Below are 143,337 nucleotides of genomic sequence, written 5' to 3' on the forward strand. Positions count from 1 at the left end.
TGCAATAGCATCCTGGCTGTAAAATGTGAGGAGATGAGCCCACAGGTTGCATGGCCTGAAGCCATCACTGCACTGAACACTGTTCTATTGATTGGACGCACCAGTGCCAGAGTTTGACGTAGAAGCCAGCTGTGGATCTCTGTGAGTCCAGTCTAGTCTACAAAGCAAATTCCATGACAGGCTCCAAAGCTACCCAGAGAAACTGCATTTTGAAAAACCAAACCCAGAGAGAGAGAGAGAGAGAGAGAGAGAGAAGGAATAAGCAGGAACACCTGTACTTAGAAGCCTCTCAAGCAGGTGCTAGAGCAGCTTCCAATACTGCAGCTAGAATGGTGGTTTAGAGACAACAACTTCTCAACTGGGCCAGCTGTCAATGACTCTGGAAGTTACTCCTGGAAACGTATCCTCGGGTCCAGTCTTTTAGGTGCTATGGGAATCCTAAGAACCATCTAATGTCTCCTGACATTAGAGCAAAACTCGCACTGATACAGTACTATTTGTCTTCTCCATATCATTGCTCAAGAGATTCAAACCGGTAGAAGACCACGATACCACAGAACTAGCCAAGAACAGGGCAAGATTCAGACTTGAAACCTTAGTCACCTGACCACTAATTCTCTACACAGCACCAGAGAACTCACGACACCAGCCTTGTCACTGTACCATGGACACACCATATTCACTGTTATCCTTACTGCATGGTTTCCACTGGGGAATGCCCCTGGTTACCCACTGAGTGCGAGTCGTGGGGCCAGGTAACCGGAGAAGCCCTTTTCCCTACACAGAGTGATGATCTAGTGGGGGACGCTTGCCCCTGGTGAGGTCATTCAGATCCAATTTGCAGGACTAACATGGGGAAGCGTCGTGTCTATGCAGATGGAGGTAAGAAGCCAGCACGGAAGGAAAACGGTGCTGGAACCCATCTGATTGAGTTCCCTCTCAGCCTATGTGTTCCCTATTAGCCATCCCCCAAGCCTAAATGAACCAATAAATTCTTCTTTTTTGCCTATGCTAGTTTGAATTGATTTTATGTTTCTAAACTACAAAGACACTTTATATAGCAGAGGGCTTCCAGAACCTTCTGCTTCTATACCTGCATGCGGAGACCTTCTGATGTGAACCAGGCAGCTCACCAGGGACCATCTCTCTCTCTTACCCACCCCACCCACAATTCAGACCCTTTCCTTTGCATGCACTGACTCTGCAAAAAGAGCACTTTTCAGTTTGAAGCTGTCTATACAATATCTGGCAGGATCAGAAACAGTGTGAAAGATTGCACATAGTGTGATTTGGTTTGGGAAATAAGGCTCGGTTAATATCAGTGTCTGGATTTTCTTGGGAAACACAAAGTAACACACACTAATAGGTACTATGGACATTCATTCCTTTCTTCAATGTCAGCCAAGTATGGGTGGCTCTCACTGCCTTGAAAGAAAGGATTTCACCGGGACATGGGCACGGTATTAAACGGCACTGAATCATAAGTGTGTCATCCTTTCCTGATCCTAATCAGAATAAAGCATCAGACACACAGGAATTTGGGGTCAGCCCTGTAAAAGTAACCAGCCTGCATTCTTCAAATCCTGTCAGCACCGAAGACAAAGAAAGCTGAGGGCCTGTCCTTAGTTAAGAAGATTGTCAAGACCATTAAATACAAAACAGGATCGGAAGTGGTTCTGTACCAGGAAGATACGCTGAACTACAGACTGCAGCCAGACCAGAGTATCACATACTACTAAGCTGGTGCGCAACTGTACTGCAGTCATAAAAGCAGTCATCTTTGTCCTTAGAGGATGCATACTGGGTGATAGGGGCATGGTATTGCAATGTGCTCGGTGGTTCCAAACCATGCTCAATATCTGTAAAACGAGAAAGCAAATGAAGGCCATGTGTAAAACTGGTAAATCTACTGATAGGTGTATGTGTTCACACAACCACTGTGGAAAGCAGTATGGGAACACCTCAAAGACTTAAACATAGATCTTCCAGCATCACCATTGGATACATAAGCACAGGAAGTTGAATCCATGTGATGGAGAGACATTTGTACTCCATCATTCACTGCTGAACTCACTGTTCACAATAGCCAAGTCACGGAATCCTTCCAGATGTCTGTCAACAGATCAATGGATACAGTAAATATGACACATACATAATCGGATACTACCCAGTCTTTAAAAGAAGCACCGAGATGGGATGTAGCTCAATATCAGAGCCTTTTCCTGTCTTGCATCTTCAATACTCCCAAAAAGGAAAAAAAAAAAAAAAAAAAAAAAAAGAGCGAAACATTGCCATCTGAAAAATCATGAATGAACCTGGATATTATGTTAGGTGAAATAATCTAGGCACATAATGAAAAATATTATATAATCTTGCTCATATGTAGAATGCAAAATTAAAAAAAATGTTTAATTCAAAGGAGTAGAGAATAATTTTGCTTACCAGGGACATGGAGGACTCAGGAACAAGTTGACCAAAGGATTTGAAATTTCAATTAAATAGAAGGATAAGTTCAAGAGATCTATTGTAAAATAATGATGTCTATACCAATGACAATGGTTATAGTTATAAAAACTGCTGTCAAGGTGTTCTCATCAGCCTCAGTAAATTGTAACTATGTGAGGTGATTACGTGTTGAATAATTCAATTTAGCCTCTATAACTGCATCATAGACATATTTCATTCTTTATGTGTGTGTAGGGGTGTGTATGTACACGATGGCCAACCTCAAGTGTTGTTCCTCAGTAGCTGCCCACCTTGTTTGTTAAGACAGGGACCACCAATTAGACTAGGCTGATTAGGCTGACTAGCCAGTGATCCTCAGGGGTCCTCCTCTTTCTACCTCCCAAGAGCCAGGTTCATAGCATCACACCAGCTTTTCACGTGGGTTCTGGGGTTCATGCTCAGATCCTCATGCTTATGTAGCAAGAGATTTATCAGCTGAGCATCTCAACTCCACAGTGTGTGTGTGTGTGTGTGTGTGTGTGTGTGTGTGTGTTAAAATAAAACCTTTCCTGATCTTTATTAATAAGGATTTCGAAAAGATATCCTGGACATTCTAACTAAATCTAAGCTGTATTTAAGGTTTAAAGTATTTGACATGGACAGTGGCTAATGGGTGAGCCCTCTTGGTCTAACACCAGGCATCCATGCCCTTGGCTCAGGACCACAAGCCATGGAGCTCTTGCTTCATGACTGTCTTTCTATCTCCATCCAGAAACTTGAGGCCAGCTGCTTCAAAATCTAGCACAGTGGCTTAATGTTTGGAGACAGAACCAAACCAAATCTATTAAGCCCAGGTTTAATATATATATCAATCAACTGGTGTTCTCTTATGCTATTTACATGACTTTTCTGTAAATTTGAGATAATTTCAAGGGCAAAGAAGTATTAAAAAAAAATAGAAGAAAAGGGAAAAATTAGCCAGGAAAAGAAGTCTTAGAGATTTCTTTTCAACTCTCAAAATTATGTTTGTGAAATTGTCTGTTTAGGGCTAATATATCTTTGACACTCTTCTAACATTGCTAGTGTCTCTTTTTATAAGTCTCACGCTCAGACTCTTTGTCAAGCAGCACTCATTAGCTAAAACTTAGTAACAGTTTCACTGTATTCGATTTTGCATCTAGTTTCTATGTATAGAAAGCACACACTTTAAAACAAATGTGTATAATGAAAGCACAATTAATGTAAAGAGAAATTTTACTATGCAAGTACAGGCAACATTTGGTGGGTGAGGCTAGAAGGTTTAACCACAACTGCCTGATACTTAGAGCTACCCTGATGGCATCATCTTAGAAGGTAAACCAGAACTCCCTGAGGAGTTTAAGAATGCATGGTGAGTAGTCATCCCCTTTTCCCGTGAGTCATATGACCATGAGTTTAGCCGATAGAAGACTGAAAATATTGAGAAAATAATTGCATCAGTTTCAGACATGGGCAGATGTTTTCTTGTCATCATGCTTTAAATGAGACAACATAAGAACAATTTACATATCATTTGCATTTTATTCACAGTTGTAAGCAATCTGGGGAGCAGTATAGAAGAGGATTCCAACAGTTATACACACATTTACATTATTTTACATAAAGGACCCTAATATCCATGGCTTTGGCTATCTGTGAAGATTCCAGATCCACTCTCTCATGGATAATAGATGCAAAGGCCAAGGAGGTTTCCTGACCCGTTGGGTGTTGTATAGAAGTGCATTGCTGATGACCCCCGACATGAAGACAACCTTACAACAGGAAGCACAGCTCAAAGTGAAAGAAATGGTTATTTTCATGCATCAAACACGCTTAAAAACTCATTATCTATTTAATCAGGCATCTGAACAAAAATCAAACCTTACAATTGGTCATTTCCCGTTTCTGTTTTCAAGTCCAGAGTGACTGACGGAACAGAGTGATTCATTTTTATATCATTTATGGGTACATTCCAAACATCCCTTTTTTGGAAAGCACCACTCTATCCCAGAGTCCTGAAAACATGAGGGAAGAGTGTTCTGATTTAAGAAAAGCAGCAGGAGAGAGAAGGGCACCATGTGGCAGGGTTCCAGCAGAGGTTGTCTTTTTCTTTCTTTCTTTTTAAATTAGGGAAATGGACCATAAAAAGGGAAAGGGGGAGGGAGGAGATTGATCTCTGAGGTCGGAAGATTACAACAAACAGCTCATTCCATCTTGTAAAGGGTTTCAGGTATGAGGGGATGAAGAGTCACAGTTGTACGTTCCTGCCCCTATAGAGTTGCCTGTTTACATGTCTTTTCTTCCATGATGGACTGTGCCTCTTCAAACTATGAGCCAGAGTAAACCCTCCCTCTCCTGAGCTGCTTCATATCAGGTGTTTGGTCCCAGCAACTAGAAAGTAGCTGATACAGAGGTGGTAGGAGACCTCAGAGATGCGCTCAGTGGCTCCTTGGGCAGAAAGTCAGAATCACTAAGTAGTTAAAAGAGTTTGACCAGGTCTTAGAGTGCCTAGAAAGAACCCAACTATTATTTACATGAGGCTTGTCAAACTCTTACTAAAACACTCCAATATTCATCTCTTGTGGGGCATGATTTTAGAGGAGCTGAGAAATCACAGGGAGGTGCTGCTCTTCCAAGAGTGCCTCAGAACAAATTCTGCAGTGTGGTCTAAGTTTTCAATTTATGTAACTCACTTGGGCCGCATGTAGCAATTCTAAGAATCTTGGCTATTCATCTTATCGTAGTGGGAGAATGAGAGAACACAGGGAGGAACTCTGGACAGGGACGACGTAGAAATGTGGAAAGGAGTCCTAAGAGTGAGGAGCTTTACAGTTTGCTTTCTAAGGAAGGCTCAGAAATGATTCGTACCCGACTGTTACCAAGGCTAGAGAACAATTCACAACAACTGGAAAATTCATCTGAGAATGTTCAAGGGGTAGTGCCCAGATTTCCAGATTCTGCCTGGAATTGGATGAGTGACTATCAGATGGTTATATATTGCAAAATATGTACAGATAGTGGGGAAAATATTCTCCCTGATAATGAGATTCTTATGCTCATTGGTGGGTGCCAAGTTATTATAGGTTTCTCAGACAAAAGTGACTAATCCAGCAAGATCCAGCAAGAACAACAGAACCAGTACCAAGACTGACCCTCTCCTTGGCCATTTTGCCCCCGTAAACCAGTAAGTCCTAAGGGAGTCACTCCCCGATTTCTATGTAGACGGGGTTGATAGATGGTGCCTGTCAGCTGCTGTTTTCTGTTTCAGCTCAGAGGTGAGTGAGGGTAGGGAAGTGGGAGGCTGAACAGTGTGTGTGTACATTTCACTTCTTTCCTCGCATTTTTGGTTACATTTAACAATGTGTTACCTCTTCATAGAGCGTTTATATCATTTGCAGGATGCCAAAAATGACATCAACATCTATTAAAGCCTAAGGTTTCACGTTCTCCACTGTAAACATTCACATTGCTTAGTTTCCAGATATAAACTCGAAGTCATCCTCAAGCTGGATAGTTTCTTTCCAAGAATGCTAGTGTTACTCTAATGAAATTTGCCTAATTAATCACCTTACAAAGAGAAAGAACTCAATGACCACTGTTATAAAGACCTCGGAGTCTTTGTAATCAGAGTATGGCAATCTTCAGATTCATCTTAGAAAGGAGCATGCATAACTTTCCAAATAAATCTTAGTAAAGCCACGCAGACCGGACACTTGAGCTGCTTCCTCACTTGGCTGGCTGGTTTTGCAGCCTTAGGTACCCCGTGTAAACTCCATTAGAGTTTCTGGGTATGTTTTTATTTTCCTGTGGCTTTGGACCCCAATGTCCAGGGTCACTGTTCTTGGCTCCAAGAACTTGCATGGAAACACACATGCCAGCAGACCATTGATTAAAACTCTTGGTCTGTCATCGTTCACAGATATGATCATTGTTCCCTTCCACGGCCATCATCAATGTGTACCTGGTCCTCAACACGTTCGCAATAGTTGTTTCTTTTAGAGGAACACAGATGTAACACCAGGGAGATAAGCAGAATATCTGCTCCCCCAAGTCAAGCATTACTAAAAGGAGCTAGAGAAGTCGTACCCAAGAGAATGTCCTTCTGAGAAGTACTCTTCAGTGAAGATGTGCAAGAATCCCTGGACTTCATCAGCCCTAGAAACAGGAGTACAGAGGGCACAAGGGGAGTCACTGGGGAAGGGTGGTGGCACTTTGGGAGGTTGTAGAGAAAGCCCAGGAATACAGCTGAAATCCTGTTTTCAAAACAGGAGCACCCAGTTGTCATGGAGACAATAGTACTCCGATCCTCAGCTCCATGCACAGAGCTGGGTCCTTTTAAACCCTTACCCACTCAGAACTTGACAGAACTAGGAAGGAGATTGGCTAGGCTTGCAGATGGAAAGTGGGGGAAGAGATCTCAAGTCAGATGACCATTCAGAGGTGGCCTTGAGTATGGGAAGTATGGGAAGGCCAGGAACCCGAGTAAAATCTCCAAGAACAGAATTCTCCCGTCACATCCCACCCTATCCACAGAAGAATGTTGTTGAAGATTTTGCTGTGATAACATTCTGGACTCATTTATCAGTGGAGTTCATGGCATGTGCTCTGCCGCCCCATGACTACTATGAGGTCTCTGAAATGCTGGCTCAAGTTCAGCTCAGTTACAGTTTCTGTTCTGATCGTTTGCATCCCTCACTGGGCTGTGGACTCTTTGAAAGAAGAGTAGATCAATTTCTGGAGCAATGCTGCCCCAGCATTGGCAAATAATTGATGAATGGATAGGATGACTAATGTACTTTCTCCTTTCCTTATAACACATCTTTACCTCCAGTGACTTTGGGCTTGTCCATGTGACCTCCTGGGTCAACAGGATACAAGTAGACAACTACTGAAATGCCACTGCTTGGCTTGACCCAGCCTCACCTTGTTCTTGCCACAAGGCTACATGCTTTGGATCACATGTGCTCCAGAACTAGGTTTGAGAGTACGTGAGGAGCAGAACCCATGAAGCTAAAGCCAACTCACTGTTCTCATATGTAAGACAGAAACAAAAGCATTGATTAGAAGCTAGTGAGATTCTAGGGTTGCCCATTGCCATAGCCCCTGGTGTAAAAGGAGATAGGGATCTTGTGCACAGCACCCCATATGCTAGCCTGACTTCCTCTCCTTCCTTCATTTTGCCAAAGTCCAGAGCAGATGGCTACCAGTGTAGCAAGCAGCTTTCTTTGCTGACTCCTTTCACAGAACACCCAGGAAGCATCCTCTGCCCCTAGACAAACTTAACGGGGAACTGTCAAGGCTCCTTGAAGTGAAAAGTGGCCTGACAGCAAGTTTACACATCATATTTTAAATATTTATGCCATTTTAAAATAAATACAAGCCTGAGCTGGCTTCAGTCAATCCCATCCCCTTACCTACCAGAGCACATTCTCTCTGGTTCTTCCAAAAGCCAGAGGTACAGGGTGAGGAAGAGAGTTGGCTATAATCTGCTGACCATCTGTTGGGATCTCAAGGTGTTCCAGTCCACGCCAGCTTTCCATTAATCTAGGGGAAACCCTCAAATACAAAATATGCAGTGGATTTTAGACTTGAGAAAAAGTTGATTAAAAAAAAATCAAATCCTGAAGTTGAGCATGGTGGCATATGCCTGTACTCCTAACATTCTGGAGCCTGGAACAGGAGGGTAGAGAGTTCCAGGCAAGCTTGGGCTATGGAATGGAATCCTATTTCAAAACCAAAAGACCTGGAAACACTATGTTCTTTGTCCATTTCTCAATGAGGCTGTCTAAATGATGTCAGAATTTTCCATGAAAAGTGAAAAATATGCAGGCTGCCATCAATTGTTTAAGATACTAAATAGCTAAACATTTGGACACGACTTACTTAAGGATGGGCACCCATGAGCCCCTTCCGTCTCCATGATTTATATGTCTCAATCGAAACCTGTAAAGACATCCACCCCCACAATTAGCCTTTACCACCCTCTGATGATTTCTAATTCTACATGTCCAACCTTGACTTTTTCCACAATGTGCAAAAGCTCATAGCCGTGAGGTTGCCCACGATCTGTCAGACTTGCTGCTGGAAATCAAGTGGAGAAGTTTTTGAGGACTGGACCATTTCCTTTACCAGTTAAGGACATTCATCCCTCTGTTGTCCAAGCCAGAAAGAAGTGTGGCTGGGTCCTTTCTTCTCCCTCTGTCTCTGTACTTACCTAGCTATCAAACCTAGCATTGCTACCCCCAAATTTTTTGTAGGATAAAACCAGGTATATATAATTTTCATATATGTCATTTTTATATATGCATAGATTCAGGCCATATTCATAGGATTTCCCTAGAAATCCCTCCATTCCACTCAGCATCCACTAGCCTAATTGTCCTGTGTCAGTTGACCACTGCACAAATCTTCCAGCTACTAGCTGCCTCTACTGGAGTTTAAAATGCCCCAGCAGGCTCACATGTTGGAACAGCTAATGGGGTTGTTCCAGTGGGTCCTGGAACATTAGGAGGGTGGAGCCTCCTGTGCTAGTGGGAATAGGTCCCTGGAGGTAAGCTTTGAGATATGATAGCTCCCCACCCACTTCCTGTCTGTCCTGGACACTCCAGGCTAGAGCATCATCTTTTCCCTCCATGATTGGCACAGCTAGACCACAGTGGCATTTCTGTTTATCTCCCCTGTCAGACTGGTGATACGAAAGGGACCTTCCTGAGCTAGCGTCATCCTCAGGACCAGGAAATGATGCACATATCCTAAATACATCCCAGGATAAATAGAACATGGAATGGTGAATGTCTATATAAACTCCGTAGACATAGTTTATGCATCCTTAAGTTGCTAAATGACTTAATGTGTTTATTTTCCTAATCAATAAAGTAGATTTTTGTTTGTTTAAGGCAGGTCTCATATATCCCAGCATAGCCCTAAACTCATTATGAAGCTGAAGATTAAGGTGAACTTCTGACCCTTCTCTCTGCACCACCCAAGTGCTGGGGTTAGAGGTATGAGCCACCACATCTGCTTCGCTCAGTACTTAGCTGAGCCAAGGACTCTGTGCATGCTAGACGAGCTCTCCGCGGACCGAGTTGCATCACCAGCCCCTAAGAAATGCTCTTCTAGACAGATAAAAGACCACACTGCCCCAGCCTGTCCCTGTGGGGGTGACGCCGTACACACTGGAAGTAGAATGTGAGGAAGCTGATGGAGAGCGCCAGAGGACCAGGGCCATCCCAGTCTGCAGAGGCCAATGTGGGAGGGGCCGATGTGGGAGGGGCCGATGTGAGAGGTCAATGTGGGAGGAGCCAACGTGTGAGGTCAATGCGGGTTGAAGGCACCTGGAATTATAATTTCATTGGTTGTGGTGAGAAAGCTTTCTTTGCAAACACTCCTGGACTTTTACGATGTATTTTCACACAGGCACAAAGAACATGGACTTCAGCGAGAACCGAGCTCTCCAGGCTTGAGTCTCAGCACTCACTAGCTCTGTGTCTTCAGTCAGACAACTTAGCTTCTCTGTTCCTCAAGGTTTGCGCCCTGAAATATCTGCATAATCAACCAAATGTTAGATTAAAGATCTTATTGAGTGGAATGAAAATGGGCGCTGAATCTGTAGAGAGGTGTTCTTGTCATTAGTGCCTAAACAATGAAGGATTAAAAATGCACGTGGCATTTGCTTCCTCATGGTGGGTATAATAAAGAACTACCATGTGAGTTCATGAAAATAAGAGATAATTTTCTACAAGGGCCTGTGTATCTACTTGGATGTGTTATTCGTGATGGTTCAAGAAACAGTCCTTTATGGCTACAGAAGGACAACTGTGCATTGAGTAGCCCTTACCTCCTATGTCATTGCAAGGATAAATACATGACCCAATGCCAGGGAAGAACATATCCGGAAGAGCATAAATGCTGCGTGGCATATGTTCTGCCTAAATACTAGGATGTGATTTCTAAATATCAGAGATGCTGACACCACTTTAAATGGTCTTCTTGCCTACCAGAGGAGTACCTTTGCATTTCTATGTCTACTCATTGTTAGCCCAACTTTACAAAAAAAAAAAAAAAAAAAAAAAAAAAATCGTGTGATTAGTGATTACCATAATAGTACATGGAAATTTAAGAGACATATTCATCTGACACCGTGCATCGCTTTCATTAGCAACCATCACCCCAATTTTGTTTAGGGAAGATAAGACTGAGTTCTCTTATGAAAGTCCAGAAGATACAAGGCATGCGCCTATGTCAATGCGCCATCTAGTGGACACTGTACGCAGCCTCCTGGAAGCCACAGGGCCTTAAAGGTCCTGTTTTTCAAAACAAGCCAGCTCTCTGGTGATCACAGATCACAGTGTCCTTGATTTGCACCTTCCACACTAACCAGCAATCCTGATGTGAGCCAAGAGTGGTGAGTCCAGACTGCCCATCCCTCAAGACAGCCACCTGGCCAAACCCGGCAGTGAAGAATGAAATGAAAACAGAGAAAGAGCATCTGACACTCACCAACGTTTGAAGAACTACATACCATAGTAGCTGCCTACCACGCCAGCCCGGTTCTCGGTAAGTAACTTTTTGACCCTGGTCTCTGGCTTCCATGCTTCTTGGCACAAAGAAGCCTGGGGCTGACAAGGGCCAAATTCTACTTTATTGAAGTGTTTTTAGAGGAAGCCAACCGTTCTTTTAGGTGATTAAAAGCTTATCCCCTGGAGGCAAGTAATCACACCACTGCCAATAACTCAGCTCTGGCGAGTGGGTAAGGGGGATCGAAGACTATAACAGGGAGAGGGTATCCACATAAAAACCCAATCAAAGGCGAGGCTTGCTTTGAGCTGTGCTTGGAGGACCATTACACACCTCGCCTTAGTTTTTCTACTCCGTGCTCCCAGCCACAGTGGCCAAGATTACACTTGAAACACACTGGTTTGGAACTGGCTCCCAAAATAACTCGCATGGGCCCTGGTCCAGCACATTCTGGCAGCTGAAATGGGTGAATTGAGCTGTCCCTCGCCCCAAAGGTGAGCTCATAGGATTACCTGCTGTCCTTAAATATTTATATGATTATTGTAGAATGAATAAAAAACCTCTCCAGCCACTTAACTCTTTCTGAAAACTAACTTTCAAATCTAGAAGATTCGAATGGGAAGGGTCAAAAGTTTCAAAAGAAAAGGGTCCCAAGTGAGAGTGTGTCCAGACATGCAGGCACAGCCTTCTTCTCCCTTCTTGTTACTTTCAGGATCAAAAATCTAGTGCAAGTTATTTTCAAAGGCTGACTGGAGGATACAAGCATTGTCCTTGTGACATTTACAAAAACCCTACAAAGGGACCAGTGGCTTGTAAACTGCACAGGTGTGCCTGAGGGGAAAGTGTCCTGCCACTTCTGATCGGTTACTAGCTGTGCTGTGGGTTATCAGTTGATGATCACTCAGATTGCAGCATTCTGAGGATACAAAGCCAAGAGACCAGAACTCCCCAGAGCATTCCCAACAATCTATGGGGACCTCGGGAGGTTAAAGTCACTCTGATCATATGACGTAACTGGGAGATCCGTTGGTAGGGTGCTTGCCCAGTGTGCACAGGACACTGGTCTCGTTCTCCAGCACTTCACAGATCCAGTGAGTTGCACATGTCTATTATCCCAGCAGTAGCTCATCCGTACACATTTTGAGCCCATGCTGTGGAATAATCCTTCTGTACACTGTGAAGAGGTGTTGTGCTCATTGTTAATAATAAAGAAAGCTCATTGGCTGATAGTTAGGCAGGATTTGGGGGCAGAGGGAAGAAAGGGGGCAGAGTCTGACGAGTCGAGAGCCAGATGCCAAAGGACCAACATGGAAGTTCATAGATTAGGTAAAAGGGCCTCGGGCAGCACGTAGGTTAATGGAAATGGGTTAATTTAAGTTGTAAGAGCTGGCTGGAGACAAGCTTGAGCTACCGCCTGAACACTTATAGTTAATGGTAAGTCTCTGTGTGGTTATTTGGGGAGCAGCCAGAGGAACAGAGCTGATCTCCAGTCTAGACAGAAACCTCTGCCTACACAAGGCCAGGCTAGGCTATCTAAGACACTGTGCCGAAAAAAAAAAATAATAAAATAAACAAGCTAAGTCTCATATTCTAAGTTCATGCTCATGGCTCTCCAACAGGGACATATTTGGGGAGAAATACGCTCAGCTCATTTATTCATTCAAGAAAATTTTTTTTTGTTTGTTTGTTTGTTTGTTTGTTTCAAGACAGGGTTTCTCTTTATGTGTCCCTTACTGTGCTGGAACTCTCTCTGTAGAGCAGGCTAACCCCAAACTCACAGAGTTCAACCTGCATTTTAGCGACAACAAAACATAATGGTACCACGGTAGACAAAATATAAATGCCCCAGTTGTTAGAGGATAGAATAGTGAGTTCCTGGGTGGGTTCCTGTGCTGTAAGCACATAACAGAAGTTTCCAAGTCAGCTTTGCAATCAGGGAAAAAAATTTCATAAAACCCCTGATGCAGAATCCCAAGTGCAGGGTTGAAGTTAATCAGAAAGAGGCAGGGAATGTTCTAAAAAAGCCTCTAAGCATGGCAGAAGACCATAACCAAGTGCCTATAGAATTCGGACCCAGCTGGAGCAGAGGCCATCGATTTATAATCGGTTTATGTGTGTGCATGCAGCATGGCAGGTGTGTACTGTGTTAGCAGAGAGGAGGGAATATTAACCGCAGAGACAAGGTACAGCGGGATCCTGAGTCTTAAGACCCATGCTACACATTGAAAGTAGTCTGGAGGCTATGGGCCTTCTACATCAAGGTGAGGCAGCATTTCTGTTCCTTGAACTGAAAAATAACACAGAGAGAGAGAGAGAGAGAGGTGTTGGTATCCAGGAAGCCAGCCCACTGTTGGGATGTGTAAATATAAACCCAGACTTGACGGTGTTTAATCTCTTGTATTCAGTTTCCAAGCCCTATCTCGTGTAAATGAGCTAAGGGGTGCACTGGTCCCCATAGTCAAATGACAAGTCTATGAACATTACACAGATGTGTCCTGAGCGGAACTGAGGAAACTTGCTGCCTAGTGGACAATATGGTGATGGTGAAGGCTGTGGACAGCCTTGGGTGACATGTTTTAAGGCACAGATCTCAATGAGCTCAGACTGGTGCCACCAGAGATGCAGAGGAGAATGGAGGACATAGGAAAGTAAGGGACATTCTCCAGGATGTTGGGGTCTCTATGGGAATGCCAAGTACTGCCCACTGACTCAGTAAACCGTAGTAGCACACAGGGCCCCACACTGTTGTCGCACGTTTATCTTGTTGCCTGACGATGCTCCAAGGCCTTGTGGACATTATCATTATCTCGACACTTGGTCAGGCTCACACCGAACCATACTTCAGTCACACACAAGATTCAGAGGAGTTAATTCTCCCAGGACAGAGAGACAATAGGGAGCCCTGGAAGGTTCCTGGAGAGCAATAGGATGACAACAGCACTGTGGACAGCTTAACAGGGACAGGCGATTCAAGGCCGCCCTAACCTGGAAGGGGCTGTTTGTCCCATACCAAGTGGTCACCGAGTGCAGAAGAGAGCCGCGACCAGAAAGGATGCTCAGCGCAGAGAGATGAAAGATCGTGTGAAAACCGACCAAGCTGAAACCAGAGAAGGTACACACTTGCATATACACACACCCTAGCCAAAGCTCCTATCTTCTATTAGATGGGGAGGGGGCGGGCAACACCTAAAAGGAACTATTCGAAGTTCCTGGATCTCTACTACTTGGGGAGGGGAAAACAAAACAAAACAAAACAACACAAAACACTGGCTGCACACAAGGCAGACATATTGGAGTCTATAGTCTGTGCTGAAGAATCAAGCTCAGCTAGCTTCCCTTGGACATGACCCCACCTCCAAGGCATACCTCCTATCAAGACCAGGGGTGTCAGACGCCCCGGCAACCCTCAGCCAAATTTCCCTCAAAACTGGTTGGGTATTAAGCCTGTAAGGAGAAATGAGGTATTCCTTGCTCCCAGCTCTGCCCATTCCAGCTCTCATGTGTCTGGTTTAAACTGTGTATCTGTGTTTAAGCAAATTACCCTATCACATCTTCCTTCCCTTAGCTAGCTTGAGGGCAACTGGCTTAGCAACCTAATTCCCCTTGACAGGCTTTCAGGCCAGTAGACGCTGGAGTAGGAGGAGCCAAAGTTCAGCCTCGGGGAAGGTGGTGGATGCGTTTGCTTTGATCCACACAAGCCCTGGTGTTGTTATGTAAGTTTGAATGTGGGTGCGTCCTGGCAGAGGCTTCCCCTCAGCCTGCCTCTGCCCTTCTACCGTGTATCAGATTACCGCAACACCAGCACCTCTCACCCATCTGGCATCACTGCCTTCCCTCTGTAATTATTTCAGTTTGAAGTCTTTGAAGAAGACTTGGTGTGCGGGAGTGGGGGCTCTGGGTGCCGTCAATCTGTGTGACCAGTTGTGTACCTTGATGAATGAGCCAACAGTGACTCGGGTAAAAAGAAAGAATTCTATCTAGAAGCCGACTCTGCTCTCGTTGCTTTTTGTTTGTTTCTTATTTTTATTTTTGTTTTGTCTCCTAGTAGTTCGGAAGCAAATGTATTTCGGGGGGGGGGGGGGTAGGCGAGGAGAAAAGCCTTTGGAAGCAGAGAAAACATGGCTCGTAAGCAAACAGAAAATGCAGCCAAGGTTCCCTGACATCTTGCTCAGGGACCATTTCAGAATTTGGAGGATAGGTGGGACGTGCATTGCCGTTGACGGCGGTTGGCAGAAACTAGAAGCTGATTGTGTTAAAATAGGGGCATGGGGGGTGCCTAGGGAACCCACCCAAAATCAGAAGAAGAGAAAATGGAGAAGCTACGTCAGGTTCATTCCTCCTTTGAATTTGAGGCAGGGTCTCTCTGTCACACTGAGCCTGGGGATCACCAGTTCTGCCAGCCAATGCTGACATTACAGGCATGCATCTCCACACCCATCTTTTATGTGGGTTCTTGTGCTTGCATAACAAACACTACACACTGAGCCATCTCCCCTGACCCTGAACGGTAGGTGTGTTTGTATTTTTGTTTTTCCTAGAGCCAATTCTGAGGTCTAATTAAAGGCTCCTAGATTTATTTATCAAGCAAGATGCTTCCATCCCTCTGACAAAAGTTTCCATGGCTTCTGAGGATTTCCAGTAGAAAAAAACCTTTCTTCCTCCCCTTCCTTTTCAGATCCTGTCCAGCCATCACCATGTCCCTTTTGAGGCTCAATTGTTCAGAGGACTCTTGGTAGGGGAAGGAAGTGTGGCATTATATGGGAAGAAAGAAGAAGAAGAAGAAGAGAAGGTTTTGGAGTTAGGCGTGAGATGTCAAGGGCAAATGCCCAAGCAAGACTATCCCTGGGCTGGTCTGCTGGGACAAGCTGGGGAGAGACCAGAGAACTTCTATTCCCATGCATCCAGGACAGAACAGATTGGCAGAGACACACAAGTAGACAGTGCCAGACTCTGCTCATGAAGGTGGTTCCTGAATGCAGAAACACGACTGTCCTGCATGGGCAGATGAAGAAGGAAAAACTCAAAACAGCCTATGATCAGCCAGCAGAAGGGGCTGAGAGAAGGTGCAAGGGGCTTAGAATTCACTGAGGAATATCTAAGTGAAGCCATTCACCCAGAGTATTCAGAACAAAGGAAGAAGGTGGCCATGGTATAGGGGAGGAAAAATGACTTCCTCCCTCACCTCCTGAGTCAGACTAGTGAAATGAAAGGCAGATTAACAAACACAGATTATTAATGAAAATAATGAAAGCTTTATAGCCCGTATCTTTCATATATACATAAGAAATCCCACGAAATTCTAAAGACTGCCTTAGAAATCGTGGCTTACATCATGAGGGCAGTATTTGTTGTTGTTATTTGTCTGGGTTTTGTTTGTTTTTTTGTTTTTTCTAAAGATGGTCTCTTTGTATGACAGTCCTGGCTGTCCTGGAACTCAGTTTTGTAGACCAGGCTGGCCTCAAACTCACAGAGATTCACCTGCCTCTGCCTTCCAAGTGGTGGGATTAAAGGAGCGTGCCACCGCCGCTCAGCAAGGACAACATTCTTTTAGAGAAATGACATTTAAAAGGAAAGGACTGTGCTTCTCTAGAGGTGGTAACTTCCTGGAAGACTAATAAATAGAGTTTTGTCACGTAGAAGCCTGTGGTGCGTTTCTAGGCTGACACTGATCTAAAATTTTATTCTTCATGGTAGAGAGGGGAGGAATGGGACATTTTAGCCCTGGTAAATTTGTGTCTGCTTTTGGGCAAATAAGGAAGGTGTCTTAGCCACTGATATTGCTGCAAAGAGACACCATAACCAAGACAACTCATACAAGAAAGTATTTCATTGGGGCTTGCTTAAAGTTTCAGAAGTTAGTCCACTATCATCATGGCAGGGAGCATGGAAACACTCAGGCAGGCATGTGTTGGAGAAGGAGCAGAGAATTCTACATCCTGATCCACAGACAGAAAGAGCCTAAGCTTGGCATGAGCATTTTCGACCTCAAAGCCCACCTCCAGTGATACACTTCCTCCAGCAAGGCCACACCCACTCCAACAAGGCCACACCTCTTGGTCCTTCTAAACCTTTAAAAATGCTGCCACTGGTGGTGACCAAGCATTCACATATATGAGCCTGCGGGGCCTTCTTATTCAAACCATCACAGAGAGATAGAGTTATTCTTGTGCCTGCTCCTAAAGGCTTTCAGCTGAAAAAAAAAAAATCCCTATGCTAAAGTGGTCTGTTTAGGGGTGATGCATTCTCTCCAATGACTGGCCTCACAGCTGGCCCAGACTCTTGAACAGGAAGGACCATGAGAGTCAGGCTGTCTCCAGAGTGATGAGTGCAGGAGAGGAAGCAAGCCAGGCTCACAGTCATACAACTAGACTCATGTACCAGCATGTTTCCTTCTTGGCTCTGGAACAGCAGCCACCTAGAATGTGTCATCATATGTACCGTGCTGGTATTGTATGTACTACAAAGAAAAAAAGCAATTATAACAATTACATTATAACAAAAGGCAGCCTCATCACTTCAGTTTTTAGTCACTTAGACACTTTTAGAAACTTGTACACCATGAAGACGGAAAGGGATCCATACGGGCTCAGGAACTCCAAGAACAAGTTCTCAGCGCAAAGAGGGTTATTTGCCCCAGGAGGACAAAGGACAGAAAATATGAGTCAAAGACAAGAGACAAGAGATAGAGGACAAGGGACAAGGGGAAGGGACCAAGGGAGGGGGATGGGGATTTATCCAGGAGGGGACAAAGGACTGCTTCTGGATAGAAAGGAGACAGGTGTGGCACACTGGGAAAGGGCAACCCTGTGGGTGAGGTGCTAAAGGGGCTTCTGATTGCTAGACTTCAATACTTTGATAACTAGACCTCGGTAGTCAGCTTCAGGAGGGGGAAGTGGCTGAATAAGGGAATAGACATTGGTGGCTAGCTTTGGGAATGAAATCTAAAAGTTTTTGAAAGGCAGAGGCCATTCGGGAGAAGGGCAGGGCCTGCCAGTGCCATGACTCCATGCTTGGGCTGGCTAGAGTCCCTTTGAAAAGAAAAAGATGGCAATGGTATTTCTCAGCGTCTGGTCCCTGTGAATCCCTTTTAGATTCAGAGACTCTGCTTTTTAAAACAATGTTGGTAATGTGGCATCTCTTCCTTCCTCCCTCCCTTCCTTCCTTTCTTCCTTCTCTTTTATTTTGGTTTTTTGAGACAAGGTTTCTCCTAGAACTCCACTCTATAGACGAGGCTGGTCTTGAACTCAGAGATCAGCCTGCCTCTACTTCCTGAGCACTGGGATTAAAGGCGTGTGCCACTGCCACCCAGCAGCATTTCTTACAAAATAATAAAATAGGAATTTGAAATTGAGCAGTATAGTTGACTATGTTAGCATAGCAATACTGAAGTTCTTGGATATAATAATTGTATATCCTACATAAAAAAAAAAAAAGAAAGAAAAAGAAAAAGTCTTGCTCCTTCTCAGTCTCTGTCATGTTGCAATTTTCTACCAAAAAGAAACCTCTAGCTCAGAGAGAAACTCATTAAGACACTGGATGTTCTAAAGCAACCCATGGGGGGGTCAAATGACCCTTTCACAGGAGTCACCCAAGACCACCAAAAAGCACAGATATTTACATTATAATTCATCACAGAAGCAAAATTACAGTTAAGAAGTAGCAACAAAAAATGTTATGGTTGGGGGTCAGCACAACACGAAAAAATGAGTTAAAGGGGCATAGCATTAGGAAGATTGAGAACCTCGCATCTAAAGGGAGGTGAAACACTCCATCCTGTAGGGAAGCTAGTTAATCTTAGGAAGCAGACAACTAAAAGGTGGTAGGGACTCCCTGAAACTGACCAGATTCACTAACCCCTCCATCCCCAAGAATATGTAAGCAGTCAAGACTGCGGGAGACAGGCTCTCCCCAGGGGAGCTGCCTAGAAGAAGAGCTCAAATGTGCTGAGCTACCCAGAACCCTTTCAGAGAAGCTGAGCTCTTTTGAAGAGGCCTAGACCGGCCTCACTGCCTAGATACTCTCCAGTCTATCAATCCTGCCTTCAAGTGTGCGGTTTTCCATCACCTATGAGATTGTCACCCGCGCTGGGGTAAGCTTTTAGTGATACAGCTGTCTTCAAGTGATTTCTGCTCCTGTAGGTAAATAACCCCTGCCCCCCCCCAAAGAATTTATTGCTTCACCAAGCTGAACTTTTGTCATTGGTTCACCATTTGGAACGACTATGCATGTGTCCATGTCTCCAGTAACACACCCGTGTGTGTGTGCGTGTGTGTGCGTGTGTGTGCGTATGTGTGTGTGTGTGCGCGTGTGCGTGTGTGTGCGTGCGTGTGCGTGTGTGTGCACGTGTGCGTGCGTGTGCATGTGTGCTGCGTGTGTGTGTGCATGTGTGTGCGTGCGTGTGTGTGCGTGCGTGCGTGTGTGCGTGTGTGTGTGCGTGTGTGTATGTGTGTGTGTGCGTGTGTGTGTGCGTGCGTGTGTGTGCGTGGTCTGAATGAGAATGGTCCCCATAGGCTCATATGTTTGAATGCTTGATCCCCAGTTAGAAGAACTATATATGAAAGATGTAATGTCACTGGGACAAATGTAGAGGAGGTTTCAAAAGACTCACACCATTCCCAGTGTGCCTCACTCTGCCCCTTTCTTGGACATCGGGATGTGAGCCTTTGCTACACCACCACGGACTCTAACCCTCTGAAACTGTAAGCCTAACTAAGTGCTTTCTTCGGTGTGTTCCAGTGATAAAATGTGGCTAAGACAATTGGTGATGGAGACCAAACAGTGTCATGTTCTGTGTGAACACTCTGTTCTTAAGACTCATGCTGGACTGAGTGTGAGCACAACCCTCCCGTGTGATCCAACCAACACACAGATAAACAAACACATTTTTAAAAGTAAAGGGTGCTAGGTGGGATTGTTCCTGCCTCTAATGCCAGCACTCAGAAAGCAGAGGCACATGTATCTCTGCGAATTCAAGGCCAGCCTGGTCTACATCATGAGTTCCAGGCCAGTTGTGAATCAGAGGGAGCCCTTGTCTCGAAACAACAACAAAACACAAACAACCAGAGAAACAAGGAGCATCATGGGAGAGGGACTAAAGAGAACGTAAGAGCTAGAGGAGGGAAAGCTCCATGAAATGCTGTATTCTGGATATGACATGGCTTCTGACCCATGAACTCACAGTAGCCATGAATACCTGTGCAAGCAAGAACCCATCAACAATCCATCGTAAGTCAGAGAGAGAGGCCCATGAGATCCCCACCACTCCCTGAGGAGCCATACGCTGTGAGTGGTTGCTGAAGGGGAAAAGTCATATCCCTCAGAGATGTAAACGCTGGTAGGTTGTACCTGTGCAAGTTAATAACTCCCAGTCCTGCCCATGAAGGCAAGCCTAAATAGATGTGGCAGGGCTGCAGACAAACAAACAAAAATATGTGGCCGGGGGAGGCTTCCTAAGGAATGCAGAAGGGAGAGAGTGAAAAGCAGCATGGTATGATCAATGTAAATTATATACACATCCGTGTACAAAACTGACGAAGAATCAATACACTTTTTAAAAAGGCATGGGGTTCATAGGGAACAGGTAAAATTTGTTTCAAAATGTTGTCAACAGAAACGGGGAGACAGGGAGGCGGGCCAAGTGATTACCACCGGCTGTGAGGACCTGAGTTTAAATTGCCAGGACACGTGTAAAACACTCACTCGTGATAGCACGTGTGCATGGTTCCAGCACTGGGAGAGTGGAGGCAGTCAGGTCCCTGGAGCCAGCCAGCCAGCCTAGGCCGGTCCGGTCCGTGTGCTTCAGCCTTGGTGAGGGACAGTCTTTAATAAGACGGAGAGAAAGACACCTGACGACACACACACACACACACACCAACAGGAAAAAGTTCTACAAGTTTCTATTAAATTTTTTTCTACAAGTTCAGAACTTCTTCACACTGCAACGATGAAGAAGAACAAGAAAGTTTCCAGTCCAAAATACTGATTTTTTCTCTGAGCTGCACTGCATGAGTCCCTTGCAGGGAGGTGGTAAAATTAGGAGCGTGTTCTAATCCCCTCATCGACACCTGGAAATGATAGTTCAGGAAATGCCACACAGGACTGTTGGGAAGAAGTCATGGGGCCTGCCCTCTTACAAAAACGGGAATTGCGATCCCCGCACATCAGGGAGACCTCTGCAGCGCTTAGTTCCAGGTTCCTAAGGTCCTTACTTTTATTGCCCCATTGGATTCACACAGCCTGTTCCTAATTATCGAAAGCCTAGCAACTCAACAGCACCACTGAGATTATAGCTCCCTTCCACTCCACCCTAAGCCAGCCTCACCTGATGAAAACTAACAAGCACATTCAGCCAGGAGCCCATGGCTGTGCTAGCAGGCAGCTGTCTCGCTGACAGAGCTGGCCCGGAGAGAGGCAAAACTCGGGTTATTGACACGAGTTCTCCCAGAGAGAGAAAATGTAAGTAAATGAGGGCAAACAGAAGTGGCTCGGCTGCTTCTGCGCTGAGACTTGGGAGGCACACACACACAAGCCCTTGCCCAGGGCGCTCTGCTCCTCAGAGGGGCATCTCCAGCCGCGGATGCCATGCGCACCCATCCGGTGTTGATCGCCTGTGCTTCACGTGGTGACCCTGCACACAACACCCGACAGCGGACAGAGGAGCTCAACTGTGGTTTATTAGTGACGTGTACTCACAGCCCCAAGGAAGGCTGCACCTGGAACAGAGCGATCTGGCAGCTACTGTGGGAGGCAGGCGCTGTAGCAGCGACAGGGTGTGGTGCCCGGTTCCCAGGGGAGGGGTGGGACGGGCATGTTTGTGTACTTGCGTGGGATGGTGGGACTTAAAGACCGATCCTTGGGGAGAAGCAAGAACTGTGCCTTACTGGTGGGTCTCACGAGCCTCTCCAAGCCGGACAGATGGGAAGGGTGCCGTGCAGCCAGGCCATTGGTGGGGGCCTCTGGCTTCCAAGTCAGCACCGAGCGCAATACAGGGTCTTAATTTTAGGCCCTTGACACCACTTATCGCACTGTGTTCCTTTTCTGCTCTGTGGGGATCTGGATCTCTCTTCCACCCTTTCTCCAGCCTGTGAGTGCGTCTGCGTGCCTTTCTATATGTGGGGGGGGGGGTGCAGTAGACAATGTACAGACAGACACCTGAAGTGGACAGTAGGTATCTTCCTCCAACACTATCCACCTGTTTTCTGAGACACGGTCCCTCGCCCAATCTGGAGCTTACCAGTTGGCTAGCCTGACTGGTGAGCGACCCTCAGGACCCACATCACTGCCTCCTCTGCCCTTGGCTTAGAGATGCCTAGGCCATTCGGGGGTTTATACATGGGTGCTGGGGACCCAAGCTCGGCCTTCGGGCCTGTGTGACAGGCACTGCACTAGCTGAACCGTCTCCCTAACCCCCAGCCCAGTCTTTGTACCGGATCGTTGTTCAGTGGCCCTTCTAGTTACTTCTGCGTAGCATGATCTATTGACTCAGCGCAAGTGTCTAAAAACAGAGTGGAGATTTTTATTCTAGGGGACACCAGGAGGAAAGTATCTTTAAAGCAGAAGTCTCATCATCCAGGCTGCTGTCATGGTGTCTGTCTGGGGTAACAGCATCTGTATGCCACTGACCAGAGTTACTTACAGCTTTACTCGTGAATATTGTGGAGAGTTCACACAGACACAAAACATCTGGTAAGAAAGACCAGCTCCCACTCTGCTCCATTATTGCACCTTGTCAATTACAGCAAATTATACACATACACACACACACACACACAAACACACACACGTGAACACAGACGTGCACGCACACTGAGAACCAATGATGTATATTGCAACATCAGTGACAGTGATCTTTGTGAACTCAAGTCATGAGACTTACTCTTCCTTTATAACTTATTTTTTAAATGATTGTAGATTTGAGAAGCTGCATAAATGGTTTGGTGTTCCACACCTACTTTCTCTCAGTAATAAACTGTCCTACAAAAATCATACCAGTTTTTTTTTTTCTTCCCTTCATTCCTTCGCAGGCCCCTCCCCTTCCTTCCTTTTTCTCCCTCCTTACGTCTCTGCTATCATGTATGTGACTTGAATAACAAGTAAACAGCCTTATGATACAAGGTATAACCATAGGGCAGGTGCCCCCGCCCCTCAGTAACACTTACATGAAGCTGGGTCCAGCTCTGGGACCTAGTGTTTTAACCCCGCCGTTTGTCCTGTGGGACCCTGGTGGTCTTGCTCTACCATTGCCCTGTGATGCTTCATTTTCCATCTTAGCTTACATTTGGCCACCAGTACCTGATGGGAGAGTCATTCTGTAAATATATTTCTCGTATTGGTTAATGAATAAAGCACTGTTGGAAAGCAAGATAGGAGGAGACAAGGAGGATTTGGGGAGAGGTAGGAAGAGTTTCAAGATGTAGGACCAACAGGGAAGAAGTCTGGGCCCTCTCTCCGGTAAGATAAGACCATGTGGAAATACTTAGATTAATAGAAATGGGTTAATATTCAAGACAGAGCTAGCCAATAAGTAATGCTAGTAACAGGCAACAGCATTATATCTAATACAGCGTCTCTGTGTGTTATTTGGTGCTGGTGTGGCTGTGGGACCAGACCGGCAGGAAAACAGCTCCTAACAAGTACCACTTGGCAGTGGCAAGCTACTGCTCCTGCTGCCCTATATGCTGAGATCCTGGCCCTGTGGTGGCCAGGACAGAGAGATGTGGCTCTCAACCCACAAACCCTTCAAAACCAGCTGGTCCCTAAATGTTTTCTGTGCAGCACATTCAACAGATGCCACATCAGTTCTCCGAGGGTCCAGAAGGTGTCGTGGCTCTGTGGACATCACTCTGAGCCTCCTGGCAGTGGGCCCCAGTGGTAGTCATCAAGTAATGACTCTTCATTTCCTCCTCTCTAGAGTCATTCTGGAGATTCCTGTGCAGTGTGAAACTCAGATCTCTTCATTTTTAATAATTTGTTTTGTTGGAATTAGGTATCCATGTGTGTTTGTGGACATGTAAGCACGTGACCTCAAGTCCTCAGATCTCCTGGAACTGGAGTTATAGGAAGCTATGAGCCATCTGACCTGGGTGCTGGAGAGATGGCTAAGAGGTTAAGAGTATTGACTGCTCTTCCAAAGGTCCTGTGTTCAATTCCCAGCAACCACACAGTGGCTCACAATCATCTGTAGGATCAGATGTTCTCTTTTGGCCTGCAGGTAAACATGCAGAGCACTCATGCATAATATACATATGTATATGATGTATATGTATATGTACACACACACACACATATATATACCACACGTGTGCAGGCACCTGAGCAAGCCAGAGAGGGCATCAGAGTCCCTAGAACTGGAGTTACACATGGTTGTGAGCTGTCCATGTGGATGCTCAGAAGCAACTCAGGTCTTCTGAAAGAAAGAACAGCAAGTGTTCTTAACCGGTAAGCCATTTCTCGAGGTGTGTGTGTGAGTGTGTGTTACTGTTTATTCCAGGCTGGCCTCTGAAGTGCTAGGTCTACAGGCATGAAACACCACACCTGGCTTTATTGGTGTATATTAGCAATACAAAACAAGGAGTTTCATTATGACATTTTCATACATGGATATATTGCAATTATCCTATTAGTTTCCATCTATTTCCTCACTCCCCTCCACTGTTCCCTTTTATTTCCCTAACAGTCCCGATACTAATTTTATTATTTTCAACTTCCCAATCAAGTGAAGTTTTTCATTTGCTTGAGACAGGATCTCCCTACACATGTGTTATGAAGTTTGTTTTATATGGCAAGACTAGCCATTTGGGCAAGATACTGCTCTTGTCTGGACTGTTTGACTTCACGATGTACAAAACAACTTTATTTTCGATCTTCACTGCTCCTTCTCTCCCCCTCTTCCTCTCCCTTTTCCTCTTTCTGTCTCCTTCACCTCCTCCCATACCCACTTACTTCCAATTACACACACAAACGAAATTGGCCACCATGGCCCACACCTGTAATGCCAGCTCATGGGAGGTGGAGGCAAGAAGATCAGAAGTTCAAGGCTGTCCTCATCTACATAGCAAGTTTAAGGCCAGCCTAAGACACTGCATCCTCCTGTCCCCCACATACAACCAAAAAAAAGAACATCAAAGATGCAAACACGCCCTTAGCTCTGCTCCTGTGGAAGCTCTGACCTGAGGAGCAGCGTGTCTACAGGGTATTTCTACTCTACTCCCTCAAGACAGTCTGTAACACACATGGTCCATCCAAGTGGTTGTACGTTTATGCATGTACATGTGAACACATGTATGAACATATTTTAAACAAAGAACAGGGCTGATTTCCATGTGTGGTTTGGCATAACTTAGAATACAGATCATAATTGGCAAGCCGGGTATGGTAGCACACACTTCTAATCCCAGGAGTTGGGCAGTAGAGGCAGGTGGGTGTCTGTGAGTCTGAGGCCAGCCTTGTCTACATAGCAAGTTCCAGGACAACCAAGAACACCACAGAGAGAGACCCTGTCAAAAATAGATAGATAGATAGATAGATAGATAGATAGATAGATAGATAGATGATAGACAGACAGACAGACAGATAGATGAGCAAACAACAACAAAACTAACAGATAGATGGCAAGACAATTTACACCATGGACCAGTCTGGGAGGGAGGGATGGAGCTTGAGCTAGGTGCCACCCAAAAGCAAACCATTCCATGGTTGTCCAGGGGATTTCCGCAGCTGTGAGGCAGGAAATCTGAAACATTCAGATCATATTCACAGAGGTCTTCAGAAATGGAGATGGAGAGTGACACTCCTTACCAACATAGACATATTAAGTCTCTAAAAAAAAAAAAACATTATTTTTCTTATAAATTCACAGGCTATGAAATGTTCTGAGTTAACACACTTCGAAGTAGAACATGATACAAGCTTGCTGGTGATTCCCATCATGACTTCAACTGTTTATACCTTCTCAAGTGAAGCAAGCACATAAACTAACCAAAACAAACAGTATAACTTAAAGAGGGGCAACGAGTAAGGATTGGTAGATGTGGATACTTTTACTGGCCTAGTTTGTGAGATAGAGTTTGAACTCAGATTCCTCCCATACCAGTCTCTGGAGTGCTGAGAATACAGGTGTATACCATCCAACCGCTGGAGTTCCATTCCACAGAAAGGCAAAAATACTTCTCAGTTGGGTCCATATGCTCCATGGCCTATGTTCTGTTTCTACCAGTAGCTCCCCCTTGTGGAGGGGGGTGGAAGAACAGAAAAGGAGAAGGGTCTTTGCAGTTGTTAACAGTAGACCATTGTCTGGAGTTTGACAGAGAATCAAGAGCCTTAAGATGCTACAAGATGACAGAAAATGCCTGAACTAAGAAAAACTAGCTATCTTCATCTAAATGCTGTCCTTGGCTATAGTTGCTAGGAAACAATAGCATAAAGAGTTTGTTACTGTGGTTAAAAACAAAAACGAAACACCTTACCCCTACCTCCATATGACTTACCCCATCTCTTCCTCATTTCAAATACAATACTATCTTGTTTTGAAACAGAGTCTCATGTAGACCAGGATGGTCCTGAACTCCTCCTTCACCCTCTTCCTCCACCTCCTGAGTGACCAGATAATGGATGGGCACCACAACATCCAGTTTGTGTGGTATTGGGGATGGGACCCAGGGTTACATGCAAGGCAAGCACTCCACCAACTGAGCTACGGCCCCAGCCCTTACAACATCTTCATTCCCTGAACTTGTTTTCAAAGTCCAAACACAACAGTCTTTTTTTTTTTTTTGCTTCTAAAGTCGCTTAATGAGTGTAAGTCTGTGTACAATTCAAAGGCCAAGTAAAAGAAATGTGAGTTGTGATTTATTTTTAAAACCCCAAACAATACATTCCCAGGGTTAGGGAGAAAGATCACTACCAACAAAGGAATCTGATGACCCTTGCTACCATGTTTCTCTAGCTGCATTTCTCTTACTCAACAGAGCGAATCTCCTCTGAATAACTGGTGGATTTCAAAATAACAAAGACCACAGCAAGAGCAGGGCACCCGACCCATCAGACCAGGTCCGGGTGCCTCAGAGGAGAGGAGACAACCACTTCCAGAGAGCATTGGGTCCTTTCTGTGTCTGTCTGTCTGTCTGTCTGTCTGTCTCTGTGACTCTCTGTGTCTCGCTCTTTCACTCTGTCTCTGACACACACACACACACACACACACACACACACACACGCCCTACCCCACCTCTCAGGAATCAAACAAAACCTGTGGAGTGTCAGAGATAGCTTGAGAGCTTAAAAAAAAACAAAAAACAAAAAAAAACTTTTTTTTTTTTTTTTAAGCCACATGAATAGGAGTGTAACTCAAGAGGGGCTGATTGGGCCACTTTCACTCCATTCCTGTAGGGCTGAGTGGGATTCAATTACCACGCTTGGTTTTGTGTCCTTCTAAACAGAAAGGATGTAATTTTCCCAGGATGAAAGAAGATTGGTGCCTGCTAATAACAAAGACCCCATCAGGCCACCCCGGCATGTCTGGGGCTTCCTGGGCCATCCTGAGGAGTTCGGATTAAGGGATCTGCCACGAAGGGGTTGTGCTGGAGCCTACTTGTGACAGCTATAAGCATTCCAGCACTCGCTTTGGCTAGACTGGCAGCTCTGATTTCTTAAATTGCCTAGCAGTCTATAATTTCACTTGCTTTGAAGTTTAATTAAAATGTTAACATATTCCCTTACATTAGTCATATTTATATTTCATAGATTTATTTCATTTTGTGGTGTGGTGGGGGGGTTGGATGTGTACCTGCGTAGGGGGTACATAGGACAGCCGTCGTAGCATAAACTCCAGGCCAATAAGAGACATAGCAAACAAGGGGCTTGCCTGTGCTCTGGCCTCTGGACACACACGCACACACACACACACACCAAACACACCACACACACACACCACACACACACCACATACACACACACGCACACACACAAAACATACACACACACCACACACACCAAACACACCACACACACACACACCAAACACACCACACACACACACACACACACACACACTCACCAGAGGCTGGAAAGGTGGCTCAGTGGCCAAGAGCACTAGCTGCTCTCACAGAATGTTTGGATCCAATTCCCAGCACCCACACTGTGGCTCACAACTATCTGTAAGTCCAGTTCCAGAGGATCCGATGCCCTTTTCAGACCTCTGCAGGAAGTAGGCACGTATGTGGTGCACAGACATACATTCAGGCATCTATAAAACAATTTTAATTTAAAAAAAAGGCACACAGATTGACAGTTAAGATTATAAATGTTATGTATCATAATAAAAATGTTTAAGTTGTCAGGTATAGTGGCATGTGCTGTAATCTTAGCACTTGGAAGGTAGACTGAGGAACCAAAAGTTTAAGATCACCCTCAGCTACATAGTGAGTTCAAGGCCAGCCTGGATTATATGAAACATTGTCTCAAAAAAAATTTTTAAAAGTTACAGAAACATGATTTATATTTGGGGAAGGAAGTTTTTGGAACTATTTCAAGTACATGTGCAAATGAATTCATAAAACAAGTTGTAAAATTATTTAATCTGCTAAAAATGTATTCCTATTAAATGAAACTGGCTATTCATGAGCCAGAGAGGGTGTTGTCCTGTTCTCCTATCTCCTCGGCTGTCATCAGAACAATACCCCATAAGCTGGGCCTTATGTTTGTCAGGCACATCAGAAACTACCAGCAGGCCAGGCCCCTGAGGCATCGCCTCGCAGAGACTTTGGTCACTTCTCATGTGCACAGCACTGAAGGTTTCGCTCAGGTTTCTGGGGTTAGCGGGGAAATGTAACGGGCTGTAGTTTCAGACAAAGACATGACATGAGCAAAACCCTCTGGATGAGTCCAAACACATCCTCCCGACACATACCTAGTTGGAGCCCATGTCAGCTTCTGTTCCAGGAACTGTAAATTGTGCCTGTGGCTGGGAAGGCGTTCATGATCTCTGTTTAGCTTAGTACGCCGGTGGGACCATCAGGTACTAATGCTGTGTCTATAGTTCTCTAAACAGATCCATCCATCAGGGTACAGGCTGTAAGCATTTTTGAAAACGCCATACATTAAGAGGCAAGGACTACTGGAGGGATCACAAATATTTATCGTAAAGCATGTCTTAGCTCAGTTCTGCTCAGTGCTGTCTGCTGACATCAGGTATTCAGCACTCAGAGAGCCCGTTCCAGGCGGGACCAATTCTTTATGTGTCCAAATGCAGAGAATAAGGCCCTCGTTGTTTCCAAGTAATTTCAGAAGAATCCAGATTTAAAAAAAAAAAAAACTGGAAATGCTAAGCATTTGGACCCATATGGTTGATTATATGAAACTAAAGGAGGTTTCTAAATGCTCTCTAAGACCAAGTGCCCTGAGGTGCTGACCCTCAGAAACAGTGTGAACTCTGTCGCCCTCAATCAGCCAAATGTCACCGCTGTATGTCGTTTCGTGTTCATGGAGTCCCATGTGTGCTGTGGTTTGATGGTATTGCCAACAGGACAGAACTGAGGGGTGGGCCCAGAAGAGGCCCTGAGAGCTCTCCCTCCCTTTTATTTATTTATTTATTTTTTTTGAGACATTTTGTATTACTATGTGGATTTGACTGTCCTAAAACTCACACAGATCCACCTGCCTCCATCTCTGGAGTGCGTGCCTCTCTTTTGTTTTGGGAGCAGTGTTCCTTATAGCCCAGGCCCGCCTCAGATTCACCACATGGTTTATGGCGAAGCTGAATTAGGAATCCTACTTCAGCCTAGCAGATGTTGGGACTACATATATGTGCCACATATATGTTCCTACTCTGCGAAGGGCTTTCGTCCTTCATGCAAGGAGTTGGTCCTCTGGCTTCCACCTGTCTTCTCTTGTGAACATCCTGTTCTCCTGAAACATCCTAAAGACGCTCTCATGGGCGCAAAGACAGATTCTCACCAGGTGCCCAGCCTGAACAAGAAGGTCATGGGAAATTATGTCAGATCTAACAGTACTGCAGTGCACAGACAGACCTGGCATTCAGGCACGCCTACCTACACATTGCTTGTACCAGCGCTCTTCAGCAACTCTAACTTCGGTAAGCTACCAGACTTGAGGCTCTTCGTCTATAAAGTGAGAAGACAACACTCGAGCTGTCAGTACAAGAGTTAGAAAAGGCATACACAAAGCAGTGATTTTCATTCCCTGCAGTTGCCACAGCACACGGACACAAGTGATGAGGAGGTCCAATTAAATGCTGGGGTTTTGTCCTCATAGCAGCAAACACCACAGTCTTAAACCACGGGTGAAGGTCCCTCCACAGGTGACAGGAAACACTCACTCCTTACCACTCCCAGCCTCTGGTGGTTCCAGGCCAGCCCTGGCCTCAGCACCTACCTCCTCTCCTGCATTCCTTTCTCTGTACAGTGTACACAGTTGTCGTTGGATTTAGGGACCATCCAATGATCCCGAGTGGTCTCATCTCTAGACCGTTAAGTTACTAGCACCCGAAGACACCTCTTTCCCCAATGTCACACTCATAAGTTCTAGGAGTCAAGTCAGAGATGCGTCTTTAGGAATGGCCGCCTCTCAGTCCATTCCAGGATCTAATATGGACCTGACACAGAACAGTGGCTTGGTACACAAAGCACTGATTAGCAATTAAGAACCTGGGGGATTGATGGCTTTTGAACATCTTCCACCCTCCCTCTCCCTTTCTGGCAAAGGCAGCTTTGCTTGAGTAGGACATCCAATCACTGCCATGGGAGTGGCCATTCTCTCTCAGAGCCAGTGTGTTTGTCTTGTAGCTGCTTCTATGAACAATCCAAATCCATCCCTAAAGGAAAACTACACACAGGCTGCTCCCTTTCCCATCTTTTGAGAGAAAATGATTTTGAAGGTCTGCCCTCCCAGCAATAGAGACTCAAGATAAGCCCCCTGGAAGTGGGGGGCGAGGGATGGGGTTATCGTCCATGGAGAGAGCTTGCCTAGGATACTGAAGGTTCTGGGTTCAGTCCCCAGGACTGCAGAAAGACAAGCCAAGAGGACCGTGAGAAGGCAGCGTCCCGAACAGTTATCCCACTGAGACGGTGAGTATAGGTGCGTCCCCATCTTTTACACTCCGCGTGCGCACTATTAGACGTCCCTTTGACTTTCAAGCAGACACAGATCCCCACACGTTCCAGCACCTGCCCTTTAAGGGTTCCTTGTCTTCCTAAACTCCCTCTCCATACCACAGGTGGCTGGGCTGCAGAGAACGCCAGGCCACTTGTCACATGAAAGGCGAGCTGGTCCTCCATAAGATCTCTGCTGGCGAGAAACGAGCAAAAGCAGCAGACTCTCTGGGAGAGAAGGCAAAACATATTTCCATGAACTAAGTGGGCATTTTATTGATTTCTTATTCCGTTGATTTTCTCCCGTCCTTCTGCCATTTGGCCAATGGCCTAGCATTCAATTTTGCCTTCAAGCTTTGTGCACAGTCTTCAGAAAAACATTACACCACACCTGAAGCCATGTGTGTTGGGCTGAAATCCTAGGGTCTAATGTGTGATCTTTGCTGGGTATTTTCTGGCAGCTGGTCCCAGATCTCTCTGTACATTCAGCTCTGTGCTAAGTAGCTGATTCTTGTGGAATTTATCGCCCAGGCTTCAATGCTGCAAACTTTCAACTGGATCTGGCTGGCTGGTGGGAGGCAGTGGCAGAAGGTAGAAAGAGTTGGGGATTTATCTGCTAAGTGATACACTATCTTCAGCAACACTCTTGGCTACGGCTCTCTTAAAGTGGCTGTCCCTCTACAGCACCGGTTGCCACTGGGTTCAGCTGATACTGCCTCTTCCTTTGACTCTTTGGCCAGGGAGCAGTAACACCTTTCTGTCAATTCTTCTCTGGATATGGCCAATCCTATATGCTTCTTTAATTCTGTCTATGAAGTCTTTTCATTTTAGTTGTTTCCTAATAGGGAACTTTACCAAACATGACCATGCCATCTTCTTTTCAAAACCGTTTTATTATATTTTATTATACCCCTGCCCACCCTGTGTGTGTGTGTGTGTGTGTGTGTGTGTGTGTGTGTGTGCGCGCGCGCGCGCGCGTGCTTGCTTGCTTGCTCACCACAGGAGGTCTTGCACTGAGTTTTTATTCTGGCAGAAACAACTGAGAGGGGAAGTGTGGAACTGGAAAGATAGAGTAAGTGTTTACTGCTCTTCCAGAGGAGCAGTGTTCCACTCCCAGCATCCACGTGGTGGTTCACAACCCCCGTAACTCCAGTTCCCTGTGGCTTCCACAGGTTCCTGCACAAACATAGTGCGCGCGCGTGCGTGTGCACACACACACACACACACACACTTTTGCATTTTTTAAATGTGCTTTTTTTTCTAGAAAGACAGGGTTTATTTATTTGTATAACAGCCCTGGCTGTCCTGGACTGGCCCTGAACTCACGGAGATCCCCCTGCCTCTGCCTCCTGAGCACTGTGATTAAAGGAGCGTGCCATCAATTCCCACGAACAAATCTTAAAATGGGAAATTGTGGTGATGGGGGAATACAGCTTCTGGAGAGAAACTAGAAATGCAGATGGTGTTTCCTTGAGAATATGGATCACACACAGATGAGCACAGGACCAGGAGGTCTCTATCTTAGGAAAATCGAAGCTCTTTTTTTTTATTGATTTTGCTTTAGAGATGAAATAAGAAGGGTCCTAATATTGGAATGAAAGGTTGGGGAAGGCAATCAGCTGTAGGGTGGAATGAGAAGGAGGGACCTGACCAGGAATTATACAGTTGGGTTGTTGTGAAGAATTCAGTAAGACACAAGATGAAAAGCATTTTGCGAAGTGTCCTATGCCTGAGGAGCATGTAAAAAGGAAACAGGACTTATGAAACAAACCTGGTAATGATCAAGTTGCCTCCAAAGAAGCATCTGCAGGAAAATATGTTAGCTAACCCTCGAGGCAGAGAATTAAAATCTGATCTTAATGAGGGAAAGAGGAGCATTCTAGCAATTACCTAATGAGCAATACTTACTACAGTTAGGAATAAATTGGCTGATGCCTTTTTCTGAATAAAGTTTTATTGGCACGCCTATTAATTGACATGTCACCTACAACAGTTTTCTTTCCCCAATGTCAGAGTTCAGTGACTGTGCTGAGACTGCATGGCTTGTCAAGACTACAGTACTTACTGTGTGGGCTTCAAAACAAGTAGACTGCCAATCTGTGACACAGAATTAGATAAAGAGTGATTGTAGACCTAAAAAAAAAAAACACATAAATTGAAAACAGGAATGATATCATTACAAAATTAATAATTAGAAACAGCAAGCAAGCTGGGCTGGAGGCTGGGCTGCTGGCCTAGAGCAATGCTAAAATAATCGACGACAAATGCATCCGGGGATGGAAAAGCCCACAGATTAAAGCAATCAGAAAGAAAATCGAAAATATTCACAAATTCCTTTTCTCCCCCTCCAGATATTTAGACCAGATGAAAATGGCCCCAAATAAGGGCAGTTTGTGTTCCTGGGAGTGGGGGGGGGGAGAGAGAGAGACTTAAAACCACAGAACAGAAAGAGTTAAAGATGTCATGGGTGCAAATGAAGAAAGGATTGAATCTGGGCCTTGCAATAGTCCTCTGTGTGCCCAGGGATTTTGCTCTGAGACCAGCCACAGCAAACCATTTCTGATTCAGCCACCGATCCCCTCGGGAGTGGAGGGGCTTCCATCCACATTTCCGGGCTAACAGCTGACCGCACCGGAAGACATGGAAACAGCATCGGTGGAGTTCTGGAGGAGACGACAAGGCTTGGGGAAGAAAAGGACTTATTTCAGTCTCAAACATTTTCCATAATTTCTCAACCTAAGAAGAGTGTTGCTCATACATAGCCACACACACACACATGATGCACACACACTCATGCCTGGGAACACCCCCATTTTCCCATCCTAAACGTTTCTCATAAGGTACAGGTCCTCAAGGTTGGGAATGTTGCCACTTACTCTGGAAGGAGTTTCCAAATCACAGACAACACTTACTAGTATCCACAGTGACTGCAGTAATAGAAGTCTGCCTCTAGGGGGCTGGAGAGATGACTCAGCAGTTAAGAGCATTTGTTGCTCTTGCCCAGGACCTGGAGGTCTGTCCCCAGCAGGCACACAAGGCTCACAACCATCTGTGACTTCATTTCCAGAGGATCCAATGCCCTCTTCTGACCCCTTAGGGCGCTACCCAGAAATGGTGCCTAGATACACATGGAGGCAAAACTTCCGTAAGAGTTAAAATGGGCGTGGCCTTTAGTCCCAGCACTCCAGAGGCAGAGGCAGGCAGGCGGATCTCTGTGAATTCGAGGCCAGCCTGGTCTACAGAGTGAGTGCTGGGACAGGCTCCAAAGCTACACAGAGAAGCCCTGTCTCTAAAAAAAACAAACAAACAAACAAACAAAGAAGACACTCAGACCATCATGATGAGTCCTTTGGTATGGTAAGCTGAAGATGTTTTAAAATTATTGTTCCCAAAGTTTATGTATATGAACATCAGACCCTAGGTGGATAGAGTCTCAGCTCATCTACTTTCTAACTAGAGACCCTCTCTATACTCTGCAAGTGTGGTGCTTTGAAGAGGAATGGCATTTGGATGCTTGGTCATTACAGAAGAGGTTAGGAGGTGTGGCCTTGTTGGGGTGAGTGTGTCACTCAGGGTGGCTATGGAGTGTGTCTGCCTGGTAGTAAAGGTCCCGAGGAGATGGGTGACCAAGGGTAGTGTGTTCATTTGCTCCATTGTGAAGTTCAGTGTTGGAAGAAGGTCCACTGTTGTCTCACAAGCAAAGGCAGGATTACCCATCCAGACTCCATCAGCAGGCCAGGACTAACTTTTCTCTTCATCTAGTTGAATATTTCTCTCACAATAGTTTCCAAACATGGAAAAAAAAAAAAAAAAAACCTTCATTGAAGCTTCCCGGCTTTAAATAAAAAATATTTTTCATTTCTATTTTATACACACTGTGGAGGTGCCAGCCCTTGGAGGGGGTTAGGTCCCCTGGACCTGGAGATACATGCAGGTGGTATGCATGCCAGACTGGGCCATATGGAAGACCATCGAGTATTCTTACCAGCTGAGCCATCTCTCCAGCTCCTGGTCCCTTCTAATGCCAGCAACACTTAATTTCCATTCATCTGTCCTCTTTGTTGTTTGGTTGATTTGAGACAGACTCAAAAACCCTCTTGCCTCAGCCTCCTGAATGATGGGGGGTGGGGGGGTTCAGATGTATGACATCATCCATGGATTCTTCTCGAGCCTTCCACAACAACTAGTGAGATCCATTGGGAAGATAAGTCTCAAGAGCATTTATCAACTTAGACCAAAAGACATATAAATGTTCGTAAAACTTCTAATGTCTAGTATGTGTATATCCACATAATTCAAATGATTTGGTTTGTTTTTGGTGGGGATATAGTTCAGTGAGCAGTAAACTTACCTGGTATGCTCAAAGATGTAGGTTCAGTCTCCAGTACCATTTTTTATTTAGAATGTAAAATCAGTCCATTTTAATAACAAAATATTCATTTTAAAGAAAAAAGTAAAATAAACCTGGTGTTGGTGGCGCACTCCTTTAGACCCAGCACTCGGGAGGCAGAGGCAGACGGATCTGTGTGAGTTCGAGCCCAGCCTGGTCTCCAGAACTAGTTCCAGAACAGGCTCCAAAGCCACAGAGAAACCCTGTCTCAAAAAAGCAATAAATAAATAAATAAAATAAAGTAAAAGATGAAATGCCATAATGCCATGTTTAACAAAATATGAATTAGTCCATATATAACATAAAATATTTATTTGCTATTTACATTTCCATTTGTATGTATATCATATCACATATCAAAAAAGAATGAAAGAAAGAAAAAGAAACATGGCGAATATGAACCATAGCCTGGGGGGGGGGAAGCGTGGAACAGGGCGGGGCCCTTAGCAGTCTCGGAGATCTCGTTTCTTGCTTCGCCTTGACTTCTTGTGTGTTTCCTGGCGGATGGTGTCATATTCCAGTATGGCCATTCTGGAAAGTCTCTGTAGAAACTGTGAGGGCGCCCCTGCGAAAGGGTCACTGAAGACAGAGCCTGTGAGGGAAAAAACCGGCTCTCACAACCCAATTCAGCATGCACTGAGACAGCGGCTGATGCATGCTCCCACTAATGCCCACAAACTACCACTGCATCTTTGCATACACACCTTGAACTTTCCAGAAAGGCCAATGCCTACTTCTGATACAACTTAAAAAATGGAAAACTTTTGATTATATGGCTCAAGACACTAACTTTGAGCAAAACTGCTCCAGGAAAATGTTAAGAGCTTATTTTATCAGTGAGAAACTGGGAATGTCTGGTTTAAAGGGTCAAAGGACAGACTTTCCCTCCAGACACGCTAGACATAGTCAGTGGTGCTTAGAATGAAACGGATTTAAGGGTCAGTGTGGGGCTCTAAACAATTGCAATATAGACAGTGTCTGCAGTGAAATGTGTTCAGTATATGGAATTCATTTTAACAAAAGAATGGAAAATAGGGATGGGGCTGGGGAGGTGGCTCAGCAGTTTCCAGCATTGGCTGGCTGCTCTTCCGTGTTGATTTCCAGCACATGGAAGCTCGCTTTCTGTAACTGCAGTTCCAGCGCGTCCTCCACTGCCCTCTCATGGATGCTTAATGTACTACACACACGGTGCATTGTACTGCTACACAGACACACATGCAAAGCAAAACACCACACATGAAATAATTGTTTCGTTTTGCTTTGCTTAAGATAAGGATAGAATGGAACTTTCTGGGAAGGTGGTGGAGGCTTCTGTGCTACGTTCGCATTTCAGTCGATGGTAAATGAGCAGATGTTCCTTAAATAGGGGAGTAGTGTGATTGGGCATCAGGGCTGCAAGCTTCTGTGGCACTGCTGAATGATTTTAAAGCTCCGAGATTTAACATTAGGTAGCCAGTTTGAAGCCTACGAAGAGGCTTTGCGTGAGCTGTGTTGGACACTGGCCTTGGTCCTGAGATGACAGAAGTGTGTGGGACAAACCTCGAACCCACTAAATTTACAGACGAAAGCAGAGCTTAAAGGAATTGTCAACAACCCAGGCACTTCACTGGGGAGCCTAGGGCAGGGGTTTCTGTGAGCACGAGGCCAGCCTTGGCTACATAGTGACCTTATTCAAAGAAGGAAAGGTGTGGGAAGAAACCAGTGGAATAAGGGAGTACCTTTTGACTTCTCCTGAAGTGCTGCCATGCTGCATGACTCTTTGGTCTTCTTAACCCTAAAGAGTACGGATGGTCATAAGGTGGCATACATCACCCCACAGCCTGTTGGCTTTGAAAGACACAAGAGGCAAACAAACGGCACAGTCTCAGTCACACTCGCTGGCTTCTCGAGTTTTGTGTTGCTCTGTTTGCTTCTCTGCCCTGGGGCAAGCCCCACACTCTTGCATCTGCTGAGGGTATTATGACGTGTCCTACCGAAACTCACCTTGTCAAATGGTATCACGTGGGGACAAAAGCCAATGGTACAGGAGAGAAACAACTCCACCATGATTAACTCCAACACAAGTGGGAATGACCCAACCCAAGGGTAGATTTCCTCTACATTTGTTTCACCAGTAGCTAGGCGCTGAGTAAAATTCCATGCAGGCATTTGTGGTATCTGCAAGTAGTCACCACACAAGTGATGCTGATGACACTAATGTGTCTGGACGTGTTAGATGCACGATGCCTGTGTCCCACAATTTTGCACTTTTCCTCTATCAGTTACCATGGCCTGAATTTTTGCTACAATTCTTGTCCCTAAAGGAATAGACCAGCACAACAAATTACTAGGGGGAATGGGTAATGAACCCTAAGAATTCCATATTCCATATAACTACAGCAAGCTTTGACCTTTACCTCTATGATGCTATTGCCGGGTATATTCCTTGTGTGCTGTGAGATTCACTGAAAATTTCTGATCTCCATTAAGAAAACTTGAGGAAAGATTAGACATTTACCAGAGTTTTAGAGTCAAATATTCACATATTGTGGGGCTAACAAGAAGATAAGAACAGTGCACAAAACAAACAAAGCGGGTAGTCCCCTGCTTTGCCAAGATGGCTCATTCACAGAACGATGTGCAACAGGCAGGGGGAATGAAATACTTAGGCAACTTGGTATGTTCTCACTGGCATGGCTGAAATGAAGGCACTTCAGTCGGTACATTTACAGTTGCCTACATATACATCACTCATATACATCACTTTCCACTTTACATAAGAAGAACTCTAGGCAGGATGTGACAAAACGTTTTCTGATGTATCCTTCAGCAAGACACAAATTCACAGTTGTCAGTGTAAAATGTCAGGAAGTGACTTCCCAAACAGCCAGATCACAAACCATTATGTACAAAAACCAGCTGAAGCTGGGAAGAGGACAAAGATGCAAACTGCAGAAGTAGGAGGCGGGCTCAGGGGCGGGCTCAGGGGCGGGCTCAGGGGCGGGCTCAGGGCGGGCTCAGGTCAGACTTGAAGTAGAAATCCTCCTGCCTTGGGCTCCTGGGTGCTGGGATTACAGATTTGAAGATAAAGCCAGAGTTTTGTTTTGTTTTGCTTTGCTTTGTTTCCAATGCCGGAGACAAAACCTGGGATCTAGACTGCTAGGCAAGCACCGTGCTACTGAGCCACATGCCCAGCTCTTAAGCCTGGGAAGGCTTCTAGTGGCAGTTTGCAAAGGTGGGTGACTGGCTGAAACGCTCTCTCTGATAGGACAAGGTTTTATCAGCCCCCAGTCTTCCAAACCCTGCAGCCATTGCAGGCTTCAAGTCCTAATACACCTCCATTCCCGTGCTCTTATGCATCGAACCAGGCTCAGACAATCAATCTACTTAAAACGGGTCCTCTAATCTTCTCTAACCCTAACCCTGATTTTTCAACTTGAATGAAATGGCTAACTTAGACGCAAAACAATAAATAAAATAAAAATCCAATCCTCTATGGATCAGATTCGCTAGCCCAGGGAACCCTCTACCTTCAGCATTGCTTACAAATGAACATTCAACAGAGGCAGTCAGGTGACAGTCACCTACCTGATGGGAGGGATGTCAGCCTCAGTGTGAAACAGGTGCTTATGGATCTCTAGTGGAGCTGAACTTAAGCTGTTCGGGCAACTTGACAATTCTGGTAAATATGGCATTTTGAGACAGTCTTTGGGCTCTTCTAGACCAAATGCTATATGTGTTGTGACAGAAAAAACAAAACAAAAACAAAAACATAACCATCTTGGTTAAATGCACACATCCTCCACCACATTCTAGAATGCACAGTGTGGTAAAGCAAATGGGTGGGGGGAGGAATACGGAGCTGCTGTCATTTGACCCCATGGCTCAGATGCTGCCTGACCGACCACAGGGAGGAGTAGGTTTGAAAGGTGGATAAGAATGGGAACAAGGAGAAAGTGCTTGTTGGCTCCTGCCTGCGATCCCAGCACCCAAGATGCTGAGGGAAGAGGATCATGAGTTCAAGGCCAGCGTGGGCAATTTAGTGACACTGGATCTGAAAATAAGAAGCATGGCTGGACAAGTGTGTGCAAGGCTCTAGGTTCCAGGCCTAGAATCCCACCTACCCATCCCCCATGACAGCAATATGAGCGGCAGCAGCAAAGGACAGGGGTCAGCGCTGGCTGCCAGTCTCCAGCAGACCCGCTGCCCCTTCTGTTTTAGTTAGAGCTCATACAATCATAGCACCACGTTGAGATAAACATCACTTTCAAGACTTCTGCATTGCCTGCTACTGAATATGTCCTGCTTCTTGGTGAATAATCACAAAGTGGGGATTACACCATCTGAAATCCTACCCTTGGCATGGACTTGAATTTTTCTCTCTACAAAATTCATACCAAACCTGTAAAAACCAATATTAAGTGTCCAGATTGTCAAGTCTTTTTGTTTGGGTTTGGATGGATGGATGGATGGATGGATGGATGGATGGATGGATGGATGGATGGTTGATTAGTTGGTTTGTTGGCTGGTAGATCGCTTAGTCAGTTGGCTGGTTGGTTGGTTGATTGGTTGGGGTTTTAATGGGGACAAAGTGTCTTGTCTCTATGTAGCTAAGGCTGGTTTTGAACTTGCAACAGTTTTTCTGCCTCCCAAGAGCTGGAATCACAAGTATGCTCCACTTTACTTGGCTGTAAGTTGTTTTCTTTTTTTCATGTGGGTGGGAATGTGGGGGCGTTTGCCTGTGTGGAGGCCCAAGGTTTAATTGAGTACATTCAACAATCCTCTTCACCCTCATGTATTAAGGCAGAACCCAGAACACTGGGCTGTGTAGGTAAGCGAGCTAGCTAGCCAGATTGTTCTGGTCATCACCTCTCTCTCCCTGTGGTGTGCTGGATTACAGAGAGGCTGCCATGCCTACCGACCTGTTCATGAGTTCTGGGGACCTGAACTTGCCTTCTCAGCTTTACCGGCTGAGTCCTTTCCTCATCCCCAAGGTAAGAAATCGAAACACAGGCTGGGACCTCATGGAACCTTCTCAAAAATGGATCACATATTCTGTAACAAAGCAAACCTCAACAGATACAAACAAAACAAAACAAAACAAAAAAGGAATAAACCCCTGTACCCTATCAGATCACCACAGCTTAAAGTTAGAATTCAACATTAATTTCAGAAAGCCCACCAACACATGGAAACTGAACAATGATCAACAACTGAACCACCACTGGGTCAATAAAGAAATGAAGAAAGAAATAAAAGACTTTCTAAAATTTAATGAAAATGACCACACAACATGCCCAAACTTATGGTGAGAGGAACATTCATAGCACTAAATGTCTACATAAAGCAGCTGGAAAAATCCCACACTAGAGAATTAACAGAATAACTGAGAGCACTAGAACAAAAAGAAGCAAACTCACCCAGAAGGAGTAGATGGCAGAAATAGTCAAATGGAGGCTGAAATCAGTAAGATAGAAACAAAGAAAAAAAATGATGCAAAGAACCAATGTGACAACAAAGAGTTGTTCTTTGAGAAATTCAACAAAATAGACAAGCGTTTATCCAAACTAACCAAAAGACAGAGAGAGAATATCCAAATTAACAAAGTCAGAAATGAAAAGGGGGACATAACAACAGACACCGAGGAAATCCAGAGAATCATCAGGTCATACTTCAAAAACCTGCACTCCACAAGACTGGAAAACTTTAAGGAGATGGACAATTTTCCACATAAATACCACATACTAAAATTAAGTCAAGAACAGATAATCCAATTAAAAATGGGGTGCAGATCTAAATAAAGAATTCTTAACAGAACAATCTCAAATGACAGAAAGACACTTAAGGAAATGCTCTAGTCATCAGGGAAATGCAAATAAAAATCACTCTGAGATTCCATCTTACACCAATGAGAATGGCTAAAATAAAAAACACCAATGACAGCTTATGCCGAAGAGGGTGTGGAGAAAGGGAAACACTCCTCCACTGCTGGTGGGAGTGCAAACTCCTATAGCTGCTGTGGAAATCAGTATGGCGATTTCTGAGAAAATTAGGGATCAACCTACCTCAAGACCCTGCAATTCCACTGTTGGGAATATACACGAAAGAGACACATTCACACCACAAGGACATTTGCTCAGCTATGTTCATAGCAACATTATTTATAATAGCCAGATCTTGAAAACAGCCTAGATGCCCCTCAATTGAACAATAGATAAAGAAAATGTGGTATATTTACACAATGGAGTACTACTAAGCAGTAAGAAACAATGACATCTTAAAATTCACAGACAAATGGACAGTTCTAGAAAAAACCATCCTGAGTGAGGCAACCCAAAACCAGAAAGACAAAAACAGTATGTACTCACTCATAAGTGGATAACAGACATAAAGCAAAAGATACTCAGTCTACATCCACACCCCCAGAGAAGCTAGACCCCTCTTCCAGAAACAGATGGAAGCAGATGCAGAAATCCACAACTAACCAATGGGCCAAGCTCCTGGAGTACAATCGAAGTGAGGGAGGAGCAAACATATGAACAAAGGAGTCAAGACCATGATGGAGAAACCACAGAATCAGCTGACCCGAGCTAGTGAGAGATCACTGACTCAGGTCTGACAGATGCGGAACCTGCATAAGACTGAACTAGACTCCCTAAATATAGGTGACAATGGTGTGACTGGGACAATTTATGAGGCCACTGGCAGTGTCCAAGATCTAACACTAATGCACAAACTGACTTAGTGGAGCCCATCCTATATGGAGAGACACCTTGCTCAGCCTAGACACGGGGTGTGGGGGTGGGGAGGTGCCTTGGTCCTGCTTCAATGAGATGATGGGACAGACTTAGTAGACTTCCTAGGGGAGGCCTTACCCTCTCTGTGGTGCAGATGGGAGGAGTTGGGAAGTGGAGGGAGTGGGAACTGGGATTGGAATGTAAATAATAAATTAATAAAAATAAATAAATAAATAAATAAATGAAAACCACAGGCTGGGGAGATGGCCCAAAGGATTAGAGCACTGGCTGCTCTTCCAGAGGACCAGGGTTCAGTTCTCAGCACCACATGGCAGCTCACAACTATCTGGAACTCCAGTTCCAGTGGGTCTCACACCTTTTTCTGGTCTCCATGGGCACCAAGTACCCCCTGGTACTCATACATAAACACATAAAGCATATACATATACATATATAACATAACATAAAATAAAAATAATAAACACATGTTAAAAAGAAATAAAAACAAAGAAATTAAGTGGAAAAGGTAAATTAAGAGGCTAAAAGCAGCCTGAAATCCTGGCATTTGGGAGGTGGAGGCAGGAAGATGCGGAATTGAAAGGCCAGCCTAGACTACAAGTGCAGTATTACTCTGGGATATGGAAAATGCTGTTAGAAAGAAAAATAGGAGGGAAAAAAGGTAATTGTTCAAAATTCAAAGCTAAACATTGTAGTGCACACATGCTTATACCACAGAACTTGAGAGGCAGAAGCGAGAGGATTTCAAAGGTTCAAGATGAGCCTGGGCTACATGGCAGGTTCAAGACCAGCCAGGACAACATGAGACCTTCTCAAAACAATTAAAAAATATAAGTAACACATAAAACAGTGTAAAACATAAGTAAATAAATGTGTTTTCATCACTCACGGACTATTAATCTTAACCTGCTCCCATTTCCCATAATATACTAGCCCAATATAAATGTCATAGGAGTTACATAACGCCTCTCGACTGCTTAGAGGGAAGTATCTGTAAATTCCAGTCACCCCTTCTGTTTCTCAAAGAGAATTACAACTGAAATGAAGTTACCTTTCCTCATCTTCTGTGTTTCCAAAACTGCTTTCCTCCAACTACTCTCAAACAGAAAACAGTTGTCCAAGGAGCTCCTGGTAGCTTTGGAAGCCTCCAATTTGATCTCAGGTGATAACACTGCCATCTTCTCTTCTTTCAATGCCCCAGATGAGAAGGAGACGCTGCTCAGGGCAGGCAGAGAAGGCAAGAACACAGGCGTTTCTTGTAAAAAACTTTTCTCGTATTACCATGAACACCAAATATTCACACTCATTTACTATAATGTGCAACTATGCATTCTTGGGGTTTTAGTTTGCTTTTTCAGTGTCTCACTATCTAGCGCTTTACTAGCCTGCTATGTTGGATCAGGCTGGTCTTGAACTCACAGAGATATGGTTGGCTACTTCTGCTTGGAAGTGCTAGGGTTAAAGGTATATGCCACAATGCCCAGCATAGGCTTGAGATTTCAGAGCTAGAGGGTTTTAAGAATAAAGTTCGCTGTGTTTTATGCATTTTAATGATTGTTGCCAGTTGGGTGGTGTTTTGAGACAGGGTCTCAATTAACCTAGGCTAAACAGAACTCTTCAAGGAAGGCCTTGAACTTCCCATCTTCCTGACTCCACCTCCCCAGAGCTGGGGTAACAGGAAGATGCCACCACTCCCGGTACTTTTAATCCTTGGAACCTCTTCAGTGCTTTAAATGTTTAGGATTTGGAGGGCAAACAGGATCTCTGTGGGTAACAACAATCATGAGAATTAATTACCTCAACTGAAATATGAAGTAATCGATAGTTTCCAAACTCTTAAAAGACATTTAGCCAGGTATGTCAGCACACACCTTTAACCCCAGCACTCAGGAGGGAGAGACAAGCCAATCTCTGTGAGTTTGAGACCAGCCTGGTCTATATAAGGACTTCCTAGACAGCTGGATTCACACAGTGAGACCCTGGCTTTAAAAAAAAAAGACTCTTAGAATCACAATTCCGACTCCATTCTAAGAACTTCATGTTTATCTATAGAAGTAGAGGTGCCTGGAGAACTTTGAGCTCCAAGCCAGCCTCCCGCTCCCACAGCCAGAGACTCAATCCTGCTTGCTGCTGATGGAAGACAGGAGACAGAGACCCTCAGATGGACTTCTGAACATCTCCAACTGGAAAAGCCTCCTTAAGGCATTTTATCCTGCTGGGTCAGAAGAAAATGCTGTTTTGTTTTTTGTTGTTTTGAGACAGGGTTTGTGTGTGGCTTTGGAGCCTGTCCTGGAACTTGCCCTGTAGACCAGGCTGGCCTCGGACTCACGGAGATCTGCCCGCCTCTGCTTCCCAAGTGCTGGGACTAAAAACGTGAGGCACCAATGCCCTGTTATAAGAAAATGTTATTAAAACTAGATTTTTCTAGAACATCCACACATGAAGACTCATTATATTATAAATTTTTATCTATGTTTGGCATTTTTTATGATAAAAGTTTGTTTGAAAGTCCACATTTGAGAGCCTGACATTGTGGTGAATAGCTTTAATCCCAGCACTCAGGATACAGAGGCAGGTGGATCTCTGTGAGTTTGAGGCCAGCTTGGTCTACAGAGCAAGTTCCAGGACAGGCTCCAGAGATATAGAGAAACCTTGCCTCAACTTCCCCCACCCCCAAAAAAGCCCACATTTGCAAGTACCTACAACTTCAAGAATGTATTGATATAATAAAAAAACAAAACACTAGTCCAGCAGTGATGGACACATGTTTAATCCCAGAACTTGGGAAGCAGAGAGAGGTGGCCCTCTGTAAATTCAAGGCCAGCTAGATCTATTTAGAGAGATCCTATCTCACACAAACAAACAAACAAACAACACAAACCCCTGCACATTCCACACCATACATGTGGAGGTCAGAAGAAAATCTGTGGGAATTGATTCTCCCCTTCCACTCTGTGGATCTCTGGTGTCAAATTCAGGTCATTAGGCACCTTTATGTGCTCAGCTGCCTCACTGGACCCAAACCAAATGCTTTTTCTGATGTTGCCCATAAATGCGATCTCTGCCAAGGCAGGCAGGCAGGCAGGCAGGCAGGCAGGCAGGCAGGCAGGCAGGCAGAGGGAATAGTTTAGTGCCCTAGGGTCGGCATTTGCTGTGGAGCTAGCACACGCCGCCTCCTGTAATAACACCAATTCCAGCACTACTTCTTCACACTATGCTGGCACACACCCCTTTCCAACAATACATCTAGCGACTCCAGAAGCCCCATTCCCCACCCACCTGCATCAGACTACGGGTACTCCCTTCTCTGAAGTTCTCAGATTTGGACCATTTTGCTCAAGTGTACTCCCAATGAATCTGGTGTGAAAATAGAAGGGCCGTTCGGACCCGAACTGGTTTGGGGTCCATGCGTAGGAAGGCAAAACCTGACTTCTAGTAACTTTGTAGGAAGGAGGCACTATTTTTACCATCATGCATAACTGGGTGTGCCTATGATTACAATCAGATGCATTATGAGAGAGGGTGTGTCCGATGAGAAGTCATTTCATAACCTGCCAATCAAAATAGATAACCAACAAGAAAAGCCCTTTAGTAACCAACTCTTCCTCTCCAGCTCCTTAAAAGGAAGCACAGAATAGTCAGGGCCCTGTCACTCATGCTGGCCCACACCACTGTTGACAGGGCCGACTCCCATAACCTGTCCTCTTGCTTTGCTCTTGTGAATGAAGTCATCTCACTTTTGAGAATATGTGTGGACGCTTGTGTTCAACTCTTGGATAAGAGGCCAAGAACCTGGACTCACCTGACCCAGGTTTAATATGATGGTCTTTATGTATCCATTTCCTGAAAATGACATCATTTCATTCTTCTGCATGTCTGAATAATATATGCCCTATTTTCTTTATGCATCTGGCCACTGCTAGGCTCCTAGGCTGATTCATTCATTATGGCTGAATGGACAGTGACATAAGCAGCATAGCCTTGCAGGTATCGTATCTCTGGTGTATGATGACTCTGACTCAGGTACACACCAGGTCCGGGTGGCTCTGGGGAGCAAAGGCAACCCCTGTATGAATGAGCATTCATGGCATGAGCACAGAGCACAGCCGTGGCGAGGACCCTGAATCCTCAGACCTGTGGAAATGGCAAGGGCTCCCCCAGGCTAGGCTCAGGGAGTGACAAGGCCTTCCCCTGATCCCTGTTTGGATGCTGACCTGGTACAGCAAGCTTCATCCTCCCAGACTGAAGCCTGAGACTACCTCCCTGCAGAGACGGCTCCCCAAGACAGGCTGATCTACTCAACCTTCGTAAATACTGGTACTGCTGCTTCGTCTCACACAGCCCACCCCACCCCAGCTTTTTTTGGATGTGCGCGAGCAGTGTCTGTCATTTCTACATTCACTGTTACCCCAGTAAGGTCAATCCCTAAGCCGTGGTAATAATATCAAAAGAACAACCATGCCAGTCCTGGCAGGTAGACATTACAGTTTATCCAAGTTCTGTTTTAAGTTTATCGAAGAATTCCTGGTAAACTTGTTGGATGTCTGTCAATTGTATCGCTTTTCTATCTTTCTTAATTATTTTTTTAAGATTTATTTTTATTTTATGTGCACTGGTGTCTCATCTGAATGTATGTTTGTGTGAGGGTGTCAAGTCCCCTGGAACTGGAGTGAGGACAGACAGTTGGGAGCCACCATGTGGATGCTGGGAATGGAGCTCAGCACTTCTGGAAGAGCAGTCAGTGTTCCTAACTCCTGGGCTATCTCGCCAGACCAAAGTTGATGGGGCATGTCCTTCCATATACATGTTTCTCTTCTTGGTTGATGAATGAAAACACTGATTGGCCAAGCAGAAAGATGGGTGGGACTAGGGGATGAGGAGAATGCTGGGAGACAGGCACAGCAGACACACCATGCTGCCGAAGAAGCAACATGCCAGATTACGGGTAAACCCCAGTCTCGTGGCAAGCATAGATTAACTGATATAGGTTGAAAACTTAGAGCGAGCTAGCCAATAGGAAGGCCAAGCTATTGGCCGACAGTTTCATAATTAATATAGCATATGTGTGTTTATTTGGGGCTAAGGTATCTTCGGGACCTGGCGGGACAAAGAAAACCTCCAGCAACACAAAGTCTATATCTTTAATTAGAGAAATAAAACCATTTACACTCAGGTTATGCTATAAAAGTGTGTCGTAGTTCCTATCATTTTTTTTTTTTTTTTTTTTTTTTTTTGTCTTTCTAATGTTTGATGCTTCCTAATTTTTTAATTGCTTATCTGTTTTTTCTAGTGGGGTTTATTCTTTCCTGTTCATTCATGGCTGCAGCTGTTTTCTTCTTCTGAACTGGAATTACAGGAATTTATGAACCACCCAGCAGAGGCTCTGGGATTTGAACTTGAATACTCTGGGAGAGCAGTCTCTCCAGTCTCTGTCTTTTTTACTTTGTGACAGGGTTAAGTTGCTCAGGCTGGTCTTGAACTCACTCCGTAGGCAGATAGCCTACGATGTTACCATTCCAGCTTCTCAATCGCTCCAGATTAAAGGCTTGTGTTTTCTTTTCCTTTGCTCCTGTTTGAATAGCTTAACTCATGAACCTTATCTTCAAACCCAGAAGTGTTTCTTTCTTGATTTCCTCTCTCGGGGAAGTTTTCCACTGAATTGTTTTAATTTTGACTTACTCAGTTTTTCATTTCTAAAACTGTTTTTTTCAAAAACCTATCTTTATTGAACTTCTTGTCCATATCCTATATTATCTTCCTAAATTAATTCAGTCCCCCCTTAGAAATCATTGATGTCTTAATTTTTTACATTTATTTGTGTGTGTGTGTGTGTGTGTGTGTGTGTGTGTGTGTCTATACATATGGAACATGTATGGATATCTTGTAGGATAGCATGTAGGATGACTTGGAGGGATCAATCCTCTCCTTCTGACTCCAAGAATCAAACGCTTCATCAGCCTTCATTGGTCTTTTTTTTTTTTTTTTTTTTTCATTCATTCATTCATTCACTCACTTGTTTACATCATTGAGTATATGGTGAAAGAGGGTATATGGATCAAGAGGAAGGGTCACTTGGTGACCATTGCCATTAAACAAAGTTCCAACATTTCAACACTGCAGACCACACTTGTTGGTCACCTTTTTACTTTCATTCCTAACAGTTCTCCACATCAATGCCTTTCCCTTTGAGAAATTTAGTGTGGGCTTTGCTAGAAGATATTAAAAAAAAAAAAAAAAAAGAGGATATAAAAGGCCCTCTAAACAAAATAATTCTTTGGGGAGAAAAAACCAAAACCTCGACACCAGGGGACCAGGAATTCCAGGAATTCCTAAGGACACTAAGAATAGGAATGTTAAGAGATTTACTAGAAAGGCCTACAATTCAGGTGCAGAGGAGCCCGAGGGAGCCTGAGCCCACGAAAGGCAGGAATTCAGTTAAATCAGAATGGTACCTTATCCAAGGGGAAGACTGAGAAGTCAGAACCTCACATTTTTGGCGAATCAGGAGAGGAACAGCAGTGTCATTAAGCTGAGCAGGCCCCTGCTTGCTCCCCAGAGGTTTATTCCCAACATCAGGCATTTGCATTAGGGCCTCGTTCCATTAATTTACGACTGGCATTGCCAGGCAGTGATGGTGCATGCCTTTAATCCTAGTCCTAGCCTCACTCACTCACTCACTCATTCACTCACTCACTCACTCACTCACTCACTCACCCATTCACTCACTCTCACTGGGGGTGGGGGTAGAGCCAGGTGTATCTTAGTGAGTTCAAGGCCAGCCTGGTCAAACACATCATTAGTTTTTTTAAAAGTCATTATTTTGAGCTTTTTTTTTCATCCAGCATTTCATCCACTTCAATAACTTTGGAGCCAGTTTCTGGGGAGTTAAAATTTTCAGAGGAGTTGTCTTGTCCGTTTTTTCTGTTTCTTATTTTTTCCATGCTGGATGGATATATTTCCATTTTTAGGGAAGAGATTCCCCTTGGTGAGATAGTCTACGGTATGAGAATGTTGAATTGGTGAATATACTTCCTAATGGATTTAGTAGTATAATTTCCCTGCTTGTGTCTTTGTTAAGGATCAGTGCTTTGTTTTGGTTTTTTGTTTGTTTGTTTTTGTTATGTGATGCAGGCTTTCTCTGTGTACCAGCCCTGGCTGTTCTGTAACCCACTCTGTAGACCAGGCTGGCCTTGAACTCACAGACATTAGCTGCCTCGAAGATGCTGGGACTAAGGGTGTGTGCCACCACTGCCCTGTTTAGGATTAGTTCTTTTCAAACAGGGCATACTATTTAGAAAGCTGGCGGTCCTGCTTTCTCTAAGTCTCCTGGGAGTGGCTCCAGAAGATGTACACACTGGAATAGATGGGCTCCTCCTCCTTAGTCACTACTCCATCTTGGTGAGAATGTGTGTTCTGAAGGATGTTGGCTCAGCCTATGTTGTGCCTCTTACAGGAGCAGGGGCCAGGTCCATAGACTTTTCAGCTTTTCTCTGCTACTGCCGACTCCTGCTGAGGAGCTGCACAGCCGTGATGGCTAAAAACCCCTCCGTTTTACACTAGGCATCCACCTTGGTAGCCACTAGCTGTTTGCCTCTGACTCCAGTGCCTGGAAGACAAATTCCCAGTAACTCTGACTTCTTTGACCATCCACTGGCTATGTTGTGACTAACTGCTTCTTAGCTTCTGCAGACGGTCACGGTCAGGTTACCCAATCTCAGCAGAGCAAACAGCTCCTGGTTTGCCTGTGCAGATACACAAAACTCCACTCTTTGTGGATTTTGCCTTTAAAAATCTTCCCCATCCACTTCTCATGGCAATCTCCAATCTACCTGAGACACTGTTGTCCTGCTAGTGGTAATCAGTGAGTCCTTTAACTATAAGTGAATTGAATCTATGGTATTTTCTCAGGGGTCAGGAACTCAATAACACACACACACACACACACACACACACACACACACACACACACACACATTCCAGCTATCACTCTCTGCCAGTCTGCACTTCCTCCCACCTCTTCTGGGACTTTGAGCTCCTTGGAAAGAGGTGTGTTGGGGGACAGATGCCCTTTTCATTTTCAGCAGTGTTTGCTGGGACCTTCTCAAGATGGTTCCCATTGCACTGCCCCCCCCCCCCCCACTCTGGTGCTTTAGGAAGCCTTGTACTTCTCCAGTCCCAGCACACCAGGCAGCTCTCAGAGCAGCTGCAAGACATCATTCCCTTATGACGACCCCTTTGGGCCTCTGGTGCTACTCTTGGGTGTTGCTGGGTCCTGAGGGGCCATTTGCTTTGTCTCCTGACTGGTCAACTTCCTTCCATCACTTGTAACCCTCAAGTGTGACTTGGACAGAGTGCTGCCTCCAAGAGTCAAGGGTTGCTCAAGCAAGGGATACTTGGCCAAAACAGAGAAGCTTCCCATTGTTGTCTGCCTGGCCTGGTGTTTCAGAGTTACAGGTCTCTATTGGAGCAGTGTGGATTCAGCTCCAGGGCTCAGCTGGTGAAGCTCGGAAGCTCGACCCTTTAGCAGCACGCTCTTTCTTATCATCGCTGGGATAGACGGCAAGCCTCCTAGTAGCTTTCCCAGGTCAATGGCAGTTTGCAATTTGTCTTCTTGTGGCTCTTATGAAACACTCTTTTGTTGACGGTGGATGTGCTGGGACAAATTTAGTGTCTCGTGTGTGTGCTTTTTTTGTGCTTCCTTCCTGTGTGACCCCGTGTTCTGTGATGAGACTGGTGCACCTTTCCCTGGATTTAACTTCCTTGGGCCATTAAATATATACAAATAGACAAATAATAGATAATAATAAATAAATGATAAAGCAAAGGGAAGCCAATGTGACTTCCCAGATTAAGTCATAAAAATAGAATACAATTTCCACCTGGATCTCCGAGGAAACTCTGTTGAAACTGCTTGTCTGCTCCCTGTTTACATAAGTCTGAAATGGTAATGAAAGCAGAGCTCCGGTTCTTCTAAAAATGGGAAGAAAGCCACCTGTTGATAAATACACCTTCCTGGGGATTATTACAGTGTGTGCAAGAACAATTCATATATACAAAAGTAGCTAACATATTGCGATCTGTATGTTACTATAGCTGGCAAATTGCTAGAAATAAATGATTTTCTTTTCCTTTTAATACAAGCTCTGTCTTACTATGTAGCCCAGGATGGCCGTAAACTCACAAAGCCCCTACCCAGCCTCTTTGCGCTGGGATTACAGGTGTGTGTTGCCACACCCTGCCGAGAGGCTATTAAAATGGTGCATTGAGAATGAGATTGTAAGATTGACAGGTATATCCAGGTTCTGCCAAGGAAGAGGGCTGTGGCTATTAACGGGGCATGAGAACCTGAGCTCCAAGAGACTGAGAGTGAAGATCGGCAGGAGCTGAGAAACACTTCACAAAAATAAACAAATACAGCAGGACATCCAGTGGACATCCACAACCCCGCAACCAAGCAGCAGAAACTGGGGGGTAACTGGTTTGGAGACAAGAAGTCAAGAACTGTCTATTTACAGATGAGAAGTAAGGCCAGAATCTTTACTAAAGCTGGCAAAGGAGGTTTGAGAAAGAGAAAGAAGCCGTTATGCCTTTAAGATATGTTCGGGGTATGAAGGTGGAGAAAAGGCAAACGGGAATGGTGCCTGGAGAGACAGATAACCCAGAGCACTGCGGAGGCAAAGGACCGATCGGCATGTACAAGAGTTAGTGGAGGAAGACGTCACTACTTACTGCTCACACTACCCACGGAAATGATGCCAGCCGATGACTGAGCAAGGCTTTACAGCCTACAAAACCACAGCACTGGCGTCAAGCGAACCTGGATTTAGTCGTCATACTCAGAGGGTCATGCCTGACTCTCATAAGTGGACAGAGACTGCATTTCTAAAACACTTTTTGTTGTTGCTTTGTTTTTGGTTTTTGTTTGCTTTTGTTTTGTTTTTTTGAAACGGTTTCTCTGTGTAGCCCTGGCGGTCCTGGAACTCTCTCTGAAAACAAGACTGCCCTTGAACTCACACACCACCACTGCCCGGCTTTTTAAAAACATTTTTGAGTGTCCAGTAGTAACAGGTAATAAGCACTCTGCAAACAGAAATAAATACAATTTATTTATAAAGAATAATAAACATTTCTTCCTCACCACAGCCTGCCAATGCAAAGGTAAATCAATCCTTGCATGATGGCACACTTATAATTGGGAGGTAAGGGGAAGAGGGCCAGTTCAAGCTACATAGTGAGTTCAAGTCTCTCTCTCTCACACCCACATACCCCAAAAGAAAATGCAAATCAACACAAACTTTTGTAAAAACAAAATTCTGTCAAAATGTTTAATGTACATACATCTGATCCAGTAGTCCCGTTTTTGTTTTGTTTTCTTTTTTTTTTTTTTTTCTTTCTGTATGGGGGGCAGAGGTCGCATAGCCACACCCTGTGGAGTGGAGAGGACAGCCCTGTGGACCCGTGGAGTTGCTTCTCTTTCCTCCTCTGGGTTGTGCTGCAAAGGCCTTTTCGAATGCTGAGCCATTTTCCACCCCAGCAGCTCTGTGTCAAGGGATTTAGTCTACAGAAGTGTTTCCTTGTGTAAGAATGCTCCTTATTGGGTTGTTTGCAAAAGGGAAACGCTGGGACTGTTCTCAATGGGCACTGCATAGGTTATACCCTCTGTGGCCAAAATCAAAGGGAAAAATGGTGAAAATCAGAAAACATGCAATGTATTAAAAAATAAAGGAAGTGGTAGAAAATAAGGAATGTCCTTGGGTCCTACCCACATGTGTCTGTGCTGAGTCAGGGGAGCCCTAATATGCCATGATGTAATTTCAAAAACACAAAGAACCTTTTTAAACGGTAACGGCAAAAGTTATATGAAAAAGTATTCTAACATTTAATTAACACGGATTACATATGCACGAGTGTAGTGAGGTAGTCCGATCCTTATTTACCACAATACATGAGTGCATATAATCCAAGACCGTTTGTTTGCAAACTTGTTTGCATTTGTCCCTATGGTTTCCCTGACGTTTATAACTCCAAACAGGCTAGACAACCTGTACAGGTTGACCGGTACTCAAAACAATCTTACCTGCCCAGCACAATTATTTTCTAGCGTTTTTAGACTCCAGTGAAAATTTTAAAAATGCACCCGCAAATATGAGCACATCAGAAATTATACAAGACAGATTTGGCAATGTAGGGAGTTCTAGTTGAGCCTATGCGGGAGCCGGGGACACATAGAAGCCAAAGGAAGTAAACACATCTCTGCTCCCAACCTAAGCTCTGGGAGAGGTGGAGTGCAAAACCTGTAAGGGTGTGTCCAGTAAACATTGGGCTGCTTTGTTGTCAGAACCTAAGAGGTGTATAGAGAATATTCAGGGTTTCAAACTCGTTCCCCGCCATTTGACCCCACAAGCGGAGCAGGTTTGGTCAGGTCCCATGCCCAAGCCATCCGGACGAAGTGCCTCGAGATCAGCTTTGGATGACCACGTGGCTCTCCAGACGTTCAAGCTGCCCTTCCTGCCGCTAGGCAGGAGCCCCGACTCCCTGAACTCACCGTCCCCGCAGCTGCACCGAGGAGATGGGCTTCTTCAGGTGCCGGACCCACGGCACCAAGCAGGGCGGCTCGGCCAGCGGGGGCAGCGGACAGCGTGGGAGCCAGCGGCGACCTGGCGCCGACCCGAGCCCTCGGCCCAGGCCGGCGGAGGTGTCGCGGGGCTGTCCCCCGCGGCGGGGCGGAGCGGCCGGCAGCCTGCTCGCACTGGCAGCACTCTCAGGGCGAGCATGCTCGGCGGCCGGCAGCCCGGCGACGCTCGGAGCGCAGCCGCCGCTCAGCACGGCCCGGTCCTGCCGGGGCCAGCGAGCGCTTGCAGCTGTGGCCCCGCCTGCCCGGAGCGCCGTTGGTTGCTAGGCGCCCGTAGCCTGGGGCCGCTCCACTGAGCTCGGCCGGTACAGCAGGGCCAGGGCGGATGCTGGATGGCTTGGAGAGCAAGCAAGGGATCCACAAGCCAGGGTGGATGTCCGGATGGTTGGACAGCTTACACTCTTGATGCCTCTGGGTCTCTGCTGAGAGAGAGGCGAGCTATGCAGGAACAAGACTAGTTGACAGCAGTCAGCTCTGACACTTCCACCGGTGGGAGAGAAAGGACAGTTGGACAAGGGGTGTGTGTGTGTGTGTGTGTGTGTGTGTGTGTGTGTGTGTGTGTGTGTGTGTGTGTCGGGGGGACATGGGCTTTCTAGGCCGCTAGCAACTAAGATGACATCGGTCTCATTTTTCACTAGACCCTTTCAAGTATTTTGTAAAAGTGTGTTCCCTTTGAAGTCTAGCATCGGCACCTACTCAGTAAGATTTCAACATCAGCATGCCTCACTGCTCAACACACAGGATACCAGCCCCCAGGTCCCTCTGGTTAAGAAAGCCAACTAGAATTAGACCCGGGCTGTAATCCCAGGGTAGTAGAGGAAGCTACGCCCTTCATCTGAAGCTAGGGTCAATTTAGACCTTTGGGGATCCATTCCCAGCTCCTACCAGGTCCTGGCTTTGGTGCTTGGTGCCCTGGTGGTGTATTTCCCTGTAATCCCAAACTGTGGTGACGGCAGGAGGGTCAGTTCAGGGTCATCAGAGTTCAAGGCCAGTCTAGGACACATGAGACCCTGTGTCCAATAAATGTGTGCACATGAGTTCAAGGCCAGTCTGGATGTACACAGCCTGTCTTTCCCCTTCCCTCCCTCCCTTTTTCTTTCTCTTTCTCTCCTCTTCCTCCTTTTTTTTTTTTTTTTTTTTTTTTTTTTCTCTCTCACAAGTTAGAGATGGTGAGACAGCTCTCTAGATAGAAATACTTTCCAGGGCCTGATGACTTGGGTTCCCATACATCTGTGATCCCACACGATAGCAGAAAAGAAATCCCAGGTTTCCTCTGAGCTCCACGGACACAGTGTGGCATGAGGAAAACAAACATGTACCCAAGGTGTATAAATACAATACTTTAAGAGTAAATTAGGGGCCAGCAAGGGCGTGAGGGTGCTTCTGATGCAGATTTGATGATCTGAGCCAGAGAAGCAACTCCACAAGATTGTCCTTTCCCCAGACACATCCGTGTGTGTGTGTGTGTGTGTGTGTATACGCCTGCACGAGTGCATGCATTTGCACACACACATCCAGGGTGAATGTGCACATGCACGCATTTCAAAATAATTTAAATTTTAGAGACTTAACTGGTTCAATGGAAAACACTACCTAAGCAGTCCAGAATTATTCACCCCAAGTCTTGGAGACATTATTGAAATCTGTATCTCCAGCTTCCTTTATAAAGTTCTCTAGTTTCTATAGTATGAATTGTGTTCCTGTAACACGTTCTATTATGTTCCACTGCTCCTATATAACTCTGTCCTACCGCTACACACTCACATGTACACACAGATCCACACCTGACGGCCCATCTCTTTTTACCTTCCACCAGGAATATGCAATAGTCACCATGTGTCAGGTCTCGGGAGGCCTGGAATATCAAATGCTTTTTTCTCAAGCTGACTCGCTGGACTTTCAGCAAGCACTGGGCACTCAGCAGTGCTCGAGAAGGCTGGCCCAAAGCCGGCAACCTGTCCAGGAGGTGCGTTTGAGGGAGACCTGATGATAGCATTCAAGACTGTGGACACAGACGTCTAATTGGGGAGAATATGAGCTGAGGGTTAGGTGATAAGACTGGAGCTTCAGTGGTGGGTATTGAACTAGAAATGGGTTTCCTGGGCTGACATTGGAACTGACGACTACTTCATCCTGTCAGCTTCACGAAGTTTTTTAGAGAAGTCTTCACTTGAAGGCAGGAGACTTGGAATCCTTCCATAAAGCTGTCTGAATTTCATGTATTAACAGTGTCAAACCAAACCAGAAATGTTCATTGTGTGTGTGTGCACCTGCATGGCGGTAAGAGGACAATTTCAGGACTTGGTTGGTCCTCTTCACCCACTGTGGGCTCTGGGGTGCACTCAGGCCAGGCAACGTGAGACTTTACCTGCTGAGCCACTTTCCTGGCCCAGCAAAGGGGCTATTGCTGTCTTAATCTCAACAATGTAAAAAGGAAACTATGGGGTGTTGGAATTTTTTTCTCTCCTAATAACCTCATGTAATCGGACCAAGTAAGACTTTGTCAAGTTGAATTACGGGAGGATTTGAACTTTCCCAAGAGTGGTCAAACGCCTTGCTCTGTTTTAGAGTATAGCAGCATCAATTTAAAAAACAACCCTCCCCCCCCCAAAAAAAAACACCTAATATGTGCTTGGACAAAGGTGGCAGGCAGCATGGGATGGAAAAGTGGGTGCAAAGTGCTTAGGAAGTACCGCAGCCACATGAACTGAATGCATACAAAAAGCCTCGCGAGCGTGTGTATTGGTTGGTTTCTAGAAACCAATGAAGAGTACTTAAGCTTTCTTTTGCATCTGAAGTGTACTGTCTTGGTGTTTCATAGGCACCATGAACTAAAGCAACACGGGGAGGAAACAGGTTTGTTTCAGGCAGGAACCATTTGCTCCACCTTTTAGATATAAAAACCACCCAAGACCAAGTGCCCCAGGGGTGGGACTGTCTGCAAAAACCTGGGCCTCCTGTACCAAGAAAGTGCATCACAGGCCTCTGTGGGAGTGGGGTTTGTAAAAGTACAAGACCCTTATTCTCCAGTCCAGTTGACACACTAGCCAGGTCAGCTTTTCCTTTTTGACTTAAAACAACTCCCGTAATTGACAGCCACCCTATGAAAATAAGAACCTCAAGTCAGTTAATGGATTTACAGAAACTTGAATGCTACTCTAATGCTAGTTTATGGTGGTTAATCAATCAAACCTTATACTGAGTGGCTAGAAAAGCAACAAAGTTTCAGATATTCCAAATGCTTCAAAATGTTAGGCTTCCCAGGGGTAGGGGTGGGGGCTACCCAGTACTCCAGACTCAAGATTACAGCTGAAAAGGTCATTTGGACATCCCTCTGTGAAATTCCCATGATCCAAATCCCGGAGCCTAGGAACCCTGTACAGAACAAGACTGCGGATGTCACAAGGCTTTAAAGTAGGGTCCAGTGAAATAAATGGCTCAGTAAGTAAAGGCGCTGGACTCCAACCCTGATGACCCAAGTTCAATTACTGGTACCTCTCTTTACGAACAAGAAAGTGCAGCCAACTCTAATTGGGGTGGTTTGCACGCTTTGTACCCTCTGAGGCCTCAAGGATAGTTACAGATGGGCATTGAACTAGGGTCCTCTGATCTTAACCAGAGTCATCTCTCATCACATTTATTTTATAAATGAGGAAGATGTTTTCATTTTAAAGGCAGCAATTTTTCTTCAGAAGGATAAATGGGTCTGCTGACAACTCGATTTGACCTAGTGAAACATTCTGGGCTTCCTATCTCCAGACCGGTTTGTCTTTGTTGGATGGATGTATAAGCAGAAGCTATTTTCAATGTCGTGCTGGATAAGCTATGTGTTCAAGCCACACTACCAAGTAACTTTTTAAATAACCTATAAAGTTTATGAAGCTGTATGCAAGTATTTTCTCCTTTTCCTTTACATCAAGTTTGAGCACAAACTTCCCAACGGCACCTGTGGAACCTCAGGTGTCAACCCTCACCTCCGGCTGGGCTTGAGGGTACCCTATCCGCCTGGGTTGCATACTCTGCAGGCAACATCCATAAGCTGCATCTTGCTGTATAGTGCTGAGATTATGTACCCATTACATACCCGGTCTCCTGACATTAAGTTGTCTGGCTAGTGTTGTGCCCTGAGTTGTTCACCCCCGAGCGACCTCCCAGGTCCAACTTCAGCACAAATCAGTGTGGAGATGGGGCATGAACCCATGAAGTCTCATCCTAAAACTTAGCTACATCCACAAATGACCCTTTAAAAGCTGGGCAGTGGTGGCACATGCCTTTGATCCCAGCACTGAGGCAGAAGGAGGATCTCTACAGAGGTCCCAGACAGCCAGTTTACAGAGAAACCCTATCTCAAAAAAAAAAAAAAAAAAAATCCCAAACTAGAAAACTGATCCTTAGCAGTGTTTTCCTCTCAGCCTTAGTTACAACCCTGTATTTTCCCGCAGTTTGCTTCATATTTATTCTTTCTCACAGACTCACGGAGTGTCTGGTTACTACATGCAACCCTACTCCTAACACACAAGGACACCAAGTCTGGACAACAAATCAGTCATTCTCCTGTGTCTACTTTGCTCCGGGCATTCCTGCTTGTCTAACCTGCTTAGGGATTTCCTAATTTTGGTGATAATGTAGGCTCAGACTCTTAAGAGCACAGTTTCTGAGAACATGTAACTTCTCTAAAAATACCCTGCAGTGACAGCACTCAGAAAATTCCGGTTAAAGCAGCCTGGGCTACACATGCTCCAGGAAAGGCCATCTGCTGTTAGAAATTAGCCCTAACACTTTGACAAAGACCACCACACCATAGTTATTGCATCCTTGACCCTGATCTGAGACCATTTACCACCCTCACTATTTCCTATAAACCTGGAAACCAAGGAGGCACCAACAGCTGAACTGTGCTCACTTTTCAAGGTGGCGGACATGCAAAGGCAGACTATACACTCTGACTGGGCCTGCTAAGACAGACAGAGCAGATGGCTAGAGATAGGAGACAAAAGCCATCTTGCAGAGGACCCAGGAGGACTCCATTCTCAGTGTCCCCACACCATGCTGCTCATAAGAGCCTTTACTGCCACTCACAAGCATAGGTGAGCATGTATGTTTTTTCTTCTCCTTTGAGACCAGGTCCATGCAGCCCTAGCTGGCGTGGAATTCAGATTCACCTGCCTCTGAAGTGCTGTGATTAAAGGTGCGTAGTACCACATCTATTGAAAGTAACTGCATTTCTCTCCAAACTCAATTCAGAGAAATTCTCCTCCAGGACCACCACCAATATCTCAACACGTGATAAGAACTTTTCACCTGGGCTGGAGAGATGGCTTAACAGTTAAGAACTTTCATCTACTTTAAACCAATAATTTCTCCAAGTGTCCCCCAAATTTAAGTCATCTACTTGATAATATACTCAAGACGTTTTGTACAACTAATTTAGACCAAAGCCATTTACCATGTCACATTCCGAGGTAGGCAGTTAATAGTTGCTAGCGGAGGGGCGTCCCATCCCTTATTGGTCCAGCCACTGGTAAACTAGCTTTGATGAGGGCAGGTAGCTGCATCCTATGCTCAGGCAGGCAACCGAATTAAATGCAGTGGGCACCACACAAGACATGAAATTACAAGGACTTGTGGAAGGGATCAGTGGGGGGGGGGGGCAGGGTTTGCCCACCAATCTCACTGCCCCTACTTAAGATGCTCTAAACTTACCTATGTATTTAAAATATATACCAAGTAGTATTTGTAAGTCATCTACTTAAGACCAAATGCTAAAAATATCAAGATGGAAGGGCTGGCCATGGCTCAGCAGGTAAAAGCAGTGGATGCTTTTCCAGGGTTGGTTATCTTAGCTCACACCCATGAGCAACACAGACATGCAGGCCAACTATCCAGGCACACAGAAGAATTAAAGCAGGACGGGACACAAAAGGAAAAATAAATTTAGGTGTGGATTGCTGGGGGGGGGGGGGGAAATCAAAGCTTGGGACGTGGAACTTCGGCAGTACATGTCTAGCACACCAAACTTACCACTTTCCTAGAAATCACAAGCCCTTGAAGTTTGACTCATTCAGCATAATTGAAAAGTTACAAAACCGACTGTTTTCAGAGAAACACCTTCAACAAATGGGTTTTCACAAGATATAAACTGTTAAATTTTCATATTCTAAGATTTAACACTATTGGTAGGCAGCAGCCAAAGGCAGGCCAACAAAGACTCCAACGCAATTCAGTTTGCCAAGCTGTGACTGTTTATTAACTGACCAGATTACAAAAATACCACAGGCACCTGAAAGGGAAAAAAAAAAAAAAAAACATACACAAGTTAGAGACTATGGTCCAAGCTACAACTCAACATCAGCTGTAAAGGAGCATACATCCTTACAGGCAGGCAGACCCCCTCCACACCTTAAAACTCAATGACACACCCAGTCAACATTTAACACGTATCATTCAAGATTACACATCCTCCCTTAAAACTCTTCCCTGCTAGCCAGGCACACCCTCAATGAACTCAAGCCATCAAGTCTACACAGTAAGTTCCAGAACAGCCAGAAATGTCTCAAACAAAAAGTCCTGTCAGGATACAATCTCTCACCTTAGTTCATCCGTCTAATAAGCCTGTTTATCTGGTCTTCCCTGTTGCCAGCATCGCCACCTTCCACAAAGTGAGTGGTCTTTTTCTTCATCCCGCCCCGTGGAGAAGACAGTTTGAAGGGCCACAGGAAGTTGTTGGCTTCCTTGAAGCGTTTACCCACTGTGTAGATCTCATGGATCAGATCCTCCATGCAGATAATGCCGTATTTACCTGAGGAAAACTGAGTCTAAGTTCACCAAAATTTAAAAAGTCCTCAATGGTCACAATTATAGGCAGAACCACCAAGGAAGGGACAAGGCATGGTAACACACCTTCAGTCCCATCAGCTGGAAGACGGAGGCAGGCAAACCTGAGTTCCAGGCCAGCCAGAGATGCAGGGAAATTTAATTTCCTTAAACCATCAAGGATTTGGGGACCATGTAAAGATTAGTCACAGAGGCCAGCCAGGGGAGATGGCGCAGGAGCATGGTGGCCTGCCTGTCACCATCCCAGCACAAGAAGAGACAGGGGATAGATAGCAAGGTCAGAATGCAATTGATTCTAGTGTCAGTGAGACCTAACACCATCGAGAATATCATCAACTTGAACCCTCTACCACATGTATACAACAAAATAAAGTGTGCCCAGAAAACATGACAATCTAGCAGCAACTCCTATCCCCCAAAAGAGCAACCTACCAAGAGATCGAGCAATCAAGGAATTGTCTGTCAAGGCAATTCTCTTCTTATTGATTTTGCCATAGCCACGCTTGTAGATGAGCTCGTTTACTGACTTCAGGTTGGGGTACCTAAAGTAGGAAACCCAGGGGAAATGATCAGTAAGGACAGTCACCCAAGTATCAAGTATCTAGATTCATCTTGTCACACGACCAATGAACTCGACAGAAAACTCACCCCCATGCAATGTATGGTTCCACGATCCTCAGCATGTTAATCGAAGCCTTGTTGAGCTTAACAAAAGTGCCATTGAAGATCTGACGAAGACGGAGCAGCTGCAACACCTTGCGGACCTTTGGGCTCACACCATTGATACTGCCACAGAAAGAGACCAAAAGTGTCCTTCCAGGTTCCACCATAACTCCAAACAATAACAGACTTGCCTGCTCCCCTTGTACTCCCATAACCTTGTTATAAAGCCTGAACAATCTATCTTTGTAGATGTGTGCGACACTACAGTGCACTGTAAATTCTTAGGACAACAGTACAAGACCCCGAACTACCTGGCTGTAGGAGTGGATGGCTTAGACACAGGTCTTATGAAGAGTAAGACCCTCAACAAACCCCTCGCCCCCCTTCAAGCCTGTCCACGCTTCAGCACCACCTGCTCCCAGAAACGCGACCCAAGGCGAACTTACCCTCGGATTCGGATGACGAATGCCAGCTTGGGTTCTGCAGGCACGTAGAAGTTTCCGGCTTTCCTTGCCATCCTAGCCATGCGAATCTCTGTCCGGTACATCTGCCTGTATTCCTTGTGATAATGCTTTGCCTTTTCATAGATGAGCTTCCTCCGTGCCTTCCGGAGCTGCAAACCAGTAATTCACAGTTTAGTTCCCAAACTCAGACAGCAGGATCAGTTCTAGAAAAGTCTTACCACAGTATGGGGCAGCTTAAGAGACAGATGATCAGAGGCTGACCCACCAGAAGCTCCTTAGCAACTGTTTGTTACAATAACAAACAACGAGACAGCTACAACCAAGGGACCGGACCCCAAAGTTTACTTACCGTCTTCAGTGCAAACTTTTTCCGGAAGCGCTTCACCTTCAGCTCCGCGAAATTCCTTCGCTTTTTCTTAAGGGTCTCTGGCACAGCAGGTACCTTCTTTTTCTTCTCCCTGTCGTCAGCAAACAACATCTAAGTCAAAAACCCGGCGCCCTCACCAAACTCACCAGGTACTCGGCACCGTGCGGTTGGGACACCGTCACCCACTGTGACCACGGGCATCTCCGCTTTTTAAGATTCGGAGCTTAGACCTCCTCCACGCCCGCCCCACGCCCTTTAAAAATACAGGCAAACGCATGGCGCTCAAAGACTCCTGCCTACCCCCGGCCGACAGAGCGCTGGGACGCCATTGACCGCCAGGCACAGGGTGCAGCACGCTACGGCAGCGCTGCCGGTTCGGGCCTCACGTCGGCCCGTGAGAGACGTGTGTAACCCCGGGACGCTTCCGCTTCGAACCGCACCGTCCCGCCGGTGAGACGCATGCACCTCCGCACGGGCGGCGGGCCGCGCGCACCGCACACCCCGAGGCCTCGGCGCCCAGGCCTCCCGCACCCCGGTGCTGGCGTCATACGGCGTCACAAACGCCCAGACGGGCACGCAGCGGTGCCGGCCACAGCCAGACGCTGGGGAACGGGAGCGGCGCGCCTCCAGTCCCCGGGATGGACGAGGATGCAGGAGGAGCGGGGACGGCTACTTACGGCGCGGCCTCCATGGCTCCTTCCAGTCAGGGGGGGAAAAAAAAGGAGAGAGGAAGCTGGCGCATGCGCAGTCGCCCTTAAAGGTCCGCGAGCGCGCAAGGCCCCAGGACTTATAGTCGTCCTAACATAAGCCGGACAGAAAAGAATCTCGAATTGCGAGCTCGCTTTGCAGGCGCAAAACTATAAACAGCAGTCTGACAGTCACTACCAATCAATTTCAGGGTAAAGCTCGTGGGAGAACGAGTGCACTGAGTGCATTTTTAACATTTATTTATTTAATAAGTACAATGATGACACCTTGTCAGTTTGGGGCTTGAGTACATTTTGCTGAATTTACTTATTTAGTAAGCACAACGATGACACCTTGTCAGTTTGGGGCTTGAGTACATATTCTTTTATTTATTTAATAAGCACAACGCTGACACCTTGTCAGTTTGGGGCTTAATTCCTACCCCCCCCCCCGTCCCGGACCCGAAAGCCACGTCCGAGGATGTGAACTACAAGTCCCAGCATGCATCATTCCCCGGCCCGCAGGGCTGGAGGGCAACGCGACCCCCGAATCCCGGGCAACCTTCGCGGCGCTGACTCCCGTTAGGCTCTCTGGAGCCCAGGGGTTCCCGTCCCCAGAGACTGGCCGAGATAGGAAGTCACTGTCGGCCCCCGGTCCCAGTACCCACGCAGCCCCGCTCCTCCCCCCGCCCCCGACTCGGCAGCGCCGCCGAGGGGTCCTCGTCCCGCCCGCCCGCGGGGCTGTCTTCCGCAGCGCCTGATCGCAGGGCCGCGGGGTCGGCGCTCGCTCGCTCTGCTGGCCCAAGTGGCGTCGAGACCGGGACGAGCCATGGCCGGACGGTCCGGATCCGGGCAGGACTGGGGGTGCCCGGGCTCCGGCGGGGCCAGGCAGGAGCCGGCCGCGGTGACCCACGGCAGGGGGCGCGAGCCGCGCGCTGAGGCGCGAGCAGGGCGGGAGGCTCCAGCGGCGGCCGCGATCGCGGGAGAGGGGCTGCCCGGGCCCGGCGGGGCTGCGGGCGGGCGGGCGGAGGGGGGCGGGGGCGGGGTGCGCCCGGGGGCGGAGGGAGGGAGGGAGGGAGGGCCGATGCCACTGCGGCGGCCGGCGCTTCCCGGCGCCCGGTTATATAGCGCCGTGCGCGCGGCGATCTCCGAGCCGGCCGGCCGGGAGCGCTCCGACACTCGCGGGCGTCAGCCGCCGCGCCGCGCCGCGGAGCCCGGAGCCCGAGTGACAGCGGCGCGAGTGCAGGGCAGGGACCCGCTCCGCCCCGCTCCGCCCCGCGCCGCGCCGGCAGCCCGAGCGGTTGGCAGCCCGAGCGCGCGCCCTCTCCCCGCAAGCCGTCCCTCCCCGGCGCCGCCCGCACGCACGCAGCCCGCCCGCACCTCCCTCCCTCCCTCCCTCCCTCCCGCAACTTGAGCCAAGTTGACAACTCCCGCCACCCGCACGGCGCGGCCCCTGCCCTGGGAGGAGAGGGAGCCGCGGCGGCGGCGCGGGGGGACGTCGGTTCGGGGGGCGGCTTGGCCATGAGGCCGGCGCGCGACGCCTGACCCGCGGCTGTCACCGCCGCTGCAGCGGGGACCGGACGGCTGGGCGCTGCGGGACGAGCCGGGGAGAAGGGAGAGGGGGACGCGCGCAGCCAGCAGGAGGTGCCGAGCCCCGGAGGGACTGGCTGGCCCCGGGCACTCGGGGTCCCCCGCGGCGTCTCGGGGGCGGACTCGGGGCGTCCCGATCGCGGTGACAAGCGCTCCCGGGGGCCAGGAGCTGGGCTGCCTGGCGCGGGGAGGGTGAGGACACGGTGCAGCAGGGCTCGCGCGGGACCCCGGGGCGTCGCGATGAACATCGTGGTGGAGTTCTTCGTGGTCACTTTTAAAGTGCTGTGGGCGTTCGTGCTGGCCGCGGCGCGCTGGCTCGTGCGGCCCAAGGAGAAGAGCGTGGCCGGCCAGGTGTGCCTCATCACCGGCGCGGGCAGCGGCCTGGGCCGCCTCTTCGCCCTGGAGTTTGCCCGGCGCCGGGCGCTGCTGGTTCTCTGGGACATCAACACGCAGAGCAACGAGGAGACCGCAGGCATGGTTCGTCACATCTACCGGGACCTGGAGGCGGCCGATGCCGCTGCTCTGCAAGGTAATCTGCCCGTGCATTGTTAGGTCAAATCTCTCCACGCCCGGGAGGGTCCCCACACACACCCCACGGCCATGGGCACAGCCTCGCTCTCCAGGAAAAGAACACCTACTGATCTTCTGGAAGGCGGGTGGAATTTGCCCCTTGATAAGAGAGCATGATTTTCTGTCTTAGGAAGGACTGAAAGTGCGCTAGACCCTGCCGCTTCGGCACCAGCACCGGCACCACGCTGGTGTTTCCTAAACTCTGCCAGTAGTGAAAGGTAGCGGGGAACCTTGCTGTTACTACAGGTTTAGATCCAAAAAACAGTTTTCTCAGTCTGACTTGCATGCGGCATGATGGGAAGCTGAAGTGTCTTTGGGAAGTTGTTCCCACAATGGACTGAGGCAGTTACGTGTTTCTGTGAAGTCTCAGCCGCTTAGGCTTGAGCTGGATGGATAGAAGGGTTTCACTATGTAACTTTAGCTCCGGGAAATAATTACATTGTTTCCCCATCCTTAAGTAAATGCTTTAGTTACCAACCCAGAGTAGCTGAGAGTGATTGAGAAAGTGCTTCAATGATTTCAGACCTTTTGTAAACTTCTTCCATGGTTTTGCGGTACTCCAATCTGCATCTTACTTGCTGAACAACTAGTTTGTATCAGAAAGACAAAAACATAAGCCTAAATGGATGGAGATCACGATCAGCTAGCTGTAGATACTGGTCTAGGAAATTTGATGGTGGCTACATTGACTTGGGCTCCCCTCGGGGTTTCCCTATCTATGGCTGTCATTTGTTACCAAATTTACCAGAACCCGTGTTTTTTTTTGTTGCTGTTGTTGTTTGTTTGTTTGTTTTGTTTTGTTTCTAATGTGTGGTTCAAAATGTTACCTTTTCAAAGCTAGTGTGGAGACGCAACAAATTTGAACATTCGTGCTCCCTGCCCAAACCTAAGAGGAGGCAACACTCATTTTTAAGGGAGGGATTTTGTTTTCATGCTGTTTGAACTCCAATGTAGTAAGCTTGCATATCAACTTCCAAACACTCCATCTGTGAGATTAATTCTGGGGGAATCCGTTTAAAGACAAGCAGTGACCTCCATGCTTCCATTAGAAACTTCTTCCTATCTTGCCTTTGAATGACTTCAGGTTGTTGCTTGCAGTTTGGATTTGTGAACCCTGGAATGGATTTCTGTTTTGAGGGTAGAGCTCTCTAGCCACGGGCTTCCTCCCCATCCCCATCTGAAAACAGGAATGTGTAATGTGTGTTAGTCTCTGGGCTGAGATCAGTTCTTTGCAGGTGTCTAGCTCCAGCAAGTTGATCCCATGTGGTCTACTTGTATAGGACTTGCCACAATTACATGACTTTCCCCTAAGCAAGCTTGTCCAGTAAATTGCTGTAATTCCCAAAGACTTTGGGAGGGGGAGTGGAGAGGGGGGAGGCAGGCAGCTGTAAGCTGAGTTATTGGCAAGCATTACAGTGTTAGAAATTTGAAGCGAACCATAGTATTTTTTGCTGTGTATGATGTTTGTCCTACTGACTGCCATGTGGCTCACTTTCTGTACCCTTCTCTCTCTTCCCTTCTCCCCTCATCTGGGCTCCCGAGGACAGCTGGGAATGGCGAGGAGGAAACCCTGCCCCCATGTAACTTGCAGGTTTTTACCTACACTTGTGACGTGGGAAAGAGGGAGAATGTCTACCTGACGGCCGAAAGGGTCCGCAAGGAGGTCGGTGAGGTCTCTGTCCTGGTCAACAATGCTGGTGTGGTTTCTGGACATCACCTTCTGGAATGTCCTGATGAACTCATTGAGAGAACCATGATGGTCAACTGCCACGCACACTTCTGGGTAAATATACATGTCATTGTCTTTATTTCTGGATCCTCAGTGAGCAGGATGGGAAAGAGAGTCTCATGAGCTATCTGAAAGCCACCTGACTCCTTCCTCCACCCCGAATGAGCCGTTTCCCCCAGTATCTGGTTATTTTGAACAGCTCCCCTTCACTATGCCTTAAGAAGGTAGAAATTGATGATGGGGAGCTACTTTGAAAGATTGCTGTAAAAATAACAAGAGAGAGTATAAGCCCTGCCTTTGTTTATTTAGCTTTCTGTTGAGTTTATAAAACCCTGGTTCTTATGAATTCGTAAAGTCAGGGGTTAGGCTTCCAAACTACTGCTCAGCCACAAGTTAGAAAGTGCCAGGAATTCTGAGCTCAGCATCTGTGGTTCATTGGGAGTGGCCAGGCCACCCTGGCAGCTACTTAACATCCATTGGCCGTGCACATTGTTCAGATGGTGAGCATCTCAGGAGTCTTCAAATGAGCAGTCATCTTGAAAGGACCACAGAGAAGAGAAGGGGATGGTGAGGCCTGGTGTGTCAGGGATTCCAACAGTCCTGCAGCATCCGGAGACATCGAGGGGTCTTCTTTTCCCAGAGGACCCCTAACCCCAACTTTTTAGCTGAATTGTCAATAAGGGTAGATGCAACACTTTTCCCTCTAATTCCGTGCATGCCATGTTGACCCATCTTACACTTTTTTTCTGTGTGTTGTCCGTATGTAGACAGGAATAGTCCAGTGAAAGAGAGATGAGGAGAACTGAGGGTTAGCTCAGGTTAGCTCAGTGTAGCGTGCTAATGGATGTGTGCGCAAGGCCCTGGGTCACCCTTGACTGGGGGAAACGGAAGAAAGGGTAAAGAGACAGGATTTTACCTCCATAGGCAGACTTGGCTTCTAGTAGGACCCAACAAAGAGCTGTTTCTCCTAAACGGGTCATAGTAAACCTCACTAATCTTTTAGAAACTGCTTAAAACTTAATCTGGCTTCTTCGATGTTCAGATATTGCTTGTCCAGTGTCAGGCTCTTCTCGGATCCTAGATGAAGCGTATCCTAATGTTTTATTTGGAAACATAAGCTTTATATAATTTATTTCTGAGCATCTAGAGATGAACATGAGTAAGTTGAACTCACTCAACAAACATGGCATTTTAAATGAGTGAAGAGAGCAATGTGTATAGCTTGTACATGATCCCCCTGTGTACAGTTTGGGAGAAGGACCACACACTTGTATATGTACATATACATAGGTATGCAGATAAGGCCTTTGCTGCTGCAGGAACAGACACTAAGTGTCAGAGCACTGACGTGGATAAGTGAAGGCCCACTGAATGGACTTGGCAGGTTAACTTGTCAAGAATTGTATTTATAATTCTGGGTAAGAAAAAAAAAAATTCCCCAAGCCAGACATAGTGGCAAATACTTTTAACCTCAGAACTCAGTAGACAGAGGTAGATGGATCTCTATGAGTTCAAGGTAAGCCTGGTCTAAAAACATCGTGAGGCCATCTAGTGCTAAGTAGCAAGACCCCATCTCCAAAACAAACAAACAAAACCAGGGTCAGCATTTGAAATAAAAAACAAACTGATGGCAGAACGTAATTTCCATATTTGAGCTGCCACAGAAATTCCAGGTGATTTCAGTTGACTTAGGAAACCTGCATATCCATTGGAAGATTAATATTAACCAGAGACTGATGCAAGATTTCCTAACTGTCAACTTTAACCCTCACCAAGGCCCCTCAGGTTTCCCCTTTTTGATCATTTTGCTGGCTTATGAAATTTTAAATATGCCCAGGTTCTTAAAGAAATTGCACAGCCTTCAGTTCAGTGTGCGCCACAGAAGGCATAAAATAAGCTCCGATTCAGAGTGTTGAGAAAGACAATCCCCAGCCTCCTGGGCAAGAGTGTAGACTGATGCTAGTGCAGTGTCCGGCTACTTTCTGACGTGAGGATGAAACCGCATCAGCTCTTACCCTGGATCCAAATTCGTGTCCCATGGGTGCACTGCACCTTCCTACCCTCCTCGCTGAGCTCTGGGAAGTTGCTTAACCACACAGTTTAGGGAGTTTTTGGAAGCCTGGTTGGTAATGACATCACTTTGTATTAAACTATGGGAGGCTCCTGAATTCTCCAGCTGTTTTTCTCCTAAGCATCTAAACTTAAGAATTTATTTTCAATATTGAGTCAGAAAATTCATTTTAGTGTTGAAATTTCTGACTTCTTGCCAAGACTTCACAAACCTTTGGAGAAGTTGAGTTAGCTGAAACATAAACGGAGGCTGCGTTCAATGGTGGTTGCTGTGGGGTTTAAATAGTATTGCTCAGGATGATTTGAATTCAGCTTCCCTCAGTTGAATTCTTCTCAGTTGAAAATGGTAGTGGGTTTCCAAAGGTGTGTTACCTTGGCTTCTACAATTCTTGTTTCAGAAGAGAATAACCAGTGTGCCTTTTGACTATGTCCGGGCGGGAAAAGTTGCCCCAGGCAGTTAAAAACATAGATCCTCTGAGCAAAGAGTATATTCAGCCGTTTTGGACCCATCATCTTGAGCCAGACTTTTAGGATGCAGTCAGTGTCTGTTTTCACAGAATAACAAGGTGTGTGTTAACCCAGAGTTCCAGTCATATTCCTGTAGGGTGCACGAGGCTGGCCTGTGATTTGCGTCTTGGAGGTGCCCCGCGAGCTCCAGCTGCTACTCTTATGTTCCGAGGTCTCTCTTCCTCCACTCCTCCTCTGAGATCTATTTCAAGATGCTGATGTAAGCTTCCCTCCCAACCCTTGCCTTTACTGGTGTCTTGGATTTGGAAGCTTTAAGGAGCCTTAGACTGTCTCTTTGAACACCCCGATCTCTGGGCCCTGCACATACTAGGTGAGCACTTCACCCCCGAGCTACACTCCAGCCTGATCCCTTCTTTCCCAGTGAAGCTTCCGTCAAATGAGTTATGTAAAACCTTGTTTGTTTTTCTCCTTTTCTGCTAACTTTTTTTTTGTGGCATATATTGCCATTTTGATGCACAGTAAGTGCTTTTTGAAATGACTTTGTCTACATTGTGCCTCACATAACAAAGTTGATGACAGATTGGTGGCAGTTTTTATGCCGTCCCACCCCACCCCTCCCCCAACACACCTGGAACTTTACGCTAACTTAATGAATATTTGATCATATGTAACAGGCTTCTGCTTCAATATTTAGAAGGAAAGCTGTTCAGAGAGCTCACATGGGTCCACGCTGTGGATTGTGAAAGGGGAAAAACATCACACTGGACTGATATGTGCTGTTGACTTCAAATCAGGGTTGCCTTCCATTCAGGGTCTGGATCTCCTTCTGTTTCCTACCCACAGTTTTCCTCGCTCCACCTGTGTTCTCTCTCTCTCTCTTTTCTTTTTTCCCTCAGTGTACTAAGCCTACCTCTGGGTGTAAGGCTTTTAAGAAGACTGCCGTTGCAATCATTGTGAATCAAAGGCACATTGAATGCATGGCAGCCATTGGTCATTTTCCCTGTGACTCAGGCCTCAAGAAGAGCCTGTGTTACTTCCGGACTGCAGAGGCTTTTCCATTAGCTCTCATATCTGACAGGGTCCTCCAGTCAGCTATGACACTAACCTTCATAGTTGTTCTGTTGCGAGCAAGAGCTTCCAGGAATGACATGGGATGGGTTTAGCCAGCCTGGTGTGCTGTAGAACAAGGCCACTGAGAACAAGTGTATATGAGCATCCAAGGCACTCACACCTCTCCTCTGTCCCACCAAGTGACATACAAGCTCTGTACAGTGACTGCAGTCTCATTGCCTCGAAATAATTAACTTAGCTCCACGTACTATTTATTTTTCTGGAGAGGGAATAGAATCTCAGTTTGTTTCTGAGCCAGAGTTTATCTCTAGGTCCTTTTAAACCGAGGAGCTGTGTTTGGCCTTTTTCAAAATGGCAAACTGATCCCTGATTACCCAAAAGAGGAAGGAAAGCAAAAGCATTCAACCTCAGGCCTTTTATGTGCAGAAGAAATCTTCCATGGCAAAGGACTAAATCTGTCAGCTAGCTAGTGAGTAATTTACTTCTATTGATATGGTAGTCAGACAAGATAATTGGTAGTTAATTAATAGACCACTTAACTTAAAAGGTTTCACAGTTTTAAAATACTAATTACTGAATTCAGCATTTATCTATATCCAAACGTCTAAAGTCTATTTAGTTAAAATCCATCCGAGGAAAGTGAAAGCCCACCAGCGAGATCAGAGTGAGGCAGCACTTAAAGACATTAGCACGCCACATTGTACCTAATGTCTCAAGGGTGGTCCCGCGTCATTAACGTTTGAGTTCTTATGCGATTTACTGGTTTTTAATCTTATATACTGTATTCCCCTATCCTCTAGTTTGGCTTAAGCTCTCTTAGGCCTAGAATTTAAAAGTTCCCCCCTCCCCCCAAGATACTCATAAAAATTATTTGTCAAATGCTTTATCTTTCGCACTATAATATTATAAAACCAAATCTTTTATAGACTATCACTTCCCTGTTTTAGGGTAGCTGATGAAAGTGTGGAATTTGTAAGCTACTTATAAGTAAGCCAGAACTGGGTTACACTGTGAGAAGGACAGGAGTAAAGAAGGTGTCTGAGCCGAGGTCCACATTGGCATATGTTGTCAGCTTCCTGTCGTAGTTGAAAACTGGTGAAACATCCCATTAGGTTGTCAATTGCTTGGAGGCGTGTGCATCTGTGCTGTGTACACAGCCTGAGGTTGATCACATGCCTATTGAATTTTGAATTTCTGCATTTGATATATTTTATGCTGGGCCCAAACCTGTTGCTCCTAAAGGTCAAATTTTACAACATGATAAAATGTACTTTGCAGGGAGCAAGATGCTGTGGTCACTCCATCTTTAATCTTTAATACAGTGTGAGCTGTGCCTGGATAGGAAGCACTGCTGGGTAGGCAGGCAGTTAGCAGAAGGAAGCCTGTGTACTCACAGAGTGCGGACACACACACACAGATACACAGACACACACACACAAGGACTTGATCACTTCCTTGAAATGCAAGGGCTGTAGTCACCTTCTCCCCTTTCCTCCGCCTCAGCCCTCTACCTTCAGAACATTGGCTCCTTAATGTGGTGTGCTCACACTGGTTCTCTGTGCCTCTATCTAAGTGGGTGATCTGTTTCTGTTGCCTAACTGATTTCTCGGCCATTAGCATATTCCTGCTACCCTCCTGGCTGTTCCCTGCTGCCCTGAGCCCTGAGAATCTAAGCTAAGTCCCTCTTCACTCCTTCACCCTGGCTGAGTCACCCAGCTTGACCGCAGCTGTCTCTCTGTGCTCGCTCATTCATTGGGCACCAAGTCCTCCCCAAACCTCCACTTGATCTGGCATGCCTCCATCACCTCTCACCGGGACTCTAAAGAACCTCCCGACTTCCTTCCCTGTGCCTGTTCTCCGCTGCCCAACCCAGGGTTTTATAAACAGTGTTGAGTTTGACGTATGCCCACTCGAACCCTTGTGTGACCATATGTGTGCTCACAGTGGGAAGTTGAAGGCCATTAGCATGGTGTCTTGAACGTTCCAAAACTGATTTTCATCCATCTTTCTAGTTGAGCACCTATTATGTCCCCTGATATGCTCTCAACCTCACCTGGAGCAGACAGCTCACTGTCCTGAGAGAGCCGTGCATAACTGAGGTTCACAGGTCTTCTGGCACTTGAGAAGAATTTGTTTTATTGGGAGACAGCAGAAGTTAAATAGCTTTTTTTTCAAAAAATGTCAAATATACTTGTCTATGCCTCTAAACCCAAATTTTAGGAGGCCAAGGATGATTGTCATGATTTAGATGCCAGTCTGCACTGCGGAGTGACTCCTTGTCTCTGAGGGACAAAACAGATAGATGCACGTCACACTTATGAAAGAGAAGCAGAATCCAAGTGTGTCCACTTGGGCCAAATAATGTCTGTATCTATAAGATGGGCAGTCCCCAAATTCTTGGTTCAAGGAATGACCCTCCCCCCTTTTTGGGGGAGTTTGAGACAGGGTTTCTCTGTATTGCTTTGGAGCCTGTCCTGGAACTCACTCTGTAGACCAGGCCGGCCTCAAACTCACAGAGATCCACCTGCCTCTTCCTCCCGAGGCCACCAATGCCTGGCAGAATGACCCCTTGTTTGATCACAAGTGATTTGTGTATTTATCTCCATTTCTTGAAGCAAAGCTGGTATTTGTTCTCTGTGCCTGGAAGTTTCTATACCCAGGCTTTTACTCATTATCTCCCCGAATAGAAATTAATCTAAAAGACATACCAGAGTAGAACATTCTCTAACCCAGTCATTGCAGGACTGGTCACTGGGGTAGGGGGAAGAGCTACAAATGCTGTAGTTAAATACACAGCCGCCCACATGCCTGTCAGTTTATTCTTTTCCCTCACATTCAGTTTTGCTCCAATTGCTTGTGAGCCATTCAAGATCTTTGGCAAATTCCAGTGGATTGAGTCTGTGACCTTCGTGAATTAATTTAGTGACAGTCAGAAAATTACTGGAAGCGCTTCAATAATCCCACTTGAGAACTGTAAGAATTTTAGATAGGAATGCCTTTATGTGAGGCGCCTCTCGGGATAAGGGACACAAATAATAGAGTCACCTAAACTTTGGCTTCAGTTCTTTCCAAAACTAAAATGAAGCCTCCTGAGCGGAGGCAGCCAGCCAGCTTGCCTCCCCTCAGGCTCCCGCTCTGTGGGTGAGTTTGCAGAGGACAGGCTTCATTTATTTACTTGCTTATTTTGCTCTGTTCAGTGATAAATAGTAGGCAAGTGACTGTGGCACACATGGCCACTGGCCTTGACAAAGTCCAATTCAACCGGAAGTCCTGAGAACCATAATGCCCCTTGATTAGAAACATGAAAGTTCCTTACTAACCATGTGATAAGGTCAAAACATAAGCAAAATATTTGTATAAAATTACCTTTAGGCTCTGTGTGTGTGTGTGTGTGTTTGTTTGTTAAGTATATATGAGAAACATAAATAAATTTTGTGTTTAGGTTTGACCTCATCCCCAAGACCCATCATTGTGCATATGCAAATATGGTGAAATTCTAAACCCTTCTGGTTCCAGGCATTTTGGATTAGGAAAACAACCTGGACCTAAAATGTTTTTGGACCCCCCCCAAACTGTACTTTGCTAAAGTTCCACTAGGGGGTGTCATGGCAGGGTAGATTTATATCTTTTTTCCTACAAACATAAAACATATTTGATTTTCCCTAGGAGAAAGGACCCTTTGTTATTAATCTTTAGAGTATGTTAAAAAAAAAAAAAGTCTAACAGTCAGGAATAGGGAATTTACCTCCTGCCTCGCTTGAGTGGGTTAAATCCAGTGTTTGAGCCTATAATTCCCAAACTCAGACTACAATGTGTTAATCAGACAAGATGGGTTAATTAGTGATTCCTTATCTCAGAGGGTAATGTAGTTGTTAGCTATCTAGAGAGTCTTGCCTTCTAACATCTGTCCTGGAAGCTCCTTTCAGGCTGGAACCCCCCCCCCCAAAAAAAAGCATAATTAGTAAATAACTCAAGGGCTGAGAGCTTTGGTTTTTTTCTCGATGAACATATAAAGTAGGGGGGTAGCATCAGAAAATGTCCCTGTATTGTGACTTAACCCTGGCTGGCATGGCCTCAGGGTTGTCACACTTCCCGTGACATACCTGGGCGACCAGTTTCAGTCTCTTGGATCTCTGGTTTATACAGAAGAATTTCACCCACAGGAATGCTGGCATGGTTTGCTCGATGAGCATCCCAAGTGTGGCCTGTTCTTGAATTCCCTTTTTCCTTTTTTTCATTGTATTTATCAGTTCTCTTAAAACTCAAGTTCACACCTGTCAGGGGCTATTCTCCTAAATGCTTAGAAAGTAGGATTAAGTGAACAGGAAGAACGGGAATCTCCTTTGGTAATCACAAAAGTGTCAACAAATGCTGCTAGAATGTTTAACAAGTAAGGGCAATTACTGGGAACCCTGAGTGCCTCTGCCATCGCCACCAGCCCCTTCCAATGACAAGGCACTTAGAACGAATTCACGTTTGAAGACAAAACATTACTTGGTCTGTGAAGCTTTCCAAGATCACACAAATGCTTTTGCTGCTTGCCTAAAATGTGAATTTGTTGCTTTTCCTTCGGCTACTTTAGTACTGGAGATTTTGAATATTAACAAGGTTTGGTTTCTTAGTGTTATTCTAAGCAATGAGGCTCAAAATAACACTTCCCAAATCAGTGTAAGTGGGAAAATATTTGTAGTGTAAGTTACGTAAACACATGGGTATTTTGAGGACAAGTGAAACTTAAAATTCAAAGCTTCAATTTTCCCACCTGCAAATTGTAATTAGCATACTGCCCCCTACTGATTTCTCAAGGGCTTTTTAATGGGTCTCTTCTAAGGTCTCCTGGGAAAGAAACTCAGAGGGTAATTTGTGTAATCAGTTATTTTAAATACTTCTGCACAGACTTGTAGTAAAGTATTTTTAACCTGCATTCAAGTATTTTGGTTCATATTTGAAGCAGTTGTTTTCAGCTCTCATTCCAAAAGGACTGAAGAAAAGAGTTAGAAGAGAGGTGTTATGTGAAGTGTTTCTTCTGTTTCCCAGCATTCTCTGGGACTCTGGGAGAAAGGGACATGTTGAGCAACTGTTCTTGAGCCACAGTCTTCCTCTGGTACTTACATCCGGGCTTTTAACCCGGAGGGTAGGGAGGGCTGGAAGCTATTCAATAGTAAGAACCAGGAACTAACTGCAGGCAGAGCTTGAAGCAAGAAACAAGAAGCAACCCAGCCAAAAATAGACAGCAGTCCTCGAAAACAGCCCACAGATATGTCCTTAACAAGCCTCCATCCATTCACTGTACTGTTTATATGGCATTTAAACTGGCAGAGTCTTCATATGCATTCACCTTTCATTTGAGCCTTGTATCAAGTTTGAGTGAAGTAGCGCCATTATCGTTGGTGGCTAGAGCCTCGATCTCCAGGAGACTTCTACAAGGAGGGCAGGTGGGCGGTAGGACCCAGACCCTCAGCTGAAAGCTCCAAGTTAGAACGTGCAAAGTGTTACTAAATGTTCAAAGCTTTTGTACAGTAGCTTTTCCTGTGAGTCACACACAGTTTTTGCCCTCTGGTATAATGTAAGGATCTTCAAATGTGATTTTTTTTTTTTTATTAGCATGGTAAGTTTAGCAACAACTTATTAACCCTAGCTAATATCCCCAGAAAGTTTGCTCTGTAAATTAGACATGCATGTAAAATTCTAGCTTGAAGAATCAATGTCACACTAGAATTTTACTACCAGAGTCCAGCCTCCGGGCTTTTCTTGTCCTTTGTGTTATTTCCCGTGGTCTATATTGGCGGTGGTCACATCCCTGGTCACCCAGTTTCCTTCCTTCACTTGCCTGGGTTATGTCAGCGTCGCTGACTGGATCCAAAAGGACAGCACAGGAGAAGGCCTCTTCTACAAGGACAGGTGAGCAAGGCCCTTACTGTAAGCACTTGGCGCAGAATTGCAGTCACCCTGAGTTCATTTCATTTGCTTAGCTCCTGGGAAACGCAAAAATCTTTGTTCTGTTCCATAAGCATCTTATGGGATCAGAATTCCAGATCACTGTGTAAGGCTTCTTGTGAAAAATCTTAATCATGGATTTTCAAAATCCTGCAGTTTCTACCAGCTGATGCTGGTACAGAGCTGATCTTTCCCCTCTTGGGCTCATGAGGGCCTGGAAGCTGGAGTTGAATTGCTCCAAGAAAAGCTAGGAAGTACAAGGTGCACCGAGCTTCTCAGGTCCACACCATCAAGACAGCCACCCCTGCAGAGCGTCTCTGGATTTTGAAGTCTGCTGGGTCTTTGAGACATTGTTCTAGTGGAAACAGGGATAGCTACTGCAGAAAATGATCCAAGGCAAATAGACATGCCATGGGCCAACCCCTCAATCATTTCTCTATACAAGGCACTAGGGCCCTTCACCTGATAAAAGCTGGCAGCTGGGGGGCTGCCAGAACAATGCTGGACAGAGCAGGTGGCCCTGCTTTGCTGGGTAACTGGGAGGAGGAGACCCAGTCATTTTAGTCCACCTTGGCTGGTAGTGCAAAGAGCACTCGGGGCAGAAGGGCAGCCCCAGCCTCCCTCTGAGAAGCTGCTTCTCACGCACAGGCAGTTGTACTCATCTGTGGCTGGAGAGGAACAGCTCCTCATTCTAACCTCCTGCTTTCTTAACCCCTTCTTCAGCCTGTTAAACTAGACAAATGTCCACACTGTGGATGGAGCCTACATAAAGCCAGCCTCTCTTTCTCTCTCTGTGTGTGTGTTCATGTGTTGGGGTGAGTGTAGATTCGCACATTCCACAACACACCAGTGTTGCTGTGGACACAGGACGACCATGAGCATCTGTCCTTGCCTTTCTTCCACGCTGTGTGAGACAGGCTCTCTTGTTCACCGTTGGGTGTGTCCTGCTGGCTGGCCTATGAGCTGAGGCTGCCTCAGTCTCCAGCCCATCTTGCCACAGGAGCTCGGGAAGTACAGACACACACCACTGTGCCCAGTTTTCCCGCATCTGACGATTCTAACTAGCATCTTCCCACGTACACAGCAGTTTACCCACTGACACCACCCACCCAAGAGTCATGTATTACATATTTTTCCAATAAAGTGTTTCTATATGGCCTGGGTTGGCCTGGAATTGTCTTCCAGCCTTAGCCTTTCAGTGCTGGGATTCCAGCAAAACACCACCACAGCCAGCTAGGTTTATTCTTTTCATTTAGGTTCAGATCTAGGGTTTGAAAGAGCAAGTCCTTGTTTGTTCCCTTTCTTTTGTCTTCTGTTGTAAGCTAAGTGGCAGAAGAGCTGGCCGGGCAGCGGTGGTGCACACCTTTAATCCCAGCACTCAGGAGGCAGAGGCAGGTGATCTCTGTGAGTTTGAGGCCAGCCTGGTCTATAGAGCAAGTTCCAGGACAGCCTCCAAAGCAGCAGAGAAACCCTGTCCCGAAAAACCAAAAAAAGAAAGAAGACAGACAGAGAAAGAGAAAGAAAGGAAGGAAGGAAGGAAAAGAGCTGTGTTCTTCCTGCCTGGAACGGAAGTGAGCTCTGGCCATGGTTTGCTGGGTGGAGGGCAGGGCTGTTACCTGAGGGCCGTCACCTGTGCTGCTCTGCTGGAGCCCCAGCCTGCAACCCAAGAACGCAGGGCCCTGTCACTTTGAGGCCATTTGGAATTGCTTAATGATCGAGGGCTGGGAGGTAGGGGTGTCTCTCATTAACTTGCTGTGCTTAAAAGGACACTTTGTTGTTTGGAGCATCTGGGGTGGGCTAGTTGGCACTGACTAGTGTGATCTCTGCAGATCCCTTGTTACCTTTCCCTGTTGTTCTTTGTTGAGGGACACAACTCAGTAGGGAAGCACTTACCTAGTGTTGCATGGCATTGGACTCCAGCATGAGTGTGTGCGTGCACACACACAAAACCCTTTAATGTTGTTCGATTTCCAGATGTATCTTCACTTCAGCATTATTGTCCTTCCCAATGAGATTTTGTAGTTGTAAAGTTGTAGTGTGTAAAGCTATAGAAACCAAACATGGAATAATGAGCACAAATTTATAGCTTTTTTTTTTTTTCTTTCTTCTTTCTAGGACAGAGTATATTTCTAACCTTAAGAGAAAAGCATTCTGGTTGTATATGGGACATGCTTTACTGATGGCCATGGTCCTTGGAGGATGGGTTTTAAGAGGCAGCTTTGCCTTGGTGGGGCATGGGCAAGCTTTGGAAACGTTTTTCCTGTCGGCTTGGTGGAGTTGGCATTGAGCGAACAAGAGAGGCAGGCTGAGTCAGCATCCCCAGGTGCCCCCAAGATACCAAAATCCTGGTGGTCCTGAGTCTGAGATGCTCTGCTCTAGCACCAGACCCCATGTTGGTACTTAGTGCAGTCACCTGGAAGATATGCCTTGCCTGGTTTCCCCCTTAGGGATTCTGGGTGGTCTATGACCTGGACAGCAGCAGGAGAACTTCCCAGATGGTCCTGGTGTACAGCAGGATTTGAGAACCACTGTTTATAGGAAAAAGGCGATTTCTGTAATTCTGAAAGTTCTTCAGAAGAGCCCCAAGCATTTTGTTTTTGTGGTGTTAGCTGTTCCTAACTCAGCACAGGTTCCATAGGCTTCCAGGAGCTGACCCCTTGATTCCACTTACCCCGTGTTAAATAAGGGGGTCTTCTTAAAGCCTTGTGAGCACATTAGAAAGCAGTGAAGAATCTGAACCCTTCCCACTGATGAATTCCAGGGCTGATGGTCAAGGGGCCCTTGGAACAGGGGCAAAGACATCTGCCACTTGCAGCGGCCTGAGCCGCGGCTAGGCTGGCGAGCGTGTGCTTATACCTTCTGATGTGGTCCCTGGTCACTGGTCCAGAACCACAGTCTTCATTATGGTTTCTGGGAAAGGCTACACGTGTGAGACAAGGGGTTTGGCAACAGTCTGCCACTCATCAGGCGATATGGCTGCAATTTTCTGAGTTGTTTTCATTATTCCATAAGAGTTATTAATAATAGGCAAGGGGCCCAAGCTTGAGAGCTCTTGGACCTCTCCTTTGATCGTCTGGGGATGGGTGGGGAGCAGGGAACAGAGGAAACAGCATTTCAAAATCCATGCACACACTGAACTGTCACAGGCTCAAGAAAGACAGGGAAAAATGACTGGTTCTCACAGACAGTTTGTAAGTTTTAGCAGATAAAAGGTGTGAATGCATGTTAAGCTGTGTGAAAAGGTACAGCCACAACAACAAATAAATATTTAATGAGTAATGTTTTACTGATCACCAGATGCTGGCAGCTGCAGTCATAGAGTTGATTCCTTGTTGAGTCATTTACGAGAGGGAGGCTTAGGCAAGGAGTGCTGAGTTGAGCACTGGGTGCTGAGGGACAAATGACGGGATACGTGAACGGAAAGCATAAACCCTTTTTATCATGAATGAGTTCTATCAAGCCACAGGGAGAAAGGTGAAGAGTCGGCACTCAGGACTTGTGGGTTCTGGATTCCGGAGAGCAGTGTGCTCTCCCACGGGAGAGAGTGCTGTCACTTCCTTCCTGATCTTTCTGTGTAGCAGGCCCTACAGTGTAAGGGAATGTTGGCATCACAGCTTCTGCCCTGGGCTACATTCATCCCATCTTTAGCAGTGGGAAGACAAGTTAATGAAGCATTTATTTTTGCTGAATAACTAATAGTGTCATCATCTTGGTGTGCATTTGAAAAGCTGAGCTTTTATTAGCTTCTTGGTTGCAGGGCAACTGTAGGTGTCTTCTTGTGCATGTGTGTCAAGAATTAACTGCTGATGCTGTTCAATTTTAAACCATTGCCTGTAGCTTCACAATCAGAAATGCCTTGAAAGCTAAGAGATGCAACACTGGTACAAATGTGACTCTCATGACATTCTTTAGCTCCTCTCCTTCTGTATTTAACACAGATGTTGGTTCTCAGTGTAATGGACATTAAGATGTACCTTGTGTTAAGGCTCGATGTCCTCGGCTCCAGTGCACAGGTATTGAGAGACTTTCTGCAAACTGCAGTGCCCAATGGGACACAGAGCACAGGCTCTCACGCAGCTACATGACAGCAGAGTCAGTCAACTGCATCTCAAAGAATTACCCAGTACACTCCTAGCAACTGTAGACGTTATTATAATAAATATTGCTTTTATTAAGTAGCACTTGTCTATGGCCAAAGTTCTAATCAGATCAGATACCTTCAGATATGTAAACTTCAAAGTATTTAACCATTTATTCCTTATATAGGGTGTAGCGTGTCATCATTTGTATTCTTTGAACATATTAGTGATTAGTCTATTAATCTTCCTAACACGATCAGCTGTATTTCTAGTGTCTTAAAACATCCTCATCAGGAGCTGGGAACATGGGCTCAGTTGGTAAAGTGCTTTTAATGACCCAAATTTAACGCCCACGGTGCAATAAAAAGGCCAGGTGTGGTGTACATTTGTAATCCCAGCACTGGAAGATCCCTGAAGCTCACTGCCTGGCCAGTGTAGCCTTATCCCCGAGTCCTAGGACCCAGTGAGGGACCTTGTCTGAAAAAAGCAGTAGATGGCTCCTCAGGAGTGGCACATGAGGTTATCTCTGGCATTCACGAGAGAGAGAGAGAGAGAGAGAGAGAGAGAGAGAGAGAGAGAGAGAGAGAGAGGAGAGAGAGCGCACACACACATACACACACACACACACACACACACACACAGATATGCATATACAGAAAGCTTTCACTATTGAATTATAGTTTCCCAGAAGCAGTGACCGAGGCCTCACAGAGGAACACCACCAGATTCCATGATGGTCTTGTAAATAAACAGAATACTCCTTTGTGAGCCTGATAAAGACTCTGGGAGTGTGGCACAGGTAGGGTGAGCACACACAAGGAAAGGTATTTGCCCCTGGGGGACATAGCCTTCCATGTGTGAAATCTTTGCTCTGTGGTACTCCTCCTCTTCCTCTGAAGTTTTTCCTTCCCTAAACTCTATTATCATGCTGTCATTTGGAGACCTGAAAACCCTTAACTGTGTATGTCAGAGCTATTAATCCATTTCTCACTGTAATATAATTCATGACCAGTTGGAAATGAGTTTGTACTTGTCCTTGAGTATTCAGCTGAGAGACAAATACTTTTGAAATATCTTTTTTTTTTTTTTTTTAAGATAGCTTTTCTAAAATTGTTCATAGAATGGTCTGGCAAATGCATAAAAATGTAGTGTAAATCTTTTTCTATTGAGAGAAATTAATTTTCCCCTCGGTGTCTGTGGACTGAAATAGCTCAGCTATGTGAAACCCATTCTCTGGTCTCACCTGTATCCCACAGTGAGATGCCTCTCCCGACCTCAGAAGTCAGACTTGCACGTCCCGCGTTTCTTCTCCACATCCCTCTGTTGAACCTAATTCGTTCGGACACTGCAGGTGCAGGCTCCTGCTGCCCAGTCTGGCATCAAGAGCGCCAAGAGCGATCTGGGCAGTGCACTGTTGGAAGTTAATTTGGTGTAAACGTAGCTTTCAGAGGTCCCACATGCTACAGTGTGTGGTGTCCCTGTGCAGTCAGTCACTGGCTGCTCTGTTAGGAAGGCCACGCTCAGGGCGTAAATGTGACCTGTACAGTTCCTTCCAGAGTGCCCAGAGCTTTGAAGCCGTGCAGATAGTGAGATGGAATGCCAGTGTTCGTCCAATGGCCTTCCTCCTTTTTTTCCTCTCTTCCTTTCTGATCTCATCACTGTCCATTAGCTGCCAGCAGATTGTGGTGCTGGAGACTTGTGATACAATTAATCCCAGATATTGAAGTTCTGTCTTCACACTTTACAGCCTGAGTCAATTATTAAAAGTTTTCACTTTTACAAATGGTGGACACAGACACTAAACAGTCCTGGGTCTTTTCCATCTGTAAATAGACCGAATCCTCTTGTTTCAAATCAGAGTTGTTGGCATTGTGGCCAATTGTGGCTTTTCTGGTGAAAACACTAGATCTCTTCCTCTGTGTTTTGGACGCGTGAACAGGAAGCTGAAGCAGAGTACAGTTGTGTGCATTTAAGTCAGGATATAGGAAACCTTACCAGTCATCGTGGGCGACAGCCAGCTACCCAGACTAAATATCCCATCCAGATCCTCTGTCTCTGCGGCTGGCTTGGCACAGGCCTGATGGTCAGTGGGCTTTCTGTGTTGCCCCTTTGGGATGACACATGGAGCGCATGCTCAGGCTCACACCTGAAGTCACTCAGACTTGCCCTGTGCGTTCCTTCCTCGAATGACTCTTGGAGACAGAGGTAAAGATCATGAACCCCAGCTTGAACTGACTGGTGTCATGGCAACTAGCACTTCACCTTTTGCTGGCCCCCACCTCACACGTGCTACAATATTTGTGCACATTAATAATTCATTGCCAAGTGCCAGATTTCTTTGTGCTGTCAAGCTGTGTCAAGGACGGAATACACTGTGCTATCTCAGATGTCACCTAGCAGACTGTTGCGGGCAAGAGGAATTAGAAAGGAAAACCAGTCAGCTTACTGGAAATGCCATGTTTTCTAGTGTTTTTCTTACAAAGTAAGAGTCAAAGTTTATTTAATAATGTACTTCGTACCTCAGCCAAGTTTGCGTGTGGCAAGCCATGATTGCCCATATCCATTCAGGCAGCACAGCGGTGGCCATGAGCCCCAGTGCGAAGTCACGTGGAGATCATCAGGGTCAGGAGCACAGACTTAGGGACACGGGAGTGACCCTGCTGTGGGCACTGATAACTCAGGCTTGTCTCCACAGAGCAAAGGGGAACCTGCAGGCTGACTGTGTGGCCTCAGATGACTTCACCTCTTAATGTCAACAGCAAATTGTAATGGGCGTCACCAGGAGTGTAATGATTTGTAGCTTCACTTACAATTGGATACTTTGTAAATAACAGATGGGTGCCTTCACCCTAAAATGTAATATATACAAAGGCACATTCTGTTTCCTTCATACAGACATTTGCGCCTATTAGGTGAAGAAGTCATGTGCTTTAAATTGAACAATGACCAGTGGCACTTTAAAAATTCAGACTAGTACAGGTCTGTGTCAGAACAAAACACTCCTCCCCATATCTCACTACTGGACACTCAGTTCTCTTCAACAGTGTTTGTACTGCACACATAAAGACTAATTATATAGCCGTGTTTGAATCATTGTATTTCTGCCCCTTCCCTTAAACACAAAGTAGCTTCACTTTTGCAGACAACATTGCAGGTGGGTGGGATGGACCAAGGACACTAGAACAAATTGAGACCCAAATCATATTGTTTTTACACTTGTGTACCGACCGTCTCATGTGCTGGAGGAATGGGACCAGGTCCTGTCGCACTAATTGCTGCTCAGCCCGGTCATTGCATAATACCTGCAAATAATGGACGGTGAGGGGATGTCTGTCAAGTGGATAAATTGATATCACCAGACTCCTTCCTGGAGGGAGGAGGGGACATTAATCAGTTTCAGAGCTTTGCAACAAATTGCAGTTGAAGCCTAGTTGGGAACTTGTCACCTGCTTGTGCTCTGTACCCTGTGCTCTGCGCTGGGGATCTGGGCAGCTGCTCAATATCTGTAGACAGGACGTTAGCACATAAAGCCCGGCCTTCATCAGGGCCTCACCTACTCTGCTGTGCGGGTTTGCAGTCGGCCATTTGCAGAGCACAGCCACCTAAGCAAGAAGACCAAGATCTTACTGGCATGGTAGACTATGTGCGCTTTCTTAACATTGAATCTCAAGTCCTTGTACTTATCTACGTTAACAACTTTTAAAACAAAAAAAGTTGAAGCACTAAATTTATCCCTGTCTTTCAACACTAGGCAAACTTAATATAGACAATTCCTCCAACTCAGAAGGGTTTGACTTAGGCTCCTTTGACTTGTGATGATGTGAAATGGTGATGTGTTCAGAAGGAAGTGTGACTTGAATTTTGATGTTTCCCCAGGCTAGCGTTAGATGCTGCAGACCTCTGCACTTGTGTCCAGATGTAGGTTTACCCAGGTGCTATGAGCACATTTGAGATGGGCCAGGATAAGCCTGAGTGTCCAGTAGACTTGGTGTAGTACAGGCCCTTTCCACTGATAATGAGTTTATGGTCAGCTTATAGGTCCCTAGACACGACCTCAGATGAACCTGGAGCTGGGGAGATGGCTCCCTTCATAAGACGCTGCTGGACAAGCATAAGAAGTCGACTGGGATCGCCAGCAGCCACGTGAAGGCTAGGCTTGGTGGTGTGAATCTAACTCTGCTGCCACTAGCAGGGGACACAGGTGCATGCCTGGCATTCACCACTCAGCCTGTCTTGTCTTGCCAATCCAGTCGGTGGGCTCCAGGTTCAGTGAGAGACTGACCCTGTCTCAAAATCTATGGTGGAAAAGCAATGGAGGAAGATGCTTGATATTGTCCTCTGCATGCATGCACACATGTGCACCTTAACTCCACACACATGTGTACAGAAAACAGGCACACATACATACTTTTTAAATGGGCAAAGCTAAAATACAAGCTTTTGGCTTTTGAGTTCATCTGCAAACATTAATCTTAACTAGACATTTCAAAGCTATAGATACTCTTAAGACTTCATACTTAAGGATATATTTCCACTGTAGTTTGGAATGTATATGCTCCTCTGAAAATCGCTCTATTTCAGCTTTGTGATATAACAACCACCTGTGAGTTACGGCGCCTGAAGTCGAGCCTTTAAATGACCCAGAGTACCAGCTCTTTTGTGGTTTCAGGCTCCTGTTTACTGCTACAGAGAAACACAGTGAAACCAAAGCATTGGTGTTCCTGATAGCAACAGTGTGCTGGTCCCATGTGCTATGAGGGGGACTCTGTCCCAGTATTTGTAAAACTGGTTGATCAATGTCTCTGAGCTTGTCTGGGACAGCCAGATAAGAATAAAGCAAGCAGAATCAAAACTCTGTACAATACATAGTGACATGTGAGGGTGAATGATACACACTATACAAGTCTAAGAAGTGCAGGTGAAGTCAAGCCGGTCTAGAATAATATTAAACAGTATGGCGTGGATCTGTATTTGAATGGTGTTCATGCTATACAATGCTCTGGTTCAATCTCTGATATCACATACACAAGCACCAAAATACCTTCAATAAAGAATTACAGGGATTTTAAGTATTACCAGAGATATTATTGGAGATTCCAATGATATAGAGCATTTGAAAATAATTTAAAAACTAAGTAAATGAGCAATTAGTATTACACTTCGGCTTATATAGGACAGGGATGGGGGCAGATGAGAAAGAGCTTGGCATGGGTTCCAAAGGAGAACCAAACAAATGGGGTGGGGTCCTCTGTGACAATCCAGGAGACACTTGACAAAGACTCCTCTGGCAACGGTTCCATGAAGCGGAGCATGGGAAGCTTCAGAATTAATGGGACCACTGTTTTTGATCCTGCACACACGAGTTATCCAAACACTAGAAAATCATGCTCAGACTGACACCTTAGCAGGAGAGCGTTGGAAATGGAACGCAGCTCTTCTCCAAGGAGGCTGTGCAGTGTTTTGTGTTAAGTTCATAAATCATGGGGACCAGTGCTGGCAGTAGACCATAACTCAACAGTAGACAGATTGCTGTTCGCTGCTTTCTTTAAGAAGCAGGTTATAAAACCGCTGGGAGCCTGGTGGGATGGTTTACAGGTCATCTTAAGCAATTCAAAGGGTCTTTTTGTTTAAATACTGCCTTGTGTCTTGGAGACAGGAGATGGTAGTTTAGTAAGGAGTCCGTGTCATCTCTGATATCGCCACCTTGTTGTGGTCCTGCCCCGTCATCTGCTACCCTAAGTGGGAGAGACCCTGAAGGTACCCCACAAAGACTGCGATCCTTTGGAATGCTACAGGTTCCCAGCACGATTTGTCACTAAAATGGTTCTGTGTTTTATCTGTTTATGTTCTAAAATACCTCACCTCCTGCTAGTCTACTTTGACTGTAAACCTTGGGTGCTGTCACAGAGGGCTAGGGTGGCTCTTCATTCACGGGTCTGTCGCCATGGAAACATTGTCATGAGGAAAACAACAGTATAGGGCACCTGCTGGTGGGGAGTCTGGCAGTGGTTCATAGACCGGAACACAGCTGACCCACAAGGCATGGGCGGAAGGCCTCTGACCCAGGAGTGGTTCAGATTAGCAGAGCGCTATCACTTGAAAGGTGATAGCGAGCCTTCTCCTAATGACTTTCTTTTCATCCCTGGACCTCAGCTCCCAGAGCTCTTGGGTCCCAGCTTTGTTGGTCTAGGCCTAGCACAGCTATGCTATGGTGCTGTTAGCCGGACACAGACGGGAGATATTTTCAGGTGAACTGGGAAGTGTAATTTTTACAGCTCCGATATGTGGTGCGTCAGTTCTAAAGCTTGCATCTTGCTTCTTTCAGACCACTAAGGCCTTTCTTCCGACGATGCTAGAGATTAATCACGGCCACATTGTGACTGTCGCGAGCTCCCTGGGATTGTTCAGCACGGCTGGAGTTGAGGTTTGTCAGTTCCAAACTGTTTTCTTCACACACACAGTTGGGCTTGCAGTGAACACAGCATAAGAGACCAGGTGCTCCACCCCTTTTGGTCAGCAGTGTCTCCCTCTAACACAGGACCCGCTGTGGAGGAGGGGTCCTCCCCCGCTGCCCTAAAACTATTGGCACCGATTTACCAACTTGTCACAGTAGAGAGGAGGGCAGGCTCACGGAGCCCATTTTCATTAGCAACCTTGCTGGACGGTAGAAGGCTCAGGGTCAAGAATGGACCCGTGGAGTGACAAGCGGTATGAGGAGAGCAGCTAAGTGAGGTCAAAGGCTCACATTGTGTCTTGGTCAACCTTCCAAAAGTGAGGTGCCCGTTGCTAAGCTGACCAGATGAGGCTCTTACAGCCGGGGGTGGGCGCTGTATAATTGTGTAGAACTGGGCTGCTTGACCTATTCTCTACTGTGTTCAAATGATAAAACACGCGTACATTGTCCTGGAAGACTTGCTTTACAGATGCCTAGAAAATTGAAAACACCACTTCTTGCAAATATGTAAATATTCCTATACCATATGCCCCTCAGTTCTAGTTGAAGTTCAGAGGGTGTGGTGGCTCTTGCTATTTTAACATCACATCATTACAGCAAGTCCGAGTTAACTCGTCTTTGTTCTCCTGGTATTAATGTAAACAAACAGGTCTTTCAGTCTCCTCCGCTAAACAAGAGATCATCTGTAAAGTTTCCAGGCACTTCAAAGGGAAGCTCTCAAAGTTTTTCACTCCAGCCTTTTAGCCTTCATAGAACCCTTTGCAGTGATGTCCCCAGAGTAACATGATACTTGGTTGATGTGGCCAAAAGTGTTCTTCTGTTTCTTTCTGTTGTTGCCTGGAAAATGTTTGGACCACATCACATGTATGTCCTTTAAGACAGCTTCCTTCTCTTTGCTTGTTACCTGTAGCCTTTTGTTCTAAACCTCTAAACCCAAGCAGGACCAGGGCGCTGCACATAGATGGGAACGTGCACAAAGTCTCAGCCTTTTTGCTCTCTCTCTCTCTCTCTCTCAGGATTACTGTGCCAGTAAATTTGGAGTTGTGGGTTTTCATGAATCTCTGAGCCATGAGCTAAAGGCTGCTGAAAAGGATGGAATTAAAACAACTTTGGTGTGCCCTTACCTTGTCGACACGGGCATGTTCAGAGGCTGCCGAATCAGGTCGGTGGGAACCCATCTTCTTAATAGGGTAACCTTAGGAAGGTGTGTGGACTTGATCGGCCCTCAGCCAGTCTTGCACTTACCTGTCAGTAGACAATCAGCCTTAGCTGAGTGTGGTGGCAACATCTCTAGGGGCAGGGGCAGGGGCATTGTCACAAGTTGGAAGCCAGACTAGTCTACATAGTGAATTCCAGGCCAGCCAAGGCTGCAATGTAGTTCTCCAGTTACCGTCTGTGACACGGATGTGTGAGTGATAACTGATACTAACTTATGGGGATTAATTAGGAGTATCAGAAAGGAATGGGCGTCTCTTCATTCTTTATTTCTCTGCTGTTAGTATCAGCAGATAGATGGCTCCGGGAGAAAAGTCCTTAATGTTACTTTAACCTGGATATGAAACAATGTCACTGTCACAAAGGACTGGCGTGCCCTTTTCCCTAAAAAGACTAAATGTCACACTGCAGATTTGAGAGTTTTTCTCTGGCGAATGTGTATAGCTAGACTCAGCCCAATAAGATGAAGTCACTTAGAGTTACTGACAATGAAACCAAGTCCCCTCACACTTGGGAAGGGGGCACATGGTAATATAAATATCTAGACATCGGGTTTTGCTTGATGTGCTCTCCACACAATAAACACAACTGAATCAGCAGGGTTACTTGCTGGTGTGGAGATCTTTCCGTGGGTTAATATGTGAGGCAAAGGATGATGGTCAAGTCCCCGTTTGTTGGCGACTGTTCCGTAGACTTAATGACCCCAGCAAGTGACGGAGAGCGATTTGAGTCATTCCAGTCTCCAGCTGGCACTGAGTCTAGACTGAGAAGTTAGCTCTAGGGCCTGGGACGTGGTTCAGTGTTGGAGCATGTGCTTAGCCTGTGGAAGGCCTGGGTTTGGTTCCCAGCTCGAAAAGGAAAACGAGAGAGAGAAGAGAAATTAAATTCTAGGTCTGCCCCTTGTCCTTTGCATATACCTGTGTTGTACTGTGTGCCTGTGGTGTGTTAGTTTGGTTCTGCCTAGGAACCAGTCTGTTGCCCAGGGTCCCGTTTTCCACTTAGTATAGTGGTGGGTGCAGTGGTCCAAAGCTGTGATAAGACAAGGAGAGATTTAGTAAATTAGAATGAAGGTAGGCCCTCTACCTCAGGGACTCGTTAGAATATAGCTCAGCACCCCTTTGCCAGCACTGAGAAGTGTGGCTCTGGCAATCTCATACTGGAGAAGCCTGCACAGCTGCCTATGCACCATTTTGGCTATGTGAGACAAAACAAAAATACCGTGAAGGAAACAAATGTTCCGAAAATCTTGTTCCTCGGTTAACATCACAGTATTTTGGTGTTTTGTTTCCAGTCTTCCATGTTGTGTTAATTCTGAATTTCATTTTTCAATATAAATTTCCAGAAAAGAAATTGAGCCCTTCTTGCCCCCTCTGAAGCCTGATTACTGCGTGAAGCAGGCCATGAAGGCCATCCTCACCGACCAGCCCATGATCTGCACCCCGCGCCTCATGTACATCGTGACCTTCATGAAAAGGTAACTGGGGGCCCGCCCTGCCCGCCCCGCCCGCCCTGCATGCACTGCGGCCTGCATTTGCTAACTGTGCCCTTTCCTTTGCAGCATCCTTCCCTTCGAAGCAGTTGTGTGCATGTACCGATTTCTAGGAGCCGACAAGTGTATGTATCCCTTCATTGCGCAAAGAAAACAAGCCACAAACAATAATGAAGCAAAAAATGGAATCTAAGAGTGCTTTGTACAGAGTGCCCTGTCTGTCAGGAGAGTACTGACAGTCTCTGGGTTCTAACCCCACGGCAACTCTTTTTTTTTCTAATCAACTTTTTAAAAAATAATAAAATGTAAATTAACTGACTACAGTGCTTGAAACATGTGAGCTCGGGTTTTTGCCAATGGGGCCTTTTTTAGGCAGGGCCCTAAAAGTGAGCCCAGTATTTAGACAAGCACCATGTGCCATCATTGCTTTTTTTAATGAACAGACGGTCTAGAAATGATGACTATAGTATGTTTCATGTGTATGATTCTTCTGGATTCATTCATTCACTCATTGTGAGAGTCTAGCCAGCTGGCACCCTTGTGCATTCAGGGACTGCCAGTGCCATGTTTTGTCGTGTAGTTTGGGTTCTACTCACGCAAGTGTGGGTGGCTTGCTCACAGTGTCTGTGGGTTTAGCTCTTGTAAAGAGGGATGTTTGGTGTCCTTTTCAGACCAGTGCAGTCTGGACATCACAGAAGGCCAAAGGGCCTCTTTCTTATACTTACAATGACTAAAAAATTAGGTGATTTTTAAATTCCATCTCTGAAGCACTAAACTGAATGTTTAGAGGCCTGGTTAATCAAAACGATTATACATTTTGTACGTGTGCAGTTGGCTGCATACAGACAGTACCCTTTCCTCGGAGCTGCAGAGTCGTGTTGGGGGGAGGGGACCTTGTCTACAGAGCATAGAAGCTCTGCAAAGACAGTTTCTGCAAACGGGAATTTCTGCATTAAAAAGTCCCCACATCTGTGCCAACCCTGACTAGTGTGGGGAGCAAGTCTTGTGTGAAGTATCGTGGAAGGGTGTAAAGATTTCTTTGAAAGGTCTATTCACATTGTAGAACAGCAAATGACATTTTTACAGTATTTTTTTGTAAAGCAAACTATTTTGTGCCTTGAATTTGGTATGTGTGAATTAGTGAAACATTGTAAAAGTGAATCTCTACCTCTGTATCTACATGTGTACCATCCTCGTAAATGACTATGAACCATTATGTGATTGCTTTCGTTTGTTTGTGTTAGGATGTCTCGTTTAAACCATGACCAATGTTTAAGGCTGTTAAAATAAGCCTACTTTTACTAATCGGGAGGTTTTTCTAGAGGACTAATTAAATACTTACATAATTGACTGTGTGGTTATTAGTTCTCGGCAACATTATAAAGAAAAGTATTGTGGTTCTGTTTTTCTGTTTTTCTGTTTTTTTTTTTTTTTTTTTTTTTTTTTTAACCTCCTACCCTGTTCTGAGTTACTTAAAGAAAAATGTCCTGCCAGCCCCAAAGAAACACACAGGCTCTGTTAGTTACTAAACTGTTGGCCCATGGCTAGGGCTTCATTATTAAGCCATGTCTATAAATGTATGTATTTCCACGCTGTCTCACCTTACTGGAGAAGGATCTGAGCTGCTACTCCTTTGTGATCTACATGGCGACTATGTCTGCCTACCTTTCACAGAATTCTCGTCTCCTCACCCCACCTGTCTTCCTGCCTCATTGGCCAAACAGTGTTATATCCATCAACCAATAAGAGAAACATATACAGAAGGACATCCCCCATCAGATGGGGTCACCCTTAGGTTGGGTTTCATGTAGTCCAATCTCCAGTGTCGCATCTACATATAGTAGGTATTTCTTCAAGAACTTGCTTACAAATGTTCAAAGAAAACCCTATTGCCTGTATTAGTGTGGATGTGTCACTGTTCAGGGTCCCACATTCTGGAAAGGTCCTGGCTTGTACATTTGAATGGTAACTTTTTTTTTTTTTTTGGTATTCTAAGACAGTGTTTATCTGTGTAGCCAGAGACCAGGCTGGCCTAGAACTCACAGAGACCCACCTGCCTCTTGCCTCCCAAGTACTGGGATTAAAGATGTGAGTCACCACGCCAGGCTGGACTCTCTTTATAAATGACAGCCAGCCAGCCACGCCTTGAGGCATTGTAACAGTAAATGTACTGGCTGCTGCTTAATTTTCAATTATGGATTTAAATAAGCACTTTGAAGTGGTGTTCTAACAGTGTTGGGTGGAACAGCTATTTTCAAGTTCTTAAGGTCTTTCCACAGCTAGCCTAGGGTATACAAAGCCATCCTGGGGGAATTTCTGCTAATTTGATAGCCTGTTCATCAGCCTTAAAGCCAAAAACAATCCTTGTCACGTTTAATTTTGTTCTCACGTATTGGGATCTAATTCCAGTTTTCTTTGGTTTTCCCTTATAAAGTAGTCCATCTCCAAGTTCAATAATAAACCTAATTCATTTGACTTTTTTGTCTCTCATTCCCATGTCCCATCCCAGTGTAATGACTCCTGGGCCAACTGGAATTGCCCGCCAGTCTGTCCTGTGGTTGTGGATGTGGTTGATGGCAGATTGAGAACCGCAGATTCCTGCATGCTCTCTGCCTTCCCCTAGCACCATATTCAGTGTGGATGTTTGCACCTGTACATCTGTGTTGGTCTTCCTCAACTCCAGCTCCCGTTGGTCACATTTGTGATTGCAAGGCCTTTTCTCTGGCTGGCTGGCCATCTGTACCGAGGCCCCACCCCACCCCTATCCCCTTTGCCTCCCCTCCCCCACTGGCACCTTGACAGTAACGCTGCCTCTTGAGTTCTCTTTTCTGCCCTTTCATGTGAGTGCTCAGGCCACACGGCTGAAGGCAAGCCTCTGGGGAGCCCTGGCCCTGTCTTCTCTAACTTTCAACTGGTTTGAGGATAATCATATTGAGTAGGACTCAGAATCAAAAGTTTCAAAGCTGACAAAGATAAATTCCAGCTATTGTCACCCTCTTGATCTACTGGGTCTACAGCTCTGTCACATAAGATTAGCTTGACAGGATTGAACTACATAAAGCCAAAGCCAGCCTCTCTCTCTCTCTCTCTCTCTCTCTCTCTCTCTCTCTCTCTGTGTGTGTGTGTTAGTACCCTGTTTCTTTGAAAGGCTATACCTTTCTAATTAAACAAAAAAAGTGAGGTAACCCTTCCTTCCCTCCCTCCCTCTTTCCTTCCTGTCTGTTTTTGTTATGAGACAAGGTTTCTCTATATAGTCCTGGCTGTCCTGGAACTCACTCTGTAAACCAAGCTGGCCTCAAACTCAGATCTGCTTGTCTCTGTCCCCCAAATGCTGGGATTAAAGGCATGATGTTCCACCACCTAGTAAAAATATTTTTGGGGGTAGTTGTTTTTGTTTTTCAAGACAGAGTTTCTCTGTGTAGCCCTGGCTGTCCTGGAACTTGTTCTGTAGACCAGGCTGGGCTCAAATTCATGGAGATCCACCTGCCTCTGCCTCCCGAGTGCTGGGATTAAAGGCTTGAGCCACCACCACCACCCAGCTGTGAAGTACATTTTTCAGAGGTTATTTTCCAACTAGCAGAAATCATTCTAAGTTGCTGCTGACCTAGATCTTGGGGATTGGTTTTGCTTCCAGCAAAATCTAAAACCAGCAAGGATTGGGGGAGGTGGTTAAACCCTTTCTGTGCCAAATGCCTTGCACCTGCTGACAGAGATGAGTGGGGAAAATCAAAGCTATAAGGGCCAGAAGTGGCCAGGTCGTGGGGCCTGGGAACACAGAGGCCAGGTGTATCCACAGATAGCAGGCATGCGAGGTATCTCCACCAGGGACTGTTTGCAGTTAATTCCAATGCCAGTGCCTTTGTTTACTCATGGCATGCACGAAGCCTCAGACAGTAGTGAGGTCCCAGCAAAGTGGGAAGGGAAGTCGTGGAGCTGACATAGGGTTGTTAGTGTTCCAGGGAAGCCCCAGAAGTTATTCATTGTGGCTAAAACAGAACATGGGAGAAAAGCACCCCCCCCACACACTCAAAGAAGGTTCCGTCTGGGGAATAGCCATCATTCGGGATGGGAATCAACCTGTTTTGGTAAGGGAAGAAAATGAAATATTCAAACTGACGGAATCCACCAGGCTCCTGTGGATTCTGGAGACACCAAAAGTGAGAAGACACTGCAGTAGCCAGGTTGATGGCGAACGGCGGGGGTCGTGGGTTCAGCTACACAGATTTAGCCTGCCAGCTCTTGCTCTCGGGACTGAGAGCAGCCACGCTAGCCACGCTAGCCATGCTAGCCACAGGGACTCGGGTTGTTCTCAGTGGGAAGAGCGGGCTCCACACAGCTTTAGACACAGTGTGAGCCTATCGTCCGAGGAGGCTGGTGCAAGAGGGACAAAAAGTCCTAGACCTGGTGTGCTGCAGAGTGAGTTCAAGGCCTTCCTGTGCAGCTTAGTCACATTACGTCTCAGTAGAAAATGGTTGAGACCCCAGTACTGGGAGGAGGGGAAGGAGTTATGTTTGGGATGTAGGGTGATCGTCACTGGCCTGTAGCTAGACATGGACCCCTGCGCTTAGGCAGGAGACTGGTGCTGGGATTCTGGAGTCGTCGAAGCCATGAAATAGACAAATCTAGGTGGGGGACATGAGAGAGTAAGAAGTGATCTAGGGACCCAACCTGGCAGCAGGCCCTACAAGCTGACAGACACCCTCTCCTAAAGAGAAACCCCCTAGAAATGATGTCCTCCTGCATCTCTAGCCTGAGTGACAGACACTTCACAAACCTCAGTCTGTCCCAAGAAAAAGGGTGTGTGTGGCCAGCCCCGGGGCAGGGGCCCACAAGGTGAAGAACGGTGTTAGCAGGTTGCACGCGGTGTCTTTAACCTTCCACTTGGGCTTCTAGTGATGGAACCCATTGTTAAAACACCAGAGGAAATTTCCTTGCTCAGTGAAACCCGGAGGCTGTCTTCTGGCAGTCTTGCTAGCTTGGCTCCAGAAGCGGGGACTGTTTCAGTGTGCAGGCAATTTTTTCACGAGAACCCTGGGGCAAAGCAAAATACATTTCAAGATTCACCAAATGGATACTCAGTGGATTAAACTCATTCTCTATGCGGCAGTACATAAAATGGGAGCAGTCAAGTACCAGCAACGAGTTCCTATCTGGTCCCTGGAGCATTATCCTCGTTGGGAGCCAGGACCTGCCAGAGGCAGTGCCCAGATCCAGATGTACGTGCCAGCCCTCCAGAGAATGCCAAGGCAGTTTGAGGCCTCAGTTCAGCTCCTACGTTCTCTCATCTCTTCCTTAGTTTACAGTTACTTAGGGGGTGGCAGAGCACTCAGACATTTCAGGACCCATCTCTCGGAGGATGCTGAAGGACACATAGCCCCTCCTTCCAGCAAGTTCTGTGTCTCATGGATTATTTCTCGTTTACCTTGCTATGTTTCCATAGAAAACTTAACATAATGCCTTCCAGGAGCTCCGACCAACCCTTCTAGCTGTGGCTGTTGAAATCTTTGTTACTATGAGCCAAAAGCAAGAGTCTTGATTAGCAAGAAAAACAAAGCATCCTCAGCCCAGATTCGAAGCTTGAGGTTTTGCTGTCAGGGTGATTGAAACCATGCTGCAGGGAGAGATGTGTGTACCTAGCAGCCAAGAAAAATGCCCCCTTCCCTTGCCCATACAGCCTGGGTGGTCCACTGCAGGCCTCCCCTCCCCCTAGAGAAGAGCCTGGAACCTGGCTCCTTAATCCCGGCCACACACACACACACACACACACCTGCCCAGTCTTCAGCCAGCCCATCTCATACAGACCCTGAATGGTCTGGTGCTTGCTGGACAGGTGGTCACCCTAGGCCCAACATGGACATGTGTGTGTCAGCAGCACAGCATCCTGTAGTCGCCATGCAGAAAGACTGAAACGTGTCCTCCAAGAAGATGCAATGAACTCCTGGAATCGTACCCAGATGTGGAAATAGGATATCTGCAGATGGAGCCAAGATGAGACCATATTGGATCAGAGTGGCCCTAAATCCAGTCATTAGTGCCCTTACCAAAGAGACTTGCAGGGGCGAGGTATGTAGTCCAATGGGTAGAGTACTTGCCTAATAAACAAAAGCCGTGGGTACCATCACCAGCCCAGCATAGACGCAGGCATGGCATATACCTGTAATTTTGGGTGGAGGCAGGAGGACCAGAACCGTTACATAGTTGAAGGCCAACCTGGGATATACGAATCCCTGCCTGAAAAGGGATAGAAAGGGGTTGGGGGTTGGAGGTACAGGGAGAAGTGAGAACAGGCAGAGGCTAGAAACACCAAGGGTGTATACCAAGTACCAGGGGCGAGGGGAAAGGTCTAGAAGATTCTCCCTTAGCATAAGAACCCAACCCTGCTGAAACTTTGATTCCCGATGGCCAGCCTCCAGGATTGTAAAAGAGCAGATCTCTGTTAGTCCCGTTTTACAGTGCTGGGACTCGAACTCAGGGTATGTGGAGGAGGCAGGCGCTCTATCACTGAGCTAATCCCCAGCCTGGTGCCTGCCATTTCAAGCCACTCAGATTGAAATGCTTTTCCCACAGGCTCAGCAACCTCAGCGTCTACTGTCAGTTTGAACTCATCCTGCGTTGCCTGTCCATAACCAGGGGGTCAGGCCTGTCTTGGCATCCTTACGTCTCAGTTCCTTCATGCACAAACTGGAAATAATAGCAGACCCTCTATCAAGAGAGTGGTTAGGGTAGGAGAGGGGGTGCAAAACTGACTTGAACAGGGCCTCCCACACCTTGTGCTCTTTCTTTGTTCATCATCTATCTATCATCCATCCATCTATTGAGACCAGGTTTCTCTGTGTAGCCATGTCTGTCCTAGAACTCACTATAGATCCATCTGCCTCTGCCTCCCAAGTGTTAGGATTAAACGTGTGTGGCAGCTCGGTCCGGCATACAGTTTACTCTTTTTTTCTTGTTTTGTTTGGAGACAGGGTCTCACTGTGTAGACCAGGCTGACCTCAAGCTCACAGGGATCCCAGTGTCCTCCTGCCTCTGGATCCTGAGTGCTGGGACTAAAGGTGTCCGACACCACCTTGGCCTTCCTTGTGTGCTAGGCTGAAACATGAAGATACCCTTACTCATCTTTGTAACTATAAAGGAGCAACTTTGCATGTTCACCTTAACAGCAAGCAGGCGGGGCAGGGGCAGGAGTCACCCCCAGTCCATTCCTAGCATCGTTTTGTTTCTGATGGCATATGACTACTCTCTGGTATTGTCCGGGTGCCACACAGCTCAGTCCAGCTTCTGATCTCCCCCACAATGAACAGAGTCGCCACGGTGAGTGGTTCACTTCCACAGCACTGCCCCTATTTCAGAATGCCAGCAGCCAAAGTGGTCTGCAGGCTACTCGTCTAGTTGATGACGAATTCAGAAGCTCCTAGAACCCCACTCAGGACCACTAATTCCCTAGACTGGTACAGAATTCAGGAAAACCCTGTAGTATTTCTGGTTTGTCATGAGAAAATGCAGATGAACGGCTGTGGGAAGGGCATAGGGTGTGGGAAGGGGTGTTAAGTCCACACCCTCCCCAGGAACCCAGTGTGCTCAACAACAACAACAATTCTCCACCTTATTATATATAATATATTATATATTATTATATATAGTTCAAGGGGTTTCTTTTGGCTTTTGGTATTCATTTGTTCTACTCTGTGTTGCCTTGCTTGCTTTAAGACAGGTATAGTAGTATTACTCTTGTAGTCTAAAGCTGGCCTGGAACTTGCTATATAGCCAAGGCTGGCCCTGAACTTCCGATCCTCAAGCCTTCATCTCCAGAGTACTAGGACTGCATGCCTTCATCATCACATCCAGAGAGCAGTTCAAGAGGTTGTTGTTATTTGTTTACAGGTGAGTGGAGAGGTATACTTCTTGTTTGTTTACAGGTGGGTGGAGAGGTACACTTCTTTTCTCCCTAGCAGCCAGGAAGCACAGGCAGGTGGATCTTTTTTTAGTTTGAGGCCAGCCTGGTCTACAGAGTGACTTCCAGGATAGCCAGGGCTACATAGGGACTCTGTATTAAATTAATTAATTAATTAATTAATTAATTAATTAAAGTAAAGCTGCTTTATCCAGGCCTTTATTATGGAGGTGTGGGTAATCAAACCATTGGCCACTGCAGGATGGACTCCCCAGAGCAGAGTAGTGGTTAAAATTCCCTTCACCCTCTAAGAGAAAACTTGAAACCCTGCAAGCACTCATACTCCATTAGCATAAACGCAGATTTGACTGAAAGAGGTGCCTTATGTGTAAAAATAAAAACCCCTTACCTTCTTAGAAACTGAGTTTTAGGAGCTCTACTCTAGGAACTGAAGACAAAGATCAGGTACATTCAGGGTTGCATTTAATTTGTGTGTGTGTGTGCGCGTGTGTGTGTACACAGCATGGTACACATGTTCAAATATGTCTTATTATACTCTAGCTGTTGTGCTGGAATTAAATTACTGTACACCTAAGGACATGACCTCTCTTATTTATCTCAGAGGGCTTGGACCTAACACTGCACAAAACCAAATACACAGTAGATGTTCAATAAACTCTGGCCTGGGCTCCCCAGCACTCTTTGGATACCTATATGACCTGGAAATAGGATCATGTCCACATCTGCCTTAAAGGGACTTCCCACATCGTCTGCATATGAGCACACTTGTTTTCCCAGCTTGCTGCTTCCAAGGAGCTGCTGGAAGAAAGAAATCTGTGACACAAAGGCTCTGGGGACCTTGGCTCTTACCAGTTTCTCCTGGCTGCAGAGTTAGCAAAAGCCAGAGAAGTTGGTGAGATCTGGCCAAGGCCAGTCAGATCAAACAGGGAGCGAGCCTTTGCAAGCCCTCATGCTACCTGGCATTTCAGAGACTGAAACAGACTTTAGGCAGGGTTTTAAAGGGGCTGTCGGAGAGGAACCTGTAAGCCACTCAGCTGCAAGCTTGTCCCCGAGGAAAGATGGAAAGGAAGTCTGGTGTCTGTGGCTTCATTTCCGCCCTGCGTCCTCTGCCTTCAGTGCCGGCTGGGCATTGTCAGGTTTTCTGAGCCGGAAGGAAGCATGTTGAGGGTCTTGGAAAAGCCCCCACAACCGCACCTGAGGTGCTTTCCCCCTGAGGGCTCTGGAGCCCAAGTCACTGCCCTCACATTCCTGGAGGCCTGAGAGCCAGGAAACACACACCGAGGCCGGGGCGTGAAGAAATGAATATGGCTGTCATGGAAAGGGCTGGAGGCAGCGAAAGCTGCAGCCCAGGGGAGATTCTCTAAGCACAGTTCCTCTCCAGCTGCTCAACTTCCTATGCTCCACCCCCTGGATTGTGTCTCCAGAGACCTTCCCCTGGCCAGCTGAAAAGCCAGGAACCATGGTCCTTACCTGTGGTGCAAACTGCAGTGAATGCAGGAGAGTAGGGGCCGCAAAGCCCCAGAACAGAACTCTGGGGAAGGAGTTTCATCCACGCCTCAGACAGTTTATTTCAGTGAGCCAGAGGGGGAAGTTTGTGAGAGTGAGACGTTTCGGTTTATCCTCCGCAAGGAGTGTCAGCTTGACTTACTGGAGAAAGGAAGAGGTGTTTGGTGGACAGATGGGACACTAAGGGACTTTGAAGATAAGAGAGATATCAGCTAGAAAGGAAAGGATGAGGTTTGGGACAGAACCTGCCTGTTGGCCTCCTAAGTGCTCTTCAGCTGCATGGGTTTACAAGCCCAGGTAGATCTGCCTTCATGCTTCTAGCATTTTCTCTTTGTTTCACACCTCTAGAATCCCCTCCTGGGAGGCAAGAAGTAAGAGAGAGGGAGGGGAGAAGGAGGAAGTGGTCTACATTTTCTGCTCCAAATGAAACCTATTCAGAGAGCACACTTAAAACAGCTTTGGAAGCAGCCTTAAAACAGCTGTGGAAAAGACTAGAATGCCCCACCCCTTTAGCAGGAACATAGGAGTGAGCTAGCCCTTGAAAACTTACAAACGAGCCAGGTGTGGTGGTGCATGTCTAAAATCCCAGCATCTAGGGCATAGAAGCAAAACGCTCTTGAGATCAAGACCAGCCTGGACCATATAGGGAGACGTGGTCTCAACCACACAAAGTAAAATAAAATATAACCAGAAGCTGCTTGTGAGCCAGCAATTCTGCTTCTGTGTGTATGCCCCTCCCCTCCCCTCACAACCGAAAATGAGCACTCATTTTTGCAGCAGACTCCATACAGTAGCTGAAAGGCTAAAACAACCTGAGCAAAACACAACAGACTCAGGGATGTTTTTCAACCTGAATGCGAAGAAGAAACGAGGGCTGGAGAGGTGGCTCAATGGGCACAGTTTATCACAAGACCATGAAGACCCAAGTTTGTGTGCCCAGCGCCCATCTAAAAGGCCGGTCTGGGACCCAGGGACCCAGACCCTGCAGCCTCCGCCTCCAATCCCAGTGCTGGCTGGTGGTGGCCAGCTGCTCTTGCCAGAAGGAAGTCAGTCAGGCGAGCATAGTGTATGTAGATCTATGGCCCCATCTATTTAGGAGACTGAGGCAGGAGGATCCCTTGAGTTCCACAGTCTGAAGTTATGCAGCCTGGGCAGCATAACGGACCCATGTCTTACAATCCTCCTCATCATGATCATGACACATACTCTAGCATGGATGAACCTGGAGGACCCTTGTGCACTGCGTGAAACAACCCAGTCACTAAGTCAAGATTCCATTTATGTGAAAAGCCTAGATTTTTGTAACCATTGAGAAAGAATAAGGATGTGTGAGAGCTGGCTGAGGGAGAGCAATATTGTCTAATAGATACACTGTAATATTATCTAATAGATACAATGTTCCAATGTGGAAGATGGGAAGTAACTGGACATTGGTTCCATCAACAAGTATTTTAAGTTGTTAAGATGATAAACGTTACCAAGATGGAAAAAAATGTGAATTTTGCTACATCACTGTTTTAGATTCATAGGGATTGAAATGCAGGGCTTTCTGCATATTTATTTTATGTTCTAGCATCGTTCTTCCTGCCAAATAGTGTTTTTATTAAGAGACAAGGATCTCTGTGTTGCCTAGAATGGCTCTACACTCCATATACCTGTGATCCTTCTGCCTCAACAAAAACTATAGACAGCCACCACTACACTTGGCCAGCCCAGTGACATCAAGTTCTTGTGGATATAGCCACAGACTTGTGTAAAATCCTAGACTGGCTGGCTTGTTTAGGACATTTAAGTGGTCACAGCTCGTGTTCTCCAAAGTCACTGTCACCCTCACTGTGCATGACAAGAAAGGAAAAAGCTCAGGACAAACACATAGTTTTAGTTTTTTGTTTTTTTTTTTTTTTTTTTTTTTTTTGTTTTTTTGAGACAGGGTTTCTCTGTATTGCCCTGGAACTCTGGAACTTGCTTTGTAGACCAGGCTGGCCTTGAACTCACAGAGATCTGCCTGCCTCTGCCTCCCAAATGGTAGGACTAAAAGCGTGTACCACCAACACCCAGCTCAAACACATAGTTCTTAAGCCAATGCCCATTGGCCAAGAGCACATCGGTGTCCTCAGGCTTTGGAAGATTCTTCACAACAGGAAAGCGCTGGGTTGGCCTCTGGTAGATGGAAATGGAGAATTATTCCCCCAAATTGTCCTGATTTTCCCCTCCCATAGCAGATGGCCTGAGGTATGATGAGACACCACAAGGCCGGGATTCTGGCAGACACCTGAGAGCTTGGAGGCTGCCTACAGAACCAGTGTGGCTCCTGAACAGCCAGGCAGTAACCCTAGAACAGGAACTGAGGCCACACCTAGTCACAGACCCCATTCCAGTATGGAATTTGATGCAGATGATCCCTGGAAGGAGGCAGGACGCTGTGGACTCTATTCTCAGTAACTCCTATAGGCCTGAGCAACAGTGCAGACACAGAGAAGAACGTCTCATGCTGCTTCTATGCATTCTCATTGCCTCTGAGGGGAGCATCAGTTGGAATCCTACACATTGCTTCTGGGAATACACAAGGGTGCAGCTGTTCTGACAATGGAAGTCCGTGGTTGTTACTAACAATCATGGGGTGGAAACTCCTATAACTATAGGACGTTTTCACATTATACTTTTACCTTGTGTGTTTTTAAATGTTGTTTCATTTTTTTTTTTATAGTGCTGGCTAGGCAAGTGTCCTTCCTACCACTGAGCTACCTACTTAGCCTACCTTGTCAATTGTGTGTGTGTGCGCACGCGCATGTTCATGTTCGCGTGGGAGAGGCATGTGTTAGTGTGTACAGGTGCATATATGTGCGTGTACTTGTACCTGTAGAGGCCATGTCATCCCTAGTGTTGTTCACTGACCCTGGGCTCACTTATTTGGCTGTGCTGGCTGGGCAGCAAGGCCCAGGGATGTGTGCATCCCCACCTCCTTCGCAGCGGGGTTCTGAGCATCTGCCCCTGGCGTGGTCCAAGTCCTTACGCTTCAATAGCAAGCACCTTAGCAACTGAGCCCAACCCTGTTGGTTTTTAATTATATATCTCCCCCTTCATTCTTCACCCCCACTTGCATGCCTTCCCCCACTCTTAGGACCTACACGCAGGGGCTTCCCAGGGACCCCTGGATGCTGGCCCGTTCGTACCATTTCCCCAATGCCAGTCGTGGCTCCCGAGTTCACTCAGCTCAGGTTTTGCCCCCTCCACAAGGCCCCAGGATTATCTGGCTAAAAATGCTACCTCAGGACTGTTGGCTCTGATTCTCAGAGGGAGGACTCCCTGGTCACGTGGCAGCTAACAGGAGTTTTTCTTTTTTCTTCGTCTTTTTTTTTTTTTTTTCCTTGAGATAGGGTTTCTCTGTGTAACAGCTCTGGCTGTCCTGGAACTCAGATAGCCACCTGCTTCTGCCTCCCAAGTGTTGGGATTAAAGATGTGTGCCACCACTGCCTAACTAGCTACCAGGAATCTTAGCTGGTTGACCAGCTCCCCTCCCCAGAGGAGAGTGCCAGAGCCCAGTAACTTGCAAATAATTTGTGCTGGGGAAATATCAATTTAAAGGATACAGGTTTTCATCCCCCAAATGCTAAACAACCCAGTTAGAACAAGGAGAGGAGAATTGAAGAGGTACATAAATGCCCAAAGAGCCATTTTCATGACGTCAACATCTTACTCATCAGAGAAATGTACCTCAAAACCACAACAAGGCATCATTGTGTGCCTTCTGGGATGGCTGTGATAATACTTTTATCCTCTCCCACTATCATCTCTAGTCCCCCCAAACACACAATGGTTTTAACAGAAAATAAGTACTGATGAGAACATGGAGGCCCTGGAACATTCTCCCTTGCTTCTGTAGGTTGATTGGTGTGAAAGGTCCGGAAGAGACAAATTCACAGGACAGAAAGGAGATGGATTGCTATAATTCCTGTAGATAGCATTTGGAAATCCCAAAAAAAAAAAAAAAAAAAAAAAAAAAAAAATTAAACACAGAATCACCACATGAACTAGGAATTCCTCTCCTAGGTAAGTATATACTCTAAAGAATTAAAAATAATTAGACCTGGGTATGCAATATCAGCATAATAAGAACCTATCTCAAAGTAAATAAACAAAAACTGAAGATAAAGAAAACAGGTATTCAAACAAAAACATATACATGAATGCTTATAGACAACCTGTTCCAGATGTTTAAGAAGTAAAGACAATCCAAATGGACATCAAAGGTTGAATGGATAAACACATGTGGTATGGTATAGCCATACAAAGGAATACTATTTGGCCACTAAAAAGGAATGAAGCATTGTACATGATATAACAAGATAAGCTTTGAAAACATTGTGTGAAGTTGAAGAAGCCAGTCATAACATACCAGATATATGACTTCACTTTATGAAATAACCAGTAGAGGCGAATGCATATAGGCACAGAGAGATCAGGAGTTGCTTAAGACTGAGGTGTCTGTGGAGGGGTAGGAGTGGTGGTTAAAGGGGACCGAGTCTGTCTTCGGGGTGATGAAATGACCTGAAACCGATCGCAGTGGTGGGTGTACATAACTCCAGATGCTGAAAATCATCAAAACCCAAATTTCAAGATGGTAAATTGTATAATGTGTAAAATGATATTCCAGTAGAGCTCTGTAAGTAAGGAGAATACATGAAAAATAATAAGTGAACATTTATAATGAACTTTTAAAAAGACATTGATATTGTGTGTGTGTGTGTGTGTGTGTGTGTGTGCACGCGCACGCGCACATGCGTGCGCGCCTTCATGCCACATCTCTGGTACGGAGCCTGGAGTTGGTTTTGTATTCCCATCACATGGTCCTGGGGATTGAATTCAGGTCATTAGGCTTGGTGGCAAGTGCCTTTACCAGCTGAGCCATCTTGCCTGCCCTTAATAAACTTTTAATGGTCAAATGTTACATTAATGGGTGGGAATGCTCATATAATATCCCAAGAGTTATGATGTGCCACTATTTAAGATTTGCAAAGATTTAACTTCAAGCCTACAAACCTAGAGGCTGGGCATGCCTGAGGGGTCCCCGAGTGCCTTCTTTGCAGGTGGCTTGAGTGTTAATGGCTGCAATAAATGATGATAAAACTGTTGATGCTATTTTCTTTGTGAAAACAAGTGAAAGAGGCATAAAGTTAAGGTATCACAGATTGAATGCTGTCTACACCGGTAGAGTACAGCAGAAGCTTCCGCGTTTTCCTGGGCACTTGTGAGGGAGGAGGTGATCGAGCATCAAAAGGGCAGAACATTCCGATACGTAGCACTTAGTTTGCAAAGGACCAAGCAGCTGGTACAAACAAAACATGGGGGCAGGAAGAATACCCATGCAGCTACCAAGCCTTTGGGGATTTGACCATTATTTGTGGGCAGTTAAAGAAAGGATTCTTAGCCTGGCATCGTGGTGCACCCCTTTAATCCCAGCACTTGGGAGGCAGAGGCAGATGAATCTCTGCGTTCGAGGTCAGCCTGGTCTACGGAGTGAGTTCCAAGACAGGCTCCAAAGCTACACAGAGAGACCCTGCCTTGAGAAACAAAACAGAAAGGACAGTTGCTGGTAGGGCAGTGGCAGGGTGTAGGAGGAAGGTGACAGGCAACACAAAGAGAAAGACCATCCTGCAGCCACAGGCAGCTCCAGAACAGGAAGAGGCATTATGGGAGCTGGGGCCCGGAGCTCAGTCATGGAGTGCTTACCTAGCCTGCACAAGGCCCTGGGTTTGATCCCTAGGTCCTCAGGATGAAAAGTGAACAAATATTCTTCATAGGGCTATCGAAGCTATCCATCCCCTTTAAACACAACCAGACTAGCTCTGCTCAGGAGGGCAGGGGATGGAAGCCACAGCTTAGAGAATCCTGCAGAGAAGGGCCAGTGAACGAATGTTCAGCCTTACTGACAATCAGACAAATGCAATTTGAAACCCCAGAGCAAGAGATCATTTCGTGTCCATCAAAGTATGACAGTTGGAATGGTTCTCTGGGGTGTGGAGGGAAAGGCATTCCCATCATTGCTGGTGGGAGTATCCGACCTCCCACTCTGCAAAGATGCATGCATGTGTTATGTTATCCAGCCACCCACCCACTCCTACAAAGAATGCCCCTAGAGGATGTGGCAAGACAGTCTCTCTAGCATGCCTGTATAGAAAAGAATGGAAGCAACCTTTCCATCGAGAGGAGAATGGACCCATTGTGGCATGTTCATTCAAAGCACTGAGAAAGAAGGAACGACCCGTTTGTATATAAACCGACATACTGCTGAGTACCAAAAGCCAATGGCCGAGGGCTACATTATATGATGCCATTCATCTACAATCCAGAGACAGGGCTGCTTTGTTGGCAGTCGATGCATTTGCGTGTGCTGAGTGTTCACACTCAGAGGAAAGTCTGATGAGGGCTGAGTGTGGAAGGGCTTTGGCTTAAAATGCCTTACTTTCTATTCAGTTATTTATTTTGTTTTTGAGATAGGGTTTCTCTGTGTAGCTCTGGCAGTCCTGGAATTTGCTCTGTAGGACAGACTGGCCCTCAACTCAGAGATCTGCCTGGCCAAATGCCTTAATTTTAAACACACAGGCAAACACAGTAAAAGACACTATCGGGTATTTTTTGTTGTTGTTTTTTTATTTGTGTGTTTGATACAGGGTTTCTCTATGTAGCCCTTGCTGTCCTGAAACTCACTTTAGCCCAGGCTGGCCTCGAACTCACAGAGACCCACCTGCCTCTGACTCCTGAGGGCTGAGATTAAAGGTATGACCCACCAGCACCCACAATCGGGTGTTCTTTATACTATCTGTCTTTGCTTGACTGGAATACTCCATCGTTCTCTACAGGAAAAAAGGTAGGAGAAGCAAGAAGGGATGTAGGAAGAAGCGGGGGGTGGGGGGAAGGATGGAAGGAAGGAAGGATAGAGCAGTTCAGGCATGGTTTCATATCTCTGTAATCCCAGCATAAGCAAGGCTGAGGCCACCTAAGCTCCTGCCTTATCTCAAAGAAACAAAACAAAATAAATAAAAGACCAAACACAGAGGGGTCGGGGAGAGATGTGAAGATCTGGTGTGTTTGCCTGCTAAAACTCTTTAAGAGGTGGGAAAAGAGGGAGGCCTCCCCAACTCCACACTGGCACAACAGGAAAATCTTTCCAGACCATAGGAACACAGGGAAAGAGGCCCTGCCCTTGCCTTGCCAAGACAGCTTCTCAGGACCGGAGTGTAGCAGAGACCCATGCCAGAGGCATGGCTTGTGTCTGTGCCCTCAGCATGGCAAGGAGGGGAGGCAGTCTGTGAGTTCTGGCCTCCAGGTCAACCTCCGCCAGGGCTTTTGTGTTCCCAATGCGAAGCTAAAGAGTCATGGATTCCACCTAGGTGCCGTTCAACAGCTAAGAGGTGGCCCTACAGCAGGAAGGGGGGATATGAGGAGCAGACCCTGACCAGGATTAGGCAGTAAATAAACACACCAAAGGGGGGAAGAGAGAGAGAGAGAGAGAGAGAGAGAGAGAGAGAGAGAGAGAGAGAGAGTGAGAGAGTCACAACAGAGGGGACACAGACTGTGGAACATGTTCAGCCCTAGGGATTCCAGCCCCTCCAGCAACATGGAGTCTCTGCTACAGTGTTCCTCTTGCTGGGGTTGACCTAATTGTTTCCTCTGTGCCCGTGTCTGTTAACCTTGGGCAGGGTTCAGATGGAGTGGGAACACTTTTCAGTGTGCTTTAGCAGCCATCTGTATACATAGGGCATTTTCAGTATCCACAATGTTTAAACGGAGTCAGTATTGAAGAATTTAATATATGAGCCTCACGATTCCAGTTTAAAACGTGTAATTGAGTAATTGTTTAGGTTTGCGATTTTACTGGATTTGTAAACAATGTTGGAATGTTTATGAGCACTTGAGATGCACTGTGCTCTAACGTGTAATTTATTATCCTTGTTAGAATTGTTTAAGTGTTGGAGAATGTTCTGATAGTTAAGCATTTGAAGTCCTTATACGTAAACTCAAATATGCTACATTTATAAATTCACCTTAAATATATAAGGGGATTTAATTAAGTGCAACATAAAATGCCCCTCAAAGCAATAGTTAAGATTTAGGTTCATAAAGAAAATGAAAGCTGTTAATTGAAGTTTAGAGAAAATGAAGACTTCTTTGCCCCAGTATATTAATTAAGTACATTCAATACAACTTTTATGTGTGCAAATGTGCACATTTCTGCGTGGCTGTTTATGCACGAGTGTGGAGATGTCAGGGGTCTTCGTCTGTTGCTCTATACTTGTTTTCCTTTCTTTCTTTTTTTCTTTTCTTCTTTCTTTTTTTTTCTTTTTGGTACGGATCTCATTGGGAACTGAGGCTTAACAATTTTGGTTAGATTGACTAGCCATAGAGCGCCAAGGTTCCAGCAGGCTCCCCCTCCCTAGCACTGGGATCGTAACCTACCACACCTGATAACTGAACTCGGGTCCTTGCCCTTGCAGGAACAGCCATTTGCCTACCGAGCCACCTTCCCGGCCCTAAACATGATTTCTGAAATCTGCCTTCAACTAGAAGTTTTTCTTCTACATACAGAGCTCCTCTCAGGGAATGTTTTTAAAAACCAGCTCATGCCAGCATAGCACCTTCTAGGTATGGCAGAGGGGTCTCCCAGGGTCCCCTGGTTGAGAAGCAAAGGATACCAAACTGCCAACGCCCCTCATGGCATCAGCACAGGAAAAAGCTCCATGGAATTCCTCCCCTCCCTCCCTTCTTCTCTCCCTCCCTCCTTTCCTCCTTCTCTCCCTCCCTTTGTCCCTCACTTTAAAAGTTGGTTTTCACTGTTGCTCAGACTAGTCTCCAATTCCTGAGCTCTAGTAATCCTCCTGCCTCAGCCTCTTGAGTAGGCACACACCAAGATACCTAGCAGTCTGTAGAAAAGCTTTTACATCTTTTAATTATGAAACTTTTCTAACACCCCCCCCCAATTTAAAAACAAAACAAAACAAGACTGGAGAGGTGGCTGACAGGACAATAGTGCATGCTGCTTGCTGCTCTTCAGAGAACCCAAGTTTGGCTGCCAGTAGCCAAGATGGCGGCTTGCACCTGCCTTTAGCTCCAGCTTCAGGGATATCTGATGCCCTCTTCTGGCCTCTGAGGGTGTTGCACTCACATTCACAAACACACACTAAAACATCATTTGGGAGGGGGCTGTTGAGACGGGGTTTCTCTGTGTAGCTCTGTAGACCAGGCTGGCCTCAAACTCACAGAGATCCACCTGCCTCTGCCTCGCGAGTGCTGGGATGAGAGGGGTGTGCCGCCACCGCCTGGCATAATTTTTGTTTTTAAAGACAAAAGCATATAACACCACGAACGCCACCTCACTCCTGCGGCTGCCAACTGACCGTTGTACTGGCTTTACTTCTTTAATTGCATCAACACTACCTCCTCATCTCCTATTCTCATGTTTTTCCCCCTTACTCAGTCTTTCAGAGAAATGTGCTCCATCATTGAAGCCCCCAGAAATACTTTTCCAACACACCGTTTCACAGCCGGTGTTAGCAATTTTCTGACGTCATTTGTATCAAACACCACACTGCAGTGCATCAGACCACAGGTTTTTGCTCTTCTAAGTTTGGTTTTCAGATATAAGGCTCGGGCGTAGCTCAGCCGAAGAGTACTTGCTCAAGCTGTAGAAGGCTCTGGGTTCTGTCCTGAAGTAAACAAAAGGCAGTTTGATAGCATGTGTACTTAGTAAAACAACAATGGTGGTTGCCCCCTCCCCCTAGAGTCTGTGATCTCTGGATCCGTGGCGTCCTAAGAGGCAAGCCTCAAGTCGGGTCACAACGCTGTTGCACCCGTGAGCACACCCTTCCCGGCAGATCAGTGTTATAGCAATCATAACACGGAGACTTATAACTGGTAAAAAATGCTACGAATCAGTAAGAGCTGAATACTTAACCCCAAGTGAGGTACCTATATTTTCCCCTTCACCAAGGCTCGGGGGTCATGGTGTGGAAGGGAGGTGGGAGGTCTGTGAGAGCCAGAGGGTGGGAAGGCATGTGGACACGCATGGCTGTTGGACCAGCAACCCACCGCAGCTATGGTTACCTGCACATGATCAAGCCAACAAAACCAGCCAGCATTCCAACAGGCAACTAAATGAACTCAGTGAATTACAAGAACGAGAGAGAGAGAGAGAAAGGACACAAAGGTAGTAGGGCTATGTGGGAGGCAGTAATGATCAAGATACATTGTACACATGTATGAAATTGTTAAAGAACAAGTAACAGTTATTCTTTCCAAGGGGCGGTGCTGGACAGATGGCTCAGCAGTAGGGGCTGCTCCTCTGAGGCACTTTGAGGGGCAGTCCCTAAAGCTCCCAGTCCTGAGCCAAATGAAGTCAGATAGATATGCAGCACAGGGAATCCACGATCAGGTATGCAGGTATGTGTGTAGACACATTCTTTTGCTATGGTCAAGAGACACATGCATGAGCTAACCTGTCCAAACGGTCTGCTCAGGGCTGGATTACAGAATATGGGTAGGGAACACAAACAAACGAGAAACATTGCTCAAGAGCTAGAATTTGGTCAAGGAGTAAGTGAAGCAAGACCAAACAGTAGAGCAAAGGAGATGCACACCGATTTGTAGGAGATGCACACGGATTTGTAGTTGGGCCCAACTGTACATACAGGATCTGGGCCTCCATCCCCCGAGGCCTGAAGGGCTCTCTGTCGAGTGCCCACCCTGGCCAGTCAGTGTGCTTCAATTTAGTCTGCAGCCTCTTATCATTAGCGATCCTAGTCCACAGCCTGAGGTAGTGGGAGAGGGAAGAGGAGGGGAAGGAGGGGAGGGAAAGAGAAAGCAAAAAGGAGAAGAAATGCAGGGAGAAGGGGGGGGGGATGAGGAGGCTGAGAAAACGCCCACGGGAAGCAGAAACATGAATCTCCTAGGATGACACCAGTGAGTGGGCCCTTGCTGAGGGTGGAGTTGCCCCACACTGTGACAAGGTCTGGTGATCCAAAGCTGGAAAGACCTGGGCTTTCCTGCCTTGCAGACTCACAGCCCACAGGAGCCGAGCTGGAAGGATGGGCATGTTGAAAGTGCTCTGGAGTGCCTTCCAGTAGAGCAGGGAGTTTGAGCCTGCAGGACGAGTGAGTGTCCAGGAATCCTCCCTGCCCTGGATGAGGGTGCTGCATTCTGGATTTCCACCCAAATCTATTGAATGGGGAGCATGGGAACATCTGCTTCAAGACTCGTGGAGTCAATCAGAGCTGGCCAGACACCATGCTGACCTCAGACAAAGCCACCAGACCCACCATGCAAATGAAGGTCAGCAACAAGAATGCTCCAGGTTTGGAGCTGGAGGGATGGCTCAGCAGTTAAGTGCACTTAATGCTCTTCTAGAGGACCTGAGTTTAATTCCCAGCATCCACGTGACAGCTCAAAACTGTCTGTAACTCCAGTGCCGGGGGACCCAACACCCTCACACAGACATACATGCAGGCAAAACATCAGTCAATGTACATCAAATAGAAATAAATACATTTGTAAAAATTGTCACCGTAGGGGCAGTGCCCCTGATTTGAGCCTGGTTCTCCTCTGCTGCTGGCTGAAAGGGGTCCTTGGGTGGCTGTCCTCCCCCACTGTGAGCCAGGGTGTTACCCTGAGTGTCCCTCCCCCACCCCCCCCCAACAGTCCATTCAGTACCTGGCTTCTTTGCTACAAGAATGATTTCCATCTTGAGCCTTCATTTTTCTCCCTGTACCTGCCTCTCTGATGTGTATGTACACTAGTGTACGTTAAACTTGTCCTGGTTTGCGGCTTTCTTTGTTCTGTAAAACTATAACAAAACAAAACAAAACTTCATGAAACTGTTCCCACCTTGGAACATGGAATTTGGAGTAGCCTAAACCTATGTCCCCAGGCCATGGTTATTACTCCAGAATAAATTACCTCTTACCCCTCTACAAAGCACAGATTGGTTTCCGGTGGGCCGTGCAGGTGGTAGCAGTAGCTTCTACAGCACCAGGGAGGCCCGAGTTCAATCCCGGCATTGCAAAGAAACAAAGAAAGAAATAGTTCCCATGACCTAAAGTGGTTTTGGTTCACTGTAGCTGGGGCAGGGATGGGAGTTGGGAGGGGGGTTAAAGGGGTTCTTCAAGTTAAAATTCAAAGGGATGTTCTTCACCCAGGTTAAGCGCTTCTCTGTGTAAATTGTTGCAGACCACGAGTGAGAACATGATGAAATCCCAGGTTGGATAGAGGAAGCCACGGTTAAGGTGGCTTCTGGAATGTTCCGTCGTGCTAGTCCGGCTGCCTGCCACAGGGTCTCGGTATGTTCAGAGATGGAGGGGGTGGGCTGGGGAGGGGAGATGGTCCCCTCTGTGTTGCTCTGGCAGCTGTGGCACAGTGAAGGGTGCTGGCCTGACTAATCCCACTTCTGCCATCAGTGTTCCCTCCCGGCCCCTCAATAGCTTTCACCAAAGTCTTGCTCAGACACAAGCGGGCCATCACATCAAGACACACTTTTTTTTTTTTTTTTTTTTTAATTTTTTTTTTTTTATTTTTTTTTTTTTTTTTTGCTTTGAGGACCTGCATGGACAACAGAGAGGAGAGTCCTTATGAAGTTCAAGTGGAGATAGTTCATAAAGGCCTCCAAGGAGATTGAGAGCAGGGCGGAAGAACACACAGGAAGCTGCGATACAGCACGCCCAGCCAGGCCTTACCCAGTGATGGCTTCAGGTATTAGCTCATCTCATCTAATGGCTCTGTGCCGCAATCACTCTTATTAAAGTCAGCTCCAGACAAGAAGCCAAGTCAGAGCCCCCGATGGCTGCAACCCAAGGACACAGCTGAATGTAAACCCAGAACCTGGTTTCAAAGTCCTCACTGCCAACTATTCCCCTGTGTAATGCACCTTCAGTCTGAGCCAGGGGCCACCAATCCTGTTTGACACCGGGCAGTGGCCACACCTAGAGGTCAAGCAGGAGCCAGGCAGGCCACCCTGCATCCTGGCTATGAAGGGCAAGGTGAAAGGAAGCTTGCATCCTCTAAAGACATTTCCCAGTGTTGTGCAAGGCCATTAAACCCAAATCTGCCTGGGATTCAACGACTCAGTGTTCGGGAAGAAGCTAACTCATTAGGGAAATGCAAATCGAGACCAAAGTGAGATAGTACAGTGTGTGTGCCAGAGTTCCCTAGAGGTACCAGACCCATGGGAAATTAAATATGTTTATGGAATTTATACGGTTGGAACCTGAGTCATCCAGCAATAGCTGTCTGAACACTTCAGCCCAGGTAGCCGAAGCCTCACAAAAAGGACAGCAATGGTGCAATCCCAGTCTGAGGCTGCAGGTCCAGGGCCCCCACCCCTGCTGGTACCCACGCTGGGAAAGACTGAGGACTCTGGAGCGGAGGTGGCAGCTGCAGCCTTCGGTGCTCCCACCCAGGGAGCTCTCACCCTCTGGCTGTCCCTCCCTCCTCTTCCCTCTGCGACCCCAGCCTATTGGGTATTGCTGCCCACACCAAGCGTGGGTCTCCCATCCTCAGGGGCTCTCCTACCTGTCAGGCATCTCTGGGAACTGCTGCACAGACACACCCAGAGATATGCTTTACTCTGGGCATCTCTCAATCCACTCATGTTGACAATAAGACTGTCACGGCTATGCGCAAACCCCAACTAACAAAAACTCCAGAAAATAAGGATCACCTGAGTGTGGAGAGACTAGAACTCTCCATCTTGCTGGTGGAAATGTAAAATGCAGCAGTCTCTAGTTGGGCATTGGTGGAGCATGACTTTAATCCCAGCACTTGGGAGGCCGAGGCAGGCGGATCTCTGTGAGTTTGAGACCAGCCTGGTCTACAGAGCTAGTTCCAGGACAGCCTCAAAATCCACAGAGAAACCCTGTCTCGAAAAACCAAAAAAAAAAAAAAAAAAAAAAAAGCAGCCTCAGTTGGGAGCAGGCAAGTTTTCATAGGACCCAGAAATTACTAACATACCCTAAAGAATCTGAGGCGTGATATTAAAGTAAAAACAGTCGCCTTCCATTGTCTGAATTGTAACTCTCTGTGATTTCAAGTACCCAACATCAATCTTGTTGGGAAACACTGAATGAAAAATTCCAGAAATAAACAATTGAGATGTTTTAAATTTTTGTCCTGTTCAGCCTGGCTGGGGACAGGAATCTTCCCTTGGACCAGCATATACATGCAATGCATACTCCTCTCCCTTCAGTTGCTAGATGGGTTCTCAAGGCATGGGGTGCCCGTATTCAGCAGTCCCTATGTACCAGCCTCAAACTAAGGAACACTGCTGCCATCAGTCACCTCATCTCACGCCAAAGGCACGAGTTAACCTCTCATCTGCTTTGGGAGGGGAGTGGGTAAGTCAGTACAAAAAAAATTATTTCAAGGGACAAAGAAATATGACACATAGCTTTTATTACTATTTTTTTCTAGTTTGCTTCTCTGACACTATGACAGAACACTGACTAAAAGCAGCTTGGGAGGATTTATTTGGCTTACAACATCAAGCAGAGCCAAGACCAGAAGTCAAGGAAGGAATCTAGAGGCAGTGATTGTAACAGAGCCATGGAGGAAGGCTGCTGGCTTCCTCTCAGGCTCATGTTCAGTGACTGTTTTTATACAGCCCAGGCCCCTCCTGCCTAAGGGTGGTAATGCCCGCAGTGAGCTGGGTCCTCCTACGTCAATTAGCAGCTAAGAAAATGTCCCATGGACACACGCATAGGCAAAGCTGATGGATGCAAGTCCTCAATTAGTATTCCCTCTTCTGAGGTGTGTCAGCTGACAACTGAACTGTGGTACTGCTCTATTTTATCGTTAATTGTTATTGTTAATCTCTAATTGTAACTAACTCACAATTAGAGAGAGAAAAAAAAAAAAACAGTACAAACAGAGTTTGTGGAATATGTTCTCTGCAGCTAAGGGGAAAGACCATGTTCATTTTCACAGAAGAATTCCAGAGATCATCAAAGGTGACAACCCAAACACCTACCAACGGCCGAATGGGTGGCTATCAGTTGGAGGTGTGTACATTGGAATACTATTTGGCCAGAAAAGGAATGAAGCACTTACTATTGGTACAGTGCAAACAAGTCTCAAAAATATGCTGAGTGGCCAGGTGTGGTGCATACTCCTTTAATCCCAGCCCTGGGAAGGCAGAGTCAAGAGGAGCAGCCTCAGCTGCATAGGAGGTTCGAGGCCAGCTTGGGTAGCATGAGGCCCTGTCTCAAAAAGGAACACATGTTAAGGCCAAGTCCATCACAGACTGTCACACTCCATGCAAGTCTGTGGTGGGAGACATCCAGAGTCAGGTTAGAGACAAAAAATGGACAGGTGCTTTCCGGGGATTAGCGGGAGAGGAACATGCATGGGGCCCACGCAAGCTGCACGCACATTGCCAGCAGCGTCTCAAGAGAGCAGGGGATGCCTGGAAGAAATGGGTGACAGTGAGGATGCTGGTCCAAGGTCCCACCCATCCTCCCCAGACTGGGTGCTGCCATGATAGATGGTCCTTTCTACCAATGGAGGCACAGACGGCTTTCCAGTATCATAAGGAGTCAGAGACCTGAAATTTAGACTCAGACGATCCCAGGCCAGAGCTAAGGTATCTGTCCTCACTTTTCTTCCATAACAAATCTTCAAAGGTTTCTTTCTGCTAAGCCCAATTGCTTGTGGCCAGGTCCCGTGGCTGCCTGGTACCCATCGCTTCCCTCTTCCTCACACCCAGTGCCCTCTGACCTTTATATTCTCTTACTCACTAACCAGGAATGCAAGTGTGGCCTGATGGGCCCTGCCTTCGGGGAGCTTACTGTCTGCTGGGCAGACAGATGAGTAGCAGGTGATATACAGTGAGTGAGTCTGTGAGAAAGAATGATTCCAAGAAATGGTGATGGACAGCTAGATAACCTCAGGAAGTCAGGGAGGGCCTCCTGGGGGAGATGAGGTCTGGCCTGAGACCTGTACACAGAAAGAAGACCCCTGGGCCTTAGCTGTCCACTTAGTTAACTTACAAAGGTGTGAGGTTCCAGTGCAGGGTCAGGCCAGCCTGACACTCTGAGGGCTCCCGGGCAGCCACTGCAGGGAGCATGGTGAAGCAGAAGAAGGCAGGATGGGAGAGGGCAGGAGCCCTAATGGTCTTAGGGCTTCACGTGAGCTCTATGTCCTCCGTCTTGTCATAGCGCTTCCCCACGGACCACGTCTTCAATCCGTGAGCCCCCAGGAGACTGTGGAGACTGCTGGGTTTGTATTTCCCCCAACCTGGGATCCCAACCCCCTTCCCAACAATGTGAGAGGTCGTGGGCCAGCTATTGAGCCTCACTAGTAGGCTTGGGGATGTACCACGGTCAGCAATGGCGACCTTCAGAGTGGCTCTCAGAATCACTGCTGCCCGCTCACATTTTTTCCATAGAAAGCCTCTGCTCTGCCCTCACTACCACCCCCTCTGGCAGGAGCCATGTGGCACAGGTGACTCTCCAGCTAGATGCAGCTGCCAGGAGCAGTGGTCGTAGGTCACTGTGTTCAATGCTCAGGACTCAGCATGAGAGCTTGTGGAGGTCCTGACTCCAGGAAATCTCAGCTGCATCTGAGAGAAAGGAGGGAGCCATCGTGGATGCAAGACTAGGCAGCCCACAGAGATCTCATCCAGAAAGAGTGGGTGAGACAGGAAGGAGAAAATGTACATTGAAAACAAGCCAACCCTGTTGTATAAGGTCTTTTCTTTAAACTGGAGTCATTTTGTTTCTCAGAAAAAGAAAAAAAATCTCCCACAATGTGAAATGGCTTGATAGGTAAAGGTGCTTGCTGCCAAGGTTGGTGACTGAGTTTGATGGGAAGACAGAATTAACTCCTATGAGTTCTTCTATGACTTTCACATGCATGCACCATGGTGCACGCACACTCACATGCACACACACACATTCACACATGCACACACACACGTGTGCATACATGCACTCACACTCACACACGCACACTCACATATACTCACACATGTGCATACACACACACATGTGCACACACACATATTCACACGCTCATATACTCACACAGAAACGCTCAAATGAATAAATAAAAACAAAATAAAAATTGTCAGATGATGGTGCACATCTTCAATGTCAGTGTTTGGGGGCAGAGCCAGGAAGAACTCTGAGTTTGAGTCCAGCATGGTCTACATTGTATATTCCTGGTAAGCCAGGGCTCCATAGTGCTTCCTGAGTGCTGGGACTAAAGGCGTGTGCAGCCACTGCCCAGCTACAAATACGCTAAATTCACTATACAGTAACATTAGACATGAAGAAGGTGAACCCCAAAGTTTCTGGAGGTTGAGCTGGTACAGAGGACCTGAGTTCAGTTCCCAACACCTCATCAGGTCCCTTCATGCCCACCTGTAACTCCAGTCAGAGGTCCAGACGCCCTCTGCTGGCCGCCGTGGGTAATGCATGCACATGCATAAACCCACACATTACTATATGGCTACTTTTAAAAATTAGAAAATTAATTTAAAAAGAAAAACACAAAACTAAAACAAAACAAATATCTCAAGAGTAGTAAAGACAAAAAAGAATGTATATGGGGCTGGAGAGTTCAATTCTCAGCATCCACATGGCAGCTCATAACCATCTGTAACTACAGTTCCAGGGGATCCAATGCCCTTTTCTGGGATCCTTGAACACAAGGCATGCACATGGGGTACAGACATATATACAAGCAAAACACCCACGTGCATAGGATAAAAAAATTACAATAAAAACGTGTATGTCCGCTGACATTTTTCATATTTTTAAATGGGTTGAGAATTTCACATCATGCACCCCAATCCCACCTATTCCCTAGTCCTTCCCTATCTTCCCTCCACCCTTGAACCTCCTTCCAAAAGAAAAATTAAATTAAAAATAAAAATAAAAGCAAACAAGAAGCTACAGTGCGTCACGCAGTATGTACTTTTGTCCAAGTGGCTTTACTTGCAAATGTTCGTTGCAATGGGTCAGGTCTGATTCAAGGCCTCTGGCTTCCAACACACCATCCATACCAGACCCTCACCGAGACTCCTCTTGGATTTCCTTCTGTCGCCCCAAGTCATGGAGATAGAGCAGCTATGGTTCTGCGGGGCCAGTAGATATTGGGGTGGGCTACTTCAAGGCCCTGGGTGGTAGCTGGGTTGGTCAGCTCACTCTCTCAGCTCTTCTCTGCCCACTCCACTGGGACAAGGTTTCCTGTACCCTCCGGCACCAAGGTGAGGTGGCCAGTGAGGGGTGGGGCCAGCTCAGCACTTCACTAGGATATCAACACATCCTTAGACTGCAGCCCTGACTACAGACATCCCAGACCCCAGCTGCTGTGGGGCCACAGACCCAGATAAGGCTCTTGGCAGCAGCATGGGCCTCGGCATCACTGCGGCCTCAGGTGGCGATGAAGGCCTCTTACGTTAGGCTGTCGAGTCTCCAGTGATGCCTGTCTTCAGCGTGCACGAAGCTCCCAGCTTCTCTTTCTCTTCCCTCTCTCTACCACATATTTGCTCATCATAGTGACACCCATCCAGGACCCGCCTGTGTCCCCTGGCACCTGTGTTGGGACCATGGACCAGGCCTCATCAACACTTTTTTATTCCTTAGAGGGATTCTCTATGTAGCCCTGGCTGTCCTGGGACTTGCTTTGTCCTGAGCCTCGAACTCTGGAAGCCACCTGTCTCTGCCTCCTGAATGCTGGGATTAAAGTTATGCAGCACCACACCCAGCTTGCATTGAGACTTTCTGTCCTTTGCTGGAAAGATGTAAATTGACCCAGTATGACAACATTAACATCCTTTAATTCTGTGCTCAAGGAAATTCTTTTTAGAAATTGTCAAACAAACGAGATTATCCACAGAAGCATTTATAATAGCACTGCCTATAATAATTACAGGTAACAGCTAACAACTCAGTGTGCCAAGGAATAAACAGGACGCAATCAGATAAATTGTGGCAAATCCATACACAGGAAGATTATGTAGTTTATCCTAGTTAGGATTCTATTGCTGTGAAGAGACACCATGACCACAGCAACTCTTACAAAGGAAAACATCTAATTGTGGTGGCTCCCTTACAGTTCAGAGCCTCTGTCCATTATCATTATGGTGGTATGTGGCTGAGGGCAGGTAGACATGGCGCTGGAGAAGCAGATGAGAGAGTCTTATATCTTGCAGGTAACAGGAAGTGGTCTGAGACGCTGAGCAGTAGCTTGAGCATATATGAGACCTCGAAGGCCACCTCAATAGTGACATACTTCCTCCAACAAGACCACACCTACTCTAACAAAGCCACACCTCCTAACAGTGCCACTCACTGAGATTATGGGGAACAATTACACTCAAACTACCACATAGTCGCAAAAAAAAAAAAAAAAAAAAAAAAAAAAAAGTGAGATAAATCAGCATTCCTAAGGACTGAATGGCAGTCCTGGTATGGTAAAGATGTATGTGTGTGTGTGTGGGGGGGCAGATATCAGGTATAAAATGGTGCCTTTCTGTCTTTGTATTTGCTGTAGACTGAACACTCATATCTCTCACCTCCAAGTGCATATGCTGAACCCCTCAGTGCACTGTGGCAATGGTAGGAGGCGGGCCTCTGGGAGATGCTTAGTGAGGGTAGAAGCCTCTTGGATGTCCCTCAGACTCCCATGTGTCAAACCCTCAGTTTCCAGGCTGCGACACTATTGGGCGATGGAGGATGTTTTAGAAGCTAAGTCCTAGTAGGATGAAGAGGATGTCATTACATCAGGCCCTTGAAGGGGATGCTGGGACCTCGGACCCACCCATTCGATTTTGTTTCCTAGCTACCGCTACCCTGAGATAACCATTTCCTCTTTATTGCCTCTTGTGGTGCCCTGTGCCCCACAGTTACAAATGTCAAGGAGCTAAGTAACCCTGGTCTGAACCCTGAACCCATGAGCTAAATAAAGCGAAACTTTCCTCTTCATAAGTTGTTTCTCTTAAGTATTTTGTCACAGGGGTGGAGAGCTGGTGAACACACCGTCTATGAGGAAGTAGCTTCTCACAGACACAGAATCTGCTTCTGATTCGTTGTGGGATTCCCAAGCCTTTCACAGAGTTGCAAAAACGATTTCTTTTGTTCATAAACTATCTGCACCATAATCCTTTTGTTACCGTAGCCCAAAAATAGACTTAAATGTATGTCATCCATAGGTGCAGAGAATTTTATGGTACTCATTTCTGCGACAAAATAAGACACGTGCTGTGTTCCATGTAGGCTGTGGCTGGTAACCTGGCAGCTACCTGGTGAATCAGGTAACTGCTCCCCTCTGTGGCACCTGGCTGTCCTGCCTGCAACCTGAGACGCTGCTCCCTATCTTCATCAGGGTATGACTCTAAGGTCTACTGCAGAGACAGTCTTCCCATCCCAGGGATGGTCAGACAAGGCAGCGGAGACAGCAGAACAGTGTAAATCTGTTCCTCAGAGGAAGGAGCTGTCCCCATCAGCTGAGCTCTGGTGTTGGAGTCCCACACTCAAAATGGTACTGGGCCAGTATGGGTGCAGCGTTCCTCTTTACCTCTGAGGACGAGTATCCTGCAAACACAGGCTCCTATCCTGCTATGTCTGAGCTCACAGTGTCACCTTGGTTATTACTTGATATCAGTCAGCCCCCTGACTTTCTGTAGGAGCAGAAAGTCCCAGGGACGTGAGCTCCAGGCACCCGGCAATGTGAAGGACAGCCCGGCTAGCTAGCGGAATGCCAAGCGCCACGGGGAAGCATAGGGAACCCAACAGGATGGAGTTTGCAGGAAAGTCAGGAGGGCCCCTAAGGACAGTCTCACTTCCACGCCAGATGTGCATCTTAGAGACAAATCTTAAATACCATGCAGAGCTGCCGTGTTGGAGGCGTGGTCTCCGCCCTGTGGCACTATGGGAAAATCACTATTGGGAGTCCAGGCCTTCTCCTGCAGATCTCCTGCCTCACAGATCTGACCGAAGCCCCTCCTGGAGTCTCCCTCCCTTCCGGGTGCTGAGGCTGACAGACCAAGATGCCCTTTTCCCCTTGCCCTCAGGGGTCCGAAGCAGCCTGACTGTGGTCGCACATTAACTAACTCATTCCTCTATCTAGTGCCTCTGTGACTTCTGTCACGCAATGCAGATCACATATTAACCATGCCAGCTGCCTCATGGCGTTAGGCTTCCCTCCCCACTCAGAAACCTTTAAAGGCAGTTCCTTGCTCTTCCTGTGTAACTGCAGCCACTTTTCTCCAGAAGTCCCCTCACCACAGGCACCTTGCTCCTATAGTGTTGATAATGTCTCCTAACCCAGCTCTTAAAACTTAGCAGCCTTGGGGTCATGCTCTTGAGGGGGCCATTGGGACACCAGCCCTTTCCTCTGCCATGAGTTCCTTCATGATAGTCTGCACGGCCCAAAGCATTATGACCAACCAATCCTTGTAACCACGAGTTACATCTGAATCGTGAGTCAAAACAGACCTTCCTTTGCCTTATGGTGATTGTCTCAAGTGCCTTGTCAGCAACAGAAATCCAACTAGCACGCCCTCTGTGCCCACCACAACTTTTCTTCTGTTAGGCTGACCATGCCCAACAAGAGGACGGCCAATCTCGCGTCTCCTTATCCCAATCCTTCCCTGACAGTCCTGGCTCCTTGAGTATGAAGTCGTTCCTTCTGTGCACAGTGGAGAAGAGCTCACTGTGTGCCAGGCATAGCCGTGGGCTCTGGGGAGTCTGCTGTGAGCAGAGCTCACCAAACATAGTCTAGGAGATGAACACAGGCACTATACAAGAGGACAAGAGAAGCAAACAGAAGCCCCTGTTGCTGCATTAGGTGAGAGCACATCGCAGATACAGACAGGCGGTGGCTCCGCTGGTCCCTCCTGATCGCCTCACTGCGCTCAGTTTAATGCTAACATATTTCTCATCAAGCCTTGCCCTCCAGGAAGAACCATGTGTTCAGCGAAAGAAACGGTAACATGTCCCGACCCAGAGAAACATGATTCTGCCAGATTTGCCAAATGATGGCGGTACCTTGGTTTTTAAAGTGGATTCCCTGGGGTGGGGGGAGGAGTTCAAGGGTTATGCTGAGTGTACAAGACTTCCTCCATTCTCCATGGGAACTTCAGAAATTTGGACTTGCTTGCGTGCCATGCTGTCCATTAGCTCAGTCTATGGCATTCATTAATCCAAAACCACGTGTGATGAAGTCCATACCATGTTCAGGCAAATGCTCTGTGTCCTATAAATCCAAGCAGAAGAGCTCTCAAAGAGTGCTCAGTATCTGCAACATTGAATACCTATAAAGGATTTTTCAGTGCTGTCTAGCAAAGTTTATTCGGGTGGGGGGGGAGATGGGAGATGTGGTGTGAGGTTGCTTGCTATTTTAACTTGGGGTCCTATAGAAAAATACCACACATTGGTGGCATAAACAATAGACATTTGTTTCTGAGTTCTGAGGTCTGAAAAATCCAGGATGCAGTATGCTGGCTAGTTACATGTCAACTTGATACTCGCTAGAGTCATTTGGGAAGAGGGACTCTCTTATAGTTGTGGTTGTGAGCCTAGCTTTTAACAGCCGAGTCATCTCTGCGATCCAGAAAGGGGACTCCCAATTAAGAAAATGTGTCCATAAGATCTGGCTGAGGTAAGCTTATAGGGTTTCTTCTTTCTTTCTTTCTTTCTTTCTTTCTTTCTTTCTTTCTTTCTTTCTTTCCTTCCTTCCTTCCTTCCTTAATTGGTTGATGATTGATCTGGGAGAGCCCAGCTCTCTGTGGGTGAGCAAGAAAGGTCAATAAGCGGCATCCCTCCATGGTCTCTGCTTCAGTCTCTGCCTCCAGTGCCTGCCTTGTCTTCCCTTGCTGATGAACTATGGTATGGACATGTAAGATGAACTGAACCCTCTCTTCTCCGAGTTGCTTTCGGTAGTGTTTTATCAAACAATAGAAGCCCCAACTAGGAGGTGCAGGAACTAAAGAGTGTGGTTCTTGGAGAATCTTCTTCTTCCTGGTGTGTAAACACTTTCTCCCATGCTGCTCCACCTATGTGAAACGGGTTCATCTCCCTTTTTATTGCTCCTCAGCTTGGGGAAGGGGCTCAGAGAAACCATCTAGCCCCCCCCATTGCTACAGAGTGAGCAGCTACACTTGCAACATGTAGCCACCATTGCTGGTCTTAAAAAGAAGTCTCTGGTCTCAGTGTGTGTTTTCCATGACCCCTAACTGCCCATGTGAGAGCCATGTCCCCATCCTCCTGTGACGCACAGTAACACCGGAGTGTAAGGAAAACACTTGTGAGGAACCCTGGCCCCTATGGGACCTGGCATGTGCCGGCCTCACCTGCCCACAGGCTCCCTCTTCATCCTGGCTCATGTGTGTTCCTGTGTCACTCCGAGGTGACTCATACAGGGCTCCCTTGGCTGAGAGAGAGCCCTTGTTTGCCCACCTGAGAGGCCCGTTGCAATCTTCCCAGCCTCCCCCACCCCCACCCCCCGCCCAGCCCCAGGCAGAACCATGATCAATTCTGCCTGAAAGCAATCCTCTTTAAACTGGAGACCCTGGCCAGTCTCTTTCCCATGCCCACTCTGCCCTCCTCAATGGACGCTCCTGGGGACAAAGTCAGTCACCCCATCATCTCTAGGAGCCCCTCCCCACAGTGAACACAACTTAAGTACTCAGTCCACTGTTGAAGAGACAAGCAGGGACATCCAGAGAAGAAGGTCGGTGTGGGACTCTAGGGTTCCTATTTCTGCTGTAACCACTGTGGAGTTGGGAGACTGCAATGCTTTGAAGCCAGCAAGCACTGAACGTGCAAATCTGAAATCCCTCCTCAATTAAGGCTGAGTCTTTAGTCTTTCCGAAGCTGCCAGGATCTATTAAGCCCTTTAATGCAAACTCCCTCACTTCAGGATTGCTCCCAGGGGCCTTTTTCTCAGGCCTGGACCATCAGAGCACAAATGACTTAAGTGGTGAGCTTCCCCACCCCTTCCCCCCCACTCCCCCAAAGCCATCCCATAGCACCAGACCTTAATGGATCTGATGCACAAATGGTGGGGGTGGGGACACTCCAGCTCCCACCCACTGTCACCCTCAGCTGGTCTGAGGCTTTTGGCCAGGACTGACCATTATGGGTAACTCAACCAGGAAACTACCCTCTGTGGAGTGAGTGATTAGACTGGTCTCAGGAAAGGCTCCAGACCTAAAGGATGTGCCTCAGTAGTTCATAACCCTGCCTAAAAGACAAACAAACGAAGAAACAAACCCTCCATTCATCCCTTAAGTATTTATTAAGGATCTAGCAGGTGCCAGCAATTGGGGAATTTCAGGGGAATTCTCACAGGTTTGTGATTTCAAGCTGACTTGGGTTTTATACTGAGCTCAAAACCAAATTTCTAGCTGGGCATAGTAGCATGCCTGTGATTTCAGCACTGGGTAGCCCCGAGAGCACCCTGGACTATACACCAAGACACCCCCCACCACACACACACACCCTGAAACTCAACACACACCAAACAAACAAATAAGAGCAAATAGTTCCCTGAAGGGAGCCCACAGCATTCTCCATCCTTCCCAAGGACACCTCCAACAAGAAGAAAGCTGCAGAGCTGACAGTAGATGGGAGACATAGTGGTGCACAGCTTGTAACCCCAGAACTGGGGAGGCTGAGGCAGGAGGCTGTGAGCTCAAAACAAGCCCAGGCAGTATAGTAAGACTCTAAGTCAAAATGAAACACAGCCAAAAGGTAAGGACTGGAAAGCAAGAGCCTGGGCTTGTGGGAAGGGGGTGGACGCAGCGTAAGCTCCTGTTTGGATGAATATACTTTGACCTCGGCCAACTCTATGCTTCAACAATGACTACAATACAACAGCCACAGCTGTCAGTTATCAAGTACCTACCAGGTGCCAGCATTGTGCCATATGCTGGGCACAGTCATATTTTTCACACTCATATCAAAGGCACTGCTTTTTGAGATACCGAGGCTTAGAGAGTTATTTGCTCCAGGACATAAATTGGTCAACAGATGGGGTGGGATTAGATGAAATCCAAGCACACGCATCTTCGGAACCTATGTTCTACACAGCTAGGCTTTGCATACTCTGCATGCATTCTGTACCTTCTTTGTACTTGGGGTAACTGAGGGGTCCCATCTGCTACGGTGTGACTGTTTATGTCATTCTAAAATTCCTACAGAAACTTGATTCCCAATGGCACAGTAGTCCAGGGTGGGGCCTTTGTGAGAGTCTTCTAAAAGAGATGTCTACAGCATTCTGAGGGCTGAGGCAAGAGGGTCATGTGTTCCAAGCCAGCTAGGACCTGTCTCAAGCACACACATGCACATATGTATACATACACATATACATACACATACATACTCATATAAATATACACACACAAACACAGGCACACATGTACCTACAGAAACACACATACATGCGTGCACACACACACACACACACACACACACACACACGCCTCTTTTTGCCATTCTAAACCGTGAAAACCCAGACAGAAAAGGAAACAGAGAGCATCCCTCATCTGACAAGGGAAGAGTCAGTGCACTGACCTTGAACTTCCCAGCACCCAGGACCGTGAGAAACAAACTCTATTGTGAATTATCTGGTCTGTGGTGCTTTGTTAAAATGGCACAAATAGACTAAGAACCAGAACTTGGGGAATAGATTGGTAAAAGTGTAACAGAATTTCCCTACAGAAGCAGACTGTCTCAACTGCAACCTGATTGATGGTGGTGTGAGCAAGGAAGATGGACGCTCAGGCTGTCAGCCTGGGTACCACAGAGGTGAAATGGAGCTGCAGTGGTCCATCACCCATCTCTGCTACTACGAAGCAAGTCAGGTGCAGGTCATAGGGCAGTTTTCCTGCTGGCAGAGACAGGTGCAATGGGAATGTTCACAGCACGATGACATCAGCCACCACTGTGGTCTAGAATCTTCTCTTTTATGGGTGTGGTCCTCCCACATCAGGCTGCTCAGTAGCCATGGATATCTACCAGATCCTTGGTGGCTGTAGCTCAGCGTCAGTTAATGAAGTGGGATTGTGAGCATCTGTGCCCTGTGAACTCAGGGCCTGGCTTCTAGACACACCATTGACAGGCAGTCTGTCGTCTGCTGTGTGGCAGTCTGTGTGGTAGTCCGGTCTCTCTCACCAGAGGCTGCTTCCAGGCTTTGCTTACATGACCTCAGGCTTTGCCAATCCTCCTCCCATTCTAGGAATCCAGGGCTTTTGAGCTGCTTCCGGGCAGCCTGCATTCTTCATGATAACAGAGGCATGGCTTGTTACCATAGGGCTGGAGGCCAGAGAGGGTGGGGCTGTTCTCATTCTCTGCAGACTTTGTAAAAATTATTATTATTATTATTAGATAGGGTCACTATAATCCAGGCTATCCTAGAACTATATTAGCCAGGCAGCTTTCAAACTCACAGTTATCCCCCTGCCTCAACTCCCAAGTGCTGGTATTTCAGGTGGAAGCCACTGTTCTCTGCTCTGGGTATTGACTGCTTAGAACTGTATCCACCTGGTTTCCTTTCTCCTGAGCACCGTGGCTGTGAACTGCAAAAGCATTTAAAGCAAATAAATACCTGCGTATACACTCTCTATTAGTCATAGTTCTCCAGAGGAACAAAGCAGTGTGTGTGTGTGTGTGTGTGTGTGTGTGTGTGTGTGTTCTGTTAATACAGCTTATATTAAAATGCTAACAAGTTGTCTCACACCTGGGAATCTGAGAAGTGGGTAGCTGCTCAGTCCACAAGGCTGAGTACCTCAGCAGTTCCAATCTAGGACCAAAACCCTCGACAGGTCCTGGGCCCCTCTGGTCTGTGGAGTCTATCCTGGAAACACTGGTTCTGAACGCAGCGGAGGATTCAGCAACAGCAGCAGCAGCAACAGCAGCAGCAGGGCAAACTGACTTGGAGTCCAGGGGGATGGCAGAGCAGGTAAGAGGAGAGATCCAGTGAGCAAAAGCTGAGGTGTAATCTTCCTCTTGCCATGACCTCGTTCACCTGGGCTACCGCCAAGAAGGTGCTGCCCATACTTGGGGCGCTTTGTCTTGTTTCAGTGAAAGCAGTCAGGAAAATTCCTCCATTGGACTCCCCACTCAAGGGACTCTAATTTGTGTCAAGTTGATATTAAAACCAACCACCATAGCTGGGAAGTGGTGGCGCACGCCTTTAGTCCCAGCACTCAGGAGGCAGAGGCAGAGGCAGAGGCAGAGGCAGAGGCAGAGGCAGAGGCAGAGGCAGAGGCAGAGGCAGAGGCAGAGGCAGAGGCAGAGGCAGAGGCAGAGGCAGAGGCAGAGGCAGAGGCAGAGGCAGAGGCAGAGGCAGAGGCAGAGGCAGAGGCAGAGGCAGAGGCAGAGGCAGAGGCAGAGGCAGAGGCAGAGGCAGAGGCAGAGGCAGAGGCAGAGGCAGAGGCAGAGGCAGAGGCAGAGGCAGAGGCAGAGGCAGAGGCAGAGGCAGAGGCAGAGGCAGAGGCAGAGGCAGAGGCAGAGGCAGAGGCAGAGGCAGAGGCAGAGGCAGAGGCAGAGGCAGAGGCAGAGGCAGAGGCAGAGGCAGAGGCAGAGGCAGAGGCAGAGGCAGAGGCAGAGGCAGAGGCAGAGGCAGAGGCAGAGGCAGAGGCAGAGGCAGAGGCAGAGGCAGAGGCAGAGGCAGAGGCAGAGGCAGAGGCAGAGGCAGAGGCAGAGGCAGAGGCAGAGGCAGAGGCAGAGGCAGAGGCAGAGGCAGAGGCAGAGGCAGAGGCAGAGGCAGAGGCAGAGGCAGAGGCAGAGGCAGAGGCAGAGGCAGAGGCAGAGGCAGAGGCAGAGGCAGAGGCAGAGGCAGAGGCAGAGGCAGAGGCAGAGGCAGAGGCAGAGGCAGAGGCAGAGGCAGAGGCAGAGGCAGAGGCAGAGGCAGAGGCAGAGGCAGAGGCAGAGGCAGAGGCAGAGGCAGAGGCAGAGGCAGAGGCAGAGGCAGAGGCAGAGGCAGAGGCAGAGGCAGAGGCAGAGGCAGAGGCAGAGGCAGAGGCAGAGGCAGAGGCAGAGGCAGAGGCAGAGGCAGAGGCAGAGGCAGAGGCAGAGGCAGAGGCAGAGGCAGAGGCAGAGGCAGAGGCAGAGGCAGAGGCAGAGGCAGAGGCAGAGGCAGAGGCAGAGGCAGAGGCAGAGGCAGAGGCAGAGGCAGAGGCAGAGGCAGAGGCAGAGGCAGAGGCAGAGGCAGAGGCAGAGGCAGAGGCAGAGGCAGAGGCAGAGGCAGAGGCAGAGGCAGAGGCAGAGGCAGAGGCAGAGGCAGAGGCAGAGGCAGAGGCAGAGGCAGAGGCAGAGGCAGAGGCAGAGGCAGAGGCAGAGGCAGAGGCAGAGGCAGAGGCAGAGGCAGAGGCAGAGGCAGAGGCAGAGGCGAGGCAGAGGCAGAGGCAGAGGCAGAGGCAGAGGCAGAGGCAGAGGCAGAGGCAGAGGCAGAGGCAGAGGCAGAGGCAGAGGCAGAGGCAGAGGCAGAGGCAGAGGCAGAGGCAGAGGCAGAGGCAGAGGCAGAGGCAGAGGCAGAGGCAGAGGCAGAGGCAGAGGCAGAGGCAGAGGCAGAGGCAGAGGCAGAGGCAGAGGCAGAGGCAGAGGCAGAGGCAGAGGCAGAGGCAGAGGCAGAGGCAGAGGCAGAGGCAGAGGCAGAGGCAGAGGCAGAGGCAGAGGCAGAGGCAGAGGCAGAGGCAGAGGCAGAGGCAGAGGCAGAGGCAGAGGCAGAGGCAGAGGCAGAGGCAGAGGCAGAGGCAGAGGCAGAGGCAGAGGCAGAGGCAGAGGCAGAGGCAGAGGCAGAGGCAGAGGCAGAGGCAGAGGCAGAGGCAGAGGCAGAGGCAGAGGCAGAGGCAGAGGCAGAGGCAGAGGCAGAGGCAGAGGCAGAGGCAGAGGCAGAGGCAGAGGCAGAGGCAGAGGCAGAGGCAGAGGCAGAGGCAGAGGCAGAGGCAGAGGCAGAGGCAGAGGCAGAGGCAGAGGCAGAGGCAGAGGCAGAGGCAGAGGCAGAGGCAGAGGCAGAGGCAGAGGCAGAGGCAGAGGCAGAGGCAGAGGCAGAGGCAGAGGCAGAGGCAGAGGCAGAGGCAGAGGCAGAGGCAGAGGCAGAGGCAGAGGCAGAGGCAGAGGCAGAGGCAGAGGCAGAGGCAGAGGCAGAGGCAGAGGCAGAGGCAGAGGCAGAGGCAGAGGCAGAGGCAGAGGCAGAGGCAGAGGCAGAGGCAGAGGCAGAGGCAGAGGCAGAGGCAGAGGCAGAGGCAGAGGCAGAGGCAGAGGCAGAGGCAGAGGCAGAGGCAGAGGCAGAGGCAGAGGCAGAGGCAGAGGCAGAGGCAGAGGCAGAGGCAGAGGCAGAGGCAGAGGCAGAGGCAGAGGCAGAGGCAGAGGCAGAGGCAGAGGCAGAGGCAGAGGCAGAGGCAGAGGCAGAGGCAGAGGCAGAGGCAGAGGCAGAGGCAGAGGCAGAGGCAGAGGCAGAGGCAGAGGCAGAGGCAGAGGCAGAGGCAGAGGCAGAGGCAGAGGCAGAGGCAGAGGCAGAGGCAGAGGCAGAGGCAGAGGCAGAGGCAGAGGCAGAGGCAGAGGCAGAGGCAGAGGCAGAGGCAGAGGCAGAGGCAGAGGCAGAGGCAGAGGCAGAGGCAGAGGCAGAGGCAGAGGCAGAGGCAGAGGCAGAGGCAGAGGCAGAGGCAGAGGCAGAGGCAGAGGCAGAGGCAGAGGCAGAGGCAGAGGCAGAGGCAGAGGCAGAGGCAGAGGCAGAGGCAGAGGCAGAGGCAGAGGCAGAGGCAGAGGCAGAGGCAGAGGCAGAGGCAGAGGCAGAGGCAGAGGCAGAGGCAGAGGCAGAGGCAGAGGCAGAGGCAGAGGCAGAGGCAGAGGCAGAGGCAGAGGCAGAGGCAGAGGCAGAGGCAGAGGCAGAGGCAGAGGCAGAGGCAGAGGCAGAGGCAGAGGCAGAGGCAGAGGCAGAGGCAGAGGCAGAGGCAGAGGCAGAGGCAGAGGCAGAGGCAGAGGCAGAGGCAGAGGCAGAGGCAGAGGCAGAGGCAGAGGCAGAGGCAGAGGCAGAGGCAGAGGCAGAGGCAGAGGCAGAGGCAGAGGCAGAGGCAGAGGCAGAGGCAGAGGCAGAGGCAGAGGCAGAGGCAGAGGCAGAGGCAGAGGCAGAGGCAGAGGCAGAGGCAGAGGCAGAGGCAGAGGCAGAGGCAGAGGCAGAGGCAGAGGCAGAGGCAGAGGCAGAGGCAGAGGCAGAGGCAGAGGCAGAGGCAGAGGCAGAGGCAGAGGCAGAGGCAGAGGCAGAGGCAGAGGCAGAGGCAGAGGCAGAGGCAGAGGCAGAGGCAGAGGCAGAGGCAGAGGCAGAGGCAGAGGCAGAGGCAGAGGCAGAGGCAGAGGCAGAGGCAGAGGCAGAGGCAGAGGCAGAGGCAGAGGCAGAGGCAGAGGCAGAGGCAGAGGCAGAGGCAGAGGCAGAGGCAGAGGCAGAGGCAGAGGCAGAGGCAGAGGCAGAGGCAGAGGCAGAGGCAGAGGCAGAGGCAGAGGCAGAGGCAGAGGCAGAGGCAGAGGCAGAGGCAGAGGCAGAGGCAGAGGCAGAGGCAGAGGCAGAGGCAGAGGCAGAGGCAGAGGCAGAGGCAGAGGCAGAGGCAGAGGCAGAGGCAGAGGCAGATACATTTCTGTGAGTTTGAGGCCAGCCTGGTCTACAGAGTGAGTTACAGGACAGCCAGGGCTGTTACACAGAGAAATCTTGTATTGAAACACACACACACACACACACACACACACACACACACACACACACAACAAACAAAAACAAACAAACAAAAAACTAACCATCATACAATTCTAGCGGATAAATGTATGTAGGTGCATGTGTCCTCATGAATGCTAGGCAAGTGCTTTATCAATGAGTTACACTCTAGCTCATTGAGCCCATTTTCAAAAACATAACTATAACACCATTATCATCTCCAACAAAACAAGCAATAAAATCTTAATATGCTCTAACAGCCAGTGCGAATATTCAGGATTTTCAGATTGTTACAGTCGTCTCTTCATGTAACTGGTTGCCAGGGAAACAAACGCTGTGTGCACCTAGCTGTTTCATCTACTGTAGTCTAAAGTGAGGCTCCTTGAGCTCTTGACACTTATACCTATTTTGCCTCAGACATTCTTATGCGGCAGGCACCAGGAATTTAGATATGTAGAACAGATGCACAATGCAAACATTTACTGATTAAAAATTTACAAAAGAACAACTCATTAGTAGATATGCAAGTTGACCGTTTACTAAAGACGGAAGAAGGTGTGCATACTGACGAAGATGGGCGTGCTTATTCACTTTTAGCTAAAGAATTAAATCTTTTAAAGAGATTTATTAGCATGTATTAATCATACATAATAATGTGCTTCGTTATGACGTTCTCATACGTGTATACTGTGGTAATATATTATTTACGATTTATTAGAGCTTGCCTGAGGATTCAGAAAGCAAAGTCAGTCTCAAGCTATAGAGCTCAGGCTGTGGTGGTACACACCTTTAAATCCGATTAAATCAGGATTAAGAGGTAGACGGATCTCTGTTAGTTCAAGGCCACACTGACTACATGAAATATATCCAGTGAGAAACAGCTCACACAAAGATGATCTCAGCATCTGGGATCACACGCCTTTGACCCCAGTACTAAAGGGTATAAAAGATAGGAGCAGGGTCTCAAGCATTCATTCTCCAGCCACACTGGGGACAGGGAGGCAATGGAGACTTGGGATTCTCCCTCCAGCCAGCTGAGGAGAGGTTACAGCCCGAGGTGTGGTGGAGCCAGGATCACCTTTCAGTCTGAGGTAGAGTGAGAGCTAGTGATACTCTGCTTTGCTTTTCTGATCTTCAGCCTGGAGCCCAATATCAGTCTCTGGGTCTTTTTTTTTTTTTTTTTTGGAACAGTATATAATGTATTTGATCATTATTATGAGCACTTTCCCATCAGCCTGGTCCCAGAGCCGTGTCAGCCCCAAATAACATGCAGAGACAGTATATTAATTATAAAACTGTTGGCCAGTTACTAGCATTTCTTATTGGCTAGCTCTGTCTTAAATATTTACCCATTTCTATCAATCTAAGTGTTTCCACGTGATCTTATCTTACCAGAGAGAGGGTCTGGACCTCTTCTCTCATGTCCTACATCTTGACTTTTCTCTACTACCTCTCCCAGAATCCTCCTTGTCTCCTAGTCCCACCTATCTTGCTTTCCTATTGGCCAACAGGGCTTTATTCACTACCAATGAGAGAAACATGTATACAGAATGGCATCTCCCAACAGATCATAGTCACTATTACCCTCTCATGCTTCTTCTGCCTTGGCTGTACCTCTTCCTCACTAGCCTCTCTCTCTCTCTCTCTCTCTCTCTCTCTCTCTCTCTCTCTCTCTCTCTCTCTCTGTGTGTGTGTGTGTGTGTGTTGTCTGTGAGTAAAGGTACCTTCAGAGTCCAGAAGAAGGCATTGGATCCCATGGATCTGGATTACAGAAGGCTATGAGTCCCACCATAGATCCAATACAAGGACCTTAACTACTGAGTTATCTCTTTAACTCTGAAATTACTTCCAGTGCTATGTTTAATTTAATGTAAATTCTATCAGTTAAAAATGTGACTGGAATAAAAATTTTAAACAAGCCAAGTGGTGGTGGCGCATGACTTTGATCTCAGCACTCAGAAAGACAGAGGCAAGTGGATTCTTGTGAGTTTGAGGCCAGCTTGGTCTACTGTGCAAGTTCCAGGACAGCCAAGGCTATACAGAGAAACCCTGTCTCAAAAAAAAAAAAAAAAAAAAAAAAAAAAAAAAAAAAAAAGCAAATCAAAACTATAGACAAAATATCTTTTGTTCCTTTTTACATTCATTCTCCAAAATCAGATGTGCATTAGCTTTCAAAGTGTTACCCAATGAAAATATCCCATTTCCAGTGTTTGAGGGACACCACAGCTATCATTGAATAGCACAGTGCTGGAGATACGGTCTAGCAGTTACTCTCTATTGCACCACGCAGCTTGTAGAAGGAACAGTTTATTTGGGCTTTCAGTTTCAGAAGAAGAGTCCATAAGGGTGAGGAAGCGTGGTAGCAGAAAGGGGAGCGATCACATCTCCCACTATAAATACGTAGCAGAAAGTCAACTGTAAGTGGGGGGTTGCTGTAGACTCTCAAAGCCTACCCCACCCCCTCCCCATAATATGTTTCTTCCAGAAACACTGCACCACGTCCCCTAGGAGCACCACTCACTGTGGGGCTGGGAGATCAAGTGTCCAAAGTCCTGAGCCTATGGGAAACGTTTTTCATTCAAACCATCACACACAAATTCCATTAAAACTTTATTATTATCACTAGCATGCATGCATGTGTGTGTATGGGGGGAGGGTCACATGCCGCATGTGGAGGACAGGGAACAACCTTCAGGCATTGATTTTCTCCTTCCACCGTGGATGCTTGGGATCGAACTCAGGTCATCAGACTTGCCTGCTGACCCATCTCACTGCCTCTGTTTAAAACACTTTATACAGAAAAAACAAGCCACTGTCGTTGCTAAGGTTCCTCACAACCTCCACCTCACTCTTTGAAAGGCACAGCATGTCACCACACTGTCCAGGCTAGGCCTGAACTCTGGGAATCAGAGACCCTCTTCTCCCAGCCTCCTGATGGCTGGGGTACAAGCAAACAGTTGTGCACTTGGCTGACGCTGCTACCCACAGTTCTGTAAAGTGGGACCACCTGGTCCCACTCTAAAGTGGGAACCATGGTCCACACCTGGAATTCTAGCTGCTCAGGGGGAGAAAGCTCAGGACCAGCCCAGACACTGTACGGATACATTGTTTCAAACACAATCAAAACAAAACCAGCTGCAGAAGACAATGTTTCCTGTCTCCGCTTCCCACCTTAAGGAGCCCTTCTCCAAATAGCAACCACTGACAATCTCTTCAACACTTTAGTTTTCTAGTTCCTGGATCCTCCTGCATTTGCTAGAGCACATTTATGATTTTTAGACAGGACTTCACTATTGCATCTAGGCCAGGTCTTGAACTCAAAATTTTCCCGAATCAGCCTCCAGAATGTTGCCATTACAGGCGTGTACTTCCCTGCCCAGCATAAAGGTGAACTCCATCTTATCAACAATTTGGTTATTCTGAAATATAGTTCACCCAGGATGGTGGGATATATGTTCATTCTTTCCTGTCAATTTTCAGAGAAAGATGTTCTCATCCCAACAACCAATGACAATAACCAACATTTACCCTCCCCCCTCTCCCCCAGTGTAGTATCATGTATGTAGGGAGGGGAAGAGGCATGCTACAGACAACCTCCATCACCCGGAGTCCCAGGATCAAATCCAGGGCACTAAGTGCCTTACTTGCTGAGACATCAGGCCCACTGAATTTTTGGTTGTTACAATGCTGAGAATCCAACTGAGAGCCTCAAACATACTAGGCAAACACTCTACCACTGAGCTACACCCCAGGCCCTCTAGGTACCTCAGAGAACTACCCAAAGAATGGGACTTAGGAGGAGAAAGGAGTTCTTTGGATAAAGATTTTTTTTTGGGGGGGGGGGGAGACTACAGGCTGGGAGTGGCTGGAATATTTCAGAGGAACTTCCACAGTCTACCTGCCTCCCTGTCCCACTCCCAACTCATAATGAGAACTGTGATGGCACCAGGGGCAGGTGAAATTTCAACTCACGCTTCACCTCCTTTGGGAAGAGCCCAGCGCCTTTGGGCAAAGCAACATCTATTCCCACCCAGCCCTTCCTGCCTTCCTGAGCCAACTCCCTGGTGTCTCCCAGAGAACACAGTTGGCCTTGGACGATGACATCAGGGAAACTCTTATTTCCAGCAGTTTCTCCTTCAGCTGCAAAAATGTGCGGCGGTAGAGCGGGCGTGGGCTTTTGAAGTCTCCGCAGGAAGTGAGTTGTTTTCTCAGCAGCACATCTGAGAGCATCTTCCGAGGGAGGCCGACCGCGTGAGATCTCACTGCAGGAAGTCAACTGCAACAGGCCTTCTTGTGGCCCAACACTGTCCTCCTCTGTGTGGCATCAGCTGGGGAGGGTTGGACCCCACACCATGCGGGAGCTGTTAAGGCACACTGGACCCAGAACAAAGGCAGGTGAGGCTTGTGGAGCTTAAGTGTGGTCATGGGTCCAGAATGGCTGCTTCAAACTTTAGAAATGCTATTTTTGGCCAAGAGCATCTCTCTTGTCCAGAGACTGTCTTGTCCAGAAGACAATGAGAGAAGAGACCTTTTTGTTTGTTTGTTTTTTGTTTTGTTTCGTTTTGTACCAAGAGGCCTGGTGACCCTGGTACAGGGCTAAAACACTGAGCATCAGCCAGCTCCTACTGTGTGCTTGGGGTGGGGGTGGGGAGGCTTGGCCATATCTTTTGTTTGATCTTCGCAATGCTTCTGCAGTTAGATGGTGCTGTCTCTACTGTATAGTTGAAGACTCTGGGATCTCTGTTGGCTAAGGCATTGGGCTTCGATCACATGGCTGTCAAGAAGCAGAGCCCAGACCTGACCTGGGTCACATATGACTGTCCTTTACCTCAGACTGCATGAAAAAAGGCTCCCTCCCCATCCAGTAAATCCCTGAATTGGGGCCAATGTATCTGTCATGTAGGATTTCCTTTTCCTTTTAGAAACAAGAATTTGATAAATGCTGCTTTTTATGGTATTAACGCTGCTTTCCACAGCTTCTATTTCGGACACAGAGAAATAGATGTCAGCTTTGTGACATGGCTGACTTCAACCAGGCAGAACAGAAGCTCAGGTAGCATGCACCCTCCACACAAGGACACTCAGATGGCTTCTCCTCTCAGAGGGTTAGCTCGTAAGGTCCTTCAAAAGCAGTGTGTCAGGGCAGGGGGGCAGTGCAGGTACACCAGGCCGTCCTGGAACCCACTGTAGCCATGTCCGCCTCCGTGTGGCCCCCTGACTCCACAGCCACATGCTTGCCCCAGGCCCTTTGCATATGCCCTGTTAGTACAGGTGTGAAGTGGAGGCAGGCTTCCAGCCCAGGGTCCAGATTGCTGGGGTCCACCCCTTCACCATGGCACCATACTGCCTTTGCCCATTCTAAACGACTTATCATGTTAGACTTCTCCTTTGTTCTTCAGGAGACATGCCTAAAAATTCACCTTTGTTTCTAGCCCCTAAGTTGCTTGCTGGTTCCATTGTGAGGTGTAGGGGCCCAGGACACCAGGCAAAGGACACCGCTACTTCTCCGATGAGCTCACGATGACCTCAAGAGGGCCCCTGATGGATCCACAGTGGAGTTTCATTTTTCAGAGACCTTGCTTGACTCTCCCATCCCTGGAAGCCTCTTTCTGTTGAGTTTCTATTTCACTTTCCTCCAGGAACACATGAGTCTTTCCTGCCTGAAGTTGGGTGATTGTCACATTTGCAATTCCCCTGACGGCCATACTGGCCTCACTGGGGTCTGCAATTTCTCTCCCAACCAGACACCTTTCATATTGTACCTCATTTAATCTTTGTTCCAATTTAGAAAGTGGCTCTCAGATTTCTTTAGAAGTATGCCCCTCCCCCCCCACCAAAAAAAAAAAAAAAAAAAAAAAAACAAAAAAAAAAAAAAAAAAACCAAGGAGGCAATTGTCACTCACAAGGCTACCTAGATCTGTATCTGAGCCCATTTGTTTTCCATTCAGTTGCTCTATCTTTCAAGTGAAGAAGACACAACTTCTCCATCCTTCCCAATACGCAGTTTCTGGACCCGTGGTATACGAAATGCAGAGGCAAGAGGAAGGATCTCAGCCCATGTTAGCGTCAGACAGCTCCCCTATGGAGGTTTGAGTCTGGGACCTCATGTGGTGCAGTGTTTGGCAGTGTGCCACTGTTCTGGGCTCCAGAGCACTTTAGGTGATGGCAACAATTTAGAATTTAATATGCACTAAAGATACAATTAGCATGCCAAATCCATTATATCGATGAGAATGAAACTACAGCAGCTAAAATTTCAGTTAAACATTGTAAGAAATCAGTTGTGGAAGTGGTTCTCAGAATATTTGACGAAATTCAAAGACCAGTGACAAGTGTGGGAATCTGTACAGTCCGTTGTACAGATGGTCTTATTCTCTTGTATACCTGCGTAGTGCAGGGACTTTCCAGAGAAGGGAAGAGAACGTTGGTAAAATGCCATTGGGTTTTGCTGAGAACTATAGACTGCCTCCTTATGTCATGAACAAAGAAATAGGCTCTCGGTTTCCTTCTCTCTGGAATATTAAGTATCTATGACTGTGAAATACACAACATCTTTTCATGTAGACACTCGGTGAGATTTACCAAAACCCTGCTTCCGTGATGCAAGAGCTTATGGGAAATGGTTAGCCACCCTGAGAGGAGACAGTAAGTGGAGTGAGGGTTTTCCAGGAAGTGATCTGTCAGGAAGAAGCAGGAGCGAGTGACTAGAGTGGGTTTTTTGGCAGGCAGAGGCCATTGAGAGCTGTGAGGAGGGAAGAGCTCATCTTGCTGGTTATCTCCGTGGGAGGCAGGGAGGGAGTCCACCTTCTCTGGGGATTTCCTCTGACATTACAGAAAACCACGCAGGAGAGCCTCCCGTTCCCCGGAATGGCAGGCCAGAGGCCACCTGGGTGGTTTCTGTGGGGTCAAGATTCTCCCTCTCGGTGATCTTCCTGATGCTGGCTCAGACCTTCTGTGAAATGATTCACTGGCTAACCCTGCATTCGGGGAGGGGGGGCAGCCTGGAGCTGAACTTGTAAGGCTCGGCCTGGGAGGGATGTGGTCCTCTTCTCTCCCTTCCTAAGTACAAACCGTGGGAATAAAACACCACACTCTGTGAAATCGTTCACATGCTGCTGGCACCAATACTCAAAGGAAAAAATAAAACATGAAGACGACGTACCATCCGGGGGGAGGCAACCTCAGGCTATGGGAACACATTGGGTTTGGGGTATATGATACCCTGCAGGTGCCTTAAACCTATGTTATCTTCTAAGGGAGATGTCCAGTATATTTAAATGGAACCTATAGTCCACAGAGTTATGTATTGTGTGAAATCCATCATTAAGCAGTATATCTAGAATTGTGTTTTGATGTCCACAGAAGGTCTGGGAGAAAGCTTGCCTTGAGAGAAGGGGAAATCAGATTTTTTTTTTTTTTATGAAGTTGACTAGGAGGTAGGTGAGAGACAACGATGCCTACTCTTCTTGGGGATGAGGAGACACAGCCTTGAACTTTACCAGTGATTAGCCATCGCCCAAGGAGGTGGTCAAGTTCACAGCTTCCAAGAGCCAGGTGGCTGGTGGTGAAACTGAATAAGGCATGCCCCACCCTTGTCCCCGTTCCGGACCAGAACTGTTTTCTTCTTGCTTCCCTGGTGCTGCATTTGAATTCTCTAGACCACTGTCCTCCATGCCTTCCACCCCTGTCCACACCCAACCCTAGTTCTCAAGGATGAAGATGGCAAACAGATCCCTCTGTCTGCCAGGCAGCACATTTGCATTTTTAACTGAAATTTTTTCTGGGAATAGAGTTATGGATCAATTCTGGGAATGACCTCAAGTCCTCCTGAAAGGAGATAACCTGCGGAGTTAGACTACCAGCAAGGAGACCAACCAGTGCCAAAGATGTTTCTTAGGGTGTGAGTTTTCTCAGTAGAAGCAGGACACACCCAGAGGTGTCACATGTGCTTTAGGAGGAAGGTGGCTTCTTGGGAATTGTTAGGAATGGGAGAAAGAGCCTTGGACTTAGGGACAGAGGAGCTGGATTCCGACTCTCTTTTCCTCAGTTTCATCACATGTAAAACAGACCTAAAGACAGTGCCCTCATGCTTACCTGTGCTGGATAGCTCTATGTCAACTTGACACAAACGTAAGCCATTTGAGAGAAGGGAACCTCAATTAAGAAAATGCCTGTAAACCATTTTCTTTGTTAGTGATTGATGGGGGAGGGCCCAGCCATCCGTGGGCTGGTGCTCCTGGGTTCTATAAGAAAGCAGGTTGAACGAGCCATGAGGAGCCGGTCAGTAAACAGTTCCTGCATCAGCTCCTGCCTCCAGGTTCCTGCCCTACTTCAGTTCCTGTCCTGACCTCCTTTGATGATGAACCGTGATGTGGGAAGTGTTAGCTGAATAAACTCTTCCCTCCCAACTTGCTTTTTGGTCACAGCAATAGAAACCCTAACTAACACATTATCTTTGGAAGTCTTAACACACTTAACATGCTTCCCTTATGTGCTGAGACATTCCAGGTGTACATCATTACAGTATACACTGCTTCTTCCTAGAGTGTGGCCTTATAGCCAGGGCCATAACACAGTACTGGTCAGATGCACAGGCTGAGCCCAGCCGAGGTCCAAGTCTATGACCTTCGGTGGGTTATTTAACTGCCCAGGACTCTAGCTTTCTTGCGGCAGACAGGGGAGGGTTCCTCCTTATCCTCTTCGTGGGGAGTGAGGCCCGTCTTGATTTTGGATGCATGGTCTCCAGAGCTGTGAAGAGTGCAGCTATGTGCTGTGTCGCTGTGTTTCAGTCACAGATAGCATGTAGCATTATATTACACATAGCTTGTGTAAAAACACGATGCTGTTTACCAACAGTGCCTTTTTTTACATGTATCATCAACCCACACATGAATGTAAGCTTGACCTAAGGCATCCAGTCTGTGCAAAGTTGTTACTGGTGGCCATGATTTTAACCTATGTGTCACCCAACAAGGAATGCTCATTCAAAGGGGAATCTTTCGTTTTACAGTTGAATCTTCCAAGTGATAACTGATTCAGGGGGAGAATGCAGAAAGATGGTTCTAGAAGGAGAAGCTGATGTGGAGTTCTGTGCCTGGAAGACTCACTCTGGGTCTTGTTCCAGATCACTTGCCAGATGGGAATGAAAGGGAGACGAGCAAATGAGGTCACCCGTGGGCGTGCACCATGTCAGTCCACAGGGCTGGCTGAGCCCCAAGGGTGCTGGACAGCACCAAGTTGCAGCACAGAGGCAATAGAAATGAAACCAAGGCAAGACTCTTGGATTGCAACCTCAAGTTGAGCCAGTGTTGGCCAGAGGTGACCCAGCTACTGTTTACCTGGGCATGGGAACCAGCAAGCTTCTGATTCTGCTTGGGTGATAAGCTAAAAGCTGGTAATTTCCCATCGGTCATGGGCACAAGCATGTGTACAAACATCCTGACCCCGTACTTGGTGGGCTAAAGGCAGTCAACGCCATCATTCAGGCATCATCACCACCTCATGTGAATACCGTGGCCTTGTGATGGGCCTGACGGGCTGCAGGTGCTTGGGCTGCTAAGGAAGCACGGGGTGGGGTAGGGAAAACTCACACACACATTCACTCCAAGGTTTTGGCCAAGTTTACCCCCCTACTATAGTCTTGGACAACACAGTTCTCAAACTTGTCCACATGAAAAGTAATCTAGACAACCATTATCATAACTCACACATCAGACATGCTGTTTTATGATTTTATGTGAATGGCTGGCTAGTAACTTGTGTGTCTCAGCTCTATGAGCCCTACAGTTAGCTATTTCTAAGAATACGGAGCAGGAAAAGCCAGGGCATCTATTTGGGTTCTTTTGTTGTCATCTGCGTAACCATGCGAACCCCAGTAGCTTTTAGCTTGGTCCAGTCCCGAGGGCCTCTCGGCCTGTAAACATTGTGACCCTGTGGCTCGTCTGGCATTTGTTGATACAGTTAAGAGAACGTAAGGATGGAGGCAGAAGAAATTGTACATCGTGCCTTTAACACATCACAGCTAAAGAGTCCGGAGTTTGAGGCTGGAGAGATGGCTCAGCACTTGTGTTCTTACAAAAGACCTGAGTTCAGTTCTCGGTACCCGACATCAGGTGGCTCCTGGCTTCCTGCTAGAAGCTCTCTTCTAGTCTAAATGGGCACCTTTACTCGCATGCACATACTTAAACACAGATAACATACATAATTAAAAGTATAGTTAAAAACCTTTAAAGGTGCCGAGAGTTTATCCCTCCCCACTTTTCAAAGACTCGGTCTCATATAGCCCCCAGGCTGGTCTCAAGCGCACTAGGTAGTTTAGGGTGACATTGAACTTCCAATCTTCCCAATTCTACCTTGAGTGCTAGGATCTAGGGTTACATTTCTTTGCTATTTGTCCACCATTTGTGGTAGTCCTTCCCTGTCTCACACCACCCCTCTCATCCCAGGAAAGCCTGTTAGGGAAATCCCTGATGATTCTGGGGGCGGCTAATGGCTACTCATTCTTAAGGGTTCTGTGAGTTCTGCAGACAGCCTGCCTGAACTCCATATCCTAAGCTGTGGGGTCTCGGACATGTAGCCTCTCTGAGCTTTTATTTTCTAGTCAGCAGCACGTATCAGAGCTGATAACAAGGATAAAGGAACTCGCTGTGTGTAAGATGGCGAGTCACAGTCCTGCACAGCCTCTGGGGGATTCTCAAGCCACCTTTCTCCCTGAGCATCTGCCTGGTTTCGAAAATGAAGGGCTCTGAAGAGGTCCAGGTGCTGGATAGCAAGCAGGCCTCCTGGGCTGAGTGCTGGGACATCACTATCCCTTAGTGATGCCGCTTCTGCAGCCAAGCTAGAGCCATCAACAGCAAATGAAGGAGTCAAACATATTCACTGCCTCACTAACAGAGAGGAAGCTTTCTAAGTTGACATGTTTTTATTGCAAAGAATCACTTGGCAATAGCTTGCAATGCTTTAACAACTTTGTCTTCTGTTAAATTCCCCCCAAATTAAAATCTTAACTTAGAAAGCCTGTGCTTTGAATGAGCTCCTTGTTGTAAGATTCCTCTAGGTGGCTGTGCATTTAAAGATACATATACATACATACATACATACATACATACATATATATGCCTGCATTGCTTACACAAGGTAATAGTTTAATTAAGATGTCTGCTGATACTCAAATGAGGCAAAATCCATACAAATAGGAAGAGGGTAGAGGAGATCAGTGGATGTAGACAGAGAATTAAAGAATTGCTATTTAATAGGGGCAATCCCTGTTTGGGACAAAGGAAAATGTTCTGATGGCTACACAACACGGTGAGTGACTTCACAATGCTGGACTGGACTCTTGAAAATGCTGGAAACTGCAAATGTTGGCCCAGACTCACCTCAGAACCCAAGCATGTGAGGCAGGGAAATGTAGGCTTTTGAAGATAGCATGGAGTACATAGTGAAACCCCATCTGTTTGGTTGCAGCCCAGAGCACACTGACAGAGAATGGCACAGGAGCCCGTAGGGGCTGGCTTGCTTAGCTCAGTACTTGTGCAAAATAAAGCACGACAGGAAGAGGTGGGTATGAGGACCCAGGGGACAGAGAGCAGCTGGGACCCTTGAAGAACAGAGAAGACGAACTTGGAGGAAATCTTCCCTTTACCCCTGGGCATCCAGCAGGCAGATTGGGGGGTCCCCCCCCTTTGCAAATCTGGGCAGGAACGCTGAACCTTGCTTGTAACTGCTCCTGGTGCACTTTGCTCTGTATCCTTGAATTCAGTTGAATGTCCCAGTGGTCCAGAGACAAAGTTCAAGATTTCGTCTGTTTGTCTGGCCTCAAGCCCATCATCTTCCAAAGAAGCCCAATCCACACACAATATTCTCTCTCTCTCTCTCCCTTCCTCCCCCTCCCTATTTCCCTCTCTGTCCCTCCCTCCCTCTCTCTTTCTCTCTCTCTCTCCCTCTTCCCCCTCTCTTTCCTCCCTCTCTCTCTTTTTCTTCCTCCCTCTTTCCCTCCTTCCCTCCCTTCCCCTCCCTCTCCCCCCCCCCTCTGAGGCAAATGGATCAGGTAACCATGAGCTGGAGACAGGAATCCAGGCCCTACCTCTGGCCTGTCAATCCAAGCCCCTTGGAGTCTTTGCGTTTCTGTTGTATACCATTGTCATGGTGATGACTGGAGACAACACCTGGCCAAGCTGAAGCATGCCAAAAGCCCACTATAGCAACAGTGGAGGATGGAGAGGGTATTTCCTGAACTGTCAACAGAGCAATTTAGAGACAAGGCCCAGATCTTAGCCAGCAGGCCCCAGCAGCATAAAACCACAAAGGTGAAAATATAATTTTAAAAAATTCAACAGAGTTGCTTTGGTAACTTCTCTTAATAACTGTCAAAGGATGTGTAAGTCAATGTCCTGACCCTTTATTCTGAGGCATGATGACCGCTAAGAGTGTTGACATCTGGTCCTCTTATAATTGGAGCAGATCTACAGAGAACCCCTGTCACCCTGCCCTGGCCAGGCGGACACCAGCTGTCCCCACAGACCATGGCGAGAGCAAAGTCTGGGACAGTAAACGCAGACTCTTGCTGGCCGAAGCGGCTTCCTGTGTGTTTTCCGCTGCCCCGCTCCTCCCTTCTTAAAAAAACAAAAACAAAAACAAAAAAACAAAACAAAACAAAACAAACAAACAAACAAAAAAAACCCCACAGTTTTTAAATTTCACATCATTCTGTGATCTAACTTCCCATTTCCCACTCACAAACAAATGACATCTGGCCACTCTCAACAATAAACTTGGAAAGATGAGATATTTCCTGTTAGTTCTCTCTGTAACCTCTGCTTAAACTTTCAAATTCCTGCAAGAATTGCCTGAAAAATAAATGGATCATTAGAAAGGGAGGGAAGGGGAGGGGAGGGGAGGGCGCAGGAACCTGCTATGTATGAGAGCCTTTTGACAGCTAATGCCGATAAATTTTTACTAATATTCTGACATTTCTTTTTCAAAATCATGTTTTAGCCCTGAAAGGTTATAGCAGACTTGGTATCCTGAACAACTGCTTTCTTCTTCCTCTTTTCCCTTCTTCTCCCAACCCCTCCCCCTGCTCTCCCCCTCCCCCTCCCCTGCACTCCCCCTCCCCCTGCTCTCCCCCTCCCCTCCCCCTGCTCTCCCCCTCCCCCTGCTCTCCCCCTCCCCCTCCTCCTGCTCTCCCCCTCCCCCCTCTTCTTCCCTCTCCTCTTCCCTCTTTTCCTCCACTCTCTCCTCCACCCTCTCCTTCTCCTCCTCCACCCTCTCCTCCTCCTCCCTCTCCTCCTCCACCCTCTCTTCCTTCTCTTTTTATCCTCCCCTTTCCCTTTCTGAGACAGTGTCTTGCCATATAGCTCACCTTGGTTGCTAACTTCACTGCACAGTACAGGCTGACCTCAAACTCGGAACCCTCCCATCTCAGTCTCTCGAGCGTGAGGGTTACCCATGCTCTCCCAGCTCTGAACTTTCTTCTTCGTCATCATCTGCTAGCTCAACATTTCTGAGACCCTGAACTCATCCACCATTTAGCAGCACTAAGGCTAGTTACTCCTCACATAAAGCATGCCTCCCCCAACCTCTCCTTTCAGTCCAGTTCATATTTCATTGTCCTCATCCCCCAGAAATTCTCTCTACACTCTATTCCCTTGGCAGTGATGTCAACCTCATCTGGCTTTTATATGTTTATTTTTCTAAT

At 46.9% G+C, this 143,337-nt stretch overlaps 3 protein-coding genes across 5 annotated transcripts; 1 reads left to right on the top strand and 2 right to left on the bottom strand.

The window, feature by feature from the left end:
• Positions 1-35,767: 35,767 nt before the first annotated feature.
• Positions 35,768-54,103, bottom strand: CUNH8orf89 (chromosome unknown C8orf89 homolog). Of its 2 annotated transcripts, none has more exons than XM_051199640.1 (5): positions 53,752-54,103; positions 43,258-43,421; positions 39,040-39,181; positions 37,191-37,246; positions 35,768-36,064 (listed from the first exon to the last, which is right to left on the bottom strand). In XM_051199640.1, exons 2-5 carry the CDS (start codon positions 43,382-43,384, stop codon positions 35,916-35,918), a joined length of 474 nt encoding a protein of 157 aa, XP_051055597.1. In that variant the 5' UTR covers positions 43,385-43,421; positions 53,752-54,103; the 3' UTR covers positions 35,768-35,915. The 2 variants fall into 2 exon arrangements, with proteins under 2 accessions (XP_051055597.1, XP_051055607.1); XM_051199650.1 differs by having other exon boundaries at positions 43,258-43,424.
• A 5,954-nt stretch (positions 54,104-60,057) lies between these two features.
• Positions 60,058-62,872, bottom strand: Rpl7 (ribosomal protein L7). Of its 2 annotated transcripts, none has more exons than XM_051196390.1 (6): positions 62,844-62,872; positions 62,149-62,257; positions 61,782-61,948; positions 61,321-61,458; positions 61,105-61,214; positions 60,058-60,637 (listed from the first exon to the last, which is right to left on the bottom strand). In XM_051196390.1, the coding sequence occupies exons 1-6, from the start codon at positions 62,855-62,857 to the stop codon at positions 60,429-60,431; spliced, it is 747 nt and encodes a 248-aa protein (XP_051052347.1). In that variant the 5' UTR covers positions 62,858-62,872; the 3' UTR covers positions 60,058-60,428. The 2 variants fall into 2 exon arrangements, with proteins under 2 accessions (XP_051052347.1, XP_051052340.1); XM_051196383.1 differs by lacking the exon at positions 62,844-62,872 and adding an exon at positions 62,467-62,510.
• A 1,656-nt stretch (positions 62,873-64,528) lies between these two features.
• On the top strand, positions 64,529-90,874 carry Rdh10 (retinol dehydrogenase 10). Its single transcript, XM_051196393.1, has 6 exons — positions 64,529-64,971; positions 66,560-66,795; positions 86,692-86,790; positions 87,837-87,982; positions 89,378-89,509; positions 89,594-90,874. Exons 1-6 carry the CDS (start codon positions 64,683-64,685, stop codon positions 89,715-89,717), a joined length of 1,026 nt encoding a protein of 341 aa, XP_051052350.1. The 5' UTR covers positions 64,529-64,682; the 3' UTR covers positions 89,718-90,874.
• Positions 90,875-143,337: the final 52,463 nt, after the last annotated feature.

The sequence above is a fragment of the Phodopus roborovskii genome, unplaced genomic scaffold (assembly GCF_943737965.1).
Source record: "Phodopus roborovskii unplaced genomic scaffold, PHOROB, whole genome shotgun sequence".
NCBI lineage: Eukaryota > Metazoa > Chordata > Mammalia > Rodentia > Cricetidae > Phodopus > Phodopus roborovskii.

Coding starts and splice junctions, on each gene's coding strand:
- CUNH8orf89 (XM_051199640.1), bottom strand. CDS start 43,384: ATGGCAGTGTTATCACCTGAGATCAAATTGGAGGCTTCCAAAGCTACC. Junction 39,182..43,257: donor AACACAGAAGATGAGGAAAG/GTAACTTCATTT, acceptor CAACACATATAG/CATTTGGTCTAGAAGAGCCC. Junction 36,065..37,190: donor ACTTCAGGAGAAGTCAAAAG/GTACTCCCTTAT, acceptor TTTCCCTCACAG/GCTCTGTCTTCAGTGACCCT.
- Rpl7 (XM_051196383.1), bottom strand. CDS start 62,495: ATGGCGTCCCAGCGCTCTGTCGGCCGGGG. Junction 61,215..61,320: donor GAACCATACATTGCATGGGG/GTGAGTTTTCTG, acceptor TTCCTACTTTAG/GTACCCCAACCTGAAGTCAG. Junction 60,638..61,104: donor CTTGATTGCTCGATCTCTTG/GTAGGTTGCTCT, acceptor AGTTTTCCTCAG/GTAAATACGGCATTATCTGC.
- Rdh10 (XM_051196393.1), top strand. CDS start 64,683: ATGAACATCGTGGTGGAGTTCTTCGTGGTCACTTTTAAAGTGCTGTGG. Junction 66,796..86,691: donor ACTGCCACGCACACTTCTGG/GTAAATATACAT, acceptor TGCTTCTTTCAG/ACCACTAAGGCCTTTCTTCC. Junction 87,983..89,377: donor TTCAGAGGCTGCCGAATCAG/GTCGGTGGGAAC, acceptor ATAAATTTCCAG/AAAAGAAATTGAGCCCTTCT.